Here is a 144,179-nt window from a genome sequence, read left to right as displayed (position 1 = left end):
ATCTATAGGAACGGAAGCCGCTGAGATCGGCTGTTTGCGGAAGGTGAGTATAACCATTTTTTAAATTTTTTTTATTATTTTTAACATTCTATCTTTTACTATTGATGCTGCATAGGCTGCAGCTATAGTAAAAAGTTGGTCACACTTGTCAAACACTATGTTTGACAAGTGTGACCAACCTGTCAATCAGTTTTCCAAGCGATGCTACAGATCGCTTGGAAAACGCTAGCATTCTGCAAGCTAATTATGCTTGCAAAACGCTAGTGTTTAGCGGAAATATGCATGCCAATTCCGCATGCGATATACCCGCGGCAGGAGTTGCAGAATTGCCGCGGAAATTTCCGCTGCAATTCTGCAACGTGTGCACTTAGCCTAAGCCTGGAAGGTTTCTCTGGGACCTGAAGTTCTACGAGCCTTATTTAGTTTATGAGGGCTGGGATTGCAGGTTAGCCAGAGAGTTGAGCGGGTCTGGCTAACCACCTACCTCCCATCAATGGTTACTTTTTTAACCAAGCATAGGGGAAAAATGATGGAATTACCCTGTAAATTTTCAATCCCAAAACTAACACCTGCATCAAATTAGATCTGCTCGTTGGTCTGCATCTAAAAAGGAATGATCACACCTTGGAGAGCTGTTGCACCAAGTGGACTTACATGAATCATGGCTCCAACACGAGAGATGTCAATTGAAATAAAGGAGAGGATTATCAAACTCTTAAAAGAGGGTAAATCATCACGCAGTGTTGCAAAATTAACCATTACTGACTACCACATTTTTTGTTCTTGATTTCTTTTAGTGTTTCTTAAAGCCAGAAAGTTGCCATTTGAAATGACTTTAGTTTTGTGCCATGTCTGTGATCTGTTTTTTTTTTTTTTTCCACAAAATTAAACTGAATGAACATCCACATGGTGATTCCATAATTTTTGCCAGCTGTTGTATAAGGATCTGCGCAGATGAAACAAACCTCTTCAACATATCAAATGCCTTCCTGGCGTGACTGGACCACTAGGAGAAGTCTGTCCCTTTCCTAGTTATATCTGTAAGAGGTTTGGCTACTACCGAAAAGTTCTTTATGAACTTAAAATAAAAATAAAATTAAGAACGTCTGGAGAAAAACAGACGCAGTGTGCCTCCTACAGACACTAAGCAAGAACTGGTATTATCCGGAGCCAGTGGGCGGTGTATACGGCAGAGGAGGAGCTAACCCTTTTTGTATTTACTTAGTGTCAGCCTCGTAGTGCCAGCAGCATACACCCACGGTCATGTGTCCCCCAGTGTGGCGATGGAGAAAACCTGTCTAACACCTTCAAATCCTCAGGACGATCCCAATCCAACACCGCACGGATTTTTCGCCGGATCCATGCAAAAACCAGTAGAAGACAATACATATCCAAGGAAAGGGATCTCCTCAACCGAGAACATAAACTTCTCAGGTTTGACATATAATTTATTGTCTCTGAGTATATGTAAGACCTTCCTGACATGTACTTGATGTGTCTTAAGGTCAGATGAATAAATTAATATGCCATCCAGACAGATAACCACAAATCTGCCTACCAGGTGAATAAAGATGTCATTTATAAAGTGTTGAAAGACGGCGAGTGCGTTCATCAACCCAAAAGGCATCACAAGGTTCTCAAAGTGTCCCTCAGGCGTATTGAACGCTGTATTCCACTCATCCCCCTCTTTAATGCGAATAAGATTATACCCCCCCCCCCCCCCGAGGTCCATTTTTGAGAACCATTTCGCTTCTACAATCTGGTTAAAGAGGTCCAGAGTGGGAGCAGTTAAGCATCACAGACAGTGATTGTATTTAGTTTGCAGAAATCTAAGCATGGCCGTGGCCCTCCATCTTTTTTCTTTACAAAAATGAACTCCGCGGCAATGGGAGATGAGGATGGCCTGATATGACCTTTAGCCAGGCTTTCTGCGGTGTAGTCCTTTATGGCCTGCAGTTGTGGACCAGAGAAATTATATAGTCTGCTTTTAGGTAGCTTCGCACCAGGAACTAAATTAATGGCACAATCATAAGGATGATGGGGAGGAGGTTCTTGGCACCCTTGCTCCAAGAACACAGGTATTTCAGCACAGACTGGGTATCTACCCTAACAAGCCGGGTACCCAAGCATTGTCCTTAACAATGCACACTCCACATTACCACTTCCTAAGTCTGCCAATCAACTACAGGATTGTGCAGAGTGAGCCATGGAAGTTCAAGAACCACAGGTGAGGGCAGACCCTCTAGCACATAACATTCTATTTCTTCAGAGTGCATGGCCCCCACCTGGAGATGTAAACCTCGGTCGACTTGAGTAAAATACCCGTCTCAAGGGGGGCGGAGTTGATGGCAATTATGGGAATGGGTTTAGACAGAAAATATGGAATGAGGCCTTGGACCTGGATGAACTTAGCATCGATCAAATTAATCCCCGCCCCACTGTCCAGAAACGCAGAAACGTCCACCTTAATCCTACCCAGGTGGATTTCAGCTGGAAGAAAAAATGGTGCCCTACCCACCAAGGTGATGAGTTGCTAATCTCCCTGCAACCCGGGACACCTAGTTTTCCAGTGGCTGTTTTACTATGTATTCGAGATGGACACGTGCCCATGAAACGGCCCTTCATTCCACAGTAGAAATTCACTCCCCCTTTTTGCCAAACAACAGACAGTTTACCAGAGTGAGATGCCGCACCTGCCTCCATGGGTTCCTCAGTTGGCTCGATACTGATCTCCCTTGATCCCGGACCTCCCGTACCCAGAAGTGTCTCCCATTGTCTCTGGCGAAGATGGCGATCAACTCAGCTATCGCATCGGGAGAGTGGTAATGTCATGATGGGGGCAGGCATGCAGCGCTGTTGTTGCCTAATGGCATCCTGTGATAATCTAATGACTTTTGCATCAGGGGACTCATGTGCTTGACACCTATGCTTATATGCATTGTTTTTGTCCCAGCAATGCTGTTGCTCTTCAAGAGTCTCATTTGCCCTTTGTTGTCTTCAACGTTGTGCCTTTGCTGCTTTCCTTTCATTGTCATTGGCGTACTTTTCATGAGGAGCCATGTTGGCATTGATATTTGCTTTTAAAATGGGTTTTCCCACGAACAAAAGTTCATTTTAAAAATTGTCTGTGTCTGACTGTGTACCGAACATACCACAGCTCCTGGGCAGGGGAGGAAGCAAAAGACAATACTGACATTACAGCAGGAGATCACAGAGGATACATTTTGTAAGGTAAAATAAAACAGTCAGTGAAATATTTGACCTCACAAAATGAATCCACTGTGATCCCCTGCTGTAATGTCAGTATTGTCTTTTGCTTCCTCCCCTGCCCAGGAGATGTGGTATGCTCTGTACATGGTCAGACACAGTCAATTTTTAAAATGAACTTTCGTTCGTGGGAAAACCCCTTTAATGTGACCGGTTTCCTCTGCCTGTAGATACTTCAGCTGAATGATTCACTGCACCTGCGTATAATTCGCGCAGAACGCCGCCATCTTTGACAGATAGCGGCAGTCACATTAAAACTGCGCATGCGCTCCTCCTGTACAAAGATTGGCAACAGTCAGTGAATCATTTGGCTGATCCCGGCGGCGTGTTCTTGACGGTGTTCCGCTGGTGGTACCGCGCAAGAGGCTGCGTGAGTGTGTGTGAATGTGAAAGTGTGTGTGTGAGTGTCTGTGTGTGAATGTGTGTGTGTGGTTCGTACGGCATATAGAGTGTGTGTTTGTGTGTGTGTGTGTGGTGCAACAGTGTTCCGCTGGTGGTACTGCGCAATAGGTTGGTGCCAGCATCAGTTTCCATATTGAAACACCCATCACTTATATGGTGGTCGGTGAAATTCCTCTGCTTGGAATTCTGGGATACGGTAACATTTGGACAGAACAGGAAATGAAAACAATACAAGGCAATTATATAACTATAAGGAGTTTGGAGGAGTTATCAATGACTGTTGCATGGGTTTGTAAGTGTGATAATTTCCTTCCATTGTCTTTCTTTGGTTTTCCCTGCCTTGTACTCGTCGGGGCATTCCTCTGTTATGTGTGAGTGAATATTTGCATGTCTGGTATTTTCAGTTACCCTTGTTCATCTTGCCTTGTTCGTCAGGTTTGTGTACTGCGGTGCATGGCAGCTCACCTCTTCCCTGGGTGGGGAAAGAAGACAGATGGAGGGCTGATTCAGGAGATAAGGAAAGGGTCCAGCATCTTCACCTTCAAAAGTATCCCTGGGAATAGGGCGAGCTAGGGCGCCCCCTAGTGTGACAGGGAAGGAGCCCGTGATCCCACAGCTGAGTTGTGACAGGCACCCTCAATCACTCACAACAGCATTTAGGTGCCGTGATCCAGCCCCGCCATCAATCTCCGTCCTCTTTTCCAGCACATGATATCATGGAGCCGTTGAGTTACTATGACAGTTAGGTGGCAGCTGATGGATCCGACGCCTATCATGTTATTACTCCTGTGACTTCCGTCCAGAAGCAGGGCGTTATAGGAGACACTGTTTTTAACTATATATAGCAATAATGTAGTATTGCAGTATCTAATTGAAGCGCTCAAACCATAGCAGGTTCAAGTCCCCTAATGGGACTATAAAATAAAATAAAAATTAAAAAAAAAAGTTTTTAAAAATAAAAAATGTAGAAAAAAATTCAACCCTTTTTCCCAGTTAATAAAAAAATAAAAACATTTTTAATTTAGAATTGGTATTAATGGGTTAACTCTGCACTGCCACAGTGGTTTTTTCCTGATGAAGAAGTGTGTAATTTGGAAACAGGTTTACTAATGAACCGTATTCCTAGATACCGTCCCCTCCTTTCATCAATACTGGCAGCACAGAAATAACCCTTTCATTCCAGTTCTGATTGTACTTTAGTAGGGATGAGCGGGTATACTCGTTGCTCGGGTTTTCCCAAGCACGCTCGGGTGGTCTCTGAGTATTTGTTAGTATTCGGAGATTTACTTTTCATCGCGGCAGCTGAATGATTTACAGCTACTACCCAGCCTGAGTACATGTGGGGGTTGCCTGGTTGCTAGGGAACCCCCACATGTAATCAAGCTGTCTAGTAGCTGTAAATCATTCAGCTGGGGCCGATGGAAACGTAATCTCCGAGCAGTCATAAATACTGGGAGATCACCCGAGCAATGAGTACACTCGCTCATCACTATACCTTGGCGGTGGGTCTGGTGCCGCCTTCAGTTTTTACAGTGGTTATGGTCACACAACCACACCAGGTGAGTACCATTGCCTTCGGTCTACCCTTTTTCACACAGATAAGACCATATTGCGCTGATTGCTATTCCAGCGGTTTACCTTAAAAATACAAGCAAAAAACATATTCGGTATTGTAGCATCTATAAAAGTGTGATCTATAAAAGTGTAACATTGTTTAATCTGTATGGTAAATGTCATAAAAAAACAAAAAATTGAAATGCCAAAAGGACCGTCGGATTTTTTTTTGTCGCTACACCGCCCAATAACAATCAATCGACACATAGTACGTACTCCAAAATGATGTAAATGAAAACATTATCTCAGAGAGCAAAAAGCAAGCCCTCACACCGCACATTGTCAGGGGAAAAAAGTTCTGGGTCTTGTATAATGGCCGCACAAACTCATTTTATTCCACAAAGTTCTGAATTTTTTTCACCACTAAAATAATAAAAAAAACTGTACATACATAAATAAATCACAGTAATCGCATGGAGCTGGAGAATCATGTGCTCTGGTCATTGATACTGCACTAGTATGATATGCATACTCCCGGCTACATTCCGACTAGACGTGAGCGGCCTCGGTGTATACACTAGCATTGAAACGAGGCTGAAGTTGGTTTCTTATTCGTTCAGTTTCTTATTCGGAGCTGAAGTTGGTTTCTTATTCGTCAGTTTCTTATTCGGCAATTTTTTCTTTTCTGCTTTTTATAGGTTTAACAACAAAAAATAATCATCACAATAATAAAACACAATGCAGCGAGGAGCCCTGATGTGAATACGCTTAAAAACGGCTACAAAAACAATAAAACTGGCACAAAAATGGGCATCAAAGTGGGCACCAAAGAGCGCTGAAGAAAGGGTTAAATGCCTTTGGGCCACTGATCTCACACTGCTGACATATAGAACAAGGCGCCCCACATCCAAAACAGTTATTTCCAGCCTGGCCCAAATGGGTTCTAGGCATCAGAACTGGCATCAAAGTGGGCAGACAGTCAATTTTGGCCATTTGAATAAGTAACTGATGTTTTTAAGGGGTTAAATGCCTTTGGGCCACTAATACGACACTTAAAATACACAGACAGTGATGCCCTGCATCAAACCCAGGTCCCTTCAGCCTGGCCCAAATGGTTTCTGGGCACCAGAACTGGCATCAAAGTGGGCAAACAGCCCATTTTCACAGATTTGAATAAGTAACTGATGTTTTCAAGGGGTTAAATGCCTTTTGGCCACTAATACGACACTTAAAATACACAGACAGTGATGCCCTGCATCAAACCCAGGTCTCTCCAGCCTGGCCCAAATGGGTTCTGGGCACCAGAACTGGCATCAAAGTGGGCAAACAGCCCATTTTCACAGATTTGAATAAGTAACTGATGTTTTTAAGGGGTTAATTGCCTTTGGGCCACTGATCTGACACTTAAAATACACAGAAAGTGATGCCCTGCATCAAACCCAGGTCTCTCCAGCCTGGCCCAAATGGGTTCTGGGCACCAGAACTGGCATCAAAGTGGGCAAACAGCCCATTTGCACAGATTTGAATAAGTAACTGATGTTTTTAAGGGGTTAAATGCCTTTGGGCCACTAATACGACACTTAAAATACACAGACAGTGATGCCCTGCATCAAACTCAGGTCTCTCCAGCCTGGCCCAAATGGGTTCTGGGCACCAGAACTGGCATCAAAGTGGGCAAACAGCCCATTTTCACAGATTTGAATAAGTAACTGATGTTTTTAAGGGGTTAATTGCCTTTGGGCCACTGATCTGACACTTAAAATACACAGAAAGTGATGCCCTGCATCAAACCCAGGTCTCTCCAGCCTGGCCCAAATGGGTTCTGGGCACCAGAACTGGCATCAAAGTGGGCAAACAGCCCATTTTCACAGATTTGAATAAGTAACTGATGTTTTTAAGGGGTTAAATGCCTTTGGGCCACTAATACGACACTTAAAATACACAGACAGTGATGCCCTGCATCAAACTCAGGTCTCTCCAGCCTGGCCCAAATGGGTTCTGGGCACCAGAACTGGCATCAAAGTGGGCAAACAGCCCATTTTCACAGATTTGAATAAGTAACTGATGTTTTTAAGGGTTTAAATGCCTTTGGGCCACCAATACGACACTTAAAATACACAGACAGTGATGCCCTGCATCAAACCCAGGTCTCTCCAGCCTGGCCCAAATGGGTTCTGGGCACCAGAACTGGCATCAAAGTGGGCAAACAGCCCATTTTCACAGATTTGAATAAGTAACTGATGTTTTTAAGGGGTTAAATGCCTTTGGGCCACCAATACGACACTTAAAATACACAGACAGTGATGCCCTGCATCAAACCCAGGTCTCTCCAGCCTGACCCAAATGGGTTCTGGGCACCAGAACTGGCATCAAAGTGGGCAAACAGCCCATTTTCACAGATTTGAATAAGTAACTGATGTTTTTAAGGGGTTAAATGCCTTTGGGCCACCAATACGACACTTAAAATACACAGACAGTGATGCCCTGCATCAAACCCAGGTCTCTCCAGCCTGGCCCAAATGGGTTCTGGGCACCAGAACTGGCATCAAAGTGGGCAAACAGCCCATTTTCACAGATTTGAATAAGTAACTGTTTTTAAGGGGTTAAATGCCTTTGGGCCAATGATCTGACACTTAAAATACACAGAAAGTGATGCCCTGCATCAAACCCAGGTCTCTCCAGCCTGGCCCAAATGGGTTCTGGGCACCAGAACTGGCATCAAAGTGGGCAAACAGCCCATTTTCTGTTGTGGATTCTGTTTGTGGGCTCCCTCTGGTGGTTACTGCTGGTACTGGGTGACTTTGGTGGGTTGCGGCCTTTGGTTTCCATCTGTCCATCAGAGGCTGGGTGTTTCCTATTTTACCTGGCCTCTCTGTCATTTCCCTTGCCGGCTATCAATGTGTTCAGATGTGCTCTGTTTGGTTCCTGCCTACCTGCTCCCAGATCTTTCAGGATAAGCTAAGTGCTGATTTTCAGTTGTTTGGTTTTTTGTCCAGCTTGCTTAGAATGTCTCTTTGTTAGCTGGTTGCTCTAGTGGACTGAGGTTCTCCCCATGTGCCATGAGTTGGCACATGGGTTCTTGTAATCTCAGGATGGTTTTTTTGATTAGGGTTTTTTGCTGACCGCTCAGTCCCCTTTTGTGTCATTCTGCTTTCTAGTTTTCAGCGGGCCTCTATTTGCTAAAGCTATATACATCATCTCTATGTATGTGCCTTCCTCTCATTTCACCGTCAATACATGTGGGGGGCAACTATATCTTTGGGGTTAATTCCTCTGGAGGCAAGTGAGGTCTTTGTTTTCTCTGCAGTACTAGTTAGCTCTTAGGCTGGTGCGTGGCGTCTAGAACCAACGTAGGCACGCTCCCTGGCTATCTCTAGTTGCGTTTGTCAGGCGTAGGGCAGCGGTCAGCCCAGGTTCCATCACCCTAGAGCTCGTCCGATAGTTATTATACTTTGCTTATCCTGTGCTATCCCTAGCCATTGGGGATTCATGACAGTATAGCCGGCCCACAAAGTGTTAATTGTTTGGGCTGAAGCAGGAGGAAAAGAAGTGTTCAAGGAAATTTTTTTTTTTTTTTTTTCCTTCAGAGTTTTGCTGCCTAGCCCTTAATTGCTGTCTAGCTGCTTCTTACCTCCTCTTAACCCTTGAATGGCTCTGATCTTAGCTGTTTATCATGGATGTCCAGAGTTTGGCTTCCAGCCTGAGTAATCTCGTGGCAAAGGTTCAAAACATACAGGATTTCGTTGTTCACACTCCCATGTCTGAACCTAGAATTCCTATTCCAGAGTTTTTTTCTGGAGATAGGTCTACCTTCCTGAATTTCAGGAACAATTGTAAATTGTTTCTCTCTTTGAAATCTCGCTCCTCTGGAGACCCTGCTCAACAGGTCAAGATTGTTATATCGTTCCTACGGGGCGACCCTCAGAATTGGGCATTTGCATTGGCACCAGGGGATCCTTCATTGCTCAGTGTGGATGCGTTTTTTCTGGCATTGGGATTGCTCTATGAGGAACCTAACCTAGAGATTCAGGCTGAAAAGGCTTTATTGGCCCTCTCTCAGGGGCATGATGAAGCGGAAATATATTGTCAGAAATTTCGGAAATGGTCGGTGCTTACTCAGTGGAATGAGTGCGCCCTGGCTGCAAACTTCAGAAATGGTCTTTCTGAGGCCATTAAGGATATTATGGTGGGGTTCCCTGCGCCTACAGGTCTGAATGAGTCTATGGCTATGGCCATTCAGATTGATCGGCGTTTACGGGAGCGCAAACCCGTGCACCAGTTGGCGGTGTCTTCTGAACAGACACCTGAGACTATGCAATGTGATAGAATTCAGTCCAGAAGTGAACGGCAAAATTATAGGCGGAAAAATGGTTTGTGTTTTTATTGTGGTGATTCAGCTCATGTTATATCAGCATGCTCTAAACGCACAAAAAGGGTTGATAAATCTTTTGCCATTGATACTCTGCAGCCTAAGTTCATTTTGTCTGTGACTCTGATTTTTTCACTGTCTTCCATTTCCGTCGATGCCTATGTGGATTCAGGCGCTGCCCTGAGTCTTATGGATTGGTCATTTGCTAAACGCTGCGGTTTTAGTCTAGAGCCTCTGGAAGTTCCTATTCCTCTGAAAGGAATTGATTCTACACCATTGGCTATGAATAAACCGCAGTATTGGACACAAGTGACCATGCGCATGACTCCCGTTCATCAGGAGGTGATTCGCTTCCTTGTACTGTATAATTTACATGATGTACTAGTGCTTGGTCTGCCATGGTTACAAACTCATAACCCTGTCCTGGACTGGAAAACAATGTCTGTGCTAAGCTGGGGATGTCACGGGGTTCATGATGATGCACCTCCGATTTCTATAGCTTCATCTACTCCTTCGGAGATCCCTGCGTTTTTGTCGGATTATAGGGATGTTTTTGAGGAGCCTAAGCTCAATTCGCTCCCTCCCCATAGAGAGTGTGACTGTGCTATAGAATTGATTCCTGGCAGTAAGTTCCCTAAGGGTCGTTTATTTAATCTGTCACTACCAGAGCATACTGCTATGCGGAATTATATTAAGGAGTCATTGGAAAAGGGACATATTCGTCCATCTTCGTCCCCTCTGGGAGCAGGTTTTTTTTTTGTGGCAAAAAAAGATGGTTCCCTGAGGCCTTGTATAGATTATCGCCTTCTGAATAAGATTACAGTCAAGTATCAGTATCCATTGCCATTATTGACTGATTTGTTTGCTCGCATTAAGGGGGCTAGGTGGTTCACTAAGATAGATCTTCGCGGTGCGTATAATCTGGTGCGGATAAAACAGGGTGATGAGTGGAAAACCGCATTTAATACGCCTGAGGGCCATTTTGAGTATTTGGTAATGCCTTTTGGACTCTCCAATGCTCCGTCAGTCTTTCAGTCCTTTATGCACAATATTTTCCGTGAATATCTGGATAAGTTTATGATTGTGTATTTGGATGATATTTTGGTGTTTTCTGATGACTGGGAGTCTCATGTTCTACAGGTCAGGAAGGTGTTTCAGGTTTTGCGGGCCAATTCTCTGTTTGTGAAGGGCTCAAAGTGTCTCTTCGGAGTCCAGAAGATTTCTTTTTTGGGGTACATTTTTTCTCCTTCTACTATTGAGATGGATCCCGTTAAGGTTCAGGCTATTTGTGACTGGACACAATCTACATCTGTTAAGAGCCTTCAGAAGTTCTTGGGGTTTGCTAATTTTTATCGTCGGTTCATTGCTAATTTTTCCAGTATTGTTAAACCTTTGACTGATTTGACTAAAAAGGGTGCTGATGTTGCTGATTGGTCTCCTGCGGCCGTGGAGGCCTTTCGGGAACTTAAGCGCCGGTTTTCTTCTGCTCCTGTGTTGTGTCAACCAGATGTTTCACTTCCTTTCCAGGTGGAGGTTGATGCTTCTGAGATTGGAGCGGGGGCGGTTTTGTCACAGAGAAGTTCTAATGGCTCGGTGATGAAGCCATGTGCTTTCTTCTCTAGAAAGTTCTCGCCCGCCGAGCGCAATTATGATGTGGGTAATCGGGAGCTTTTGGCCATGAAGTGGGCATTTGAGGAGTGGCGTCATTGGCTTGAGGGTGCTAGACATTGCGTGGTGGTCTTGACTGATCACAAGAATCTCATTTACCTTGAGTCTGCCAGGCGTTTGAATCCTAGACAGGCTCGTTGGTCGTTATTTTTTTCTCGTTTCAATTTCGTGGTTTCATACCTGCCAGGTTCAAAGAATGTGAAGGCGGATGCTCTTTCCAGGAGTTTTGTGCCTGACTCTCCTGGAGACACTGGGCCTGCTGGTATCCTTAGGGATGGAGTAATATTGTCCGCCGTATCCCCAGACTTGCGACGCGCATTGCAGGAGTTTCAGGTGGATAAACCGGATCGATGTCCACCAGAAAGACTGTTTGTTCCGGATGATTGGACCAGTAGAGTCATCTCCGAGGTCCATTCTTCTGTGTTGGCTGGTCATCCTGGAATATTTGGTACAAGAGACTTGGTGGCCAGGTCTTTTTGGTGGCCTTCCTTGTCTAGGGATGTGCGTACCTTTGTGCAGTCTTGTGAGGTGTGTGCTCGAGCTAAGCCTTGCTGTTCACGGGCTAGTGGGTTGTTGTTATCCTTGCCCATCCCGAAGAGGCCTTGGACGCACATTTCCATGGATTTTATTTCTGATCTTCCGGTTTCACAGAAAATGTCCGTTATCTGGGTTGTGTGTGACCGCTTTTCTAAGATGGTTCATTTGGTGCCCTTGCCTAAGTTGCCCTCCTCCTCTGAGTTGGTTCCTTTGTTTTTTCAGAACGTGGTTCGTTTGCATGGGATTCCGGAGAATATCGTTTCTGACAGGGGATCCCAGTTTGTGTCTAGATTTTGGCGGACGTTTTGTGCCAAGATGGGCATTGATTTGTCTTTCTCGTCTGCATTCCATCCTCAGACGAATGGCCAGACGGAGCGAACTAATCAGACCTTGGAAACTTATTTGAGGTGTTTTGTTTCTGCTGATCAGGATGACTGGGTTGCTTTTTTGCCACTGGCCGAATTTGCTCTTAATAATCGGGCTAGTTCGGCCACGTTGGTCTCTCCTTTTTTTTGTAATTCGGGGTTTCATCCTCGTTTTTCCTCTGGTCAGGTGGAGTCTTCGGATTGTCCTGGAGTGGACGTGGTGGTGGACAGGCTACATCACATTTGGAATCAGGTGGTGGACAATTTGAAGTTATCTCAGGAGAAGACTCAGCAGTTTGCTAATCGCCGTCGCCGCGTGGGTCCCCGACTTCTGGTTGGGGACTTGGTGTGGTTGTCTTCTCGTTTTGTCCCTATGAAGGTCTCTTCTCTTAAGTTCAAGCCTCGGTTCATCGGTCCTTATAGGATCTCGGAGATTCTTAACCCTGTATCTTTCCGTTTGGATCTCCCAGCATCGTTCGCTATTCATAATGTGTTCCATCGGTCGTTGTTGCGGAGGTATGAGGTGCCTGTTGTTCCTTCGGTCGAGCCTCCTGCTCCGGTGCTGGTGGAGGGAGAATTGGAGTATGTTGTTGAAAAGATCTTGGATTCTCGTGTTTCCAGACGCAAACTCCAGTATTTGGTTAAGTGGAAGGGTTATGGTCAGGAGGACAATTCCTGGGTGGTCGCCTCCGATGTTCATGCGACTGATTTGGTCCGCGCCTTCCATAGAGCTCACCCTGATCGCCCTGGGGGTTCTCGTGAGGGTTCGGTGACCCCTCCTCAAGGGGGGGGTACTGTTGTGGATTCTGTTTGTGGGCTCCCTCTGGTGGTTACTGCTGGTACTGGGTGACTTTGGTGGGTTGCGGCCTTTGGTTTCCATCTGTCCATCAGAGGCTGGGTGTTTCCTATTTTACCTGGCCTCTCTGTCATTTCCCTTGCCGGCTATCAATGTGTTCAGATGTGCTCTGTTTGGTTCCTGCCTACCTGCTCCCAGATCTTTCAGGATAAGCTAAGTGCTGATTTTCAGTTGTTTGGTTTTTTGTCCAGCTTGCTTAGAATGTCTCTTTGTTAGCTGGTTGCTCTAGTGGACTGAGGTTCTCCCCATGTGCCATGAGTTGGCACATGGGTTCTTGTAATCTCAGGATGGTTTTTTTGATTAGGGTTTTTTGCTGACCGCTCAGTCCCCTTTTGTGTCATTCTGCTTTCTAGTTTTCAGCGGGCCTCTATTTGCTAAAGCTATATACATCATCTCTATGTATGTGCCTTCCTCTCATTTCACCGTCAATACATGTGGGGGGCAACTATATCTTTGGGGTTAATTCCTCTGGAGGCAAGTGAGGTCTTTGTTTTCTCTGCAGTACTAGTTAGCTCTTAGGCTGGTGCGTGGCGTCTAGAACCAACGTAGGCACGCTCCCTGGCTATCTCTAGTTGCGTTTGTCAGGCGTAGGGCAGCGGTCAGCCCAGGTTCCATCACCCTAGAGCTCGTCCGATAGTTATTATACTTTGCTTATCCTGTGCTATCCCTAGCCATTGGGGATTCATGACAATTTTCACAGATTTGAATAAGTAACTGATGTTTTTAAGGGGTTAAATGCCTTTGGGCCAATGATCTGACACTTAAAATACACAGAAAGTGATGCCCTGCATCAAACCCAGGTCTCTCCAGCCTGGCCCAAATGGGTTCTGGGCACCAGAACTGGCATCAAAGTGGGCAAACAGCCCATTTTCACAGATTTGAATAAGTAACTGATGTTTTTAAGGGGTTAAATGCCTTTGGGCCACCAATACGACACTTAAAATACACAGACAGTGATGCCCTGCATCAAACCCAGGTCTCTCCAGCCTGGCCCAAATGGGTTCTGGGCACCAGAACTGGCATCAAAGTGGGCAAACAGCCCATTTTCACAGATTTGAATAAGTAACTGTTTTTAAGGGGTTAAATGCCTTTGGGCCAATGATCTGACACTTAAAATACACAGAAAGTGATGCCCTGCATCAAACCCAGGTCTCTCCAGCCTGGCCCAAATGGGTTCTGGGCACCAGAACTGGCATCAAAGTGGGCAAACAGCCCATTTTCACAGATTTGAATAAGTAACTGATGTTTTTAAGGGGTTAAATGCCTTTGGGCCACTGATCTCACACTGCTGACATATAGAACAAGGCGCCCCACATCCAAACCAGTTATTTCCAGCCTGGCCCAAATGGGTTCTAGGCACCAGAACTGGCATCAAAGTGGGCAGACAGTCAATTTTGGCCATTTGAATAAGTAACTGATGTTTTTAAGGGGTTAAATTCCTTTGGGCCACTGATCTGACACTTAAAATACACAGAAAGTGATGCCTTGCATCAAACCCAGGTCCCTTCAGCCTGGCCCAAATGGGTTCTGGGCACCAGAACTGGCATCAAAGTGGGCACAGCCCATTTTCACAGATTTGAATAAGTAACTGATGTTTTTAAGGGGTTAAATGCCTTTGGGCCACTGATCTGACACGTAAAATACACAGAAAGTGATGCCCTGCATCATAACCAGGTCTCTCCAGCCTGGCCCAAATGGGTTCTGGGCACCAGAACTGGCATCAAAGTGGGCACAGCCCATTTTCACAGATTTGAATAAGTAACTGATGTTTTTAAGGGGTTAAATACCTTTGGGCCACTGATCTGACACTTAAAATACACAGACAGTGATGCCCTGCATCAAACCCAGGTCTCTCCAGCCTGGCCCAAATGGGTTCTGGGCACCAGAACTGGCATCAAATGGGCAAACAGCCCATTTTCACAGATTTGAATAAGTAACTGATGTTTTTAAGGGGTTAAATGCTTTTGGGCCACTGATACGACACTTAAAATTCACAGACAGTGATGCCCTGCATCAAAACCAGGTCCCTCCAACCTGGCAAAAATGGGTTCTGGGCATCAGAACTGGCATCAAAGTGGGCAAACAGCCCATTTTCACAGATTTGAATAAGTAACTGATGTTTTTAAGGGAATAAATGTCTTTGGGCCACTGATACGACACTTAAAATACACAGAAAGTGATGCCCTGCATCAAACTCAGGTCCCTTCAGCCTGGCCCAAATGGGTTCTGGGCACAAGAACTGGCATCAAAGTGGGCAAACAGCCCATTTTCACGGATTTGAATAAGTAACTGATGTTTTTAAGGGGTTAAATGCCTTTGGGCCACTGATACGACACTTAAAATACACAGAGAGTGATGCCCTGCATCAAACCCAGGTCTCTCCAGCCTGGCCCAAATGGGTTCTGGGCACCAGAACTGGCATCAAAGTGGGCAAACAGCCCATTTTCACAGATTTGAATAAGTAACTGATGTTTTTAAGGGGTTAAATACCTTTGGGCCACTGATCTGACACTTAAAATACACAGACAGTGATGCCCTGCATCAAACCCAGGTCTCTCCAGCCTGGCCCAAATGGGTTCTGGGCACCAGAACTGGCATCAAAGTGGGCAAACAGCCCATTTTCACAGATTTGAATAAGTAACTGATGTTTTTAAGGGGTTAAATACCTTTGGGCCACTGATACCACAGTGCATACATATAAAACAGGGAGCCCCACATCAAAAACAGGTCTCTTCAGCCTGGCCCAAATGGGTTCTGGGCATCAGAACTGGCATCAAAGTGGGCAAACAGCCCATTTTCACGGATTTGAATAAGTAACTGATGTTTTTAAGGGGTTAAATGCCTTTGGGCCACTGATACAACACTTAAAAAACACAGAAAGTGATGCCCTGCATCAAACCAAGGTTCCTCCAGCCTGGCCCAAATGCGTTCTGGGCACCAGAATTGGCATCAAAGTGGGTAAACAGCCCATTCTCGCAGATTTGAATAAGTAACTGATGTTTTTAAGGGGTTAAATGCCTTTGGGCCACTGATCTGACACTTAAGATACACAGAAAGTGATGCCCTGCATCAAACGCTGGTCCCTTCAGCCTGGCCCAAATGGGTTCTGGGCACCAGAATTGGCATCAAAGTCGGCAAACAGCCCATTTTCACAGATTTGAATAAGCAACTGATGTTTTCAAGGGGTTAAATGACTTTGGGCCACTGATCTGACACCATTATGACATGCATTTTGATGCCCTGCATGAAATTCATGTGACTTTAGCTTTTCCCAAATGGGTTCTGGCCGTGAGAATTGGCATCAAAGTTGGCATTGATTTTAATGATTTGAATAAGTAACTGAATTTTAAGGGGTTAAATGACCTTGGCCACTGATCTCACACCACTATTACATACACAGACTGGAGACACACTAGCGATTTAAAAATCAGTCCTATTTATTGCAGGAAAGTCTGACGAGTGCAATGCAAGTGTCATGTGAGTGTCAGGTGTTTTTTGTGCGAGTACAATCTGACTTTTCACACCTAACACCCGATCTACATCCGACTGCAGTGCGATTTTAACATGAGATTTTACATACAGAAATGTTATTAATCATCTAATATATAATTGCCTAGAATACTACTTCCTGCAATTTGTGCCAACTTCCGTGGCTTTGTCCGGAGCTATTGTCCAGAGCTAATGTCCGTAGCTAATGTCCGTAGCTAATGTCCGTAGCTAATGTCCGGAGATAAGTGACGTCACCAGTGTCCTACACCCAGGCAGAGCACAGTGGCCCCAAGGCAGAGCACAGGGGCCCCAGGCAGAACATGGGGCCCCAGGCAGAGCACAGGGGCCCCAGGCAGAGCACAGGGGCCCCAGGCAGCATATGGGGCCCCAGGCAGAGCACCGGGGCCCCAGGCAGCATATGGGGCCCCAGGCAGAGCACACACCAAATCGGAGGCCGAGGGGCCCCGCCAACCAAATCGGAGGCCGAGGAGCCCCGCCCACCAAATCGAAGGCCGAGCGGCCCCGCCCACCAAAGCGGAGGCCGAGGGGCCCGGCCCCGCCCACCAAAGCGGAGGCCGAGGGGCCCCGACCACCACATCGGAGGCCGAGGGGCCCCGCCCACCAAATCGGAGGCCGAGGGTCCCCGCCCACCAAATCGGAGGCCGAGGGTCCCCGCCCACCAAATCAGAGGCCGAGGGTCCCCGCCCACTAAATCGGAGGCCGAGGGTCCCCGCCCACCAAATCGGAGGCCGAGGGTCCCCGCCCACCAAATCGGAGGCCGAGGGTCCCCGCCCACCAAATCGGAGGCCGGGGGTCCCCGCCCTCCAAATCGGAGGCCGAGGGGCCCCGCCCACCACATCGGAGGCCGATGGGCCCCGCCCACCAAATCGGAGGCCGAGGGTCCCCGCCCACCAAATCGGAGGCCGAGGGTCCCCGCCCACCAAATCGGAGGCCGAGGGTCCACACCATCCAAATCGGAGGCCGAGGGGCCCCGTCCACCAAATCGGAGGCCGACGGGCCCCACCCACCAAAGCGGAGGCCGAGGGTCCCCGCCCACCAAATCGGAGGCCGAGGGTCCCCGCCCACCAAATCGGAGGCCGAGGGTCCCCGCCCACCAAATCGGAGGCCGAGGAGCCCCGCCCACCAAATCGAAGGTCGAAGGGCCCCGCCCACGAAAGCGGAGGCCGAGGGTCCCCGCACACCAAATCGGAGGCAGAAGGACCCCGCCCACCAAAGCAGAGGCCGAGGGGCCCCGCCCACCAAAGCAGAGGCCGAGGGGCCCCGACCACCAAATCGGAGGCCGAGGGTCCCCGCCCACCAAATCGGAGGCCGAGGGTCCCCGCCCACCAAATCGGAGGCCGAGGGTCCCCGCCCACCAAATCGGAGGCCGAGGGTCCCCGCCCACCAAATCGGAGGCCGAGGGGCCCCGCCAACCAAATCGGAGGCCGAGGGGCTTCGCCAACCAAATAGGAGGCCGAGGAGCCCTGCCCACCAAATCGAAGGCCGAGCGGCCCCGCCCACCAAAGCGGAGGCCGAGGGGCCTGGCCCCGCCCACCACAGCGGAGGCCGAGGGGCCCCGCCCACCAAATCGGAGGCCGAGGGGCCCCGCCCACCAAATCGGAGGCCGAGGGTCCCCGCCCACCAAATCGGAGGCCGAGGGTCCCCGCCCACCAAATCGGAGGCCGAGGGTCCCCGCCCACCAAATCGGAGGCCGAGGGTCCCCGCCCACCAAATCGGAGGCCGAGGGTCCACACCAACCAAATCGGAGGCCGAGGGGCCCCGCCCACCAAATCGAAGGCCGAGGGGCCCCGCCCACCAAAGCGGAGGCCGAGGGTCCCCGCACACCAAATCGGAGGCCGAGGGTCCCCGCCCACCAAATCGGAGGCCGAGGGTCCCCGCCCACCAAATCGGAGGCCGAGGGGCCCCGCCAACCAAATCGGAGGCCGAGGGTCCCCGCCCACCAAATCGGAGGCCGAGGGTCCCCGCCCACCAAATCGGAGGCCGAGGGTCCCCGCCCACCAAATCGGAGGCCGAGGGTCCCCGCCCACCAAATCGGAGGCCGAGGGTCCCCGCCCACCAAATCGGAGGCCGAGGGGCCCCGCCAACCAAATCGGAGGCCGAGGAGCCCCGCCCACCAAATAGAAGGCCGAGCGGCCCCGCCCACCAAAGCGGAGGCCGAGGGGCCCGGCCCCGCCCACCACATCAGAGGCCGAGGGGCCCTGCCCACCACATCGGAGGCCGAGGGGCCCCGCCCACCAAATCGGAGGCCGAGGGTCCCCACCCACCAAATCGGAGGCCGAGGGTCCCCGCCCACCAAATCGGAGGCCGAGGGTCCACACCAACCAAATCGGAGGCCGAGGGTCCCCGCCCACCAAATCGGAGGCCGAGGGTCCCCGCCCACCAAATCGGAGGCCGAGGGTCCCCGCCCACCAAATCGGAGGCCGAGGGTCCCCGCCCACCAAATCGGAGGCCGAGGGTCCCCGCCCACCAAATCGGAGGCCGAGGGGCCCCGCCAACCAAATCGGAGGCCGAGGAGCCCCGCCCACCAAATCGGAGGCCGAGGGTCCCCGCCCACCAAATCGGAGGCCGAGGGTCCCCGCCCACCAAATCGGAGGCCGAGGGTCCCCGCCCACCAAATCGGAGGCCGAGGGTCCCCGCCCACCAAATCGGAGGCCGAGGGGCCCCGCCAACCAAATCGGAGGCCGAGGAGCCCCGCCCACCAAATCGAAGGCCGAGCGGCCCTGCCCACCAAAGCGGAGGCAGAAGGACCCCGCCCACCAAATCGGAGGCCGTGGGGCCCCGCCAACCAAAGCGGAGGCCGAGGGTCCCTGCCAACCAAATCGGAGGCAGAGGGACCCCGCCCACCAAATCGGAGGCCGAGGGGCCCCGCCCACCAAATCGGAGGCCGAGGGGCCCCGCCCACCAAATCGGAGGCCGAGGGGCCCCGCCCACCAAATCGGAGGTCGAGGGTCCCCGCCCACCAAATCGGAGGCCGGTCCCCGCCCACCAAATCGGAGGCCGAGGGTCCCCACCCACCAAATCGGAGGACGAGGGGCCCCACCAACCAAATCGGAGGCCGAGGAGCCCCGCCCACCAAAAGTAAGTGCGGCCCCAAAAGTAAGTGCGCCCCCGGGTGCAAAAGTAAGTGCGCCCCCGGGTGCAAAAGTAAGTGCGCCCCCGGGTGCAAAAGTAAGTGCGCCCCCGGGTGCAAAAGTAAGTGCGCCCCCGGGTGCAAAAGTAAGTGCGCCCCCGGGTGCAAAAGTAAGTGCGCCCCCGGGTGCAAAAGTAAGTGCGCCCCCGGGTGCAAAAGTAAGCGCGCCCCCCAGTCCCGTGTGTGAAAAGTGCTGCTGTAAAGCTGGTAGCGCTGTTCAAACACCATGTATTTCCTTCAGGAAATGCCCATCTAATATATAATTGCCTAGAATACTACTTCCTGCAATTTGTGCCAACTTCCGTGGCTTTGTCCGGAGCTAATGTCCGGAGATAATGTCCGGAGCTAATGTCCGGAGATAATGTCCGGAGCTAATGTCCGGAGCTAATGTCCGGAGATAAGTGACGTCACCAGTGTCCTACACCCAGGCAGAGCACAGGGGCCCCAGGCAGCATATGGGGCCCCAGGCAGAGCACAGTGGCCCCAGGCAGAGCACAGGGGCCCCAGGCAGCATATGGGGCCCCAGGCAGAGCACAGTGGTCCCAGGCAGAGCACAGGGGCCCCAGGCAGCCTATGGGGCCCCAGGCAGAGCACAGTGGCCCCAGGCAGAGCACAGGGGCCCCAGGCAGCATATGGGGCCCCAGGCAGAGCACAGAAGCCCCAGGCAGCATATGGGGCCCCAGGCAGAGCACAGTGGCCCCAGGCAGAGCACAGGGGCCCCAGGCAGAACATGGGGCCCCAGGCAGAGCACAGGGGCCCCAGGCAGAGCACAGGGGCCCCAGGCAGCATATGGGGCCCCAGGCAGAGCACAGGGGCCCCAGGCAGAGCACAGGGGCCCCAGGCAGCATATGGGGCCCCAGGCAGAGCACAGGGGCCCCAGGCAGCATATGGGGCCCCAGGCAGAGCACAGTGGCCCCAGGCAGAGCACAGGGGCCCCAGGCAGAACATGGGGCCCCAGGCAGAGCACAGGGGCCCCAGGCAGAGCACAGGGGCCCCAGGCAGCATATGGGGCCCCAGGCAGAGCACAGGAGCCCCAGGCAGCATATGGGGCCCCAGGCAGAGCACAGTGGCCCCAGGCAGAGCACAGGGGCCCCAGGCAGCATATGGGGCCCCAGGCAGAGCAGTGGTCCCAGGCAGAGCACAGGGGCCACAGGCAGCTTATGGGGCCCCAGGCAGAGCACAGTGGCCCCAGGCAGAACATGGGGCCCCAGGCAGAGCACAGTGGCCCCAGGCAGAGCACAGGGGCCCCAGGCAGAACATGGGGCCCCAGGCAGAGCACAGGGGCCCCAGGCAGCATATGGGGCCCCAGGCAGAGCACAGGGGCCCCAGGCAGCATATGGGGCCCCAGGCAGAGCACAGTGGCCCCAGGCAGAGCACAGGGGCCCCAGGCAGCATATGGGGCCCCAGGCAGAGCACAGTTGTCCCAGGCAGAGCACAGGGGCCCCAGGCAGCCTATGGGGCCCCAGGCAGAGCACAGTGGCCCCAGGCAGAACATGGGGCCCCAGGCAGAGCACAGGGGCCCCAGGCAGAGCACAGGGGCCCCAGGCAGCATATGGGGCCCCAGGCAGAGCACAGTGGTCCCAGGTAGAGCACAGGGGCCCCAGGCAGCCTATGGGGCCCCAGGCAGAGCACAGGGGCCCCAGGCAGCATATGGGGCCCCAGGCAGAGCACAGGGGCCCCAGGCAGCATATGGGGCCCCAGGCAGAGCACAGTGGCCCCAGGCAGAGCACAGGGGCCCCAGGCAGAACATGGGGCCCCAGGCAGAGCACAGGGGCCCCAGGCAGCATATGGGGCCCCAGGCAGAGCACAGCGATATTTTGGACCACTGTGCGGTGTTTCAGACCCCCTGTGTGATGTCTGTGGCCCTGTTCTTAAGTATATTAAAGATTAAAGTAACGTATATTAAAGTATATTATAGATCAAATTTGACACGTTTATGAGCACCATTGAGTGATATACTCAAGAATGACATAATTTTTCAACATTTTATGGTTTCAAACTGTAAACACTCAGAGTTTTTTTTACTTCAACCAGAAAACCTTAACGGTTCATAAAAAACTTGACTGTTCAGGATATGATAAAAGTCATAGTATTCTGAATCTTTAACTTATAAAGATACCTTTACATGGGGTGATTATTGGTTCCAGAGAGGCTTTCGGCCGATAATCGTACACATGGCTGGTGACAGGACAATACAATATAAACGTTCAAAGGTAAACACTGATAACATTAAAATCTAATATATAATTGCCTAGAATACTACTTCCGGCAATTTGTGCCAACTTCCGTGGCTTTGTCCGGAGATAATGTCCGGAGATAAGTGACGTCACCAGCGTCCTACACCCGCTCAGGGTGGACAAAGATATATGCCTTCGTGGTGCGCGGCACTTTTCTGATTGGTTGCCGCCTGCCGCGAGCGACCAATCAGAAATGTGCCGTACTGTCAAGAATTGTCAAGAGCTGGTGAGTGCAGCCATTTTTTGTTCTTTCTTACTATTATTTATTAATTGTATTATTCTTACATTTGAATAAATAAAGTATATATGGATTCTAGACTCCCGATTCTTTAGAATCGGGCTGCCATCTAGTTTACACATAGTTTTAAAACGTAATATTCTTCAAAATGTATATATATATTCTAGATAGATAGATTAAAAGCCGGCAAATGATCAGCCACGTACATTTTAATCAGAGTGACAGGTTAGATTACGATAGAATAGAGATATACACATAGAATAAATGTGTGGTGTGTGTGTGTGTATACATATATATATATATATCTAATATATAATTGCCTAGAATACTACTTCCTGCAATTTGTGCCAACTTCCGTGGCTTTGTCCGGAGCTATTGTCCGGAGCTATTGTCCGGAGCTATTGTCCGGAGCTAATGTCCGGAGCTAATGTCCGGAGCTAATGTCCGGAGATAAGTGACGTCACCAGTGTCCTACACCCAGGCAGAGCACAGGGGCCCCAGGCAGAGCACAGGGGCCCCAGGCAGCATATGGGGCCCCAGGCAGAGCACAGGGGCCCCAGGCAGCATATGGGGCCCCAGGCAGAGCACAGTGGCCCCAGGCAGAGCACACACCAAATCGGAGGCCGAGGGGCCCCGCCAACCAAATCGGAGGCCGAGGGTCCCCGCCCACCAAATCGGAGGTCGGGGGTCCCCGCCCTCCAAATCGGAGGACGAGGGGCCCCGCCCACCACATCGGAGGCCGAGGGGCCCCGACCACCAAATCGGAGGCCGACGGGCCCCACCCACCAAAGCGGAGTCCGAGGGTCCCCGCCCACCAAATCGGAGGCCGAGGGTCCCCGCCCACCAAATCGGAGGCCGAGGGTCCCCGCCCACCAAATTGGAGGCCGAGGGGCCCCTCCAACCAAATCGGAGGCCGAGGAGCCCCGCCCACCAAATCGAAGGTCGAGGGGCCCCGCCCACGAAAGCAGAGGCCGAGGGTCCCCGCACACCAAATCGGAGGCAGAGGGACCCCGCCCACCAAATCGGAGGCCGAGGGGCCCCGCCCACCAAAGCGGAGGCCGAGGGTCCCCGACCACCAAATCGGAGGCCGAGGGTCCCTGCCCACCAAATCGGAGGCCGAGGGTCCCCGCCCACCAAATCGGAGGCCGAGGGTCCCCGCCCACCAAATCGGAGGCCGAGAGTCCCCGCCCACCAAATCGGAGGCCGAAGGGCCCCGCCAACCAAATCGGAGGCCGAGGGGCCCCGCCAATCAAATCGGAGGCCGAGGGTCCCCGCCCACCAAATTGGAGGCCGAGGGTCCCCGCCCACCAAATCGGAGGCCGAGGGTCCCCGCCCACCAAATCGGAGGCCGAGGGTCCCCGCCCACCAAATCGGAGGCCGAGGGTCCCCGCCCACCAAATCGGAGGCCGAGGGTCCCCGCCCACCAAATCGGAGGCCGAGGGTCCCCGCCCACCAAATCGGAGGCCGAGGGTCCACACCATCCAAATCGGAGGCCGAGGGGCCCCGTCCACCAAATCGGAGGCCGACGGGCCCCACACACCAAAGCGGAGTCCGAGGGTCCCCGCCCACCAAATCGGAGGCCGAGGGTCCCCGCCCACCAAATCGGAAGCCGAGGGTCCCCGCCCACCAAATTGGAGGCCGAGGGGCCCCTCCAACCAAATCGGAGGCCGAGGAGCCCCGCCCACCAAATCGAAGGTCGAGGGGCCCCGCCCACGAAAGCAGAGGCCGAGGGTCCCCGCACACCAAATCGGAGGCAGAGGGACCCCGCCCACCAAATCGGAGGCCGAGGGGCCCCGCCCACCAAAGCGGAGGCCGAGGGTCCCCGACCACCAAATCGGAGGCCGAGGGTCCCTGCCCACCAAATCGGAGGCCGAGGGTCCCCGCCCACCAAATCGGAGGCCGAGGGTCCCCGCCCACCAAATCGGAGGCCGAGAGTCCCCGCCCACCAAATCGGAGGCCGAAGGGCCCCGCCAACCAAATCGGAGGCCGAGGGGCCCCACCAATCAAATCGGAGGCCGAGGGTCCCCGCCCACCAAATTGGAGGCCGAGGGTCCCCGCCCACCAAATCGGAGGCCGAGGGGCCCCGCCCACCAAATCGGAGGCCGAGGGTCCCCGCCCACCAAATCGGAGGCCGAGGGTCCCCGCCCACCAAATCGGAGGCCGAGGGTCCCCGCCCACCAAATCGGAGGCCGGGGGTCCCCGCCCACCAAATCGGAGGCCGAGGGGCCCCGCCAACCAAATCGGAGGCCGAGGGGCCCCGCCCACCAAATCGGAGGCCGAGGGGCCCGGCCCCGCCCACCAAAGCGGAGGCCGAGGGGCCCCGACCACCACATCGGAGGCCGAGGGGCCCCGCCCACCAAATCGGAGGCCGAGGGTCCCCGCCCACCAAATCGGAGGCCGAGGGTCCCCGCCCACCAAGTCGGAGGCCGAGGGTCCCCGCCCACCAAATCGGAGGCCGAGGGTCCCCGCCCACCAAATCGGAGGCCGAGGGTCCCCGCCCACCAAATCGGAGGCCGAGGGTCCCCGCCCACCAAATCGGAGGCCGAGGGTCCCCGCCCACCAAATCGGAGGCCGGGGGTCCCCGCCCTCCAAATCGGAGGCCGAGGGGCCCCGCCCACCACATCGGAGGCCGAGGGGCCCCGCCCACCACATCGGAGGCCGAGGGGCCCCGCCAACCAAATCGGAGGCCGAGGAGCCCCGCCCACTAAATCGAAGGCCGAGCGGCCCCGCCCACCAAAGCGGAGGCCGAGGGGCCCGGCCCCGCCCACCAAAGCGGAGGCCGAGGGCCCCCGGCCACCACATCGGAGGCCGAGGGGCCCCGCCCACCAAATCGGAGGCCGAGGGTCCCCACCCACCAAATCGGAGGCCGAGGGGCCCCGCCCACCAAATCGGAGGCCGAGGGTCCCCACCCACCAAATCGGAGGCCGAGGGTCCCCGCCCACCAAATTGGAGGCCGAGGGTCCCCGCCCACCAAATCGGAGGCCGAGGGTCCCCACCCACCAAATCGGAGGCCGAGAGTCCCCGCCCACCAAATCGGAGGCCGAGGGGCCCCGCCAACCAAATCGGAGGCCGAGGGGCCCCGCCAACCAAATCGGAGGCCGAGGAGCCCCGCCCACCAAATCGAAGGCCGAGCGGCCCCGCCCACCAAAGCGGAGGCCGAGGGGCCCAGCCCCGCCCACCAAAGCAGAGGCCGAGGGGCCCCGCCCACCACATCGGAGGCCGAGGGGCCCCGCCCACCAAATCGGAGGCCGAGGGTCCCCACCCACCAAATCGGAGGCCGAGGGTCCCCACCCACCAAATCGGAGGCCGAGGGTCACCGCCCACCAAATTGGAGGCCGAGGGTCCCCGCCCACCAAATTGGAGGCCGAGGGTCCCCGCCCACCAAATCCGAGGCCGAGGGTCCCCGCCCACCAAATCGGAGGCCGAGGGGCCCCACCAACCAAATCGGAGGCCGAGGGGCCCCACCAACCAAATTGGAGGCCGAGGGGCCCTGCCCACCAAATCGGAGGCCGAGGGTCCCTGCCCACCAAATCGGAGGCCGAGGGGCCCCGCCAACCAAATCGGAGGCCGAGGGGCCCCGCCCACCAAATCGGAGGCCGAGGGTCCCCGCCCACCAAATCGGAGGCCGAGAGTCCCCGCCCACCAAATCGGAGGATAAGGGGCCCCGCCAACCAAATCGCAGGCCGAGGGGCCCCGCCAACCAAATCGAAGGCCGAGGAGCCCCGCCCAACAAATCGAAGGCCGAGGGGCCCCGCCCACCAAATCGGAGGCCGGGGGTCCCCGCCCACCAAATCGGAGGTCGAGGGGCCCCGCCAACCAAATCGGAGGCCGATGGGCCCCGCCCACCAAATCGGAGGCCGAGGGTCCCCGCCCACCAAATCGGAGGCTGAGGGTCCCCGCCCACCAAATCGGAGGCAGAGGGTCCACACCAACCAAATCGGAGGCCGAGGGGCCCCGCCCACCAAATCGAAGGCCGAGGGGCCCCGCCCACCAAATCGAAGGCCGAGAGGCCCCGCCCACCAAAGCGGAGGCCGAGGGTCCCCGCACACCAAATCGGAGGCAGAGGGACCCAGCCCACCAAATCGGAGGCCGAGGGGCCCCGCCCACCAAATCGGAGGCCGAGGGGCCCCGCCCACCAAAGCGGAGGCCGAGGGTCCCTGCCCACCAAATCGGAGGCCGAGGGTCCCCGCCCACCAAATCGGAGGCCGAGGGTCCCCGCCCACCAAATCGGAGGCCGAGAGTCCCCGCCCACCAAATCGGAGGCCGAGGGGCCCCGCCAACCAAATCGGAGGCCGAGGGGCCCCGCCAACCAAATCGGAGGCCGAGGGGCCCCGCCAACCAAATCGGAGGCCGAGGAGCCCCGCCCACCAAATCGAAGGCCGAGCGGCCCCGCCCACCAAAGCGGAGGCCGAGGGGCCCGGCCCCGCCCACCAAAGCGGAGGCCGAGGGGCCCCGCCCACCACATCGGAGGCCGAGGGGCTCCGCCCACCAAATCGGAGGCCGAGGGTCCCCGCCCACCAAATCGGAGGCCGAGGGTCCCCGCCCACCAAATTGGAGGCCGAGCGTCCCCGCCCACCAAATCGGAGGCCGAGGGTCCCCGCCCACCAAATCGGAGGCCGAGGGGCCCCACCAACCAAATCGGAGGCCGAGGGGCCCCGCCCACCAAATCGGAGGCCGAGGGTCCCCGCCCACCAAATCGGAGGCTGAGGGTCCCTGCCCACCAAATCGGAGGCCGAGGGGCCCCGCCAACCAAATCGGAGGCCGAGGGGCCCCGCCCACCAAATCGGAGGCCGAGGGGCCCCGCCCACCAAATCGGAGGCCGAGGGGCCCCGCCCACCAAATCGGAGGCCGAGGGGCCCCGCCAACCAAATCGGAGGCCGAGGGGCCCCGCCAACCAAATCGGAGGCCGAGGGGCCCCGCCCACCAAATCGGAGGCCGAGGGTCCCCGCCCACCAAATCGGAGGCCGAGAGTCCCCGCCCACCAAATCGGAGGATAAGGGGCCCTGCCAACCAAATCGGAGGCCGAGGGGCCCCGCCAACCAAATCGAAGGCCGAGGAGCCCCGCCCAACAAATCGAAGGCCGAGCGGCCCCGCCCACCAAAGCGGAGGCCGAGGGGCCCGGCCCCGCCCACCGAAGCGGAGGCCAAGGGTCCCCGCCCACCAAATCGGAGGCCGAGGGTCCCCGCCCACCAAATCGGAGGCCGAGGGTCCCCGCCCACCAAATCGGAGGCCGAGGGTCCCCGCCTACCAAATCGGAGGCCGAGGGTCCCCGCCCACCAAATCGGAGGCCGAGGGTCCCCGCCCACCAAATCGGAGGCCGAGGGGCCCCGCCCACCAAATCGGAGGCCAGGGGTCCCCGCCCACCAAATCGGAGGCCGAGGGTCCCCGCCCACCAAATCGGAGGCCGAGGGTCCCCGCCCACCAAATCGGAGGCCGAGGGTCCCCGCCCACCAAATCGGAGGCCGAGGGTCCCCGCCCACCAAATCGGAGGCCGAGGGTCCCCGCCCACCAAATCGGAGGCCGAGGGTCCCCACCCACCAAATCGGAGGCCGAGGGTCCACACCAACCAAATCGGAGGCCGAGGAGCCCCACCCACCAAATCGAAGGCCGAGGGGCCCTGCCCACCAAATCGGAGGCCGAGGGTCCCCGCCCACCAAATCGGAGGCCGAGGGTCCCCGCCCACCAAATCGGAGTCCGAGAGTCCCCGCCCACCAAATCGGAGGCCGAGGGGCCCCGCCAACCAAATCGGAGGCCGAGGGACCCCGCCCACCAAATCGGAGGCCGAGGGGCCCCGCCCACCAAATCGGAGGCCGAGGGGCCCCGCCCACCAAATCGGAGGCCGAGGGTCCCCGCCCACCAAATCGGAGGCCGAGGGGCCCCGCCCACCAAATCGGAGGCCAGGGGTCCCCGCCCACCAAATCGGAGGCCGAGGGGACCCGCCCACCACATCGGAGGCCGAGGGTCCCCGCCCACCAAATCGGAGGCCGAGGGTCCCCGCCCACCAAATCGGAGGCCGAGGGTCCCCGCCCACCAATTCGGAGGCTGAGGGTCCCCGCCCACCAAATCGGAGGCCGAGGGTCCACACCAACCAAATCGGAGGCCGAGGAGCCCCGCCCACCAAATCGAAGGCCGAGGGGCCCCGCCCACCAAAGCGGAGGCCGAGGGTCCCCGCACACCAAATCGGAGGCGGAGGGACCCCGCCCACCAAATCGGAGGCCGAGGGGCCCCGCCCACCAAAGCGGAGGCCGAGGGTCCCCGACCACCAAATCGGAGGCCGAGGGTCCCTGCCCACCAAATCGGAGGCCGAGGGTCCCCGCCCACCAAATCGGAGGCCGAGGGTCCCCGCCCACCAAATCGGAGGCCGAGAGTCCCCGCCCACCAAATCGGAGGCCGAGGGGCCCCGCCAACCAAATCGGAGGCCGAGGGGCCCCGCCAACCAAATCGGAGGCCGAGGAGCCCCGCCCACCAAATCGAAGGCCGAGCGGCCCCGCCCACCAAATCGGAGGCCGAGGAGCCCCGCCCACCAAATCGGAGGCCGAGGGTCCCCGCCCACCAAATTGGAGGCCGAGGGTCCCCGCCCACCAAATTGGAGGCCGAGGGTCCCCGCCCACCAATTTGGAGGCCGAGGGTCCCCGCCCACCAAATCGGAGGCCGAGGGTCCCCGCCCACCAAATCGGAGGCTGAGGGGCCCCGCCCACCAAATCGGAGGCCAAGGGTCCCCGCCCACCAAATCGGAGGCCGAGGCGCCCCACCAACCAAATCGGAGGCCGAGGAGCCCCGCCCACCAAATCGAAGGCCGAGCGGCCCCGCCCACCAAAGCGGAGGCAGAGGGACCCCGCCCACCAAATCGGAGGCCGTGGGGCCCCGCCAACCAAAGCGGAGGCCGAGGGTCCCCGCCCACCAAATCGGAGGCGGAGGGACCCCGCCCACCAAATCGGAGGCCGAGGGTCCCCGCCCACCAAATCGGAGGTCGAGGGTCCCCGCCCACCAAATCGGAGGCCGAGGGTCCCCGCCCACCAAATCGGAGGCCGGTCCCCGCCCACCAAATCGGAGGCCGAGGGTCCCCACCCACCAAATCGGAGGACGAGGGGCCCCACCAACCAAATCGGAGGCCGAGGAGCCCCGCCCACCAAAAGTAAGTGCGGCCCCAAAAGTAAGTGCGCCCCCGGGTGCAAAAGTAAGTGCGCCCCCGGGTGCAAAAGTAAGTGCGCCCCCGGGTGCAAAAGTAAGTGCGCCCCCGGGTGCAAAAGTAAGTGCGCCCCCGGGTGCAAAAGTAAGTGCGCCCCCGAGTGCAAAAGTAAGTGCGCCTCCGGGTGCAAAAGTAAGTGCGCCCCCGGGTGCAAAAGTAAGCGCGCCCCCAGCCCCGGGTGCAAAAGTAAGCTCGCCCCCCAGTCCCGTGTGTGAAAAGTGCTGCTGTAAAGCTGGTAGCGCTGTTCAAGCACCATGTATTTCCTTCAGGAAATGCCCATCTAATATATAATTGCCTAGAATACTACTTCCTGCAATTTGTGCCAACTTCCGTGGCTTTGTCCGGAGCTAATGTCCGGAGCTAATGTCCGGAGATAATGTCCGGAGCTAATGTCCGGAGATAATGTCCGGAGATAAGTGACGTCACCAGTGTCCTACACCCAGGCAGAGCACAGGGGCCCCAGGCAGCATATGGGGCCCCAGGCAGAGCACAGTGGCCCCAGGCAGAGCACAGGGGCCCCAGGCAGCATATGGGGCCCCAGGCAGAGCACAGTGGTCCCAGGCAGAGCACAGGGGCCCCAGGCAGCCTATGGGGCCCCAGGCAGAGCACAGTGGCCCCAGGCAGAGCACAGGGGCCCCAGGCAGCATATGGGGCCCCAGGCAGAGCACAGGGGCCCCAGGCAGCATATGGGGCCCCAGGCAGAGCACAGGGGCCCCAGGCAGAGCACAGGGGCCCCAGGCAGCATATGGGGCCCCAGGCAGAGCACAGGGGCCCCAGGCAGAGCACAGGGGCCCCAGGCAGCATATGGGGCCCCAGGCAGAGCACAGGGGCCCCAGGCAGCATATGGGGCCCCAGGCAGAGCACAGGGGCCCCAGGCAGCTTATGGGGCCCCAGGCAGAGCACAGTGGCCCCAGGCAGTACATGGGGCCCCAGGCAGAGCACAGTGGCCCCAGGCAGAGCACAGGGGCCCCAGGCAGAACATGGGGCCCCAGGCAGAGCACAGGGGCCCCAGGCAGCATATGGGGCCCCAGGCAGAGCACAGGGGCCCCAGGCAGCATATGGGGCCCCAGGCAGAGCACAGTGGCCCCAGGCAGAGCACAGGGGCCCCAGGCAGCATATGGGGCCCCAGGCAGAGCACAGTGGTCCCAGGCAGAGCACAGGGGCCCCAGGCAGCCTATGGGGCCCCAGGCAGAGAACAGTGGCCCCAGGCAGAACATGGGGCCCCAGGCAGAGCACAGTGGCCCCAGGTAGAGCACAGGGGCCCCAGGCAGCATATGGGGCCCCAGGCAGAGCACAGTGGTCCCAGGTAGAGCACAGGGGCCCCAGGCAGCCTATGGGGCCCCAGGCAGAGCACAGGGGCCCCAGGCAGCATATGGGGCCCCAGGCAGAGCACAGGGGCCCCAGGCAGCATATGGGGCCCCAGGCAGAGCACAGTGGCCCCAGGCAGAGCACAGGGGCCCCAGGCAGAACATGGGGCCCCAGGCAGAGCACAGGGGCCCCAGGCAGCATATGGGGCCCCAGGCAGAGCACAGGGGCCCCAGGCAGCATATGGGGCCCCAGGCAGAGCACAGCGATATTTTGGACCACTGTGCGGTGTTTCAGACCCCCTGTGTGATGTCTGGGGCCCTGTTCTTAAGTATATTAAAGATTAAAGTAACGTATATTAAAGTATATTATAGATCAAATTTGACACGTTTATGAGCACCATTGAGTGATATACTCAAGAATGACATAATTTTTCAACATCTTATGGTTTCAAACTGTAAACACTCAGAGTTTTTTTTACTTCAACCAGAAAACCTTAACGGTTCATAAAAAACTTGACTGTTCAGGATATGATAAAAGTCATAGTATTCTGAATCTTTAACTTATAAAGATACCTTTATATGGGGTGATTATTGGTTCCAGAGAGGCTTTCGGACGATAATCGTACACATGGCTGGTGACAGGACAATACAATATGTTTAAACGTTCAAAGGTAAACACTGATAACATTAAAATCTAATATATAATTGCCTAGAATACTACTTCCGGCAATTTGTGCCAACTTCCGTGGCTTTGTCCGGAGATAATGTCCGGAGATAAGTGACGTCACCAGCGTCCTACACCCGCTCAGGGTGGACAAAGATATATGCCTTCGTGGTGCGCGGCACTTTTCTGATTGGTTGCCGCCTGCCGCGAGCGACCAATCAGAAATGTGCCGTACTGTCAAGAATTGTCAAGAGCTGGTGAGTGCAGCCATTTTTTGTTCTTTCTTACTATTATTTATTAATTGTATTATTCTTACATTTGAATAAATAAAGTATATATGGATTCTAGACTCCCGATTCTTTAGAATCGGGCTGCCATCTAGTATATATTATAACGCTGATAGCGTCACTCTGTCCAAAGCCTTTATAGACTGCGCAAGCGCGACGCGTCTGCACAGTCTGGATCCCACAGTGTGACGCATCTGGGGAGGAGGATTGTGGCCCAGGAGATCGCGGTATGAGTAAGCACTGAACGCATACCGCGAACTCCGACGGAGAAGCAGAGATGCACCAGGAGGGTGAGTATGAAGGGGGAGGGTGAGCCATGCTATATTCACCTGTCCCCGTTCCACCGCCGGGTCTTCCGCATCCTCTGGCTGTGACGTTCAGGTCATAGGGCGCGATGACGTGGTCAGTGCGCGCCCCCTGCCTCAACAGTCACAGCCAGAGGACACGGATAACAGAGTGGCGCGCGGCGGTGGAACAGGGACAGGTGAATATCGCAAGTGCCGGGTGTGACAGGGCATGCGACAGAGCAGGAAGAGACACCACGCCAGTAATCAATCCAATAAAATTTATCGGAACAGGGAACTGGGACAACACAAATCAAAGTAATTCTGCAGCGTCCATAATTAGTCTACAATGAGTCCACACAAAGGGAGCAGATCCGGGGGTGCCACCTGGCTATCCGAAGCCAGGGAAAAGAAAAATAATCCTGGGATGGGTTTACTGGATCCAACAGATGAGGGACACAACACCATTCCACGTGGCAGCTTTTAACCCTCCACACACGGGCACCAGGATCTCGCCTCAGCATACGATCCCAGCCCTTCGCAAGTCACCACACAATTGAATCAGCCAACACATGAGTCTATTGTTCTGTGTCCTGGGATCCATCCCTCCATGAGGGAAAGCTCCCCCTTCTGGTTGTTGACTCAAGCCTGATTACATAGCAGTCCAGGGACACAGGCCGGGGGAGGGACACGCTGTTACACCGGGGGCCTTAGCCAGCGGCGACTCCAGCACCTGACCCCCATAGTGCGCTGGTGTTCCCGCCTGCTTAGGCACTCGGCGCCCAGCGATGAGAGGTGAGTCTGTCATTTTTTTAAAAAAAATCGCAGCAGCAGCATACGGGGCATATTATGCTATGGAGCATCTTATGGGGGCCATCAACGATGGGAGCAGCACATGACAGAATGGGGGCGCAGAATGGGTGCAGCACATTACAGAATGGGGCGCAGGATGGGAGCAGCATATGACAGAATGGGGGCGCAGGATGGGAGCAGCACATGACAGAATGGGCGCGCAGAATGGTTGCAGCACATGACAGAATGGGGGCGCAGGATGGGAGTAGCACATGACAGAATGGGGGCGCAGGATGGGAGTAGCATATGACAGAATGGGGGCGCAGGATGGGAGCAGCACATTACAGAATGGGGGCGCAGGATGGGAGCAGCACATGACAGGATGGGGCGCAGGATGAAAGCAGCACATGACAGGATGGGGGCGCAGGATGGGAGCAGCACATGACAGGATGAGGGCACAGGAAAAGAGTAGCACATGACAAGATGGAGGTGCACAAAACAGGATGAGGGCGCAGGATGGGGCTGCACATGACAGGAAGGGGGCGCAGGATGGGAGCAGCGTATGACAGGATGGGGGTGCAAGATGGTAGCAGCACATGACAAGATTAGGGGGCAGGATGGAAGAGGCGCATACCAGGATGGAGACCATATACCAATATAAATGCTCGCCACCCGGGCGTAGAACAGGTTCAATAGCTAGTGTGTGTGTGTATATACAGTATATATATATATATATATATATATATATATATATATCTAACGCCAAGAAGACCAAAAACGAACGGCACTGTCTGTGAAACGAGGTTATCCAAAAATTTCGGGTTCAGGTATTAATGAATAATAGTCCTAGCATCAGCCATGCATCAAGATCATAGGTGCTCTTCTGAAAATACACGAAAATCCATGACCATATGCAAGAAGAAAGAGAAGGCACTCACCGATCTAAAATTCCCAACTTTATTTCATCTTCATGTTAAAAAAATACTGACCCGTGGAAGCGCAAGCACAAACGGCCGTCGTCTATCCCTGCTCACAAGAACTCCGCTCCTCACTCCCCCGGCCATGGAATTTTTTTAACATTAAGATGAAATAAAGTTGGGAAATTTAGATCGGTGAGTGCCTTCTCTTTCTTCTTGCATATGGTTATATATATATATATATATATATATATACACTGTATATATATATAGTCTTTATATTGCAGAGAGAGATACATAGAAGAATAGCCGGTAATTCATTTGTCAGCCTCTCTAAAATCACTGCTGGAGCCGACAGGATAGAAGACATGGTTTACATACACTAAGTAGATGCAGAATAGTTAGATATGTACTGTATATATCAGTGATCAATACAATTAGTATAGTGTGTGTGCAAATTAGAGGACATGTATGTAATTAATAAATTATTTTTTGGGGAAAAAATGTTGTGGGCTCCCGCGTAATTTTCCAATCCAGAGAGGGAAAGCCAGCGACTGGAGGCCAATGTTTATAGCCTAAGAAGGGGTTAATACCCATGGATCTCCCCAGGCTATGAATATGAGCCCACAGCTGTATTTTTAGTGTTTACTGGCTATTAAAATAGGGTGGCCCCCCAAAAATGACATGGGGTACCCTTATAATTAAATTCCAGAAAAAGCTATGCAGACAGCTGCGGGCTGATATTCATAGCCTAGGAAGGGGCCATGGATATTGACCCCTCATGGCTACTAACACTAGCTCTCAGCCTCCCCAGAAATGTCGCATTTTTAAGATTCACCAATTTCAGCACTTAGCCTCTCTCTTCCCGCTGCCCTGTATCGGTGGTATATGGGGTAATAGTTTGGGGGTTGATGTGACCTTTATATTGTAAGGTCACATCAAGCCCGGCTTAGTAATGGAGAAGTGTCAAGAAGACACCTATCCATTGCTAATCCTATAGTTGTTACAAGTTCAATAAAGACGCAGCCAGGATAAAGTCTTTTAATGAAATAAAACACTAAACACAGTTTTTCATCCTTATTATCCAGCTAATACATACAACGCCCTTGTTCTCCTGTAATTAAAAAAAAAGAAACCCAACAATATACCATACCTATCAGTCGTTCTGTCCCACGCAGTAATCAATATCTGGGGAAAATACAGTTTGCAACTAGGAGCGGTGCTGAAATGCGATCGCCATGGCTGCAAACTACTGGGGAATGAGGAGATGCTACCAGTGCAGCTACATAGACTAGTGCTGATGTCACTGAGTCTGCCCTCCCTTCCGGCTTGAACTGCAATGAACTCTGCAGCGTGGGAAAATGAACTGGCATTTTCCCACGCTCCAGAGTTCAGCACGGGTCAGGCAGTCGGGGAGGGTAGACTCAGTGACTTCACTGCTAGTCACTGAGGCTACACTGGCAGCATCTCCTCATTCCCCAGTAGTTTGCAGCTGGGCTGGTAGCATCTTAGCACAGTCCTGGTTGCAAACTGTATTTTCCCCAGATATGGATTACTGCGTGGGACAGAAAGACGGACAGGTATATTGCTGTTTTTTTTTTATTCATTACAGGAGATCGAGGGCGTCTCATGGATTAGCTGAATAATAAAGATGGCAAAATGTGTTTATTGTTTTATTTAATTAAAAGACTTTATTCTGGCTGTGTCTTTATTGAACCTCTAACAACTATAGGATTAGTAATGGATAGCTGTCTTATTGACACCTCTCCATTACTAAGCCGGGCTTGATGTGACCTTACAATTCAAAGGTCACATCAACCACCCAACTATTACCCCATTGCCACCGCTACAGGGCAATGGGAAGAGAGAGGCTAAGTGCCATAATTGCCATAAATCATGCAGCTGCGTCAACAAAAACTAAATCTCTGAGCAGTCACAAATACTCGGAGATTTCCCGAGCAACAAGTATATTCGCTCATCACTATTAACTACCTGCAAAAAACACTTGATGAACTTTCGATAGTAGTTTGCAAACCCCAAGAACCGTTGCAAATAGTGATGAGCGAGTATACTCGTTGCTCGGGCTTTCCCGAGCATGCTCGGGTGGTCTCCCGAGTATTTGTGACTGCTCAGAGATTTAGTTTTTGTTGATGCAGCTGCATAATGTATGGCTGCTAGCCAGCCTGAGTACATGTGGGGGTTGCCTGTTTGCCAGGGAATCCCCACATGTAATCAAGCTGTCTAGTAGCTGTAAATCATGCAGCTGCGGCAAGGAAAACTAAATCTCTGATCAGACATAAATACTTGGAGACCACCCGAGTGTGCTCGGGAAAACCCAAGTAACGAGTATACTCGCTCATCACTAGTTGCAAACCCTTCAAGTCACGGGGCTGAACCCAATCACTAATTGCCTGCACCTTCTTGGGATCCATGTGAAACCCCTCATTGGAAACAATCAAACCCAAAAATGATAACTCCTGTACAAAAAATTAACATTTCAAATTTTGAAAAAAGGAGTTTTTCCCTGAGTCTATGAAGAACAGTACGCGAATAGTGAAAATCGGTTTCACTGTCAGGGGAGTAAACCAAGATGTCGTCAAGGTAAATAATCGCAAAGTGACCGATCAGATCAGCAAACACAATATCAATAAAATTTTGAAAAATGGCCAGGGGTGTTTGTTAGCCCGAAGGACATAAAAAGATTCTCAAAAAGAACTTCTCACGTGAGAAACGCCGTCTTCCACTCGTCTCCCTCTCAAACACTTATCCAATTATAGGCTCCCCACAAATCCAACTTTGAAAATCATTTGGCCCCAGACAATTGGTTACACAAGTCAGGAATGAGAGGAAGTGGGTAAGTTTTTCTCACAGTGATTTTGTTGAGTTCCCGAAAGTCGAGGCAAGGACTCAAACCAGCATCTTTTTTGTTTACAAAGAAAAAGCCAGCTGCCACAGGAGAAACATAAGGGCGGATATGCCCCTTACGAAGACTCTCGGCAATATACTCCTTCATGGCCAGCCGCTCAGGACAAGACAGATTAAATTGATGGCACAATTAAAAGATGGATGTGGCGGTAGAACCTCAGCCTCGCTTTCAGAGAACACGTCTTCAAAGACCTTCAGATACTCCGGAATAGCTTCCAGACCGACAGACAACACAGATACACACTTCAAGGACTTAGATAAGGACCATTGAACAATTTCCTCAGTAAACCAGTTAATAACAGGGTTTTGATGCTGTAACCAAGGCATTCCCGACACCAACCCACTATATTTGCCCACTTTGATGCTAATTCTGGTTCCCAGAACCCATTTGGGCCAGGCTGAAGAGACCTGGGTTTGATGCAGGGCATCACTTTCTGTGTATTTTAAGTGTCAGATCAGTGGCCCAAAGGCATTTAACCCCTTAAAAACATCAGATACTTATTCAAATCTGCGAAAATGAGATGTTTTCCCAGTTTGATGCCAATTCTGGTGCTCAGAACACATTTGGGCCAGGCTGGAGGAACCTTGGTTTGATGCAGGGCATCACTTTCTGTGTATTTTAAGTGTCGTATCAGTGGCCCAAAGGCATATAACCCCTTAAAAACATAAGTTACTTATTCAAATCTGTGAAAATGGGCTGTTGGCCCACTTTGATGCCAGTTCTTGTGCCCAGAACCCATTTGGGCCAGGCTGAAGGGACCTGGGTTTGATGCAGGGCATTACTTCCTGTGTATTTTAAGTGTCAGATCAGTGGACCAAAGGCATTTAACCCCTTAAAAACATCAGTTACTTATTCAAATCTGTGAAAATGGGCTATTTGCCCACTTTGATGCCAGTTCTTGTGCCCAGAACCCATTTGGGCCAGGCTGGAGAGACCTGGGTTTGATGCAGGGCATCACTTTCTGTGTATTTTAAGTGTCAGATCAGTGGCCCAAAGGCATTTAACCCCTTAAAAACATCAGTTACTTATTCAAATCTGCGAAAATGAGCTGTTTGCCCAGTTTGATGCCAATTCTGGTGCTCAGAACGCATTTGGGCCAGGCTGGAGGAACCTTGGTTTGATGCAGGGCATCACTTTCTGTGTATTTTAAGTGTCGTATCAGTGGCCCAAAGGCATTTAACCCCTTAAAAACATAAGTTACTTATTCAAATCTGCGAAAATGAGCTGTTTGCCCAGTTTGATGCCAATTCTGGTGCTCAGAACGCATTTGGGCCAGGCTGGAGGAACCTTGGTTTGATGCAGGGCATCACTTTCTGTGTATTTTAAGTGTCGTATCAGTGGCCCAAAGGCATTTAACCCCTTAAAAACATAAGTTACTTATTCAAATCTGTGAAAATGGGCTGTTTGCCCACTTTGATGCCAGTTCTGGTGCCCAGAACCCATTTGGGCCAGGCTGGAGAGACCTGGGTTTGATGCAGGGCATCACTGTCTGTGTATTTTAAGTGTCAGATCAGTGGCCCAAAGGCAATTAACCCCTTAAAAACATCAGTTACTTATTCAAATCTGTGAAAATGGGCTGTTTGCCCACTTTGATGCCAGTTCTGGTGCCCAGAACCCATTTGGGCCAGGCTGAAGGGACCTGGGTTTGATGCAGGGCATCACTTTCTGTGTATTTTAAGTATCAGATCAGTGGCCCAAAGGCATTTAACCCCTTAAAAACATCAGTTACTTATTCAAATCTGTGAAAATGGGCTGTTTGCCCACTTTGATGCCAGTTCTGGTGCCCAGAACCCATTTGGGCCAGGCTGGAGAGACCTGGGTTTGATGCAGGGCATCACTTTCTGTGTATTTTAAGTGTCGTATTAGTGGCCCAAAGGCATTTAACCCCTTAAAAACATCAGTTACTTATTCAAATCTGTGAAAATGGGCTGTTTGCCCACTTTGATGCCAGTTCTGGTGCCCAGAACCCATTTGGGCCAGGCTGAGGGACCTGGGTTTGATGCAGGGCATCACTTTCTGTGTATTTTAAGTGTCAGATCAGTGGCCCAAAGGCATTTAACCCCCTTAAAAACATCAGTTACTTATTCAAATCTGTGAAAATGGGCTGTTTGCCCACTTTGATGCCAGTTCTGGTGCCCAGAACCCATTTGGGCCAGGCTGAGGGACCTGGGTTTGATGCAGGGCATCACTTTCTGTGTATTTTAAGTGTCAGATCAGTGGCCCAAAGGCATTTAACCCCCTTAAAAACATCAGTTACTTATTCAAATCTGTGAAAATGGGCTGTTTGCCCACTTTGATGCCAGTTCTGGTGCCCAGAACCCATTTGGGCCAGGCTGAAGGGACCTGGGTTTGATGCAGGGCATCACTTTCTGTGTATTTTAAGTATCAGATCAGTGGCCCAAAGGCATTTAACCCCTTAAAAACATCAGTTACTTATTCAAATCTGTGAAAATGGGCTGTTTGCCCACTTTGATGCCAGTTCTGGTGCCCAGAACCCATTTGGGCCAGGCTGGAAATAACTGGTTTGGATGTGGGGCGCCTTGGTCTATATGTCAGCAGTGTGAGATCAGTGGTCCAAAGGCATTTAACCCTTTCTTCTGCGCTCTTTGGTGCCCACTTTGATGCCCATTTTTGTGCCAGTTTTATTGTTTTTGTAGCCGTTTTTAAGCGTATTCACATCAGGGCTCCTCGCTGCATTGTGTTTTATTATTGTGATGATTATTTTTTGTTGTTAAACCTATAAAAAAACAGAAAAGAAAAAATTGCCGAATAAGAAACTGAACGAATAAGAAACCAACTTCAGCCTCGTAGCATAGAACGAGGCAGCGGCAGTCTAGTCGGAAGGTGGCGGAATATGCATATCACATACTTGTGGTCACACGACCTCTCGGTGTCGCCACTGGCAAATCCTCAGAGCACATGGGGAGCGTGAGGGGAGGACTCACAAGTCTGCAGTTACACGGAGCGACTGTGGACTACTCATTTAAGAACTTCCATCTTTGGTGGGGATTCTGCTACTGAACTCTGTACATATATTGTGTGTGCACTCAGCCTTGACTGTTCTTACAAATGGCACCCTATGAATCCTGACAACTATGGGTAGAGACTTTTCAATAAAGATTTCTGAATTCAAACTACTCCCCTCCTTTCTTTCGAACCACGCACGTCCTGTCCCTGAGCCGGAAGTGACGCACGCTTTCCCGCTTGGCTCTCCTCAGTCCCTACAGTCGCCCAGCTCGCGGTGGAAGATGGCGGACGGAGTGGATCACATAGATATTTATGCGGACGTAGGAGAGGAGTTTAACCAGGTGCGAGCTCTTTTTACGACGTTCCGCCCGCGTCTATTGTGTGCCAGGGCGATAACTGCGTGCGGGGCGGCTCTTTTGTGAACGGTGTTCGTGCCGTGCTTCGGTCTGTGACTGAGCGCTCGCTTGTGGCAGTGTAGAGCGCCGTGTGCAGACAGTGGCTGCTGGCCTTTGTGCAGGCCGCGTGTGGGAGCAGGCCGCATGTGTGAGCAGCCGCGCGTCCTGCGCTCCAGCCCCGCCCCTCCGCCGGGCTCAGGAATAACAATGCGGGGCTGCACCCGGGAGCTGTTTGTCTTCTTACTACCACAGTACTGGAAATCCCATGTAAGAGGGCCATGGAGTGTGTCTAGGACCCTATTGATTTTAATTAAAGTGGTTGTTCATCTCTCAATTACTTTTTTTTTTTTTGTAAATACATGTATTTAGGTTTAAAAATAGTTTTCGAAGTTGGGTTTCATTACGTTTTTGTTGCACTTTTTGGCTTTTACAGGGTCTTCTGTTACCCTGCACATTTAACTACCGATAGGATCTCAGGAAAAGACAGATAAACACTGGGTATAGGACGCAGTGGGTGCAAATCTTTTAAAGCACAACATCGGCATTATTTTTCTTTTACCTTGAGGGTATGTGCACACGTCCGGATTTCTTGCAGAAACTTCCTGAAGAAAACCGGAAATTTTCTGCAAGAAATCCGCATTTTTTTTTTTGCGTTTTTTTTCCGTTTTTTTCGCGGTTTTTTTTAGCATTCTGCAAGCGTAATTAGCTTGCAGAATGCTAAAGTTTTCCAAGCGATCTGTAGCATCGCTTGGAAAACTGACTGACAGGTTGGTCACACTTGTCAAACATAGTGTTTGACAAGTGTGACCAACTTTTTACTATAGATGCTGCTTATGCAGCGTCTATAGTAAAAGAATGTTTAAAAATAATAAAAAAAATGCTTATACTCACCCAGACGATCTCCTCAGCGGCGTCCGTTCCTCTTCCTATAGCTGGTGTGTGCGCGCAGGACTTTCCATGACGTCGCGGTCATGTGAGCGGTCACATGACCGCTCACGACCAATCACAAGACAGTGACGTCATCACAGGTCCTTCCCCGCACACCAGCTATAGGAACCGAAGCGGCAGCATGCAGCGGTGAGGCGGGAACACTGCGGGGGACATCGAAGGTGAGTATAGGACTATTTTTTATTTTAATTCTTTTATTTTTGACCAATTATATGGTGCCCAGTCCGTGGAGGAGAGTCTCCTCTCCTCCACCCTGGGTACCAACCGCACATAATCTGCTTACTTCCCGCATGGTGTGCACAGCCCCGTGCGGGAAGTAAGCAGATCAATGGACTCCTAGGTGTGCGGAATCCCCGCAATTCCGCATTTTTAATGAACATGTTGCTTTTTTTTTCGCGGAAAAAAATCGCAACTTTTGCACAAAAAATGCAGAATACACTGTAAATAATAGGAGGCATATGTTAGCGTTTTTTTCGCGTTTTTATCGCGAAAAAACTCTGTGACAAAGACCGCAAGGTCGAAACGCGTAGCTCTCTTCACATGTGCTATGGCATTGTCCCAGGAGTGTGTCCTTTTCTATTTTAATATGTTGGATTAAAGTATCAAATTTTATGAAGAAGCTGGAACAATTTTTCTTTGTTGTTGGGATTCTACTAATGTAAGTTCCCTGTCCCTAGTAATATACTCACCAGCTGCCATATTCATCTGTTGATGCCGCTCCAGTCGTCTTCTGTCTGTGACATGTGCACACGTTCAGGATTTTTCGCGGTTTTTCGCTATAAAAACACGATAAAACCATGAAAAAACGCATACGTTAAGCAACCTATTATTAGAATGCATTCCGCCTTTTTTTTTTTTTGTGCACATGTTGCATTTTTTTCCGCGGCGGAAACGCATTCTGGAAAAAAAACGCAGCATGTTCATTCCTTATGCGGAAACGCGGGGATTCCGCACACATAGGAATGCGTTGATCTGCTTACTTTCCACATGTGGTTTTGCCCACCATGCGGGAAGTACCGTATTGTCCGGCATATAAGATGACTTTTTAACCCCTGAAAATCATCTCAAAAGTCCAGGGTCGTCTTATACGCTGGGTACGGCGTGTGCAGGGAGCGGTCCTGTATGGTTCCCAGGATCTGGAGGAGAGGAGACTCTCCTTCAGGCCCTGGGATCCATATTAATGCAAAAAAAAAGAATAAAAATATGGGATATACTTACCCTCCGATGGCCCGCGGCTCTCAGCGGTGCAAGCGGCGGCCTCCGTTCCTAAGGATGCATTGATCGAAGGACCTTCGATGACGTCACGTGACCGCGACGTCATCGAAGGTCCTTCGCTCATTGCATCCTTAGGAACGAAGGCCGCCGCTTGCACTGCTGAGAGCCGCGGGCCGTTGGAGGGTAAGTATATCCCATATTTTTTATTCTTTTTTTACATGACTATGGATCCCAAGGCCTGAAGGAGAGTCTCCTCTCCTCCAGACCCTGGGAACCATCCGCACCGCACACCAGAGGTGTCAAACTGCATTCCTCGAGGGCCGCCAACAGGTCATGTTTTCAGGATTTCCTTGTATTGCACAGGTGATAATTTAATCACCTGCACAGAATGATTCCAGCACCTTGTGGAATGCGAAGGAAATCCTGAAAACATGACCTGTTGGTGGCCCTCGAGGAATGCAGTTTGACACCTCTGCCGCACATGCCGTATAAGATGACTGGGCGTATAAGATGACCCCCGTCTTATACGGCGAGTATATCCCAAACTCCAAATTTTATATGGAAAAGTTGGGGGTCGTCTTATACGCCCAGTCGTCTTATACACCAGAAAATGCGGTAAGCGGATCATGTGCGGTTGGTACCCAGGGTGGAGGAGAGGGGACTATCCTCCAGGCCCTGGGAACCATATAATTGTTAAAAAAAAAATAATTAAAATAATAAATCATGATATTCTCACCTTCCCCGTCCCCCGCAGCCTTCCCGCTCCTCGCGATGCTTCCGTTCCCAGTCATGCTTTGCGGCAATGACCTGTGATGACGTGGGTCTCGCGAGACCTCTACGTCATCTGGGGTCAATGCCGCTAGGCATTATTGGGAACGGGAGGAGCGGGAAGGCTGCAAGGGACGCCGGAAGGTGAGAATATCATGATTTTTAATTTCTTTTTATTTTGTTTAACATTAGATCTTTTTACTATTGATGCTGCATAGGCAGCATCAATAGTAAAAAGTTGGTCACACTTGTCAAACACTATGTTTGGCAAGTGTGACCAACCTGTCGATCAGTTTTCCAAGAAATGCTACAGATCTCTTAGAAAATGCTAGCATTCTGCAAACTAATTACGCTTGCAAAACGCTAGTGTTTATCGGGAAAACGCATGCCAATTCCGCATGCGTTAATTCCGCATGCGTTTTTCCCGCAGCACCGTTGCGGAAATTTCTGTGGCAATTCCGGACGTGTGTACATCGCCTTATTGTGATTCTCTCCCGTGCCTTCTGGTCAGACAAAAGTTGCTTTCACAAGCTGGCGGCACAGGACCGTGGGGAAGAGCTGAAGACAGCGGCTGGTGATTGTAATGCTAGCATCACTTCACTGTTATTTTTTTTTATGTCAGGGCTGCAGTGATGCTAATTGCAGAAATTATTTTATCCAAACATATATGTATTTCTTTCTTTTTTTATCTTACAAACTATTAACTAATAGTAATGTCTGCCGAGATTGTCTTTCAATAAGCACCAGTACCCATATTCTGCTGTTTCCAGTGGTGGTCCTCTTCGGTGTCACGTGACTGCATTTGTGACCTGCCAAACCACACACTGTCCGCTATGTGCAGCAGGGAACAGTTTTCATATTTTATTAATGTATGTTTGTGAGACTAAAAATGAGAGCCTTGTTCTGAGTCTCATTGACTTGCATTGAAAAAGTAACCGCTGTTCCGCACAGAAAGCACTGGTTGAAAATACGGTCAGGTGATGCTGGAGCGCTACTGGAAACGGCACTTTATGGCGAGCAGGAAGTATTGCAAGACACTGCACACACATTACTAATTGCTGCTCCTTTAATTAAAAAAATCAACCTCTTTAACCCCCTCATGTCCCTGGGTATATTCGTGTTTTCGTTTTTCGCTCCCATCCTTCCCAGAGCCATAACTTTATTTATTTATTCGTCAATATTGCCATGTGAGGGCTTATTTTTTGCGGGATGAGCTGTACTTTTGAACGACATCATTGGATTTAGCATGTCGTGTACTAGAAAACGGGAAAAAAATTCCAAGTGTGGTGAAATTGCAAAAAAAGTGCAATTCCACACTTGTTTTTTGTTTGGCTTTTTTGCTAGGTTCACTAAAATCTAAAACTGATCTGCCATTATGATTCTCCAGGTTATTACGAGTTCATAGACACCAAACATGTCTAGGGTACTTTTTATCTATGTGGTGAAAAAAATTCAAATGTTTGCTAATAAAAACAAACAAAAATTGCGCCATTTTCCGATACCCGTAGCATCTCCATTTTTCATGATCTGGGGTCAGGTGAGGGCTTATTTTTTGTGTGCCGAGCTGACGTTTTTAGTGTTACCATTTTGGTGCAGATACGTTCTTTTGATCACCTGTTAATGCATTTTAATGCAATGTCGCGGCGACCAAAACAAACGTATTTCTGGTGTTTCAATTTTTTTTTTTTTTCTTTTTGTTATGCCGTTTAGCGATCAGGTTAATCATTTTTTTTTTGTTGATTAATCGGGCGATTCTGAACGCGGCGATACCAAATATTTGTATGTTTGATTTTTTTTTTTTTTACTACTTTTTTTTTAAACTTTTTTTTTTTTTTTACTTTTGCCATGTTTCAATAGCCTGCATGGGAGGCTAGAAGCTGGCATAACTCGATCGGCTCTGCTACATAGAGGTGATGCACAGATCACCCCTATGCAGCAGAATTACAACAGGGTAGCACTCATAGCAATTTGGCATCAACACCCATAGAGGGCTCAAGGAGACCTCTGGTTGTCAGCGACAAGCGCATTTCTGGCTGGATGCGCTAGTTAAATGCCGCTGTCAGCGTTTTACAGTGGCATTTAACTATTTAATAGCGGCGGGTGAATCGCGATTCCACCCTCCGCTATTGCGGGCACATGTCAGCTGTTCAAACAGCTGACATGTCCCAGCTTTGATGCGGGCTCTCCGCCGGAGCCCGCATCAAAGCAGGGGATCTGACCTTGGACGTACTATCCCGTCCGAGGTCAGAAAGGGGTTAATACATTCTCTCTGTATTATGAATTTTTATATTAAGTGGCATGCAAATTGCCTCTTCTGAGAAGAAGAGGACTTAACTCTATAGCGCCACCTGTTGGAAGTAGCGATCCTACAAGTCACAATCAACCCTTTAACGAGTCGTGCAATATGACTTAGGATAAAAGCCAAATCAGTATCTCAATTCGCAGACACGGTGTTTCGGGCTGTTGGCCCTCGTCAGTGCGAAGCATGAGAACTGATTTGGCTAGGTGAGAGGCTCTGGACTGGGGTCTAAGGGGTATCGTTTCTCCTTATGGAGAGTGACATACCATCTCTGGCTTGTCAAGGTAAGGAGGCTTATTCGCCATGCAATGCTCCTTGGGAAATATAATATGCAAATTGCCTCTTCTGAGAAGAAGAGGACTTAACTCTATAGCGCCACCTGTTGGAAGTAGCGATCCTACAAGTCACAATCAACCCTTTAACGAGTCGTGCAATATGACTTAGGATAAAAGCCAAATCAGTATCTCAATTCGCAGACACGGTGTTTCGGGCTGTTGGCCCTCGTCAGTGCGAAGCATGAGAACTGATTTGGCTAGGTGAGAGGCTCTGGACTGGGGTCTAAGGGGTATCGTTTCTCCTTATGGAGAGTGACATACCATCTCTGGCTTGTCAAGGTAAGGAGGCTTATTCGCCATGCAATGCTCCTTGGGAAATATAATATGCAAATTGCCTCTTCTGAGAAGAAGAGGACTTAACTCTATAGCGCCACCTGTTGGAAGTGGATCTTTTTCTGTAATTTTTTTGCCCAAAGTGTTATATACATATACTTGGAGAAAAAAAAATAATGTCACATTTAGGGTATGCGCGCACGTTGCGGAAAGGTGTGCTGATTTTTCCGCACTGATTTTGGTAAATCGGCACTGTGGATTTACTGTGGAATTACCGCGTTTTTGTGCGGATTCAACCTGCGGTTTTACACCTGCGGATTCCTATTTTGGAGCAGGTGTAAACCGCTACGGAATCCGCACAAAGAATTGACATGCTGCGGAATAAACAACGCAGCGTTTTCGCGCGTTTTTTTCCGCAGCATGTGCACTGCACTTGTTTTCCATAGGTTTACATGGTACTGTAAACTCATGGAAAACTGCTGCGAATCCGCAGCGGCCAATCCGCAGCAAAATCCACAATGTGTGCACATACCCTCAATTTGATAATGTTTTAATAGAAATGTGCAGAATTTTGAATGCAGCTCTGGGCTATGAAGAAGCTGTAATTTCATAGCTTTTTTTTATCTGTTTTCTGGCACCTTATCGATTTATGTAAATTGGTGTCATGTTAACATGGTAACTCCCTAGCATTTACTGTAGAAGATTGACAGATTTTTCTGGTGGTCACTTACGTTTAGACAGTCTGATAGTGTCAGTAAATGAGCAGATCTAGCTATAAATGGAAGCATTCAATGCATTTAGGCTACTTTCACACTAGCGTCGTTTGCAATACGTTGCAATGTGTCGTTCAGGAGAAAAAACGCATCCTGCAAAGTTGTCTGCAGGCAGCATTTTTCCCCATAGACTAACATTACCAACGTATTGCCACATGTCGCAAACGTCGTGCGACGGTTGCGTCGTGTTTTGGCGGACCGTCGGCACAAAAAAGTTACATGTAACTTTTTTTGCGCAACGTCCACCATTTTTGACCGCGCATGCGCAGCCGAAACTCCGCCCGCTCCTCCCCGGACCTTACAATGGGGCAGCGGAAGCGTTCGGTAGACTGCTTCTGCTGCCCACGTCGGGCATTTCTTTCACAGCATGCGTCGGCCCGACGCACTGCGACGGGCCCGTACCGACGCTAGTGTGAAAGCAGCCTTAGGGTCAAGAGTGTCTTGACACCAGCAAAAAGGGAGATTCTTGACTGTAAGGCTAAGTGCACACGTTGCAGAATTGCCGCGGAAATTTCCGCGGCAATTCTGCAGCTCTTGCCGCGGGTATAGCGCATGCGGAATTGGCATGCATATTCCCGCTAAAAACTAGCGTTTTGCAAGCATAATTAGCTTGCAGAATGCTAGCGTTTTCCAAGCGATCTCTAGCATCGCTTGGAAAACTGATTGACAGGTTGGTCACACTTGTCAAACATAGTGCTTGACAAGTGTGACCAACTTTTTACTATTGATGCAGCCTATGCAGCAGAATGTTAAAAATAATATAAAAATTAAAAAAAAATCGTTATTCTCACCTTCCGCAGACAGCCGATCTCAGCGGCTTCCGTTCCTATAGATGCTGTGTGTGAAGGACCTTCGCAGGTCCTTCACACACAGCATCTATAGGAACGGAAGCGGCCGCATGCACCGCTGAGAGGCGGGAAGACTCCGGGGGCCATCGAAGGTGAGTATATCACGATTTTTAATTTTATTTATTTTTATTTTTTTTACTAATTACATAGTGCCCAGTCCGTGGAGGAGAGTCTCCTCTCCTCCACCCTGGGTACCCAACCGCACATGATCTGCTTATTTCCCGCATGGTGGGCATAGCCCCATGCGGGAAGTAAGCAGATCAATGCATTCCTAGGTGTGCGGAATCCCCGCGATTCCGCAAATTTAATGAACATGCTGCATTTTTTTCTGGAATGTGATTCCGCTCAGGAAAACGACACAGCATGTGCACAAAAAATGCGGATTGCATTCTATTAAATAGGATGCTTAATGTGAGCGTTTTTTTCGCGGTTTTATAGCATTTTTATAGCGAAAAACCGCGAAAAAAACGCTAAAAATCTGCTACGTGTACACACAGCCTAAGAGCAGTGAGACTGAAACTATCTGCCCTAGGACGACATAAAGATACATTTGCTAAGAGCTTAAAAGGTGCATGCCTTTCTTGCAGTTGATGTTACTGCAGATTTTTCCATTGACAGTAGAAATTGTGAACTATGCAGAATTTTTTTTTTTTTTTTATTGAATCTGCCTTTTTTTTAGTCATTTTTATTCCAGTTGTTCCTTTGGAAATCCAGTTGTAGATACAATCCTTGGAGAGTACTAATGCAATGTTTGCACTGTTTGCAAACATTTCTGTATGAAAAATATTATATACTAGCTGTACTACCCGGCTTCGCCCGGGTTAATGACTGCTGTTAGCAAAATAGAATGTGTTAACAAAAATTTATTCTGCACGCAAAAACCACAAAACAAATAGATAGAAATGTAATTATTAAAAGGCAAAAACTAAGCTAATAGAAGCATTTCACAACATATATTAGCTTTGTTATACTGAGAATGTCTTTGTTGCCTACCGGTATATTAACCAATCAGAGCTCAGATTAATTAACTGTAGCAAAATAGAAGCTGAGCTGTGATTGATTGCTATTGGCAGCCTGATAAATCCCCAGCCAACAGGAAGCCCACCCCCTGGCAGTATATATTAGCTCACACATACACATAATAGACAGGTCATGTGACTGACAGCTGCCGTATTTCCTATATGGTACATTTGTTGCTCTTGTAGATTGTCAGCTTATTAAATCAGATTTTTATTTTTGAAGGATAATACCAGACTTGTGTGTGTTTTAGGGCGAGTTTCATGTGTCAAGTTGTGTGTGTTTAGTTGCGTGTGGCAACATGCATGTAGCGACTTTTGTGAGATGAGTTTTGTGTGGTGACATGCGTGTAGCAACATTTTGTGTCGAGTCGCATGTGACAGGTTAGTGTAGCAAGTTGTGTGCTGCAAGATTTGTGCATGGCGAGTTTTGCGCGTGGCGAGTTTTGTGTGGTGCATTTTGAGTATGTGCAAGTTTTGTGTGAGGCAACTTTAGCATGTGTTGCAACTTTTGTACATGTGGCAATTTTTCTGTGTGTGCAAGTTTTGCATGAGGTGAGTTTTCCATGAGGTGAGTTTTGCACGTGTGGCGAGTTTTGCGTGAGCCTAGTTTTGCATATGGCGAGTTTTGCATGTAGCGAGTTTTGCGCGGTGACTTTTGTGTTTCGACTTTTATGTGGCGAGGTTGGTGTGTGTGTGGTGAAATGTGTGCTGAGGGTCGTATATGTGTTCAAGCACGTGGTAGTGTGTGTCGCATTTTGTGTTTGTGTTCATATCCCCGTGTGTGGTGAGTATCCCATGTCGGGGCCCCACCTTAGCAACTGTACGGTATATACTCTTTGGCGCCATCGCTCTCATTCTTTAAGTCCCCATTGTTCACATCTGGCAGCTGTCAATTTTCCTCCCAACACTTTTCCCTTCACTTTTTCCTCATTATGTAGATAGGGGCAAAATTGTTTGGTGAATTGGAACGCGCGGGGTTAAAATTTCACCTCACAACATAGCCTATGACGCTCTCGGGGTCCAGACGTGTGACTGTGCAAAATTTTGTGGCTGTAGCTGCGACGGTGCAGATGCCAATCCCGGACATATACACAAACATACATACATACACACATTCAGCTTTATATATTAGATATACCTGTATGTAATCTCCTGTATATAGTATATACCTGTGTGTCATCTCACCTATATATAGTATATATGTGTGTCATCTCCTCCTGTATATAGTATATACCTGTATGTCATCTCCTCCTATACATAGCATATACCTGTATGTCATCTCCTCCTGTATATACTATATACCTGTAGGTAATCTGCTCCTGTATATAGTATATACCTGTGTGTCATCTCCTCCTGTATGTAGTATGTACCTGTATGTCATCTCCTCCTCTATATAGTATATACCTGTGTCATCTCTCCTGTATATAGTATATATCTGTGTGTCATCTCCTCCTGTATATAGTATATACCTGTGTGTCATCTCCCCTGTAAATAGTATATACCTGTGTGTCATCTCCTCCTGTATATAGTATATATCTGTATGTCATCTCCTCCTGTATTAGCCCTCGTTCACACGTTATTTGGTCAGTATTTTTACCACAGTATTTGTAAGCTAAATTGGCAGCCTGATAAATCCCCAGCCAACAGTAAGCCCACCCCCTGGCAGTATATATTAGCTCACACATACACATAATAGACTGGTCATGTGACTGACAGCTGCCGGATTCCTATATGGTACATTTGTTGCTCTTGTAGTTTGTCTGCTTATTAATCAGATTTTTATTTTTGAAGGATAATACCAGACTTGTGTGTGTTTTAGGGCGAGTTTCGTGTGTCAAGTTGTGTGTGTTGAGTTGCGTGTGGCGACATGCGTGTAGCAACTTTTTGTGTGTCGAGTCGCATGTGACAGGTTAGTGTAGCAAGTTGTGTGCAGCAAGTTTTGCGCATGGCGAGTTTTGCGCGTGGCGAGTTTTGTGTGGTGCCTTTTGAGTATGTGCAAGTTTTGTGTGAGGCAACTTTTGCATGTGTTGCAACTTTTGTGCATGTGGCAATTTTTCTGCGTGTGCAAGTTTTGCGTGTGGCGAGTTTTCCATGAGGTGAGTTTTGCACGTGTGGCGAGTTTTGCATGTGGAGAGTTTTGCGCGTGGCGAGTTTTGAGAGGCGACTTTTGTGTTTCGACTTTTATGTGGCGAGGTTGGTGTATGTGTGGTGAAATGTGTGCTGAGGGTGATATGTGTTCGAGCACGTGGTAGTGTGTGGCGCATTTTGTGTGTGTGTTCATATCCCCGTGGTGGTGTGGTGATTATCCCATGTCGGGGCCCCACCTTAGCAACTGTACAGTATATACTCTTTGGCGCCATCGCTCTCATTCTTTAAGTCCCCCTTGTTCACATCTGGCAGCTGTTAATTTGCCTCCAACACTTTTCCTTTCATTTTTTCCCCATTATGTAGATAGGGGCAAAATTGTTTGGTGAATTGGAACGCGCGGGGTTAAAATTTCGCCTCACAACATAGCCTATGACGCTCTCGGGGTCCAGATGTGTGACTGCAAAATTTTGTGGCTGTAGCTGCGACGGTTCAGATGCCAATCCCGGACATACATACACACACACACACACACACACACACACACACACACACACACACACACACACACACACACACACACACACACACACACACACACACACACACACACACACACACACACACATACATCACACACACATACATCACACACACATACATCACACACACATACATACACACATTCAGCTTTATATATTAGATTTTATTACAAATATATATATTTACCACTAGGGGGAGCATTTTCCGTTTTAGACCGCAAGCAGCTATAGTGAGACTTACCAGCTTTACTGTTAGCTGGAAAATTGGGGCAGTACCTGCTGACATCACCATTTCCCTCCCCTTTTCGGTGGTCTAATATCCCTGGGGCAGAATGAAGAGCAGCATCACAGGGCAGAGCCATTTTGTGTGTGACTGCCCTGTGATCTGCTATCACCAGCAGTTACTGCATCAGAAACACAGCTGTAGAGTTTACAGAAGAGCAGAAGAGAGTGGGCTCAGCAGCATGGTGGACTGGAGGAAGATAGAAGTGTTGTGTGTGTTAGTGATGTGTCTTTCGTGAACGAGCCAATACAAAGAGCCGGCTCCCTGCTGTGAATGAAAGGAGTCGGCTCTGCAGCGTGAGTGAGCCGTGTCTTTTTTTTCTTTTTTTTTTCTTTCTTGTCTGGGCCTGGCAGAGTTACCATGTGACCCAAAGAAAGGCGCAATATTAAGGTACCTTCACACTGAACAACTTTCCAACGAGAACGACAACGATCCGTGACGTTGCAGCGTCCTGGATAGCGATATCGTTGTGTTTGACACGCAGCAGCGATCTGGATCCCGCTGTGATATCGTTGGTCGGAGCTAGAAGGCCAGCACCTTATTTCGTCGTTAGGTCGGTGTGTATCGTCGTGTTTGACAGCAAAAGCAACGATGCCAGCAATGTTTTACAATGGTAACCAGGGTAAATATCGGGTTACTAAGTGCAGGGCCGCGCTTAGTAACCCGATATTTACCCTGGTTACCAATGTAAAAGTAAAAAAAAAAAACCAGTACATACTCACCTTCTGATGTCTGTCATGTCCCCCGGCGTCCGCGCTGCTGCTCAGAGCTTCCTGCACTGAATGTGTCAGTGCCGGCCATAAAGCCGAGCACAGCGGTGACGTCACCGCTGTGCTCTGCCGGCCCTGACACATTCAGTGAAGGAAGTTCTGAGCAGCAGCGCGGACGCCGGGGGGCGTGACAGACATCAGAAGGTGAGCATGTACTGTTTTTTTTTTTTTTTACTTTTACATTGGTAACCAGGGTAAATATCGGGTTACTAAGCGCGGCCCTGCACTTAGTAACCGGATGTTTACCCTGGTTACCCAGGTGCTGCAGGGGGACTTCGGCATCGTTGAAGACAGTTTCAACGATGCCGAAGTCGTTCCCCTGATCGTTGGTCGCTGGAGAGAGCTGTCTGTGTGACAGCTCCCCAGCGACCTAAACAGCGACGCTGCAGCGATCGGCTAGTTGTCTATATCGCTGCAGCGTCGCTGAGTGTGACGGTACCTTTACACTGGCTTGAGTGGCTTCCTCCCTGGTATGTGACTGTGTAGGAGGAATGACAAATTGTATGTTCATCATCATCATCTGCAATGACCTGTGAGTTACCTTTTGTCCCAAATAAAGATACACTTTACTGTGGCCTCATCCATGGCTTATATACATATATGGTACTAGATGGTGGCCCGATTCTAACACATCGGGTATTCTAGAATATGCATGTCCACGTAGTATATTGCACAGCCCACGTAGTATATTGCCCAGCCACGTAGTATATTGCCCAGCCCACGTAGTATATTGCCCAGCCCACGTAGTATATTGCCCAGCCCACGTAGTATATTGCCCAGCCCACGTAGTATATTGCCCAGCCCACGTAGTATATTGCCCAGCCCACGTAGTATATTGCCCAGCCCACGTAGTATATTGCCCAGCCCACGTAGTATATTGCCCAGCCCACGTAGTATATTGCCCAGCCACGTAGTATATTGCCCAGCCACGTAGTATATTGCCCAGCCACGTAGTATATTGCCCAGCCACGTAGTATATTGCCCAGCCACGTAGTATATTGCCCAGCCCACGTAGTATATTGCCCAGCCCACATAGTATATTGCCCAGACAGTAACAGGTTAAAAAAGTTAAAATAAAAAATAAACATATACTCACCTTCCGAGGGAGCCCTTGTAGTCCTGTCGCCTGTGTGCAGTGCACGCGGCAGCTTCCTGTCCCAGGGCTGGATGCGCGCAGGACCTGTGATGACGTCGCGGTCACATGACCGTGACGTCATGGAAGGTCCTTCTCGCATACCATCCTTGGCACTGGAGCCTGCCGCTTGCACTGCCGAGGAGAGGACACGACGACGGAGGGTAAGCATAGCAGGTTTTTTTTATTATTTTTAACATTACATTTTTTTTACTATTGATGTCACATAGGCAGCATCAATAGTAAAAAGTTGGGGACACACAGGGTTAATAGCAGCGGTTACGGAGTGCGTTAAACACGGCATAACGTGGTCCGTTACCGCCGGCATTAACCCTGTGTGAGCGCTGACTGGAGGGGAGTATGTAGCGGGCACTGACTGCGGGGAGGAAGGAGCGGCCATTTTTCCGCCGGACTGTGCCTGTCGTTGGTTGGTCGTGGCTGTCTGTGCGGCCTCTCCGGGACCGTGGGTGATCTGTACAGCCTCTCCGGGGGGGTCTGTACAGCCTCTCCGGGGGGTCTGTACAGCCTCTCCGGGGGGGGTCTGTACGGCGTCTCCGGGGTCTGTACGGCCTGCCGGGGGTCTTTGTGTCTGTGCAGGCATCGTCCGATGGGACTACAAGTCCCATCGGACGATGCCTGCTACACTAACAGTGATTGACACATTAGCCAATGATGGGACAGTAGTAGTCCCATCATCCGGCTAATGTGTTGAATATAAAAAAAAATGCTCCGTACGTGCTCCGTACGTGCTCCGTAGTGCTCCGTACGTACGTGCATGCATACATACGTACATGCTCTGTACATGCATACATACATACATACATGCTCCGTACATGCATGCATACATACATACATACATTCATGCTCCGTACATACATTCATGCTCCATACATACATTCATGCTACATACATACATTCATGCTCCATACATACATACATACATTCATGCTACATACATACATTCATGCTCCATACATACATACATACATACATACATTCATGCTCCATACATACATACATTCATGCTCCATACATACATACATTCATGCTCCATACATACATACATTCATGCTCCATACATTCATGCTCCATACATACATACATTCATGCTCCATACATACATACATACATTCATGCTCCATACATACATTCATGCTCCATACATACATACATACATACATTCATGCTACATACATACATACATTCATGCTCCATACATACATACATTCATGCTCCATACATACATACATTCATGCTCCATACATACATACATTCATGCTCCATACATACATACATTCATGCTCCATACATACATACATTCATGCTCCATACATACATACATACATTCATGCTCCATACATACATACATACATTCATGCTCCATACATACATACATACATACATACATTCATGCTACATACATACATTCATGCTCCATACATACATACATACATACATACATACATTCATGCTCCATACATACATACATACATACATACATACATTCATGCTACATACATACATACATACATACATACATACATTCATGCTCCATACATACATACATACATACATACATTCATGCTCCATACATACATACATACATACATACATTCATGCTCCATACATACATACATTCATGCTCCATACATACATACATTCATGCTCCATACATACATACATTCATGCTCCATACATACATACATTCATGCTCCATACATACATACATACATTCATGCTCCATACATACATACATACATTCATGCTACATACATACATACATTCATGCTCCATACATACATACATACATACATACATACATTCATGCTCCATACATACATACATACATACATACATACATACATTCATGCTCCATACATACATACATACATACATACATACATACATACATACATACATACATTCATGCTCCATACATACATTCATGCTCCATACATACATTCATGCTCCATACATACATTCATGCTCCATACATACATTCATGCTCCATACATACATACATACATACATACATACATACATACATACATACATACATACATTCATGCTCCATACATATAGACATACAGTGTTAGGTTGAACAATTAATAAAATGTTCAATTCTCTAGTTGCCTACTCCTGGCCTAATGGATATTGATCATGTGCGCACTAAAGAAATACACCGGACACAGTCAGATGTAAACTCCTTGATCAATCTGTGGCTCAGCTCCAAGGGGACCTTTATTTGGCTTAAAACACAAGCTTATACATTTCCTGTAAGGGGGCTCGGTTAGCTGTAAAATGGGAGTGATCGGATGTATTTCATTGTTTAGTGGGTTGGGCAATGAGCAAGTCCATAGGCGGATCCATGAGGTCATCAGGGTGGGTTGGTCCATGAGGTCATCAGGGTGGGCGTCACTGTGGGTGGATCCATGAGGTCATCAGGGTGGGCGTCATCTTGGATACTAGCACACACGTCTGCTGATACAGGAAATGGCAGCCATCTTTAGGGTCTTATTGATCATCTTGGATACCAGCACATGGTGTGCTGATACAGGAAATGGCAGCCATCTTTAGGTTCTCACGTTGATCTGAGGAAACTTATGTAAGGTTAAACAGTACATGTTATGGGTCTTGAGGTTAATTAAGTATTTGATCTTATGGCTCTCCTCAACAGCAGTACATATAACATAGAGTATATACTCACCGTTACTTGTCACTTTGTTCCCCGAAGCCAGTGTCATCTGTAAAAAAAATATGAAAAAAACAAACAACCAATATACTACCTGTCCGCAGAAATCCACGAGTGTCCCACGACGATCTCCCGTGGAGAGCAGCAGCATCAGATAAAAAACCGGATCCGGCGGGAAAAACCGGATCCGGCGGAAAAAAGGAACTGACAAAAAAAACGGATCCGGTGACAAAAAACCGGATCCGTCGACAAAAAACGGATCCGGCAGGGAAAAACGGATCCGGTGTGGAAAAAAACAGATCCGGTGGAAAAACGGATCCAGCGGGAAAAAACGGATGCGGCGTGGAAAAACGGATCCGGAGGGAAAAAACCGGATCCGGCGGGGGAAAAAACGGATCTGGCGGAAAAAAACGTATCCGGCGAAAAAAAAATCGGATCCGGAGGGAAAAAATGGATCCGGCGGAAAAAAACAGATCTGGCGGAAAAAAACAGCATGCGCTGCCAAAACTCCGCCCCCTCCTTCCAGACTTCAGAATGGGCAGCGGATGTGTTGAAAAACTGCATCCGCTGCCCACGTCGGGCACAAATTTCACAACGTGCGTCGGTACATCGGCCCGACGCATAGCGACGGACCCGTACCGATGCAAGTGTGAAAGAGGCCTTTATGAGCGTTGAATTAAAAAAGAAAAAAGAAAAAAACGGTGTGCGCTCCCGTGCAATTTTCTGTGCCAGAGGGGGAAAGCCGGGGGCCAATATCTGTAGCCTGCTATGAATATCAGCCCGCAGCTGTCTGCGTAGCCTTTACTGGCTATTAAAATAGGGGGACCGCAAAAAAAAAAAATTACGTGGGGTCCCCCTATATTTTATAGCCAGAAAGGCTACGCAGACAGCTGCGGGCTGATATACATAGCCTAGAGAGGGGCCATGGATATTCCCCCCCCCCCCCCCGGCTACAAATACCAGTCCGCAGCCGCCCCGGAATGGCGCATCTGTAAGATTCGCCAATTCCGGCACTTAGCCCCTCTCTTCCCACTCCCGTGTAGCGGTGGGATATGGGGTAATAAGCGGTTAATGTCACCTTGCTATTGTAAGGTGACATTAAGCCGGGTTAATAACGGAGAGGCGTCAATAAGACGCCTGTCCGTTATTAATCCAATAGTAAGAAAGGGTTAATAAAACACACACGTTAGGAAAAAGTATTTTAATATTCTTCATTTCACCATACTTACCATACTTCAGCGCCTGCAAAAAACGTAAAATAATAAACCGTATACTACCTGTCCGCCGTAGTCCAATTAATAACGAGTGTCCCACGACGATCTCCCCTATAGAACAGTGACATCGGGTGATGTCACTGCTCTATAGGACCCTCAGTGACACACTGACAGGAGACAAAGGCTCCTGCAGTACATCACTGAGGGGTTACCTTAGGACAAAGTCTCACTTTATGCCAATTGCTGCCTGGGAAAATTTATCATACAGCAATAGCATAAAGTGAGACTAGGGACTTTTTTTTCTTTACAGCGGCGGAGGAATACAGTGGTGGAAGGATACCTTCCTGCCGTCATTGTGTTCCTGGAGAGCAGTCGCATTATCTGATGCTGCTGCTCTCCATGGGAGATCGTCGTGGGACACTCCTGGATTTCTGCGGACAGGGAGTATATTGGTTGTTTGTTTTTTTCATATTTTTTACAGATGACACTGGCTTCGGGGAACAAAATTACAAGTAATGGTGAGTATGTAATCTATGTTTAATGTACTGTATGTCTATATGTATGTCATGTATGTAGCATGCATGTATGTAGCATGCATGTATGTAGCATGCATGTATGTAGCATGCATGTATGTAGCATGCATGTATGTAGCATGCATGTATGTAGCATGCATGTATGTAGCATGCATGTATGTAGCATGCATGTATGTAGCATGCATGTATGTAGCATGCATGTATGTAGTTTTTTTTTTTTTTTTCATTCAACACATTAGCCGGATGATGGGACTATTACTGTCCCATCATTGGCTAATGTGTCAATCACTGTCAGTGTAGCAGGCATCGTCTGATGGGACTTGTAGTCCCATTGGACGATGCTTGCACACACGCATAGAGACCCCCCCACGCCGCACAGAGAGGGAGAGCGACACGGGGAGAGTGCAGCTTAACGGAGATCACTGGGACTGTGTGCAAGTGGGGAGGCGGAGACCTAGCAGGAGAAGCACCCAGGGAGGGCAGCGTGTGAGAGCAGAGGATGTTGTCTGCTCAGAACGTGCAGTGCCTGGAGTACAGACAGAGGAGCAGGGAGGTAAATCACCCGCACTCCCCACTCTCCTGGCTCCAGTCAGCGCTTCTGTCCTGCGATAGAGAGCAAGTGGAGCTGGGCAGATAGCACTGGGCTATAGTAAAATGGCGGCTAGTCACACCTACAGCAGTGAATTGTGCAGCCCACAGAGGCGTGCCCAGCTCACTGCTAATGCTGCTCCAATCTTATAGATAGGGTCAGCGCCGGTCTATTATCTCCTATGTCCATGGGGTGCCGTAAAATGACACTGCTAGTGTCGTGCTACTGCTGTGAAACCAAGATGTCAGCCCCCAGTTCCTTCTTTCTACTGGTATAACACACGAAATCTGTTTTACATGCATTCAAATCTTGGTTATAACAGCATGTTATGCTACATTACATTGATTAATGAATGATCTACAAACGCGGTACCTTACCTTTAATGTGGTCACACATTGTCCAGTTGAAACAAGTTATCACCTGTTGATCGGCAGGGGACCAACTGTTGGGAACTGCACCGATTGTAACTTTTATCCCTGTTACATTTTCCATTAGAAAACTAGTTTTTGAACATCTAAAAAAACCCGCTGCATATACCCCAGCAGTGCGCTACAGTGATTGTCTTTCTAAAGTAAAGAGCTTATAGGGCTAAGTGTACACTGCGTCCGTGTGCCTAGCCTACTGTATTCTTCGGGAGCTTTTCACAATGCATAATGGAACATTGCCATAGGTCTCCATTTACTATACGAAGGAAGTGCTTTCCTATGTTACAGAGGTTTACTGCAAAGAAATGTAAACCATGTGGTGTACACATCTTTACAATGGGTATCAATGGTGTACAAATGCCTTGGCATAAATCCTGACTGTGTCCATTATCGGACTCCTACCTCCTGAACATATGCAGCCAACAATGGCTACAAACAGTGTGTGCCTAGCCTTAGTACTGTGCTCCTTGCCTTGGAGACTGGCCACCGCTGTGGTGGCCAGTAACCTCACATCCTGATAACAGATATGTTTGATAATCACTAAATTGCATAGTGGCTTGTTTTTACAAGCACTTGACAATTTTACCTATTTATGATAATGAGAATAGTCCTTTAATTCCAGCATTAAGCCTAGCCTAGTAATGGCGGAGCTAATTTAGTCTTTTTTTGTTTGTGACCATTCGCTTTTTATTGCTTTCACTGTCCAATTTTTTTTTTATTCATGTAAATCTACCAACTCTGATTCACTCTAAGTGTAAGTACTCTTCCCTTGTAGGAAGCAGAATATGGGGCACATGAGCAGATTGAGCTGTATGAAGATGTCATCTCGCCTTCTGCAAATAACGGAGATGCTCCTGAAGATCGAGACTATATGGACAACCTTGCAGCATCTGTCTCTGATGATGTAGTGAAAGGGTCAGCACCCAATGTTATATTTACTTATCCAGGAAAAAGAATTGCTCTGTATATTGGAAATCTAACATGGGTAAGTATGTTTGTCATGAGCAATGAATGAGTAATTGTCTTTTCAGCCTCAATACAAGTACAATGAATGTGTTTTTAAAGGGAACCTGTCACCAGGAAAAACGCTATTAACATACAGATATTGGGTAAATCTGCACATTAACAGCCCTATTAACCTGCCCGACACCTGCACTTAGCTGAATTCTGGAGGGAGAAAATGAACTTAATTCCTCCTGCAGCGTTCCGGTTTCAGTCACCCGTCTCAAAGAGGCAGCTGTTACCCGGGCCCTGACTGGCTCTGCTTTGGTGACAGGTTCCCTTTAAACGTTCTTTGGGACTACAAACACCAAGCAACAGCACCCTGCAATTGTTAAATATATGATTTCCACTGTTGGTACACAAGTAAAAAAGTGAGGTTCTTGATCAAAGTGAGCCCAACTGCTAATGACGAAACAATATTTCAGATACGACCCTAAACTAAACACTCACTTCGGTGCCTAGACCTCAGATACATAGAATTCCGGCATACTTTGCTATTATTAGAGGGAACCTGTCACCCCCAAAATCGAAGGTGAGCTACGCCCACTGGCATCAGGGGCTTATCTACAGCAGAGGGGAGAAGCAGGGGTGTAGCGAGAAGAGAGGTGGCTTAGCCGGGCAGCAGAGTTGAGGACAGACTGGAGTGGTGCAAGGGAGTTAGCGGGGAGGCCACATAGGAGGGTGTTACAGTAATCGAGGCGGGAGATGATGAGGGCATGCACAAGAGTTTTAGCAGATTGTGGGGTGAGGAAGGGACGGATTCTGGCAATATTTTTGAGCTGGAGGCGACAGGAGGTTGTATTGATGCGAGACACTCGCATCACACTCGCAAGTGTGACCCCTGCCTACCACTGACATTCATGTAGCCTTGCATGGTGTGTTAATTGGAATTTTATTGAGCGAGCAATCCCTTGTAAATTGTTTTTACATGTATATTGAAATTTCACCTTTTTATAATAAAATATTTGCAAATATATACTCACTTCAGTGTCCGAAGCAAAAAAAAAAAAATTGAATTCCTACAGAACTCCATTCTCACAAGTGAGAGTACAGTATGTCTTTAACCTACCGCTGACTCCTGAGCTAAGCATCTGCTCCCCTTCCAAGATTTGCAAGGAAGCCAATGCTTATATAATTCATTTAAATTAAAAACATGACTGACTGCCATCATGCACCTAATGTTACAATCATACTATCAGTATTTGGTCAGTATTTCACCTCAGTATTTGTAAACCAAAACCAGGAGCGAGGCAAAAATCGAAAAGTGGTGACGTGTTTCCATTATACTTTTCCTCTGACTGTTCCACTCTTGATTTTGGCTTACAAATACTGATAGTGTGACCGGAGCCTAAAGTTCTGACTCCTGCTTCCCACAGTTTGGGCAGCATGAATCCTATACATATCTAATGTCCATTTAGGTATAATACCAACCTCAAATTAATCAGAATACACAAAATCAGAATACACAAAATCCCATGTATGTTCAACAGGGATAAAGAGTCATAGGCAAAAAAAAAAGTATTAAAATATATATTTTATTCAGAAATAGTTACAAAAAATGTAAAATATAAAACAAGGGGAAATTCTCAAAAATTAGCTGGTAGTGAAACAAGGACCAGGGATAGTAACTAGTAGCAGCAGGTAAATCACAGACACTGTTTGCTGATTAGATCTTGTAAAGTAAAAAACCACATTAAACAGTGTTTATATTAATAAAGTGCATAGTGCTGTTATATTTTCAAAACCCTGTCACATGCGGAAATATAGCAAAAACCTGCCACATTAGTGAAGGACTGCGATACTTGCAATAATAATGTCTCTCCTGGACGCTGGCAAACCTCAGCTATACCCCGGCAGCGGCGTTTAGCCTAACTAGCTTCCTCAATTGGGAGCTCTGATGTATGTAGGGTCCTCCTGAATGTCTGCCAACAAACCTTGTCAAGGGAAATGAGGGTCTGGTAGTTTGAATTTTAAATTCCCCCCTTTTTTCATTCTCAGGGGAAATAGACTGCTTCCAGGGGTGTCTGCTTATGTTGCTTGCCTGCTTAGCCAAACTGAACTTGCCTATATATTGTGGGTTAGCCAAATGGGTATTCAGCCTCCAGCTATCATTGTGTGCACCTTAACATTTGTATTTCTACTTGAATCTTAAGTTGTTTGTGTTTCGTCCTATTTTCAGTGGACAACGGATGAGGACTTGACTGATGCGGTTCACTCTCTGGGTGTTAATGATATTTTGGAAATAAAATTTTATGAAAATCGTGCAAATGGCCAGTCGAAAGGGTGAGTTGAGATATTCTATTAAAATAAACACCTCTGAAAATTGATATGCAAAGTAATTTTCAGCTCTAGATAAAGACCCCTAAATGTGACACTGACATAGTTTGATGGTGAATTGTGCCACCTTACACTCCCCAGGTTACACTGGTGATGACATCGGAGAATCCTCACACCGCGCTCTGCTCGTGATGTCAGGATTTATAAGTCTGCAGACTTGTAGCTTAAGACAGGACAACCCCTTTAAAAAAAAAAAGTGTCTTTGTAGATGCTATTATGTATAGTAATGCTTGTGTTTCTTTTTTTCCGCAATCTGCTCACAAAGGTTTGCACTGATTTGTGTTGGTTCGGAGTCTTCGTCAAAGAAGCTCATGGATTTGTTACCCAAGAGAGAACTACATGGGCAGAATCCTGCTGTCACTCCGTGCAATAAGCAATTCCTCACTCAATTTGAAATGCAGTCAAGAAAAAGTAAGTATCCTTACTTCTACAGAATATTAAGTTTTACAAATTATATCCACTCTGAAAAGCCCTGCTGGCATGCTTTTGGTTGGCCATGCTTCTTTTGCAGGCTGATCTGAGTTTAACACCTTTATGAGACCAAAGCAATTAACCCCTTCCCGACATGTGACGGTATAGTACGTCACATGTCGGGACCCCCGCTTTGATGTGCGCTCCGGCGGTGAGCGCACATCAAAGCCGGGACATGTCAGCTGTTTTGAACAGCTGACATGTTCCCGCAATAGGCGCGGGCAGAATCGCGATCTGCGCGCGCCTATTAACTAGTTAAATGCCGCTGTCAAACGCAGACAGCGGCATTTAACTACCGCATCCGGCCGTGCGGCCGGATATGAGCGCATCGCCGACCACCGTCACATGATCGGGGGTCGGCGATGCTCCTCCATTGTAACCATAGAGGTCCTTGAGACCTCTATGGTTACTGATTGCCGGTGGCTGTGAGCGCCCCCCTGTGGTCGGCGCTCACAGCACACCTGCAAATCTGCTGTGTAGCAGCGATCTTATGATCACTGCTGCATAGCAGAGCCGATCGGGCTGTGCCTGCTTCTAGCCTCCCATGGAGGCTATAGAAGCATGGCAAAAGTAAAAAAAAAAAAGTTTTTAAAAATGTGAAAAAAATAAAAAAAATATAAAAGTTTAAATCACCCCCCTTTCGCCCCAATCAAAATAAATCAATAAAAAAAACCCCAACCTACACATATTTGGTATCGCCGCGTTCAGAATCGCCCGATCTATCAATAAAAAAAAAGCATTAACCTGATCGCTAAATGGCGTAATGAGAAAAAAATTCGAAACGCCAGATTTACGTTTTTTTGGTCGCCACGACATTGCATTAAAATGCAATAACGGGCGATCAAAAGAACGTATCTGCACCAAAATGCTATCATTAAAAACGCCAGCTCGGCACGCAAAAAATAAGCCCTCACCTGACCCCAGATCACGAAAAATGGAGGCGCTACGAGTATCGGAAAATGGCGCAATTTTGTTTTGTTTTGTTTTTTGCAAAGTTTGGAGATTTTTTTCACCACTTAGGTGAAAAATAACCTAGTCATGTTAGGTGTCTATGAACTCGTAGTGACCTGGAGAATCATAATGGCAGGTCAGTTTTAGCATTTAGTGAACCTAGCAAAATAGGCAAGCAAAAAACAAGTGTGGGATTGCACTTTTTTTGCAATTTCACTGCACTTGGAATTTTTTTCTCGTTTTCTAGTACACGACATGGTAAAACCAATGATGTCGTTCAAAAGTACAACTCGTCCCGCAAAAAATAAGCCCTCACATGGCCAAATTGACGGAAAAATAAAAAAGTTATGGCTCTGGGAAGGAGGGGAGCGAAAAACGAAAACGGAAAAAGGGAAAAAGCTCCGGGGGTGAAGTGGTTAAAGGCAACCTGACTGCTTTCCAATGCCCACTAAACTGCCATCATGTGTTTAACCCCTTCCTGACATCCGACGTACTATCCCGTCGAGGTGGGGTGGGCCCGTATGACCGCCGACGGGATAGTACGTCATAGCCGATCGGCCGCGCTCACGGGGGGAGCGCGGCCGATCGCGGCCGGGTGTCGGCTGCATATCGCAGCTGACATCCGGCACTATGTGCCAGGAGCGGTCACGGACCGCCCCCGGCACATTAACCCCCGGCACACCGCGATCAAACATGATCGCGATGTGCCGGCGATGGAGGGAAGCATCGCGCAGGGAGAGGGCTCCCTGCGGGCTTCCCTGAGCCCCCCGCAGCAACGCGATGTGATCGCGTTGCTGCGAGGGTCTTACCTCCCTCCCTGCCTGCTCCAGACCCGGATCCAAGATGGCCGCGGATCCGGGTCCTGCAGGGAGGGAGGTGGCTTCACAGACGCCTGCTCAGAGCAGGCACTGTGAAGCAGCCTGCACTTCTCGCAGATCGGTGATCTGTCAGAGTGCTATGCAAACTGACAGATCACCGATCTGTATTGTCCCCCCCTGGGGCAAAGTAAAAAAGTAAAAAAAAAAATTTCCAAATGTGTAAAAAAAAATAAAAAAAATATTCCAAAATAATGAAAAAAAAAAAAAAAATATTATTCCCATAAATACATTTCTTTATCTAAATAAAAAAAACAAAACAATAAAAGTACACATATTTAGTATCGCCACGTCCGTAACGACCCAACCTATAAAACTGCCCCACTAGTTAACCCCTTCAGTAAACACCGTAAGAAAAAAAAAAAAAAAACGAGGCAAAAAACAACGCTTTATTACCATACCGCCGAACAAAAAGTGGAATAACACGCGATCAAAAAGACTGATATAAATATCCATGGTACCGCTGAAAACGTCATCTTGTCCCGCAAAAAACAAGCCGCCATACAGCATCATCAGCAAAAAAATAAAAAAGTTATAGTCCTGAGAATAAAGCGATACCAAAATAATTATTTTTTCTATAAAATAGTTTTTATCGTATAAAAGCGCCAAAACATAAAAAAAATGATATAAATGAGATATCGCTGTAATCGTACTGACCCGACGAATAAAACTGCTTTATCAATTTTACCAAACCCGGAACGGTATAAACGCCTCTCCCAAAAGAAATTCATGAATAGCAGGTTTTTGGTCATTCTGCCTCACAAAAATCGGAATAAAAAGCGATCAAAAATGGTCACGTGTCCGAAAATGTTACCAATAAAAACGTCAACTCGTCCCGCAAAAAACAAGACCTCACATGACTCTGTGGAGCAAATGTGGAAAAATTATAGGTCTCAAAAGGTGGAGACGCAAAAACTTTTTTGCTATAAAAAGCGTCGCTGGTTTCACACTTCCGTTTTTGTCTGCAGCGTTTTTTGCACAAAAAAAGCATGCGTTTTTTCCCTATATTTAACATTGAAAACGCATGCGGTTTTTTTGTACGCGTTTGGTCGCGTTTTCAAACGCATGCGGTTTTTTTCTGCATGCGTTCATTTTCAGAAATACAACCTGCAGTATTTTCTTGCGTTTTTAAGCACATGCGTTTGTTTGCGTTAAAAACGCATGCATTTTTATCGAAAAAAAACAGAAAACACACTGAAAAGCCACCCACCACCATCAAGGTGATAAAGGGATCCAAACCCTAACCCTAACTCTACCCCTAACCTCACCCCTAACCGTTTAATGAACATTTTCTGACAGTCATAGTGCCACGTATTTCAGTGCCACGTATTTCAGTGCCACGTATTTCAGTGCCACGTATTTCAGTGCCACGTATTTCAGTGCCATGTATTTCAGTGCCACGTGTTTCAGTGCCACGTATTTCAGTGCCACGTATCACGTATTTCAGTGCCACATATTTTAGTACCACGTATTTCAGTTGCACGTATTTCAGTGCCACGTATTTCAGTGCCACGTATAACGTATTTCAGTGCCACGTGTTTCAGTGCCACGTATTTAAGTGCCACGTATCACATATTTCAGTGCCACGTATTTAAGTGCCACGTATTTAAGTGCCACGTATTTAAGTGCCACGTATTTAAGTGCCACGTATTTCAGTGCCACGTATTTAAGTGCCACGTATCACATATTTCAGTGCCACGTATTTAAGTGCCACGTATTTAAGTGCCACGTATTTAAGTGCCACGTATTTAAGTGCCACGTATTTAAGTGCCACGTATTTAAGTGCCACGTATTTAAGTGCCACGTATTTAAGTGCCACGTATTTAAGTGCCACGTATTTAAGTGCCACGTATTTAAGTGCCACGTATTTCAGTGCCACGTATTTAAGTGCCACGTATTTAAGTGCCACGTATCACATATTTCAGTGCCACGTATTTAAGTGCCACGTATTTCAGTGCCACGTATTTCAGTGCCACGTATTTCAGTGCCACGTATTTCAGTGCCACGTATTTAAGTGCCACGTATCACATATTTCAGTGCCACGTATTTCAGTGCCACGTATTTCAGTGCCACGTATTTCAGTGCCACGTATTTCAGTGCCACGTGTTTCAGTGCCACGTATTTAAGTGCCACGTATCACGTATTTCAGTGCCACGTATTTCAGTGCCACGTATTTCAGTGCCACGTATTTCAGTGCCACGTATTTCAGTGCCACGTATTTCAGTGCCACGTATTTCAGTCACGTTTAGGGTTAGGGTTAGGGGTAGGGTTAGGGTTAGGGCTAGGGTTGGAGGTAAAGTTAGGGTTGGGGCTAAAGTTAGGGTTGGGGCTAAAGTTAGGGTTAGGGTTTGGATTACATTTACGTTTGGATTAGGGTTGGGATTAGAATTATGGGTGTGTCAGGGCTAGGGGTGTGGTTAGGGTTACCGTTGGGATTAGGGTTAGGGGTGTGTTTGGGTTAGGGTTTCAGGTAGAATTGGGGGGTTTCCACTGTCCAGGCACATCAGGGGCTCTCCAAGCGCGACATGGCGTCCAATCTCAATTCCAGCCAATTCTGCGTTGAAAAAGTAAAACAGTGCTCCTTCCCTTCCGAGCTCTCCCGTGCGCCCAAAAAGGGGTTTACCCCAACATATGTGTTATCAGCGTACTCGGGACAAATTGAACAACAACTTCTGGGGTCCAAGTTCTCTTGTTATCCTTAGGAAAATAAAAATTTGGGGGGCTAAAAATCATTTTTGTGGGAAAAAAAAGATGTTTTATTTTCACGGCTCTGCATTATAAACTGTAGTGAAACACTTGGGGGTTCAAAGTTCTCACAACACATCTAGATAAGTTCCTTGGGAGGTCTAGTTTCCAATATGGGGTCACTTGTGGGGGGTTTGTACTGTTTGGGTACATCAGGGGCTCTGCAAATGCAACGTGACGCCTGCAGACCAATCCATTTAAGGCTGCATTCCAAATGGCGCTCCTTCCCTTCCGAGCTCTGTCATGCGCCCAAACAGTGGTTCCCCCCAACATATGGGGTATCAGCGTACTCAGGACAAATTGGACAACAACTTTTGGGGTCTAATTTATCCTGTTACCCTTGTGAAAATACAAAACTGGGGGCTAAAAAATCATTTTTGTGAAAAAAAAAAAGAATTTTTATTTTCACGGCTTTGCGCTATAAACTTTAGTGAAACACTTGGGGGTTCAAAGTTCTCAAAACACATCTAGATAAGTTCCTTGGGAGGTCTAGTTTCCAATATGGGGTCACTTGTGGGGGGTTTGTACTGTTTGGGTACATCAGGGGCTCTGCAAATGCAACGTGACGGCTGCTGACCAATCCATTTAAGTCTGCATTCCAAATGGCGCTCCTTCCCTTCCGAGCTCTGTCATGCGCCCAAACAGTGGTTCCCCCCCACATATGGGGTATCAGCGTACTCAGGACAAATTGGAAAACAAATTTTGGGGTCCAATTTATTCTGTTACCCTTGTAAAAATACAAAGCTGGGGGCTAAAAAATCATTTTTGAGAAAAAAAAAAAAAAATTATTTTCACGGCTCTGCGTTATAATCTGTAGTGAAACACTTGGGGGTTCAAAGCTCTCAAAACACATCTAGATAAGTTCCTTAGGGGGTCTACTTTCCAAAATGGTGTCACTTGTAGGGAGTTTCAATGTTTAGGCACATCAGGGGCTCTCCAAACGCAACATGGCGTCCCATCTCAATTCCAGTCAATTTTGCATTGAAAAGTCAAATGGCGCTCCTTCCCTTCCAAGCTCTGCCATGCGCCCAAACAATGGTTTACACCCACATATGGGGTATCAGCGTACTCAGGACAAATTGCACAACATTTTTTGGGGTCCAATTTCTTCTCTTACCCTTGGGAAAATAAAAAATTGGGGGCAAAAAGATCATTTTTGTGAAAAAATATGATTTTTTATTTTTACGGCTCTGCATTATAAACTTCTGTGAAGCACTTGGTGGGTCAAAGTGCTCACCACACATCTAGATAAGTTCCTTAGGGGGTCTACTTTCCAAAATGGTGTCACTTGTAGGGAGTTTCAATGTTTAGGCACATCAGGGGCTCTCCAAACGCAACATGGCGTCCCATCTCAATTCCAGTCAATTTTGCATTGAAAAGTCAAATGGCGCTCCTTCCCTTCCAAGCTCTGCCATGCGCCCAAACAATGGTTTACACCCACATATGGGGTATCAGCGTACTCAGGACAAATTGCACAACATTTTTTGGGGTCCAATTTCTTCTCTTACCCTTGGGAAAATAAAAAATTGGGGGCAAAAAGATCATTTTTGTGAAAAAATATGATTTTTTATTTTTACGGCTCTGCATTATAAACTTCTGTGAAGCACTTGGTGGGTCAAAGTGCTCACCACACATCTAGATAAGTTCCTTAGGGGGTCTACTTTCCAAAATGGTGTCACTTGTAGGGAGTTTCAATGTTTAGGCACATCAGGGGCTCTCCAAACGCAACATGGCGTCCCATCTCAATTCCAGTCAATTTTGCATTGAAAAGTCAAATGGCGCTCCTTCCCTTCCAAGCTCTGCCATGCGCCCAAACAATGGTTTACACCCACATATGGGGTATCAGCGTACTCAGGACAAATTGCACAACATTTTTTGGGGTCCAATTTCTTCTCTTACCCTTGGGAAAATAAAAAATTGGGGGCGAAAAGATCATTTTTGTGAAAAAATATGATTTTTTATTTTTACGGCTCTGCATTATAAACTTCTGTGAAGCACTTGGTGGGTCAAAGTGCTCACCACACATCTAGATAAGTTCCTTAGGGGGTCTACTTTCCAAAATGGTGTCACTTGTAGGGAGTTTCAATGTTTAGGCACATCAGGGGCTTTCCAAACGCAACATGGCGTCCCATCTCAATTCCAGTCAATTTTGCATTGAAAAGTCAAATGGCGCTCCTTCCCTTCCAAGCTCTGCCATGCGCCTAAACAATGGTTTACACCCACATATGGGGTATCATCGTACTCAGGACAAATTGTACAACAACTTTGGGGGTCCATTTTCTCCTGTTACCCTTGGTAAAATAAAACAAATTGGAGCTGAAATAAATTTTGTGTGAAAAAAAGTTAAATGTTCATTTTTATTTAAACATTCCAAAAATTCCTGTGAAACACCTGAAGGGTTAATAAACTTCTTGAATGTGGTTTTGAGCACCTTGAGGGGTGCAGTTTTTAGAATGGTGTCACACTTGAGTATTTTCTATCATATAGACCCCTCAAAATGACTTCAAATGAGATGTGGTCCCTAAAAAAAAATGGTGTTGTAAAAATGAGAAATTGCTGGTCAACTTTTAACCCTTATAACTCCGTCACAAAAAAAAATTTTGGTTCCAAAATTGTACTGATGTAAAGTAGACATGTGGGAAATGTTACTTATTAAGTATTTTGCATGACATATGTCTGTGATTTAAGGGCACAAAAATTCAAAGTTGGAAAATTGCAAAATTTTCAAAATTTTCGCCAAATTTCCATTTTTTTCACAAATAAACGCAAGTTATATCGAATAAATTTTACCTTTAACATGAAGTACAATATGTCACGAGAAAACAATGTCAGAATCGCCAAGATCCGTCAAAGCGTTCCAGAGTTATAGCCTCATAAAGGGACAGTGGTCAGAATTGTAAAAATTGGCCCGGTCATTAACGTGCAAACCACCCTTGGGGGTGAAGGGGTTAATGCTACCATTATACCCTTCCTAACAAGACCATTTTATTGTCCTATTGATTTCTGTATATACCAAAAACAAATTTTATAACTGAGGTGGTGATACTTAAAGGGAACCTGTCACCCCCCTTCACCCCCACCCCCCCCCCCCCCCCCCCCCCCGGCGTTTTTAACTAAAAGAGCCACCTTGTGCAGCAGTAATGCTGCATTCTGACAAGGTGGCTCTTTTAGTTCTGGGTGCTGTAACCGCCGAAATAATCAGTTTTATCATTTGTTTTATAATACAGAGATATGTCACACAAAATAGTTAATAAATAACATTTCCCACATGTCAGCACATTTTTGGAAACATTTTTTTAAGAAGATATAAGGGTTAAAATTTGACCAGCGATTTCTCATTTTTACAACAAAATTTACAAAACTTTTTTTTTTTTTTAGGGACCATCTCACATTTAAAGTCACTTTGAGGGGTGTACATGACAGAAAATACCCAAAAGTTCTAAACACTGCACCCCTCAAGGTGCTCAAAACCACATTCTAGAAGTTTATTAACCCTTTAGGTGCTTCACAGGAACTAAAGCAACGTGGAAGGAAAAAATTAACATTTAACTTTTTTTTTTTGTTACAAACATTTTACTTGAGAACCAGTTTTTTTTTTTTTTTTTTTTTTTTTCATTTTTCACAAGTGTAAAAAGAGAAAATGAACTACAAATTTTGTTGTGCAATTTCTCCTGACTACGCCGATACCCCATATGTTGGGGTAAACCACTGTTTGGGCACACGGCAGAGCTTAGGCTAGGTTCACATTGCGTTAATGTGTGCACGCTAACGGACAGCGTTGCACGGCGAAAATGTCGCAATTAACGCCGTGCAACGGGTCCGTTAGCGTGCCCATTGACAGCAATGTAAATTTCTCCTGCAGCGCATCACTAGCGCGTGCCTTTTTCGTCTCGCGCTAGTGATGTGCCGTTCTTCTGTGACGCGCCTCGGACGCTGCTTGCAGCGTCCGCGGCGCGCCCGAGGTCCGTTCCCCGCTCTCGCAGATCGGGGATCTGCGAGAGTGGGGACGTTAACGCGACCCCAAACACGGCCCCTAAATAAACATTGCGTTAGCGCAATCCACTAGCGCTAGCGCTAAACGGATTGCCCTAACGCAATGTGAACCTAGCCTTAGAAGGGAAGGAGCGCCTTTTGACTTTTTCAATGCAGAATTAACTGTGACTGGACACCATGTCGCATTTGGAGAGCCTCTGATGTGCCTAAACAGTGGAAACCCCCAACAAGTGACACCATTTTTAAAACTACCGGGGGCCGGGGGGAGTGCAGGCAGGCATGGCACAATACAGACACAGGGCTCCCTGCGCCCCTGTCTCTGCGGCAGCACCAGCTCTGTACTGCCTCAGGGGGACCCCTCACCGGGGCCCCCCCCTTCCGCTTACAGCCCCACCGCTATCCTGCCTTTCAATCCGGGGGGGTCCGGTTCAGATCCGACCCCCTCCCGGACTTTCGCGCCGGCCTGGAGCCTTTTTGGGCAGCAGGCATCTAATTTAGGCCCCGGCTTCAGCCTAGCTGAAGCCTCCGCCCCCCCGGATGACAAATATGACACTCTACAGTGTCATAGAGGGGGCGGATCGAGACAGAAAGGGCGCGTTTTTACACAGCTTTGCCGCCTTTTACTCAGCTCTCTGCCCCCTTCTCCCCCTGCCTCTTCTCCTCGGCAGCCATTTCTACTGCAGCAATTAACCCTGCATCTCCCGGTCAGCAGGACCAGGCCAGCCAGTCTTCGGGGGTACAGGACTGTGGATCTTCGGCGCTGGACCTAGGGGCACACTGGTGGGGTAAGATCACAGCTGGGTTGTTTTACTCGGCTGTGAATCCATATTCCCTATAAGGCTCCCCTATAGGATCCTCTGCATAGCTACCCCTGTAAGGTCCTCTGCATAGCAGCCCTTCTGCACTATGCCGGGCTCAAGGTCCAAGAGAACCAGGCAGGACTGCTATTATGCATTCTGCACAGCCTGCAGGACCGCTCTCCCCAGTGGCAGTGTGTACCCACACTGCCAGGACTGCACTCAGACTACTGTGTCAGAGCCCCAAGAGGCCCCTGCCAATGCTTTTGTGTCTAATGCCACGCCGGAATGGGTCACTCAGATGTTGCAATCTATGACGCAGTCTTTAGATAACCTAACCTCCACATTGCTTCAGGCTCTGCCGAGTCATGCCTCGGCTATGACCGTTACCCAGCAAAAGGAGAGCTTGACTCAGGGACAGGACGACCCTGGCACATCCACGTCTGTCAGGACGCAAGCGGACCCACAGTCCATCTACGTCATCCCATAGCACTCGGTCATCCCCTTCTAGGGAGAGACACTGTAGTTCTAGGTCATCTAGACCGTCCCCTTCCAGGGACAGACGATGCAGATCTCCGCAATCCCCGACCAGAGAAGGCCTCCTCCCAGGCTCACCCAGCAGGGGACGCCTCAGTGATACACAGGATTCGGAAGGCATCTGTAACTCCGACTCAGACAAGGAAACGGAGGGGTCCCTGATCCCAATCCCCCCTAGCAACACAGCGCTAGTTGAGGACTTAATCTCTTCCATCCATCGGGTGCTGGACTTTTCTGATCCGCCACCAGAGGCCCCAGAACACAAGATTTCCTTTGAAGGACCTCTGAAGCCGCCTAAGGTTTTCTCTAACCACCCAGAGTTTAAGGCGATCCTTAAAAAGCAGTTCTCACAGCCTGAGAAAAAAATCGCTAATCGCAAATATCTGGAGGCGAGGTACCCCTTCCCGCAGAAGGGACGCCAAGGAGTGGAGAGACCCACCCGAAGTGGACCCCCCAGTCTCTAGACTAGCAGCACAGACCCTTCTTTCACTGCCAGATAGCTTAACCCTCAGGGACGCAGCAGACCGGCAGGTAGAACGCATGGCTCGTTCAATTTTCGAGGCCGCAGGGGCATCCCTGGCTCCCGCCTTCGCTTCAGTTTGGGCTGCCAAGGCCATTGTGGCCTGGGCCAAAAATTTACAAGCTGGCCTCCAAGCATCCGCTCCTGAGCTGTCGGACCAAGCGGTTCAAATAGCAGTCATAGCAGATTACATGCTTCATGCAGCTTTGGATTCAGCAAGGGGTGTAGCGGGGATAGCATCAAACGCCATCACAATTCGGTGTATCCTCTGGCTGCGGGAATGGAAAGCCGACGCAGCCTCAAAGAAGTCCCTCACGCACCTCCCCTACCTCAGTGGGCGACTTTTCGGTGAACAGTTGGACACGATGATATCCAACGCCACTGGGGGTAAGAGTACCTCTCTTCCCCAACTGAAACCTAAACGCACTTACAAGAAGCGTAACCAAACTCGATTCCGATCCTTTCGGAATTCTTCGGGCTGGTCCGTCTCGCGTCCAGCACAGAATCTTAACCGTTCCCCATGCAGGGACAACTCCCGATCAACGCAAAGGTCGGACAAGACCTGGCAGTCAAAAGCAGCCCAGTCTAAACCGAGAGGAGGAAAATCTCAGACTTTCTCCTCATCATGACTCACGGACTCCGGAAGACACCACACCAGTAGGCCGCCGACTTTTGCTCTTTCATCAAGTCTGGCTGTCTATTACCGAAGACAGGTGGATCAGGGAACTAGTGTCTTCCGGATACAAGATAGAGTTCACCTCCAACCCACTGGACCGATTCTTCCTCTCTGTCCCCCCAGAACCACCAGCCAAGGCCGTGCCTTCCAGCAAGCGGTCTCCTCGCTTTTTCAAGCAGGAGTCATAGTACCGGTCCCCACGGCCGAGCGCTTCCGAGGGTTCTACTCCAATCTATTCGTAGTCCCCAAGAAAGGAGGCAGCGTGCGGCCCATACTGGACCTAAAACAACTCAACAAATATGTACGGGTCCGTCACTTCCGCATGGAGTCCCTTCGGTCCATCATTGCGTCCATGGAGCAGGGAGAATATCTCGCCTCCATAGACGTACAAGACGCATACCTGCATTTACCGATTGCACCTGCCCATCAGAGATTTCTCAGGTTCGCAATCGACCAGGACCACTACCAGTTCGTGGCTCTCCCATTTGGACTCGCCACGGCTCCCAGAGTGTTTACCAAAGTCATGGCAGCCACAATGGACGTCCTGCACTCCAGAGGCGTAGTCGTTCCATACTTGGACGATCTACTCATCAAGGCTCCCACCTTCAAGGACTGCTAGCTCAGCGTCTCAATCACAATCGACACTGAGTCGCATGGGTTGGTTAGTCAACCTACAAAAGTCATCACCAACCCCGAGTCAGTCTCTGAGTTTCCTGGGAATGCTATTCAACACCTCCAGGGGTCTAGTGCTCCTTCCCAAGGACAAGGCACTGGCTCTCCATCTAGGAGTTCGCACCCTCCTCCGCAAACCCCCTCGATCTCTCTGGTTTGCCATGAGAGTCCTCAGCAGGATGGGGGCAGCAATAGAATCCGTCCCATTTGCCCAGTTTCGCCTCAGGCCTCTCCAACTAGTCCTGGGACAAGAACCCCTTCTCTCTCGACAGGGAGTTCCGGCTAATGTCGTCAACCAAGAGGTCCCTGCACTGGTGGCTCAAGCCAACCTTGCTAGCAAAGGGGAAATCCTTTCTCACAAGTCGTTGGAAAGTTCTGACCACCGATGCGAGCCTGACGGGTTGGGGTGCAGTGCACCTACACCACAGGGCACAGGGCAAGTGGTCCTCAGGGGAAGCGACCATGCCCATCAACATCCTGAAAATTCGTGCCATCCTCCTGGCATTGAGGGCCTTTCATCACTTACTGGCAGCCTCTCACATCAGAATACAGTCGGACAATGCCACGGTTTTGGCATATGTGAATCACCAAGGGGGGACCCGCAGTACCCAGGCGATGCGAGAAGTGTCACATATCCTCCACTGGGCGGAGGACACAGGGTCGGTTCTCTCAGCGGTCCACATTCCAGGTGTGGACAACTAAGAAGCAGACTTCCTCAGCCGACATGAAATAGACTCGGGAGAGTGGTCTCTCCATCCCAAAATTTTTCGCCAGATCTGGCATCGCTGGGGGACCCCAGATGTGGACATAATGGCATCCTACTTCAATGCCAAGGTCTTCAACTTCATGGCCATAACACACGATCCGCGGTCGCTCGGAGCAGACGCTCTGGTTCAGGACTGGACCCAGTTCCAGCTTCTGTACATTTTTCCACCTCTCCCCCTGATACCCAGGGTGGTGAGGAAGATCAAGCAAGAGGGAGTTCCAACCATCCTAATTGCACCGGACTGGCCCAGACGTACATGGTACGCCGACATCGTACAACTTACAGCGGACGCCCCCTGGCATCTCCCCGACCACCACAATCTTCTATCACAAGGCCCGTTCTACCACCAGAACTCAGGGGCTCTCAATTTGACAGCGTGGCCCTTGAGACCTGGGTTCTAACCCAGGCAGGGCTCTCGCCGGACGTCACTGGAACCATGATCAGGGCACGGAAGCCAGCCTCTGCCAAGATTTATTACCGTACCTGGAAAGCTTTCTTTACCTGGTGCAAATCTCATGGCCAGACCCCACTCCCTTATTCTCTACCCAAAGTACTTGGTTTTCTCCAATCGGGTCTGGAAGCCAGACTGTCATTGGGCTCGCTTAAGAGCCAGGTGGCAGCCCTCTCAGTGCTTTTTCAAAGGCACGTTGCTACCAAACCGCTAGTAAGGACTTTTCTTCAGATTGGTTCCCCCCTGCAGACGACCACTAGAAACGTGGGACCTCAACCTGGTCCTGACAGCATTGCAGGAACCACCCTTCGAACCCCTTAAGGAGGTCCCGCTCCGCCTTCGCTCCCAGAAGGTGGTTTTCCTGGTGGCAATCACCTCGCTACGCAGGGTGTCTGAACGGACAGCTCTCTCCTGCAGACGGCCTTTCCTGGCGTTTCACCAGGACAAGGTAGTTCTTCGTACGGCCCCATCCTTCCTTCCGAAGGTTGTGTCCAACTTCCACCTCAATGAGGAAATTTCACTACCATCCCTTTGTCCGGTTCATAGAGTGGAGAAGGCTCTGCATACGCTTGACCTTGTCAGGGCATTGCGTATATACGTGTCTAGGATTGCGTCCTTCCGGAGGTCTGATTCTCTTTTCCTCCTTCCGGAAGGCGGCCACAAGGGTCTGCCAGCTTCCAAAGCTACCCTTGCCAGGTGGATCAAATCCACCATACAAGAGGCCTACCGCCTTAAAGGGAAGGTGCCACCAGTTTTCTTGTAGTTTGTTTTTTTGTGAAATTAAGCTTAAAATAGTAAATAAAATGTATTAATGCAATGTTTGCACTGTTGGCAAACATTTCTATATGAAAAATATTATATATTTTCTTACAAATATATATATTGACCACTAGGGGGAGCATTTTCCGTTTTAGACCTCAAGCAGCTATAGTAAGACTTACCAGCTTTACTGTTAGCTGGAAAATCTGGGCAGTAACTGCTGACATCACCATTTCCCTCCCCTTTTGGGTGGTCTAATATCCCTAGGGCAGAATGAAGAGCAGCATCACAGGGCAGAGCCATTTTGTGTGTGACTGCCCTGTGATCTGCTATCACCAGCAGTTACTGTATCAGAAGCACAGTAAAGGTACCTTCACACGAAACGACATCGCTAGCGATCCGTGACGTTGCAGCGTCCTCGCTAGCGATATCGTTTAGTTTGACACGCAGCAGCGATCAGGATCCTGCTGTGATGTCGCTGGTCGCTGAATAAAGTCCAGAACTTTATTTGGTCGTCCGATCGCTGTGTATCGTTGTGTTTGAAAGCAAAAGCAACGATACCAGCGATGTTTTACACTGGTAACCAGGGTAAACATCGGGTTACCAAGCGCAGGGCCGCGCTTAGTAACCCGATGTTTACCCTGGTTACCAGCGTAAAAGTGAAAAAAAAAAAGTACATGCTCACCTGCGCGTCCCCCAGCTTCTGCTTCCTGACCCTTACTGAGCGCCGGCCCTAAAGTGAAAGTGAAAGCACAGCGGTGACGTCACCGCTGTGCTGTTAGGGCCGGAGCTCAGTCAGTGTCAGGAAGCGGACGCCGGGGGACGCGCAGGTGAGCATGTACTGTTTTTTTTTTTTCACTTTTACGCTGGTAACCAGGGTAAACATCGGGTTACTAAGCGCGGCCCTGCGCTTAGCAACCCGATGTTTACCCTGGTTACCCGGGGACCTCGGCATCGTTGGTCGCTGGAGAGCGGTCTGTGTGACAGCTCTCCAGCGATCAAACAGCGACGCTGCAGCGATCGGCATCGTTGTCGCTATCGCTGCAGCGTCGCTTCGTGTGAAGGTACCTTTAGTTTATGTGGTGTTTATGTATGGAGCAGCATTGTCTGTGCAGAGCTGTCTGTGACTCATCCCTCAGTAAGATAAGAAGGAGCTCCAGGTCTGCAGTGAATGGCCAGGCATTGTGGAGGGAGGGGAGAGATACATTGTATGGCAGAGAGAGATGTCAGGTGTCACCTCTCTCTGCAGGCTGGGAATGCAGCTTAATGGAGATCACAGGCGGAGACAGAGCAGGAGGACACAGGGCTCCAGTGCACTTCTCTCCTGTGATAGAGAGTAAGTGGAGCTGGGCAGAGAGCACTGGGCTATAATAAAATGGCTGCTAGTCACACCTACAGCAGTGAGTTGTGCAGCCCACAGAGGCGTGCCCAGCTCACTGCTAACACCTCTCCAATGTTAAAGATAGGGTCAGCGCCGGTCTATTATCTCCTATGTCCATGGGGTGCTGTAAAATGACACTGTTGGAGCCCTGCTACTGCTGCAAAACCAGGATGTCAGCCCCCAGTTCCTTCTTTAAACACATATAACACACGAAATCTGTTTCACATGCATTTAAAACTTGGTTATAGCAGCATGTTATGCTACATTACAGTGATTTATTAATGATCTACAAACGCGGTACCTTAGCTTTAAGAATTCTCCTCTTCCAGCCGGTATTACGGCGCACACTACACAGGCGGTAGGGGCCTCCTGGGCCATTCGGCACAACAAGTGTGTAAGGCGGCCACTTGGACTAGCCTACACACGTTAACTAAACACTACAGGGTTCATACCCAGTCCTCAGCGGATGCGAGCCTGGGTAGATGTGTTCTGCAGGCGGCGGTGCCCTAAGTATAGGGGCCTGTCTGCACAATATTCGTCCATTGCTTCCCACCCAGGGACTGCTTTAGGACGTACCATGGTCCTGTCCCCCCCCAATGAGGCGACAGTAAAGGAGATTTTTGTGTACTCACCGTAAAATCTTTCTCTTAGCCTCTAATTGGGGGACACAGCTCCCACCCTGTTGCCCTTTCCGGGCCGTTGTAACTGTTGAGTTCTCATATTGTTTTCTTGAGCTCTTACATAGTTGCCTTCTTACAGGCATAATTATGTTACGTTCCTCCTACTGCTGGAGAAGGCTGACGCCATCCAGGGGTGTATACTGCAGAGGAGGAGCCACAGTTAATCTTTTTCAGATTATGCATAGTGTCGCCTCCTAGTGGACAGCAGCATAAGGCTACTTTCACACTAGCGTCGTGCAGTGCACGTCGCAATGCGACGTGCCGACGCTAGCGTTTAAAGCGCCGCACAACGGGGGCAGCGGATGCGTTGTAAGGTCCGGGGAGGAGGGGGCGGAGTTCTGGCCGCGCATGCGCGGTCGGAAATGGCGGACACGACGCACAAAAAAGTTACATGTTGCGTTTTTTGTGCCGCCTGTCCGCCAAAACACGACGCAGCCGTCGCACGACGGATGCGACGTGTGGCAATCCGTCGCTAATGCAAGTCAATGGAGAAAAAACACATCCTGCAAGCACTTTTGCAGGATGCGTTTTTTTCTCCAAAACGACGCATTGCGATGGAGGCCAAACGACGCTAGTGTGAAAGTAGCCTAACACCCATGGTCCTGTGTCCCCCAATTAGAGGCTAGGAGAGAGATTTTTTTCGGTGAGTACACAAAAATCTCCTTTTTTTCCACAAAAATGATCTTTTTGCCCCCAATTTTTTATTTACCCAAGGGTAACAGGAGAAAATGGACCCCAAAAGTTGTTCAATTTGTCCTTAGTACGCTGATGCCCCATATGTGGAGGTAAACCACTGTTTGGGCGCACGGCAGAGCTCAGAAGGGAGGGAGCACCATTTGACTTTTTGAACGCAACATTAGCTGGAATCAATGGTGGAGCCATGTCGCGTGTGGAGACCCCCTGATGTACCTAAACAGTGGAAACCCACCAATTCTAACTCCAACCCTAACCCCAACACACCCCTAATCTTAATCACAACCCTTACCCCAATACACCCCTGACCCTAATCACAACGCTAACCATAACCCTAATCACAACCCTAAGGCTATGTGCAGACGATGCGGATTTGCTGCGGATCCGCAGCGGATGTTTCCGCGCAGAAACGCTGCAGATCCGCACTGTGATGTACAGTGCAATGTTATTCAATGGGATAAAAAAAAAAAGCTGTGCAGATGGTGTGGAAAAATCAGTGCGGAATTGCTGCGGATTTCAAAGAAGTGCATATCACTTCTTTTGTGCGGATCTGCAGCGTTTCTGCACCCCTCCATGTTAAAAATCCGCAGTGGCAAAAACCGCACATAATCCTCATCAATTCCGCATAAAAACAGCACAAAATCCACAGCAAATCCGCGGCTGCGGATTCTGCCAGGAGATGCGGATTTTGTGCAGAAAATTCTGCACCTCTTTTCCTACGTGTGCACATAGCCTTACACCAGCACACCAAACCTACCCTAATCCAAACCCTAACTTTAACCCCAACCCTAACTTTAGCCCAACTGTAACCCTAATTGGAAAATGGAAATAGATACATTTTCCTTATTTTATTATTTTTTCCCTAATTAAGGGGGGCCGAGGAGTACCAGGGGGATTGGGACCCTATTTCTCCTCTGATGTGCAAGGAGAGAGACCCTAAATGACACATCGGATTTTTTTTTTTTTTGCGGTCGCCGTTATACATTTAATAACGGTGATCGCAAAACCGGGGTTGGTAAAAACCGACCCAAATCATGTTATCTGGGGTCTCTGCTACCCCCGGTAGCCAAGACCCCGGAGAAAATAACTTTTTCCACAGCGCCGCTAATTAACAGTGCCGTGGTTTAAGTACCCTTAATTGCCGCCGTGAAAAGGCATATCGGCGGTCTTTAAGGGGTTAAATGCTGGTGTCTTAGCTGGCATGTGCTGGTATGAAGCAGGTTCACCTTCTGAAGAGGCCTTAATACTTCCCTCTCTTTAAGACCTTTTACGAAAATGTACATAGATGTTTGTAATGCAAACGTTTTTACATAATGAAAATGGACAGGGTCTTTCTGGCGCCTTTTGCTTCCATCATGTAATGGACCGGTTCTTCGCATGATTTTAGTTTTCCTGTTCCTAGAAGGAAACAAACAGAATTGCATAATTCAGGTTTGAATAGAACCTAACCAAGATTTATACAACCGATCACTTTTTCATGTGATTTCAGGCTCTGCATTTCATTATTGTTAATACATTTCATGTTTTGAGGTATGGATACTTTTTGTTGTATTTTAATTGTTGCAGCTACACAGGCTGGTCAAATGTCTGGCGAAGGAAAGGCTGGCCCACCCGGTATCAATGCCCGATTACCTTTTCCACCTGGTGGCAGAGGCAGGGGTCGGTTCCCAACTTCAGGTCCTGGTGACAGATTTCCTGGACCTACTGGACCCGGAGGGCCTCCTCCACCTTTTGCAGGTAAGCAAATTAGACTATGTATTTTAGTAAGAGAATAGATTTCCTGAAGATAGTAAAACAGAGTTGTGATAGAGCAGTGATGGTGAACCTTTTAGAAACCGAGTGCTCAAACTGCAATCTAAAACCCACTTATTTATCGCAAAGTGCCAACATGGCAATTTAACCGAAATACTGAGGTTTTAGATTAGAAAAACAACTCCTACATTAGTGCGCTATAGCGTCTATAGCACAGAGTTTGTAAGCGCTACACTCCAAGCTTAAGATACTAGCCACCGATTGCAGTGGAGATCTGTTCTTGAGAATGAAGGGAATTTTTATTCAAAAGAAAATTGCCAAGTTGTTTGTTTTTTACAACCTATTTGCAATTTTAACCCTTTATCAAGATGAGAATGACCCTTTAAGCATGGGATGTCAAGCTAAATACACACAGGGCCAAAATTAAAAGCTTTTGACAAAGTCACGGGCTAACCTTGATATTTGTTTTAAAAAAAAAAAAAAAGTCTACAATTGAGGGAGTTTTTTCTTACCAAATAAAACAAATAACTTTTGGAATTATAGTGGAATAATATATTATGTAGCAGCAGTAAAAAGCATATGGCCCAATGGCCGGATATAAATATGTAAAGGATACGTAAACACAGTATTCCTCCATACAAAGTATCATGACCCTACATTATCCCCCTCCCTCAATTCCCCCAGCAAGAATGATGACCCCATCTCAGTGTGATTCTCCAAAGGTAATCTCCACACAGCTCTCCATACAGTATAATGTGCACAAAATGTCCTCCATACAGTACAATGGTTCCACATAGTCCTCCATACAGTGTAATGGGCCTCGCATAGTGCTTCATAGATTGTAACGGGCCCTACATATAGTATTATGGCCCCACATGATGCTCCATTCTGTATAATGGCCCAACATAAGGCTTCAAACTGTATAATAGTCCACATAATGCTCCATACAGTACAATGGCCCCACATAGTGCTACATACTGTATAATGGCCCCCACACAGAGCTCCATACTGTATAATGGCCCCACATGATGCTCCATTCTGTATAATGGTCCCACAAGATGCTCCATACTGTATAGTGGTCCCACATGATGCTCAGTACTTTATAATGGCCCCACATAATGCCCCATACAGTATAATAGCTACACATAGTGCTCCATACTGTATGATGGCTTCACATACATGCTCCATACTGTATGTCCCCATATGATGCTCCATACTGTATAATGGCCCTGCTTGATGCTCCATACTGTATAATGGCCCCACATGAATCTCCGTACTGTATAATAGCTACACATACTGCTCCATACTGTATAATGGCCCCATATGATGCTCCATACTGTATAATGGCCCCGCATGATGCTCCATAGTGTTTAATGGCCCCGCATGATGCTCCATACTGTATAATGGCCCCATATACTGCTCCATACTATATAATGGCCTCACATTAAAAAAAAAATCCACTACTCACCTTTGCCCGTTCCAACGCTGATCTGGTCTCTTCATATCAGTCCTATCTGTGGGCACGCGCGCCATCTCGGCAATAGTGCCGCCACTCTCCTCAGCAGGTGCGCAGACTGATGGAATGGCGCTCGGCTTGATGGGAAAGTTAGGAGCAGAGGAGAGTGGCCGCAGCGCTTTTGATGAGGGAAATTATGAGCGGGCTGAGGAAGAGTGGTGGCAGCGCTAGTTTTGAGGAGATGCCGTGCTTGCCCTCCGGAAAGGCTCTGTGTGCCCCCTCTGGCACGCGTGACATAGGTTCGCCAACACTGTGATAGAGCAATACTATTCCAAAATCATTGTTTGAAAGTATGTTTACAATTATTCATGACTTTTACTGTAAGTAGAAACCGTAGCATCTTAAGTTGTTTTCTAGTTTTCTTCCTTGCTTACAAGGTACCTTTTGAAAGTTTTCACCTTTTTGAGTAAATTTGCTGTTGATTTTATTAGTGAAATTTCATTAATGTTCTGCTTTCATATAAATTTGATTTGGATTTCCACTCTTGAAATAGAGGTCAAGATTATAGACAGTTGGACAGTTTCCTGCCTTTCTTTAAGCAGTGGGGTCCTCCTCAACCTTTGCCAACACAGCCTTCTAAAAAACGCTTGGAAATATTTTCCTATTCATTTCTACTTGGAAATACATTCTTCTATTGATCTAAAAAGCTATGCCACAGGAGCATGCTCCATTTGGGCAACATGTGAGTTGTGAACTGGTACGTTGTCTTGCAGAAGGTGGACACCTTTGGAGAGCATGCCACGTCTCTTGGTTTTGAATGCCTCCCACTAGTGAAGCATAGTATGCCCCAGTGATCTTGGTACTCTTTGCTAGGAAAACCAATACTATTCCGTGCTGGTCCCAAAATACTGTGAGCATGACCTTGCCTGCCAAGGGTTGGGCACGTTCCTCCTTTGGAGGCAGTGAGTCGTGATGCTTCCATTACATCGACTGGACTTGAGTCTTAGGATCATAGTGATGGACCTAGCTTTCATCCTGTGTAATCAGTCTGTTGAAAAAGTCATTCTGTTTTTCATGACACAACGCCAATAGAACCTGAGAGCAGTCGACTCGTTCCTGCTCCTGGAAAGGTGTGAGCAGCCAGGGAACCCAGCGAGCGGATACCTTATGCATGTGAAGATGGTCTTAGATGTTTTTTTCCACAGACCCCAAACTAATCTTGACATTTTTGGCTAAGTGGCGAATGGTTACGCGGCGATTTTCCAAAATGGTGACCTCCACTTGATGGATGGTGTGTTCATTAGTGATGAGCGAGTGTGCTCGTTACTTGAGTTTTCCGAGCATGCTCGGGTGATCTCCGAGTATTTTGGGCGTGCTCGGAGATTGTTTCAGTCTCTGCGGGGACTCAAATATCTACGAGCACGGCCAAAATATTCTGAGAACACCCGAGCATGCTTGGAAAACTTTAGTAACGAGCACGCTCGCTCATCAATGGCAGAGTGGGGTTGCACTGGAATTGGCGCCGTTTGCACTGAAGTCCGACCACATTTGAATTGATGATTCCAGTTCTTGACTACATCATGTGATGGGGAACCATCACCATAAACCTCTTTCATCTCATCGAACGTCTCCTTTGGTGAGCGGTCTTTCAAGTAATGGAACTTGATGACTTCTCTGTATTCCACTGGGTCCATTATTAAACCTCATACCACTTCAGCACCTGTAAAATCAAGACAGTTATCAGCTCTGTGTTGCAAATTGGTAAGAAACCTACAGAGACTTACATCATTACACATGTGCAGTTTCAGCATCCTGTGATAAATAGAAGTGGGTCAGGGGAAATCTTTAAAGGGAACCTGTCACCACGTTTTTGGAAGATGGGATAAAAATAGCGTTAAATAGGTGCAGAGGTGGGCGTAACATTAGTGTGTTTGTTATGCGTTTATTACCCACCTAAGTTGCCGAAATACCTTTGCAAAGTCTCCGTTTTCGCCTGTCAATCAGGCTGGTCTGGTCAGATGGGTGTGGTGTCTTCACCCAGATTTGGCGTAGTTTTCCGTTGGTGGCGTAGTGGTGTGCGCATGCCCAAGGTCCCGAATCCTCTGCCAGGGGATTTCAAAGAGCGCGGTGTCCGTTATTGCATTGGTGATCGGTGGGCGCGGCCATCTTCCTTTGGCCGCACGTGTGCAGAAGCGGCGCTCTGCTGGCCGCGGCTTCAGGAAAATGGCCGCGGGATGCCGCGCGTGCGCAGATGGATATCGCAGCGGCCATCCCCCAAAAAAATAAACAATTTTTCTCTATCGTTTCACTGCGGGACACAGGAACCATGGGTGCATGCTGTTGCCACTTGGAGGCTGACACTATGCACAAAAAAGTTTAGCTCCTCTGCAGTGTACACCCCACCGACTGGCCTTGTGATAATCAGCTTAGCTTAGTGTCAGTAGTAGGTGGACACTGGTCTTTCACTAGACCCATATCTACCTCAGTGTGCGTCGTTACCTTTCAGGTACCCCGGAGGGATACAGTGTGAATTCACAACTGTACTCACCCAAAGAGACTGAGTACGGCGTGTACTGCCACCCCGTATTCTCATATGTCTACTCGGCAGGACCCCAGCCCCTAACACAGAAGCGTGTTGACATGATCCGGACCCGGTCCTGCCTTTGTCTCCCACCCACTCGCCCACCCAGAGCCTGTCGGAGGGAGGAGACTCGGATGCCCCACATCGCAAGATCTTTGGACGGCCTTTTTTTTTTTTTTTTTTTACTCGGGCAGGCATCTGCTGTAGCCTAGGTCCCAGCTTCTCTGGGGTCTAGCTGCAGTATTCAGTAATTGGGCCTCTTTCTCCCCCCCCCCCCCCCCTTTGATTCCGGGGGTATTGGGGGTTCCCCCGGTCGCCTCTCCCCCATGCTCCGGCGGGCACCAGCTGCAAAATTAGGTCCCGGCTTCTCTCTGGCCTAGTTGCAGCGTTGGCTCCGCCCCTTCTTCCTGCTCTTCGAGCGGGCTTTTCTCCCGCCTGTCGGTTAGCTCCGCCCCCAGGGAGCCAGCCTCCTCTTACTGCCTATGTACACGGCGTTTGGGCTCTGCCCGCCCCTTCATCTTCCAGCTTTCAAGAGTGGGCTTTTCAGCGTGCGCTTTCCCTGCTTGGACCTGGGCATCCTCTTGCCGCCGCCATCTTTCTGGACTGCCCAGCTGGATTGTGCCTCCTTCTTGTGGCATACCCTCTGCCTGCACACCAGCCCTGCACCCGGACACTGAATCTGAAAGCACAGTACTGTGAGTAGTTCTGCTCTGCATTTTGCTGTCCCCTAACCTGCTGGCATCACTTACACTGTGTTCCAAGTTATTATACAAATTGGATTTAAGTGTCAAAACGATTTAATTGTTTTGTTTTTCAAATAAACTCATGGATGGCATTGTGTCTCAGGTCTCAATGGATCACTGAAATCAATCTTAAACACATGTGATAATTAGTTTTCCAGGTGATTCTAATTAAAGGAAAACTACTTAAAAATGATGTTCCACATTATTAAGCAGGCCACAGTTTTCAAGTAACATGGGAAAGAAAAAGGATCTCTCTGCTGCCGAAAAGCATCAAATAGTGCAATGCCTTGGTCAAGGGATGAAAACATTAGATATTTCTTGAAAATTTAAGCGTGATCATCTTAGTGTTAAGAGATTTGTGGCTGAATCTGAGCACAGTCGTGTTCGTGCTGATAAAGGCATAATGAGGAAGGTTTCTGCCAGGCAAGTTCATCGGATAAAGAGGGTAGCTGCTAAAAAGCCATTACAAACCAGCAAACAGATATTTGAAGCCGCTGATGCCTCTGGAGTCCCTCGAACCTCAAGGTGTAGGATCCTTCAAAGGCTTGCTTTGGTTCATAAACCTACTATTCTGCCACCCCTAAACAGTGTTCACAAGCAGAAACGGTTGTAGTGGGCCCAGACATACATGAAGACTAATTTTCAAACAGTCTTGTTTACTGATGAGTGTCAAGCAACCCTGGATGGTCCAGATGGATGGAGTAGTGGATGATTGGTGGATGGCCACCATGTCCTAACAAGGCTGCAACGTCAGCAAGGATGTGGAGGAGTCATGTTTTGGGATGGAATCATGGGGAAACAGCTGGTAGGGCCCTTTAAAGTTCCTGAAGATGTGAAAATGATCTCTGCAAAGTATATAGAGTTTCTGACTAACAACTTTCTTCCATGGTATAAAAAGCAGAAACATGCCTTGAGGAGCAAAATCATCTTCATGCATGACAATGCACCATCTCATGCTGCAAAGAATACCTCTGAGTCATTGGCTGCTATGGCCATAAAAGGAGATAAACTCATGGTGTTGCCACCATCTTCCCCTGTCCTCAACCCTATAGAGAACCTTTGGAGTATCATCAAGCAAAAGATCTATGGGGGTGGGAGGCAGTTCACATCAAAACAGCATCTCTGGGAGGCTATTCTGACTTTATGCAAAGAAATACAAGCAGAAACTATCCAAAAACTCACAAGTTCAATGGATGCAAGAATTGTGAAGGTGATATCAAAGAAAGGTGTCCTATGTTAACATGTAACTTGGCCTGTTAGGATGTTTTGGAGTTAAATACCGTAGCTTTTTTGTTCAGTGAATGTGTCCTCTTAATGCTGCAAATTCCACAAATGAGCATTTTCAGTTCTTTAAAACATATCAAATGTCTAGAAATTCTACTGTGCCTAATAATTTGGAACAGTGCATTTTGAGGTTGTATTCACTTTGGAGATTATGCTGTTATTATTGGGAGGTTTCTTCAATAAAATTCGATGTATACTCTAAAGGGTGATGACTTTCATTAGACTGACTCATTTGGACCGACCATTTACGAAAATCCGAGAAAAATATCATTTGCATAATAATTTGAAACATAGTGTAGTGGGTCTGCTCATCATGTCTAATTCTAAGGGAGAACGTCCTCGTCGTCCTGCTTCCTCCTCTTCCTCTTCTTCTGCCGTAGTCAGACACTTTGTATGCTCTTCCTGTAAATGCAGGCTTCCCTCAGGTCAGTCCTCTCCCTTCTGCCAGGACTGCAGAAACCCCACTGTACCCACCGCCCAAAAGCCCCCTTCTGTCCCATGTGAGAGCGAGACCCCTATCCCAGGGTGGGCTTCCTCGCTGTCACAATCTGTGGCAGATCTCACCAGGGTGTCTCAGACCCTGGTGTCCGTAATTGATAGGTTGCCCCGCAGACTCCCGCTGTAGCCAGCGGGTCGCATGAAGCTCCGTCTGGGCCTTCCAACACAGGCTGCAAAAGATCCAGACAGGAGCGCTGGTCTGAGTCCTCTTCCCCTTCCATCTCGCCCCCCGGTCTGCCTCAGCGGTCTGCTTCTTCCAGATCCTCCTCTCCCGAGTCAGGCTAGGCGTTTTCGGACGCTCCATCAGAGGACGTTTTGGAGCTGGATTCTGACCAAATCGCTAACATGAGGGATATGGTTCAGAGTCTCATTGGGGGCAATCAATCAGACCTTTGGCATCAAAGATAACTCTACGGAACCTGCGGATCAGGCGGTTTTGTTTAGATGGTGTAAACCTCCTTCCAAGGTCTTTGCTCCTGATTCCAAATTTGTGGAGATTCTACCCAGGGAAAGGCAGAATCCGACCAGACGCTTTTAAAGAGGGAAGCGCCTTGGTGTGTTAAATCCCATTTCTACTGAACTTAAAAAGAACCTGTCACCCCCCTCAGGCGTTTGTAACTGAAAGAGCCACCTTGTCAGAATGCAGCATTTGTGCTGCTCTTTTAGTTATGATGCCTGCACACGCTGAAATAATCACTTATAAAATATGCCCCCTCTTACCCTGAAAATCGCCAGGGAGGCGGGTCTTTCCTTTCTAATCAGACGCAGCACAGCCGTCACTCCAGGCCTGTGCGTGCCGGGCCCCGCCTCCTCTTGCTTCATTATCGTCCCGGCGCCTGCGCTGTAAGTAGAAAGGGCAGCGCAACTGCGCACGCCCGAAAAAAAACTTAATGCGCTGGCGCCGGGGGCGATAATAAAGCAAGAGGAGGCGACGCGCACAGGCCTGGAGTGACGGCTGTGCTGCGTCTGATTATAAAGGAAAGACCCGCCTCCCTGGCGATTTCAGGGTGAGAGGGGGCACATTTTATAAGTGATTATTTCAGCGTGTGCAGGCATCATAACTAAAAGAGCCACCTTGTCAGAATGCAGCATTTGTGCTGCACAAGGTGGCTCTTTTAGTTACAAACACCTGAGGGGGGGTGACAGGTTCTTTTTAATGCCAACTGGACAGCTTCTCCCTCCGTGGACCCACCAGTTTTTAGACTGTCTACCAACACGGTCCTCCCGCTTACTGATGGAGCGTCTTTGAAGGATTCTAATGACAGAATTATAGAATCCTTTGCAAGGTCATCTTTTGAAACGGCTGCGTCGACTTTGTCTGGCCTTCGCTGCCACTTGGGTTTCAAAGTCCGCAGCCAAATGGGCCAAACAACTCAGTTAGGGCATTCTGGCCGGAGCTCAACCAGAACAGCTGGCGTATCTCGCCAACCAGATTTCTCACGCAGGGGAGTATTTGGTTTCTGCCTCCCTGGATGCTGCGTCTTGCGCAGCTCAGGCGTCCAGTAATGTTGCTATCCAGCGAACTGTTTGGCTTAAGGCTTGGCAGGCGGACTTGACATCAAAGTCCCTCACCAGCCTGCCTTTTCAAGGATCACGTCTTTTCGGTTCTAAGTTGGACCAAATTATTAAGGATGCCACCGGGGGTACAAGCTCCCTTCTCCCCCAGTCCAAACCTCGCCGTCCTCTTCCGAAGCGGCAGTTTTGGTCCTTTCGGCCCTTTCGTTGTTTTGTGGCGGCAGAGTCCTTCTCCCAACAGCAGAGGCCGCAGGCTCTCCGGGATAGGAAGAAGGTCTCCTTTAGGCCCACACTTTCTTGGCGCTCCCGCTACACCCGAGGTAGATCCACCTGGTCTAGACCTGGAAGATCTACCTCGGCATGACGTCATGATGTCTGTCTCCTGTCTCGACTCGGTGGAGGACGCATGGGTCAGGGAGGTTGTATCTTCAGGATACAAAATAGAATTAGTTTCCTGGCCCTGGGATCGATTCTTCTAATCCCGCCCTCCAAAAGACCCCGCCTTGGTCCCGGGTTTCTTTTGCATCCATCGCCTCCATCCACAGTTTGGGGGTAATCGTCCCCATTCCGGAAAGAGAACGATTCACAGGTTTGTGGTGAGGACCTTGAACCCCCAGGTGCTTTGTAGAAAATTATAACATTAAGTTGTGAATATAAAAATAATTTTTCACAAAATGTATCTTTTATCCCCCAATTTTTTTGTTTTCACAAGGGTAACTGGAGAAAATAAACCCCCAAATCTGTTGTGCATCTTCTCCTGAGCACGCTGATACCCCATATGTGAAGGAAAACCACTTTTTGTGTGCATGGCAGGGCTCAGAAGGGAAGGAGTGACATTTTGGAGTGCAGAATTTGATGGAATGGTGTGCGGGTGTCATGTCACGTTTGGAAAACCCCTAATGTGCCTAAGCAGTGGAAACTTCCCCACAAGTGACCCCATTTTGGAATTGATCTACTAGTATGTAAATTTTATACTGAGACGAAGACATACTGATAGGGAATTTAGATTGTGAGCCCCATTGGGGACAGCGATGATGTGTGTGCAAGCTGTAAAGCGCTGCGGAATATGTTGGCGCTATATAAAGAGATTATTTATTATAATGCAGTGGCGTACATAAGTTGTGTAGAGTGCATCAGGTTTGTCGGGGCAGGTGTCGCCTTGATCAAGTTCTTGCGTGTCCCACTTCTGTAATACACTCGGCACCTCTTTTGAGACCTTTTTTTTGTGCTTCGAGGGATCTCCCCTGCGAAATATTGGCCTGGTATGATACGAGCACCTTCAGTTCTGGAAGTTTCCATTATGGAAGCAGGAATTTTAATGGATAAAAGCACAGTATGATGTGGTGTTTTTCTGCATAAAAGATTGGACAATTTTATATAGTGTGCTTACTAGGGGTTCCAATAATGTTGACAATTGTCCATTATTGCTGTAAAGATTTGAAAGGTTTACTTGATATACTGTAAGGATATGCTACACTTATTTAATACTGGACTCCTAAGAATTTGTTAAATATGTTTTCATTTCAGGCATGACTCCTCCAAGGCCACCTATGTGTCCACCTGGTCCTCCCGGGCCACTTGGTCCCCCTCCACCAGGACAACCACTTCCTCCCCCTTTAACTGGACCTCCACATAGGGGTGAACGCCCTCCTCCCCCAGTGCTATTTCCAGGACAACCATATGGTCAACCACCCCTAGTTCCTCTCCCTCCAGGTCCACCACCCCCTGTCTATGGCCCTCCACCTGGTCCACCACCACCTCAACAAGGTCCACCACCTCCTCCTGGTCCATTTCCTCCGCGCCTTCCAGGTCCTCCAATGGCACTTGGACCACCCCCTCACTTACCAGGCCCACCACCAGGTGGACCACCTCCAGCTCCACATGTGAATCCAAACTTCTTTCCACCTCCGGGAAATGCTGGTATGCCTACATCAGATAATAGAGGACCACCATCATCAGACCCATATGGTCGACCCCCTCCATATGACAGAGTAGAATATGGGCCACCAGGAAGGTAAGTTAAATATTTAACAATCCTATTGTCTTTTTTTAATTTAGCCTACGTTAATTATTTATTTCTTATAGGGACATGGATTCTGTCAGAACTCCATTAAGTGAAGCAGAATTTGAAGAAATAATGAATCGAAACAGGGCGATTTCAAGCAGTGCGATTTCAAGAGCAGTGTCTGATGCCAGTGCTGGTATGTTAAATCATTTAAAAAAAATAAAATTCCAAGCATCCTTACTATGTAACTAATTTTATTGATTTAGATTGATTTGCCATATATGCCTTTAGGATTGCAAAGTAACAGTCATTTTCCTTAATGGTTAAATTTAGAAGTTGTGTGAGAAGCGCAACCAGGTTGTAGTAATAGTGAGATTTCTGTTTTCCACACACCACTGTACCATCTGTAAGCTGCAGAAGGTTAGCATAATAAGTATGTAAAAATGTGAGCATTTGTGCTTGCACAGTGTATATGCTAATGCTATTTACTGTTATTGCACAGCCCCCTTTAACCCCCTTAACTCCCCCTATTTGGTGCGGGCTCCGGTGATGAGCCTGCATCTTTTTCGGCACATGACAGCTGACGTGCCCCTAATAGCCGCAGGTAGAATCGCGATCTACCCACGGCTGTTAACATGTTAAATGCCGCTGTCAAACTCTTGACAGCAACATTTAACATGCACGCGCAGGAAGCGCGTCATTACCTCCTCCATCAGCGCCCGTGTCACATGACCGCGGGTCACCGATGGGTCAGCATGACAACCAGAGGTCTCCTGGAAACCTCTATGGTTGTCACTGCTGGATTGCTATGAGCACCGCCTGGTGGTTGGCGCTCATAGCATGTGATTAATTTTGCTACGTGCAGGTGATCTATACATCGCCTGTATGTAACAGAGCCGATTGAGTTATGGCAGCTTCTAGTCTCCCATGGCAACTATTGAAGCATGCCAAAAGTAAAAAATTAAAAAAAAAAACAACAAACAGTTCAAATCACTCCCCCTTTCACCCCATTCAAAATAAAACAATTAAAAAGAATCAAACATACACACATTTGGTATCACCATGTTCAGAAACGCCCGATCTATCAATAAAGAAAGGACCTGATTGCTAAACGGCGTAGCGAGAAAGTCAAAACGCCAGAATTAGGTTTTTTTTGGTCGCTGCGACATTGCATTAAAATGCAATAACGAGCGATTAAAAGATCATATCTGCACCAAAACGGTATCATTAAAAACGTCAGCTCGGCAAGCAAAAAGCCCTCTCTCAACCCGAGATCACGAAAAATGGTGATGCTAAGGGTAAAAAAAGCCTAGACATGTTTGGTGTCTATGAACTTGTAATGACCTGTAGAAGCCCATGCTTGTGTTTTAGATTTTAGCAAAAAGTCAGGTATATTTAAAGTACTTTATTTAGACTTTTACAGGCCCAAATTCTAAAGGCCTGATTCATGTAAGCTTTTATGCCAGTGCTCTGGCGTAAAAAAGCTAAGAAACGTTACAACGTGTTGGCACAACTTGAGGGTGCATGGAAATGTTGAACTTTCAGCATTCTCCTATTTTTGCCCAGCTACATTTTTGCCCAGCTCGTCAAATTCTGGAGTTGGATTTGTGGTGAGATGGATAAGGAGGTGCACGTCCTTTGCTCATGATTCTTTAAAATGTAATGGTGGTTTTAATTTTTATTTCCAAACTCAATAGTGCATGTGAAAATAAGCAGTTTTATAATATATCTTCTCACAGAAATCTGCTTCTTTCCCTGCCAGAGGTGATCAGTCATGATCAAAATTCTCAATTCTGAGGTAAAAATCTGTATTCAATGGAGACAGACTATCCCATTCCTGAGATAGGCGGCTGTTGCTGATACAATTCTATGTAAGGAGGAGCTTTGCTTTTAGCTCCTCCTGTCTACATCGAATCTCAAATTTTTGTGATAAGATATACTGTAAAGCTGCTTATTTTCAAGTGCACTATTGATTTATGAAATGAAAATTAAAATAACGGTTACACTTTGAATGAATGAATCGGGAGCATTGCACAAGTGGCATGCTCCTCCTTATGCATCTCGCCCCAAATCCTACTGCAGTCATGGCGGAGTAAGATTATGGCGTAGTGAACGCCGCTGCTCGTTGTGAAGTTGCCATGTCCCAGCCCCTACCACTTGTAGAATGCTGCATGAGCTCTAATAAGCCCTTATGTACTAGAAGGCTTGTTGGTATGAGATTAGGCCTTACTAATGTGATCAGTTTACGTACATTTTATGTCTGCTACATCACATTTTTGCCTTGATTGGTGAATTTAAACTGGCCTATGCAACTTTTAATGTGATAAAGTAAGCTGGTAGGATACACTGTTTTCTTGTTCCTGTTTTGTAATATATATATTTTTTTTTTGTGTAGGTGACTATGGAAGTGCAATAGAGACTTTGGTAACCGCCATTTCTTTAATTAAGCAATCCAAAGTTTCTGCTGATGATCGCTGCAAAGTACTGATAAGTTCTCTACAGGATTGTCTTCATGGAATTGAATCAAAATCCTATGGTTCAGGGTCTAGGTAATGTGCTTTGTCTTCATTCGTGTATGCTTCTTAGTGTAGAAGTTAACAAAAGTAAATCCTAATTTACGATGAGCTTTATAATTGTAAATTTTTATTCCCTGCATTGGGTATTAAGGAATGGTTTTCTTCTCTCCTAGTGTCTATTTGCCAAAACATGGCTGAATACAAAAGGCTGCATAATAACTTCATCTAGTAAGACTTTTTCAGTATTGAGGAAGAGAGCAATTAATGGCATAACATGCCTAAGCTTCCTTAATGTGAAGATCATCTGAGACTTTAAAAAAATTAATAGCATTCCTTGTAGTGGAGAGCTGCTTCTAGAGTATATTTTTAATGTATATTTTGGGAAAGACTGCTTAGTAATGGGAGAGAATGTTGTTAGTTTTAAGGGAAATTAATTGAGTATTTCCTTTAGAAGACGTGAGCGTTCAAGAGAAAGGGACCACAGTAGGTCACGAGAAAAAAGCAGGCGTCACAAATCGCGCAGCAGAGATCGCCATGATGACTATTACCGGGAAAGAAGTCGTGAACGAGAAAGGCATCGCGATCGGGAGCGTGATCGTGATAGAGAAAGAGACAGAGAGAGAGAGTATCGTCATCGCTAAGCAGGTGGGTATATTTTAGGCTGGAGGATATAGGCTCTGCAGAACAAGTCTCCGATTGTTTAAATAAAGAAAACCCCAATCATTCTAAAACATTGGTGTTTTGGTAAGTAAGGGAAATTGTGTATTAAACTTGTAATTTTTTTAGGTTCGTTTTTGCAATTTTGAAGGAAATATAAGAATTCCTGCTCAGAAAAGAACACTTGGCAAGTGTTCTGTGTCCTTCAGATTAATGCTGGGGATAACTGGGATGGCATACAGTATTTAGTAATGTCATGAAAAAGGGATAACAACAAATAACATACTAAAACAGAGGAGTCATTCCTGTTGTCAGCTACCGTAATCTGATTTTCTGCCATTTCTAAATGAGTTTGGCACCTAAAGCTCCTAGTGGCAACATAATTTGGTGTAGACAGCCTTCATTTAAAGGAATTAAAAAAAACTGTAATTGTATGGATGTAACTTCATAAAGTGTGAAGACTTATATCCAAACCTTATTATTTTTCAATAATTTAGTTTGTTTTTCAAAACTATTCAGAGTGATTGAGATGCAACTGCTGAGTGCTCTCCTTCCCATCTGAGACGTTATGTCACAGATCAAGGGGCATGGTCTTTTCCTGGCTTTTATTACTAGCCAACCTCCAAATAACCTTCCATATAATTGCGTATAAGGGGTGTGACTTATACTTGTATGCAAGTAAGGCTACTTTCACACTAGCGTCGTGCACTGCACGTTGCTATGCGTCGTTTTGTAGAAAAAACGCATCCTGCAAAAGTGCTTGCAGGATGCCTTTTTTCTCCATTGACTTGCATGTGCGACGCATTGCCACACGTCGCAACCGTCGTGCGACAGTTGCGTCGGACCGTCGCCACCAAAAAACGTTGCTTGTAACGTTTTTTGGTGCGTCGTTCCCATCTTTTCCGACCGCGCATGCACGGCCGGAACTCCGCCTCCCCGCACCTCACAATAGGGCAGCGGATGCGTTGAAAAACAGCATCCGCTGCCCCCGTTGTGCGGCGCATTTAATGCTAGCGTCGGTACGTCGCAACGACGCAATTCGTCGTGCGTCGTCCGACGCTAGTGTGAAAGTAGCCTAACGCCCTGAGTGAGCGTGAGTCTGTGCTTGACCCCCATTATATCTGCCTGCTGTTATAACTGTTAGGTCAGATCCTCCTTCTCATGAAGAGGCAGCTTCTGTCTGCCCATAGTCTAGTCCTGTCAGTAATACTGCTCTCCCTCCCTAAGTAGTCTTGGTGCATCACACATGCCTCCCCAGCCTGTGTATAGCCTCAAAATGGTTCCTTCAGCGTTCATTACTGATATTGACTATCAGACACATAACCCAGCAGTTCTTCTTAGTTTGCACAGCCCTCAGGCTTGTCAGATGTGTGATATAGGAGGACTACTGAGAGAGGGAGAGCGGTGCCGTACCAACGCATGCTGCCTCTGCACAGGTGCTTGTAGGGAAGCTCTGCCTTCACAGCTATGAATTAGTCACAGGCAGATATTATGGTGGTCGGACAGGCAGAGCACAGAATCCCATTTTCTCATTGCAAGCACAATAAGCCATGTCCCTTACTATGTGACTGCTTCGAAGGAGTGGTTTTCAGGAGGACGCTTGGCTTGTGTTAATAACCAGGACCAGACCACAGCCTTCCATGTTTGACCTAACGTCCCAGAAGGGAGGGGATTATTCAGCAGCTGTGTCGCCATCACACTGAATAGTTCTCTGTGGATGTAAGACTTCATAGTTTCTGAAGTAACGTAGATCGGAGGTAAAAAAAATTATTCCCGAGTACCCCTTTAATCTTTGGGAAAGGTGAATACATTGCCTTACAATATAATATTTATACATATAGATATTTGTAATATTTTACAGATGCTCTACCGTAGCTCTTTAATGCACTATGGGATTGAAGAGCGATGCTCTCATCTTTTTACAAAAGAATGCGTGAGTTGGGGGGTCGAACATGCACAGATCCGTTCTAATTGGGGATAGAAGTGTCTCGTTGTGCCAGTTAGAGCACGTCCCAGCAGTTGGGCTTCCACCGATCTTTTAGAGAGATTTATCTTCCCTGGACAAGCCCTTTAAAGTGGATTAGTATGATCAGTGTGTCTACATATCTCTCTAGGCTTCTAATAAAATCAAGCACACTTTGAAATATTTTGCTTAACTTTACTACGTAATTATGCCCTTTGACACACAAAATTCCTATACAAATTGCATTTTCTTCTCAAGTTGGGCTAGTAATCTATTTTTTAGCAAAACGTATCTATATTATTGCATTTTCCTTTGGCTATTGTGGCTTCCTTGCATACAATACATAGATGTGTACACGCAGCCCGAAGGTAGATCCACTCATGCAGCATATAATGCTGTTTTCTTGTAACCACCGCCAGGGGCCAAGTCTCTGCTGACAGGTATCTGGGGAGAAAAGCATCTGGCCTGTTGAATTTCAACAGGCAATCATTTAGTGCTCCTTAGAGATGTCTTTCTCTTGGAGAGCACAGGAGGGCTCTGCTGAGCCTTCCAGGATGTTTAGGGTTGAAGGTAGCTGTCAGACAAATCGTTTGTCTAATGGGTATCTAATGTGTAAAGGGGCCTTAACGTGGTGATGGACAGGTCAGATTAGAGAATCTACTACTTGCACATGGTGAAATTTAGTCTCCGTTTCATTGTTACAAACTATGCTGGTCATCAAAATCATTCCCATTAATGTAAGTAATATTTTTTTGACTATTGTTAAAGCTGGCATGTAATTATACTATGCTATCGTGTTTAGAAGGAATCTGTCTCCAGGTTTTTGCAACCTAATCTGGCAAAATGATGTAGGGTTAGAGACCCTGATTCCTGCGAGGTCCTTTGCTGGGCTGCTTGCTGTAGTTTTGATAATGTCCTGCTTATAAAATAGTGATTTTATTAGAGTACTAGCAAACCTGCAGCCAGGTAGTCCTCCATATTCATGAGCTCTATATAATCCCACCGCCTCCACTGATTGGCAGATTTCTGTGTACACTGTACATGAGCAAAAATTTGCTATTGGTGGGGTTAAACAAAACTCGCTTTCAGCGAACTGGTAGATCAAAGGCAGATAAAAGTGATTTTATCAAAATTACAGCAAGTGAATTACATCTGGAAATGGAGTCTCTGCCCCTACATAATGCTGCTCTCAAACAGGGTAGTAAAAACCTGCTGATAGATTCCTTTAAAGAGTAGCATATTCTGAGCACTGTGTTGCTCAAAAAATATGGTGCCTTTTGTCCTATAGCTACCAAAAAATAAAGCACACTAATAGGTATAAATTTCACATACAGATAGTTTATACAGCTTGAAAGTTATTTGATCAAGCTTCAATAAAATCATTCTTGATATACTTGGTAAATTTAGTAATTGATGCCTTTAAGTTCTGAAAAATGTCACTCAAAAGGACGACAATGAAATATATTGAATAAAATAAAACAATTTAATATTTTATTCACTACATTTAATGCTAACACAAGAGACCAAAATATGACTTTGATATTGTTGCACAAGGATAGCTGAACTGAGGTAACAGATTTAATACCGCATGGGGCACCTACTATGTAATTTTATTTTAGTCTCTAGTATGTAAATGGAAATTAGAATTCTCACGTAAAATGGTCCATGCTGCAGAAGAATTCTATGAAGCCCCAAATTGTAAATTTCCTAGACAAAGCTGTATGTGGGAGGTTTTTGTTGTAAAGCTATGATTACTATAATGTTATATGCAGAGTAAATTAAGTACCGTAAGTACTCGAGTAAAAGTCGACCCGAGTTTAAGCCGAGGCACATAATTTTGCAACGAAAAACTGGGAAAACTTATTGACTTGAGTATAAGCCGGGTATGCATTGTCCCCTCATCCCTGTCCTTGTGTGCATGGCTCCCTCATCCCTGTCCTTGTATGCATGGCTCCCCATCCCCCGTCCTTGTTTGCATGGCTCCTTATCCCCTATCCTTGTATGCATGGTTCTTATTAAAAACAAAAAACACATCCTACTTACCTTCTCTGCGCGCCCTCACTGCATCTTGTTCCGGCGCCAGCAGTTCTTCCGATCGAGCAATCACGTGTCCCCACTCATTAATTCACTATATTCACTCCACTCCTATGGTAGTAGAGGAGTGAATATTCATTACCTTAATGAGCTGGGGACTTGTGATCGCTCAGCAGGAAGAGCTGCTGGTGCCGGAATGAGATGCAGCGAGGGCTCGCAGAGAAGGTAAGTAGGATGTGTGCTGGAAGGCTGTGGATGTAACTGTGTGCTATAAGAGAAATTAATATTCATTGCCAGCGCAGTGAATATTAATTTCTCTTTAGCAACGGGCACAGTTACAGCCGCTGGCTCCTCCCTCTGTGACGCGCTGCTCCGGTATTCCCCCTGAAGCAGAGGTGAGCAGCCACGGGGGAGTAGAAACAGATGTGAGCACATGTGTGGTGGCTATTCTTTTACCACCTCCTGCACAAGAAAAAAAGAGGAAACAAATAAATGCTGGAGGGTAGGAAGTGGTTGATCCTCTTACACAGAAAGGAGAACAAGAGTAACTGATTACACACTTTAATTCTGAGAAATGGAGGAGGCAGGGGCGGAGATTTCATGGTGTAGCAGCAACTACTGAATTAAAATATTTTTATAGCGCCAACATATTCTGCAGCGATTTACAGTTCATAAGGGACATGTGCAAACAATGTCAAACATTACAGAGTAACACATAAACAGATACCAAGAGGAGTGAGGGCCCTGCTCCCAAGCTTAGTCTATGAGGAAATGGGGAGACTCGAAAGGTAAATGGTAAAAAGTGCTTGTATTGTACGGTCCAACGTACAGTGAGGTGAATTGCAGCTCTCCCTGCACCTGAACAGCAATCTTTGATAAATCTCCTGTGTCGCCACCAAGCTTCCCACCTCACAAACCATTTTAACCTTGCCACTCTCCCTACACAGACACAGCTCCTGCTCAAGCTCCAGTTGCTCAGTCATAATTCGGCAGTTATCCCCTTTTTCCAACAGTGCCCACTTCACCAATGTTTAAAGGGATTGTCCGAGACTTTCAAATAGACTGTCTATCCTTAGGATAGGTTGTCTATGCATGATTGGTGGGGGTGTGAAAGTTGTCAGCTGTATGGTGGTGGCCGCAGCTGGGTACTGCGTATCCGACCCCCATTCAAATAAATAAGGGGTGGATGTGCAGCCAGTACGTAGTGCAGCCCACCAATTCCGTTGATTGAGCTGTGCTGTGCAGCAACGTAACTGAGAAGTCTGGCCGCCATTAGTTCCAGGAACAGCTGATCGGCAGGCGTCACTGACATTTATGACCTATTCCAAGCATTGACCATCTATGTTAAAATCCAAGACAACATCTTTAACTCCTTTCTGACATTGGGCACAATAATACGCCCTCATCAGAATTCCTCCTTTTGTGGGCTTCAGCGCTAAGCCCACATCTTTCCCGGCACATGTTATCTGTTTCGAACAGGTGTTGTTAACCTGTTAAATGTTGTATCAAGCTCTGACAGCAGCATTTAACCTCACTTACCGGAAGCGCGTCAAAAATCCCTCCCATTGGTGACTACGTCATGTGATCGTGGGTCACTGATGGGTCGGCATGACAATCAGAGGTCTCCAGCAGACCTCTATGGTTGTCATTGCCAGATTGGTATGAGCGTCGCCCAGTGATCGGCGCCCAGAGCAAGTGAGCATTTCTGTTACACACAGGCGATCCGTTCATTGTCTGTGGTAGCAGAGGCAATTGGACAACTGCAGCTTCTGGTCTCCCATAAACACTATTGAAGCATGCGAAAACAAAAAAAAATTTTTTTAAATATAAGAAAAAATAAAAGTTCAAATCACCCCCCTTTCGCTCCATTCAAAATAATATAAAAAAATCAAATCTACACGTTTGGTATCGCCGCGTTCAGAATTGCCCGATCTATCAATATGAGAAAAGCATTAACCCAATTGCTAAACGGTGTAACGAGAAAAAAGAATTATGGTTTTTTGGTCGCTGGCACATTGCAATAAAATGGAATAATGGGCAATCAAAAGATTGTATCTACACCAAAATGCTATCAATGAAAACGTCAGCTCGGCACATACAAAATAAGCTCTAGCCCAACCCCAGATCATGAAAAATGTAGACTACAGGTCTCGGAAAATTGTGTCATTTTTTTTTTTTTTAAAGGGAATCTGTCACCTTGTTTTACTGATATAAGATGTGGCCAATGCCTTTTGGGGCTTATCTTCAGCATTATAGAATGCTGTAGATAAGCCCCAAAAGGCAGTGGCTGCATCTTATAGTGGCAAAACGAGGTGACAGGTTCCCTTGAGGCCATGTGCACACGTTCAGTATTTTTCACGTTTTTTTCGCTATAAAAACGTGATAAATACCCGAAAAAAAACGCTAACATATGCCTCCTATTATTTACAGTGTATTCCGCATTTTTTGTGCAAATGTTGCATTTTTTTCCGCGAAAAAATCGCATCGCGGGAAAAAAAAGCAACATGTTCATTAAAGATGCGGAATTGCGGGGATTCCGCACACCTAGGAGTGCATTGATCTGCTTACTTCCCGCACGGGGCTGTGCACACCATGCGGGAAGTAAGCAGATTATGTGCGGTTGGTACCCAGGGTGGAGGAGAGGAGACTCTCCTCCACGGACTGGGCACCATATAATTGTTCAAAAAAAAAAGAATTAAAATAAAAAATAGTGATATACTCACCTTCGATGGCCCCCGCAGTCTTCCCGCCTCTCCGGTGCATGCTGCCGCTTCGGTTCCTATAGCTGGTGTGCGGTGAAGGACCTGCGATGACGTCGCGGTCTTGTGATTGGTCGCGAGACCGGTCATGTGACCGCGACGTCATGGAAGGTCCTGCACACACACAGCATCTATAGGAACGGACGCCGCTGAGGAGATCCGCTGTCTGCGGAAAAAAACGGGGGGAAAAAAACGCAAAAAAAAATATGCGGATTTCTTGCAGAAAATGTCCGGTTTTCTTCAGGAAATTTCTGCAAGAAATCCTGACGTGTGCACATACCCTTAAACCAAAGTTTGGGGGGTTTTTTTCACCGCTTAAAAAAGAACTTAGACATGTTTTGGAGTCTGTGAACTTGTAATGACCTAGAGAATCATATTGGCAGGTCAGTTTTAGCATTTAGTGAACCTAATAAAGAAAAAACTGTGGAATTGCACTTTTCTTTTTGCAATTTCAACGCATTTGGAATTTTTCCCCGTTTTCTAGCACAAAATATGTTAAAACCAATGATGTCTTCCAAAAGTACAGCTTGTCCCGCAAGAAACAAGCCCTCAAATGGCCATTTTGACCAAAAATTTAAAAAGTTATGGCTCTGGGAAGATGGGAAGCAAAAAGCAAAATTCACTGCCTGACTGTCTCCTTGCACTATACAGCTTGTTCTCACTCTGTCTTTATAAGTGCTCTGCAGGGATTCACTCTCCTCAAACGCTGATAAAGTGAGAATTATCCCCTCCCCTCTCCCATCAGTGCTGTTATTGGTCACAAATCTTTGCAGTAAGCACCAGGAACTGTTTGGTGCAGACAGTAGTGTGTAGTGACTAATGTGAGCACTCATGGGAGAGAGCTACCTTTACTTTATCAGTGTATGTCTCATAGACCTGTAGCAGTGCTTCTCTCCATGCGTTCTCACTTTTAGGGCTCATACTCGCTTGCGAGAAACTCGGATGAGTCTCGCACGCCAATACCTGGCACTGCACCACCCGGCACTGCACCCCGCACTCGGGAGCGGAGCGTGCGGCCGCATAGCAGTACATGCAGCCGCCTGCTCCGCTCCTGAGTGCCGGGTGCAGTGCCGGGTATTGCCATGCGAGACTCATCAGAGTTTCTCGCAAGTGAGTATGAGCCCCCTTAGCAGAGTGACATGCAGGCAGAGAGCTGACAGTGGAAACCTAAAACAAATCTGTCACCAGATTTTTATTTTTTTTTACCCCATCTGAAAGCAGCACAATTAAGATGCGGAAAACCCTGATTTCAGCAGTGTATTACTTACTGGGCTGCTTTCTGTAGTTGTGTTAAAATCCCTGTTTTATCTGCTGCAGGTGTGCCAGTTCACTGTATGCTGAGCTGTATATAACTCCAGCCACACCACTAATTATCTTTTTGCCCATGTACAGTGTACACAGAAAGCTGCCAATCATTGGCGGGGCTAAACAGAGCTCATGAGCTGTGAGCGTATGGTTGTTATTGGCAACAAAAAAAGGTTTTTCCTTTAGGCATTTGATAAATTGGGCTTTTAGAGTCTTCTTCACTAGTTTTCCTATTTCATAGTCCTATCCAATTAATGCTAATTAAGGGAAGCTGTTAATCAAAGGACTGGGGGATCCTTGGAACATATGAATTAGTCAGGCATATGTGCTTTCCTTTACATAATGTGTGCTGAGATGAAGATGATTAGGACAGTGTTTTTTGTATTTTTTTTTTTTTTTTCTCAAAATTGGGTATTGAGTAGAGAATGTTATATAATGAACATAAGTTAACCTCTGAGTCCACTACCAATACCAGAAGTCATGATGTGCTGTCTATTATTCGTGTGGCTGCTACATGTAGTCCGCTAGCCTCACCAGTGATCATTGAGGCCAGTGATTGAATGCAGTATTCCGGTAAATAATGGCTGGGACATCACATCTGGTTCAAGGCGTAATTTATCTTTATTTTATAACATTATCTATCTGACCATCTTTTAAAATAAAAACCCTGAAAAACCCTTTTTATGTTTACTGTTTTGTTTCCTGTAAATGTATGCAAAACACTTGTTTGTAAGTAATCTTGTTCAGAACCCGTTCATTATAAATATATATGTTGGATATACACAGATTTGTAATATTTTTATCTGATAACTCTTTAAAAATAAATTTTTTAACCCCTTAAAATTTGCGTTTTGCCATGATTTAGTCTCTTTACTCCCCAGCTTCTCTTGCCTTCCCATTTTTAGGATGCCTAGTTGTCTCACAATGATAATGCCCTAAGATTCATAGTACACCCAGTTTTACTCTAATAAAACCGCCCTTGCTTTTTAAAAGGTTTGCATCAGCATTTGTGTTTCATGGAATGAAAAGTTGTAATAGTGTATTTTTGCAGCCGTAATGTGTTGCTAGGCTAAATTATTTTTGTACTTGAGAATTATGTAATCTGAATTTCAGGTTTTAAGAATGTGTTACTCTGCCTATTAAATATACACTAATATGAAATGCTGTCCTAAACCTAACTAGTATATTAATTTGTTGTAAACCTTTGTAACTCTATTGCAATCTTATTGTACAGTGTTCCTTTGAACTTTAAAGATGGGGTTACAGTGTGATTTTTGACCGTTACGCACACTGTGAAATCAGACCGCTCGCTGGTAAATTGCTGTATAATGCAGATAGATGGGTTTACATTGCAGCTGCTAGGGTACCCTGACAAGTTGCAGAAAGTCGGGCCCAACTGGACTTTTTTTTGCAACTTCCTTGTCACGTTACCCTGTGTCACACTATGACCCCATTCACCTGTTATCAGCGGCACATGTTTGACCTGTATTGTGGATAAAAATCACCATATAACCCCAGCCTAAAAACCACTATTTGCATTAGTACCTTCTTATTTTGTAAATATCATATGTTCCAGATATAGAAGGGTATAGTTTGTGATTTGCCTGAACATTTGTGGCAAAGTCCTGAATTTCCCGGTTCAGCCGTGTTAACACATGTATTATTATTAAAAAAACAACTAGAAATTGTGTAAGGAAAGTATACTTTAGGATGCATTTCAATATTCTTCTCATTATCTTTATCATGGGAAAATATATTACACGTGACTCTGTAAACCCTTTCCTATCGCTGAAAATATATTTACCAATATGTGCTTTTTCCGTCACAAAAATAACTGTCTATACAAAGTCGAATAAAAGCCCGGCCCTTAAATGTGTACTTTGGTTAGTGTACTTCCCAAATGTAAGTTTAGTAGTTGTTTTTTTTTTTTAATTATTTTATTGCGCACTCCTTTTTAAAACCGCAAACCTCCAAGTCTAATTAGGAAAAATTAAAAATTCCCTGACCCTGGTGCAGTCCATATATCGCATCGTTCTGCGACAACTAGGCGAACTCACATCCTTGCGTTTTCAGGCTCCCTTATTTTCTCTTTCTAGCTTAAACAACTTTGTCATTTTGTAAAATTTTTCCTTAGCTGTCTGTATCCAGACAAAAAGCATTTTTTAGCATTAATGGCCAATGCTACCTCTGTCTTGTATTTGGTGTTTTTTAGCTTAGAATATTGGGATTCCTACAAATACTCTTATAATGCCTGTATTTCATGATTATTGCACCTTGTACCTCCACCTACAAATTCTCTTTATAGAAAGCCATAGTTAATTGCCTCTCACTCACGTTTGACTAATATCTGATAAAGTATATCTATGTCCACCTTAAAGTGAATCTGTTACCAGATTTTTGCTATGTAATCTGAGAACTCCATAATGTAGGAGCAGAGACCCTGATTATAGTGATATCACTTACTGGACTATGTTCTGCTGTTTCCATACAATCAGTCTTTTACTAGCAGGAGACACTCCTTACAGGACAACTGGCCTCCTGCCTCCTTGTCCAACCCCTTCTCCAGCACTGTTTAGCAGCTAGCTTCCTGTGACTATACAATATACACAGAAAGCTATGGTGTGTGTGGGGCTTTACACAGCTCAGCTATCATAGCTGCTGCCCCCAGTATACTAAGTTATAAATTGCTGGAATCAGGGTCTCCACTCATAACTCGTGCTGCTGTCAGATTACGTAGTAAAACCTGCTGACAGATTCTCTTTAAAGGTATAAGTTTATCTCTTGGCAGGGACAATCATTTTTTTTATATGATCTTTTTCAGCTTAGTCTCAGTTTACAACTCAGTTTGTGCTTCAGTTGCCATATTGGCATCATAAGGGATGTTGATATATATGTGACACTTGATGGCTAATGTTCATCTAGTCCCCTCTGTCCCTTGAAGCATTAATATGTGTTTGGTGATCAGTCATATGTTTCTATTTTACAACATACACTTGTTACTTGTGAAATGAATATCTGGTTTATGATCCACTGCACCACTATTTGTAAAGCAAGATTGCAGACATATTGATGTAAAAAGAAAACTGCCGCCTTATTAAAAGCTGTGGGGATGTGGTTAAAAGTAGAATATTGACTGGATATTGATTGATACTTGTAAATACATGTGTAAAAAAAAAAAAACACAACACATTTTCATTATTTATAGTTGGTGAGTTCTCATGTAACAATTTGTGTTCTTTAAAAAAAAAAGACTTGTGTATTGCAAAAAATAATGCACCCCTCCTGGATAATAGTTTTCACTTTGTTACTTTGGCATGAATAGTATGACTTTGATCTTATACTTTAACCTACTAAACACCTTATTACGTTCCCTGTCCCTCCCCAGAATATGCAGAAGGGGTGTATTATTCTTCAAAATGACTTGTAACTTATTCTCATATAGTGCTATTTGTATATTTTTGGAACATATATCTTCACTTGCAGTTGTGTGAAAGTGTTTGCCCCTTCCTGATTTCCTATTTTTTTTCCATGTTTGTCACACTTAAATGTTTCAGATCACCAAACAAATTTAAATATTAGACAAAGATAACACAAGTAATCACAAAATGCAGTTTTTAAATGAAGCTCGTTATTATTAAGGGAAAAAGAAATCCAAACGTACAGGGCCCTGTGTGAAATAGTGATTGCCCGCTAAACCTAATAACTGGCTGGTCCACCCTTAGCAGCATGAACTGAAATTGAGATTTCTCTATCGCCTCTCATTGGGGGACACAGGAACCATGGGGTGTATGCTGCTGCCACTAGGAGGCTGACATTTGCAATAACTGGCAATGAGTCTTTAACAACGCTGGAGTAATTTTGGACGACTCATCTTTGCAGAATTGTTGTAATTCAGCCACATTGGAGAGTTTCCAAGTACAAACCGCCTTTTTAAGGTCATGCCACAGCATCTCAATCGAATTAAGGGTAGGACTTTGACTAGACATCTTCAAAATTTTACTTTAGTTTTTTTAAACCATTCAGAGGTGGACTTGCTGGTGTGTTTTGGATCATTGTCCTGCTGCATAACCCAATTGCGCTTCAGCTTGAGATCATGATTAAAGAAGATGTGGAGGGCACCACTTATATGATAATGAAGAAGATTTTTAAAGAATGGGGTTCACCCATGGGCAGTATAAGTATATATCATGCAAAACACAAGAAAAAGAATGCCCACATACATAGGGAACACCCAAACAAATTAAACACTCAATTTATTATTGAACTTCCTCCCCTGAAGAAGCCACATTGTTAGTGGCGATACGCGTGGGGTTCACCCGCTACTACCTCTTGCTCACATGGCTCTTTGCTGGACTTCCAGGTGTCCCATTCATGGGATCTGAGCACTGGCCTCTTTCTCTGTCTCTTCATTTGTTAGTATATATAACACATATCCTATATCAAAAGTAATAATGCTTCACAAAGACATAAACATACACAATTTCCATGAATTCCCAGGGAAAAATGAAAGCATACCAAATAAATAAAATATAATATTTTATTGAAGAAAGTAATATTTTAAAAAACCATGACATCTATGCAAGATCAGGAAATCTCAATAAAAACAAGGCGGACACAGAGCCGTGACAATTTCGTACAGTTCACCTGCTATACAGCTGCCTAATACAAGGCAAACTAACATGAATGTGAATGTACAATAAATACTACAGGATATTTTATATGTGTAGACATTACATATATCAGTAAAGTGCAAAACAGTGCTGAAGATATATAGCCAAATGTAGGCCCAATAGTGACAATACCTATATATGAGACCTACCACAACCTGATAACGTGGTCTACATTAATGTATAAATACAAGAACTATTAGCACCCATATATAATATAAATGAAATAAGGGCCCAGTTCTAAATACAACTATGTGCTACACATCCATAAAATACCGCATATATCCATGTATATCATGCTAGTGAGACGTGATGCAAGGGCAAGGTAGATAACTTACATGAATGCTTATGAGCTGTGTACCACGCTTGTGCCGCCACCCCTGTGTACCACGCTTGGGGTGGCGGCACAAGCGTGGTACACAGCTCATAAGCATTCATGTAAGTTATCTACCTTGCCCTTGCATCACGTCTCACTAGCATGATATACATGGATATATGCGGTATTTTATGGATGTGTAGCACATAGTTGTATTTAGAACTGGGCCCTTATTTCATTTATATTATATATGGGTGCTAATAGTTCTTGTATTTATACATTAATGTAGACCACGTTATCAGGTTGTGGTAGGTCTCATATATAGGTATTGTCACTATTGGGCCTACATTTGGCTATATATCTTCAGCACTGTTTTGCACTTTACTGATATATGTAATGTCTACACATATAAAATATCCTGTAGTATTTATTGTACATTCACATTCATGTTAGTTTGCCTTGTATTAGGCAGCTGTATAGCAGGTGAACTGTACGAAATTGTCACGGCTCTGTGTCCGCCTTGTTTTTATTGAGATTTCCTGATCTTGCATAGATGTCATGGTTTTTTAAAATATTACTTTCTTCAATAAAATATTATATTTTATTTATTTGGTATGCTTTCATTTTTCCCTGGGAATTCATGGAAATTGTGTATCTTCATTTGTTAGGTGGATAACAGGTTTTGTATAGCAACCGGACTGGGGCATTGGACCAGATACACAGTTGAGTCATTAGATAGTGTCATTTAAGTTTTCTTTCAAGACCTTGTTTTACATCTTGGATATTATTATTCCCTTTTTGTCCGAGTATGGTCTTTATTGTGTGCTCAAAAAGCCTGCATATATTTATTTGTGTTTATTTTTTTATTTTTTTTTGTATATGACATATATGCATATATATACCCTTTCCCACCACATATTTTATATGGTACTGTGAATAGATGGGGGCTGCTCTTATTGATAATTTTTTTCCTGTATTTAACATTTATTGTTGAGTCCATGTACACAGCATCAAGCATATTTTTGGTAGTTACGGGATGTCCATGATCCATATTATTGGACATGGCCTTTGTGGCTTTTCAGAACTGTTTTAAATGTTTTTAAATTGTTGTGTTTGTAGTGTCATGTTTTTTCCATAATAAATTGAGTGTTTAATTTGTTTGGGTGTTCCCTATGTATGTGGGCATTCTTTTTCTTCAGCTTGAGATCACAAATGGATGGACATTCATTCAGGATTTTTATTTGGCAGAATTCATGGTTCCATTTACCACAGCAAGATTTCCATGTCCTGAAGTAGCGAAACAGCCGCAGACAATCACACAACCTTGACCATATTTTACTGTTGATATGATGATCCATTTCTGAAATTCTGTGATACATCTACCCCAGATGTAATGGGACATACACCTTTCAAAAAGTTCAACTTTTGTCTCGTCAGTTCAGAGAATTCTCCCAAAAGTCTTGGGGATCATCAAGATTTTCTCTGGCAAAACTGAGACAAGCCTTTGTTCATATTGCTCATTGGTTTTCATCTTGGAAGTCTGCCATGTAGGCCATTTTTGCCTAGTCTCTCTCTTATGGTGGAGTCATGAACACTAACCTTAACTGAGGCTAGTGAGGCCTGCGGTTCTTTGGATGTTCTTGTAGGGTCTTTTGTGACCTCTTGGATGAGTTTTTGCAGCGCTCTTGGGGTAATTTTGGTCTTCCGGCTACTCCTGGGAAGGTTTACAACTATTGAATGTTTTTGCCATTTGTGGGTAATGGCTCGCACTGTGGTTCGCTAGAGTCCCAAAGCTTGAAAAATGGCTTTATAATCTTTTCCAGACTGATAGATCTCAATTACTCAGTTTCTCATGTTTCTTTGGATTGCGGCATGTCTAGCTTTTGAGCATCTTTTGGTCTACTTCACTTTGTCAGGCAGGTCCAATTTAAGTGATTTGTTGATTGATAACAGGTGTGGCCATAATTAGGCATGGGTGTGGCTAGGGAGTTTGAACTTGGCTTCCCAAAATATGATAAACCACAGTTAATTTATGTTTTAAGGGGGCAATCACTTTTTCACACCTGTAGGTTTAGATTTTTTTCCCTTAATAATAAAGACCTTCGTTTAAAAACTATTCTGTGTTTACTTGTGTTATTGTTGTCAAATACTTTTTAATTTGGTTGGTGATCTGAAACATTTAAGTGACAAACCTGCAGAAGAATAGGAAATCAGGAGGGGCAAACCCTTTTTCACACAACTGTATATGTGCGGGACAGTTTAATCTGTTTTCAAGGTGTTATAAAGTGTGCTTCTTGTGTTGCTGGTGTTAGTCTCCTGACATAAGTTTACATCTGCTAGCTGGAGGTACAGCAGAGAGGTTTGAGAAGCTTTGGAAATAAGGCAGCGAAGTCTCTATCACAGTTAGTGTATTTACACTGGCCAGTTGAGACCTTTAAATGACTGCCAATCGACTACATGTAAGCTGATCAGCGGTCACTTAATGGCCTTTTTACAGAGGCTGACCCCCCTTGCATGTTCACAGAATGATCTTTAGTACAGTTTGTATGCAAAGAATATCATTGTTGTAGGCAGCTCATGACCAGTTTACATAGAACTATATGCTGTTGAGAAAAATGATTTTTATCAAGACCGTTTAGATAGGCTGCTATGAGCGTTCTCAGGAATGCTTGGAGCTGATTATTAGCAGTGTAATCCACCTTTAAACTTCTGTTTTGAGATTATCAGCAACATTACAGGTACACTTTAATGCTCATTTAACAAGCTTCACAAGTGAACATTATAAAGCTTAGTTCCACAATATCATGGTACTGCACTTGACTTGTAATGCAAAAAAATTCATGAAGATATGTTATAACTGTTATAGCCAAAGCATGTGTTTTTGGGTAATGTCCGATTCAACCGCTCAACCCAATGGGAACAATTAGGTATTTTGATATTCATGGCTATTTTTTGTAACCCACAAACACTTGCAGGGTATGTTCACAAAGGTAAAATAAATCTGACCCCTATGTGTGCAGACTTTGGCCATAATCTGGTTTCTGTTGTACCAGTATGTCACAAATTTGCAGTTTTATTTGCTACAGATCCACATGAACTTAAGCCACATTGTCATCTGGTGGGGCAGATGTTTTGCTTTTAATATGCTTAATGTATGCTCCTTATTCTTTTGGCACCATAAATCTGTGCATATGAATGGGATTGCAGAAACCCCATTTAAATGTATGAGATTCCGATTGTGGCCAAATTTTGGTGAGTGATCTACACCAAAATCCATGTTATGTCTGACCTATGTGAACATAGTCTCAGCTTTTGTTTTTTTAATGTTCTTTCTGAAAAACAATATTGGTCCCTGAGCACATAGCAAAAGAAAGGTATTTTAATTTATACAATATTTCTGGAAATACATTGCCCCTGACTCATCAAGACCGGTGACTTTTTTTGCAGGTCTTGATGAGAGGGTGTTCTCTAGTCAGAAGCTGCTGATTCATGAGATGCTGCTAGCCTCTTCATGAACCTGAATTGTTTTGACTATTGGCATGCACCTACATGTTCTACTCCAAAAACCTCATTCTAGTCATGAACTAAACGAGCTGTGGTGTCACCCCTACTTCTAACAAGGAGAAACTGTTGTTAAAATGCGTTGTCAAATTTTAGCGCAACTCCCAATATTGTGACTTTGTTCAAAGGTTTTACCCTATTTTTTTAGGTGTAAAAACTTTGAATAATCATGGCCATTGTGTTAGTGATCTCATGAAGTATGCATTTGTACAGTCGGATGCTTGTTGGTATTTTGTGATACTATATATGATACTGCTTAGACATTCTGTATGTTCACTATTTTTATAGCTGATACGTATTTGTGTAGATCGCTAGTTTACAGTTGTATACAAGACTGTTTTGGTATCTTCTAAAATTGTATTTTGCGAATAAATATTCTTACTAAACAGTCACTAAACAATGTGCATGGAAAAACTGTAACTATTTTTAAAGCTGTAATATTTGAGTTGTCAATGGTAGTGTTCTGACGACAATTGTCTATGCCATGTCCTGTATCAAATCTACATCACAAAATTTTAACACGTTACAGCTGACAGAAGAGGAGCATCTTGAAAGATCAACACCTACTCTTCACAGAAGACACTTGGCCTTCACTTTGCTTCATGACTCAGTTTCTGAGACCATATGGATTAAAATGAACAGATCTAGATGTGAATAAAGCAAATCTGCAAACATGGTAACCAGTAGATCTACTTATATTTTTAAGTTGCTTAAATGTTTTATTTGACTGAAACCTGTGTGACATAAACATTAACGGCTCTTGCAACTTTGGGTATGCATTAAATTGCCAACTGCTAATGTCCAGTTCTTTCTTGTTTTTATAGTTGTTTGTTCCTGTTCATGTTCTAATGTTTGTACATCACACCACCTCGATTACAAGATGTGGTATTGTAATAAACTGTTTAATGGGGCTGATGTGTAAAGCTGTTCAAGTTATTTGCTGTTTACACCTCAGGGAAAGGCTTGTTTTAGCAACATGTTGATTTTATTTCTTTAACCACAATTTGCAATCATTGGGTGCCCATTATTCATGTAATTTAACTGACTTTAGATGTATTTGTTAGTTGGCTATGTCACTGTTGGACAATTTTAGTTCTTCATTTGTATATTACTATATTTGTTAGTAAATGGTGTAACACAAATAATTAGTTGGTGCATGCCATAAATGTTTATTCTGATAGGCCACCATTCCATCTTCCATTTATGACCATGTATATGAAAACTTGTGTTGGAGTATTAATCACAAAGTGTCACCTCTGGTTTTGCAAATTTGCTTCTGTTTAGAAAATGTCAGTTTTAAATTCCAGTATAATTCCAGCAGTTACTGAATAGATTTTTTCCTGTTCCCACTAATGCATCAGCCTATGGTGGAGTGACTAATTTGTTATCTGCTCAATACTAGTTTTCTTTCTGTGAAAGATGTAATGTAGATTTTATCTACTTCTTATATTGGACTGCTTTAGGATACCAAGTTTTCAAGACCGTTGGTGACATGATTACCTATACACTGCTTGAATACCGTTGCAGGTTCTTCCAGCAGTATGTTTTCTTCTGTAGTAAAATAGACTGCAAGCTATATGCACAAACATTAAGACTAAAGGGTCTTGCTTTATAACACGCCAAGGAGTTTCCATTGCTTATGCGTTTTTTATGATCAGTGGTTCAATTTATCATGCAATGTGATATTGTATAAAGATTGTTTTTATAATGAGTTTGTCACCAAATTAGTTGGTTTATGATGGTGAAACAGAACCAGGTAAGTATTTTTATAATGATTTTACCTTTCCCCAGCGTTCTTTTACAGTTTTTAGTCCTAGTAGATTGACTGGAAATTACTTTTTTTTTTTTTTTTTTCGTTAAAAGTGAAACCTATCTCCACAATATTGCTGCCCCTCTGGGCTATTTGCCCAATGACTACTTCCTGTAATAGATCTGATCCCCTTCTAGTGTACCTTTTTCCTGCATAAGGATGAGCAGTAGATTGATAGCAGGGAACTGATGGCTTTCTAGCCAGGCTATTCCCCATCTTAGGCTGTTGTATTAATCACGTTTGTCTAACATTAAATGGATTCTCCTCTATCAGAAATAAAAGGTCTGCCCATCCACGCTTGAATAGCGCCTTTGTCTGATATATTAAAACTGACTAGCTTTATTAACTTGCAATACTAGACGCAGTCCATGGGCACTCATTTAAAATGAATTGGTTGAACCGCTATACCAGACACAGCTCATGGACAAGTGCCGCTGTTTCTGTAAACCAAGCGGAGAAATAGAACCCCTTTAATTTTGTCTTAAAACCTCTAATCCTATTCAGGTATTTATATTTGTATATTTATTTCTTTTGTATTAAAAAAAACATTTTGTATGGACTGGCTATAAAGTGATTGCTTGGTATTACATCTTTGTCATTTCTAGTAAATTTTCTTACCATATAAAACTAAATTTAGAAAGCGGCTTCTTCTGTACATACTCAACTCTTGTTCTCCTTTGTAGAACTTGTTCAAATAGCAAGTTTGCTTGTGGTTAAAGACTTGAAAGTATTTTTAACCTAGCTGTACTATATTTTTGCCAATATAGGTTGCTGATGTAAATACCACATGTATGTGGACATGTTAAATTTATTTTCCTAGGATTGCTCATGTGGTACAGTTACTTGGCTAGGAACTTGATCTTTTAACTGTGAAGTGTGTAACTTTTTAAGTGTGTTTTTTTTTTTGTTTTTTTTAACTGCTTTGCTTACTGGTTCTAGATAAATCTTAGGTGTTTACAGAGTATTAGATGCTTGATTTTGTGTCATACAATGTTATAATGTTAACTGAAAAAAATAAACTGCTTATTCATCTTCGACGTGAAAGCAATGTTTGAATTGGTTATACAAACCAAGGACATCTAACTGTAAGTAAGGATGGGATCTTGTATTAACATTTGTTCTCACAAGTCTAAAAATTCTCAGCTGAAATAAAAAGGGTGTTCTGAGCTTTGTGGTTTCCCATTTTTATTGAGCCGCTCTCTGCTTGCAACAGGTCTTCATGGAAATACAATTCATAAGCATGTATTCTTAAATTGTGCTTCCTCTGTTATATGTCGTAGAGATGTATGACTAAATTGACAACTGGGTTTAGACATCCCCTTTTTTAAAGGGGTGTTAACACTGTAACTGGCAGCACTGATTGGATGGTGTCAGTGTGTAAGAACACACAACCAGCTGGTAACGCCCACATGTAGGGGAAAGCCAGAGAGATTGTACAACTTCGTTATGAGAAAACATGCTCCAGAGTTCATAATGCATTTTATTTTTTACTAGAACAGCTATTAGGAGAGTATCCATGTCTACTTTAAGGCAAAGCCCTGCTATTTATTAAGGGATACCTTAACAAAATGCTTATTTTAAATAAAAAAAAGTTATATCTCCATATTGCTTTGTTTTATGCATTTGGATCAATTGCTATATAACCACATGAACAAAGTATTCTCTGCCAAACCTCTGTCTCCGACTTCTCAATCTCCATGACTCCGACTCCACAGCCCTGCCTTACAGTAACTATCCTGATTATTTTTCCTCTTATAGGAAATCTAAGTATTCTTTTGCCATTGAATCTGAGAGAAGCATGATTGTACTGGTAGAAACCCTAATTCCAGTGATGTCACTTACTGGGCTGCATGGTGTAGTTTCAATAAAAATCAGTATTTTATCAGCAAGCGATTAATACTAACTACCTTTTGTCTCATGCCTTGTAGTCCTCTTCTGTATAACCCCAACCCCACCACAGATTAGCAACTTTCCGCCAATGTACTCAGAAAGCTGCCAATCAGTGGTCTGGACTGGGTTATACAAAACTCAGCATTTAGAGAAGAGAACTGCTATATCTGCAGCAGATGGAGCCTTTATCAAAACTACACCAAGCAGACCAGGAAATGATTTATCATGCTGATTTTAGATTACATAGTAAAAAATCTTCTGACAGATTCCATTTCAGGGTATGTGCAAACGTTCAGTGTTTGGCAGCGCTTTGGACACAGCACATGTCTGCTGCATCCAAAGTGCTGCCAGCTTTTGAACGCAGGTGTTTCCGCATGTGTTCATTGAACCGTTCGGAATCACCACGTCCAATACAGTGGACGAGTGAGATTTATCTTAAGACTCTAGTCTCCACAAGATGGATTGACATGCTGCTGTCTGGAAAGACAGGCCGCATGTCCGTCTCCACGGATGATCTGTGGGCGTCTCAGCACGCATAGTGGGCATGGGATTTCGTGAAATCCCATCCACTGTGCTGTAACATCTGGACGCTGCGGGTTGGATGCTGCGGAGGTACGCAGCGTCCAACCCACAGCGTTTACGAACGGTGGGAACATACCCTAACAGAATTGCTGCTTCTATTTCTTAAAGGGTGCACAGTTTACTAGCCATATTAGAATGTAAGAGTCAGCTGGTTGCTGGATCAAGTGTCCTCACATACTATACTTGGCGACACTGAATCTAATCAAGTTAGACTTTCAAAGTCAGTTACTGTAAACTAGCAATCTAAAGTTTAAATTGGCATGTAATTGCCTGTAAGAGAATACATCAGAAACGAACATGGATTACCCCACAAAAAATAAGCGAAAGAAAGTATAATTGCCTTTTGTTTCCAGCTGTTAACTATTAACAGTATGGCTGTGTTAACAAGATGTCTATTGACTTCAAAAGGTTATCCAGCGTTGTTCACTGGCAGTGAATTTTTGACCAGATAACCACTTTTAAAATGACTCCTTCCTGTTAGCCAAAACTCCGTTAGAAGTTTTGGTGAATTGGCCAAAGAATTACAGTGAGTGGCACAGTTGTTAAAGGGAACCTGTCAGCAGGTTTGTGCACAGTAACCTACACACAGTGTCAGGTTGGCGCAGTTATACTGATTACAATGATACCTTGGTTAATGAAATCCATCTTGTAATTGTTGTTTAATCTTTATTTTCAGTTTTAACCCCTTCACCCCCGGAGCTTTTTCCGTGTTTTCATTTTTTGCTCCCCTCCTTCCCAGAGCCATAACTTTTTTATTTTTCCGTCAATATGGCCATGTGAGGGCTTATTGTTTGCGGGACGAGATGTACTTTTGAACGATACCATTGGTTTTACCATGCCGTGTAATAGAAAACAGAAAAAAAATTCCAAGTGTGATGAAATTGCAAAAAAAGTGCAATCTCACACTTGTTTTTTGTTTGGCTTTTTTGCTAGGTTCATTAAATGCTAAAACTGACCTCCCATTATGATTCTCCAGGTCATTACGAGTTCACAGACACCTAACATGTCCAGGTTATTTTTTATCTAAGTAGTGAAAAAAAATTCCAAAGTTTGCTAAAAATAAAAAAAAAATTGCATGATTTTCCGATACCCGTAGCGTCTCCAATTTTCGTGATCTGGGGTCAGATGAGGGCTTATTTTTTGCGTGCCAAGCTGGCGTTTTTAATGATACCATTTTGGTGAAGATACATTCTTTTGATCGCCCGTTATTGCATTTTAATGCAATGTCGCGGAAACCAAAAAAATGTAATTTTGGCGTTTTTATTTTTTTTCTCACTACGCCATTTAGCGGTCAGGTTAATCCTTTATTTTTATTGATAGATCGGGCGATTCTGAACGCGGCGATACCAAATATGTGTATGTTTGATTTTTTTTTAATTGTTTTATTTTGATTGGGGAGAAAGGGGGGTGATTTGAACTTTTTTATATAATTTTTATTTTTTTTATATTTTTAAACACTTTTTTTTAAAAATTTTTGGCATGCTTCAATAGCCTCCATAGGAGACTAGAAGTATGCACAACTCAATCAGCTCTGCTACATAGAGGTGAAGTACAGATCACCTCTATGTAGCAGAAATCGAGGTGTACTTTGAGCGCTGACCACATTGCTCAAAGCAATCGGCCATCAACAACCATAGAGGTCTCAAGGAGACCTCTGGTTGTTATGGCAATGCACCGCTGACCCCCGATCATGTGACGGGAGTCAGCGGTGCGAGCACTACCGGCTGCGAGCGCTAGTCAAATGCCGCTGTCAGCGCTTGACGGCGGCATTTAACTAGTTAATGGGCGCGGGCGGATCGCGATTCCGCTCGCACTCATTGCGCGCACATGTCAGCTGTACAAAACAGCTGACATGTTGCGGCTTTGAGGTGGGTTCACCGCCGGAGCCCACCTCAAAGCAGGGGATCTGCCAACTGACGTACTATTCCGTCAGCTGGCAGAAAGGGGTTAAGTTAGATATGCTTGTGCTCCAGGGCGGCCTGTGGGGGACTTCATGTGGTGCTCTGCTTAGGTATTCATAATGCAGACAGATCACTGATCCCTCAGTGACCTGCCCCTAGTTTGCATGATGAATACCAGTACATACTAAAGAAAAAAACAAAAAAAGCTTCTGCAGGCAGGTGGCAGCCGTGGCCCCTGCACTGCAGCGTAATCGCATATTTAATGTCCATTTAATAAGTATTCTTGATGTTATTGAGCAAATGTAAAAAAAACAAACAAACCTGAAACCGCCTGCGCAGTAGCAGCTATCGGTGTGTGTATAGAGATCCCATAGCTACTATTGTGCAAGAGCATATCATTAACACAAAACTGAAAATAAAGATTAAACAACAACCACAAGACAGATTTCATCACCCAAGGTATCATTGTAATCAGTATAACGGAGCCGACCTGACACTGTCTGTAGGTTACTGTGCACAATCCATCCTGCTGACAGGCTCCCTTTAATATACATGCATTCGAAAGTTGTGGAAATACCAGTAACCATCTTCTATTAAATGTTGTATTTCAGTTGTGATGGTGAATAAATAAAATTTAAAAAAAATGAATGCAAGTTCCAATATACTTTAATACTTAATGACAGAATTTCTCAAAAGTATAATTATGATTTCTGAAAACACTCCAGTTGTAACTGAAGCAATATTGCCTAGTTTACTTTTTGCAGATGAATTTGTAAGCTGCAGGGGGCACCTTCAATCTTCTGCTTTAGGGTAGCCATATTAGCCAAATATCCTTGCATCGAGTGCCCATTTTGCAACTAAGACAAAATGTAAGTAAGCAAATTACTTGAACACAAACTGTATGGTAGTAAATATGGAAAGTAAAATCAATGTAATTTTAAAGTAGTATAACTTTATGGTGTTGATGTAATATAGAGATGCTGCATGTGCTGAAGGGATCATTACATGCACAGAGGTAATGGCGGTGCAAAGATAACTGTCCTAAATCTCACACTTGTTTGGATTAATATAAATTACAACAGGTCAGTGAGTAACCTGTCACCTGATTCATGCTGCCCAAATTACAGGCAGCGTGAATCCGGTAATTCTCTTTAAGGAAAATTCACATTTCTCTCCTCTTAGCTAATCCCTGTGAAGGCTAATGTAAATGTTATGACCCTGATCAAGTGTTTATATTTAGTTTTTTATTCTACTCCTTTTCATACATAGAAGCAGTTCATCTATAGAATATTATGATATATATATATATATATTTTTTAAAGCTTAAATACTAAGAATGCTATTGATTTACTTTAAAGGTATCACCAGTCTGAAGCTGTCCTTTTCATTTAATAAAACAGTTGGTAGTCCCAGTTTAGTGACTTTTCTAAATATAATCCCGTAACAAAAATATTTTGGAAGTGTCACTCACGTCTCCCCCGACGTCTCTTTTCTTTTAAGGCTCTTAAATACAGGCTTTACATAAAAGAAGGAAATTATTTTGTGGTATTATGTCAGACAATGTATTCACAGGCCATACTGTAAAATGCTCCCAGCTCTGTGACTTAAATTTGTCAAGAGAACTGGTTACTTGACGGACCACTCTGCAAATTAGTTTGAGAAAGCCGCAGCCTGGGCTCTGTCAGGAACATCTTTTTCTGTCCCTTCTTCCCTCCGTCTCTCCCGTTATCCACCTCTCTCCATCTCTGTAAATCTAAAGGTTTTTTCAAAAGGCAACAAATCCTAAAGCTTGATCTATTACCAGATTTCAGATCTAAACTTCATATATAAATAAATATCTGAACTATGAGACTAATGTACTTAAAACTGTTACAATGGTTGTATATTCCGGATGTCAAAATTCACTTTTTTTTTTAGTATCAGTTGAAATCTGGTGACAGATCTGCCTTAATGGCAACCTGTCAAGTTGAAAATGGTATATAGTCTGCAGGCAAAATGTTATAGAGCAGGAGGAACTGATCAGATTTATGTACGTTTTTGTAAACGTTTCAATAAAACATGCATTTTAATCGATGAACATCCATGGTGATTGTATGCAGAGTCTAGTGAGTGGTCCTATTCAGTGATTGACACTTCCCGGTGTGACTGCATGCAAAGATGGCTGTCAATCACTGAATAGGATGCTCACCGGACTCTCATACAAACCGGGATTTCAATAGGTAAAATACATATTTTCCCACAAAGCTTTTTAGTTCTCAGCTTTTTCTTCTGAGATCGGCATTCTCGTACAATGTGACAAGTTACCTCTTAATAAATTAGAGAGTTGTGCCTGTTTGTCACCTCTCCAAGCTTGCAACTCATTGTAGCTAGCTACTACTTGCATGTCCTTACTTCATATGATGTAAAGGGAGACAAATCCAAACTCAAAGGAGAAGATGGGTCTTGTAAATACTATACCTTATTCCCTTAAGTACTAAGGGACTGTATTTCTTCCATTTCTGCTAGCATGTAAATCGCTTTTTTGGTACGAAGCTTTATGACCAAATATCTATCAGAATTACATATCCAAATTGCCCCTTCAGAAGAGGATAAGGACTTGAAGTCTTGTGCCACTATTGGCAATAGCAGTCCTAAAAGTCAATATCGACTCTTAACAAGTTTTGCCACATGGGTCAGGTGACTATGAAATTCTGAGATATAAGGTTTAACATTTCTCCATGCAGAGAGTGGCAAGCCTCTTTGTCAGCAATGTCACTCTCCACAAAGAGAGAGCTCACCCCTTTATACACCAGATGCAGGTCATACAGCCAAATCAGAATCTCTTTTGTCAGGCATGTTTTGGTGCGTTGCCCCTCCTCCGTGCAAAGCATGAGATCTGATTTGGCTGTTTGACCTGCATCTGGTGTATAAGGGGTAAGGTTTCTCCTTGAGGAGAGTGACATTGCTGACAAAGAGGCTTGCCACTCTGTGCTTGGAGAAATGTTAACCCTTATACCTCAGAATTTCATAGTCACCTGACTGTATTTTTGTGAAGTTGGGTGTCTCCTAAAATGATTTGTCCCATGTGTATAGTTTTATACATTTTAACACTGCATAATGATCACATATCCTTATGTATGTTTTGGAAAGCTTGATTGCATTCCTAATATCTGTTAAAGTCCACTAAACCATATACTGTATTGCAATACACTTTTTTTTAATCTATTTGGATCTGTTCAGTTTAACAGTTACTTTCATTGGTGTGTGTGTGTGTGCGTGCGCGTGTACAATAAAGTAAGCCAGTGTACAAAATATGCATTTGGTGTGTGCTGTTTGTAGTTTTCAGGAATGCAGATACTTTGTGCAAGAAACTGTCCAAGTCATGTTCACATGTTATTAATGTTTGTCTTCTTACACTTTTTTTTTTTAAATAAAGACTTTTTAAAAATTAAGTTCAGCAGTTTGTGTGCAGTGTCTAATTTGTCCATCCTTCAATTACAGTGAAGCAAAATTCCATAGTGGGATCAACCCAAAATAAGAATTGTGTTCATACCATTTGTGTTTTATAATGAGTAATAAATCACAAACGGTATGGGCAAAATTGCTGTTCTGGTAATTACCATACATGGCAAAAAAAAAAAAAAATGATCAAAAAGTCATATGTACCATAATGGCACCAATGACGGCTTATCATTCAAAAGAGCAAGCCCTCATATAGGTGTGTGAATAAAAAAGAAAGTTGTGGCTCCCAGAGCATGGCAACCCAAACAATTGAAGCATCATGTAACAGTAGAAATACAGAAAGCTAAATAAATTTGGTATAGCTGAAATTGCATCAATCTGCTAATTAAGGCCTCTTTCACACTTCCGTCTTCTGGCATCAGTCACAATCCATCGTCGCGACGGATCCGTCAAAAATAGTGAAAAACGGAAACAACGAATCCTGTTTTTCTCAAACGTGATTGGCGACTAAAATAATAGAAACCTATATATTGAGTATTTTAACCCCTTCACCACCAAGGGTGGTTTGCACGTTAATGACCGGGCCAATTTTTACAATTCTGACCACTGTCCCTTTATGAGGTTATAACTCTGGAACGCTTCAACGGATCTTGGCGATTCTGACATTGTTTTCTCGTGACATATTGTACTTCATGTTAGTGGTAAAATTTATTCGATATAACTTGCATTTATTTGTGAAAAAAACGAATATTTGGCAAAAATTTTGAAAATTTCGCAATTTTCCAACTTTGAATTTTTATGCCCTTAAATCACAGACATATGTCACACAAAATACTTAATAAATAACATTTCCCACATGTCTACTTTACATCAGCACAATTTTGGAACCAAAATTTTTTTTTGTGACGGAGTTATAAGGGTTAAAAGTTGACCAGCAATTTCTCATTTTTACAACACCATTTTTTTTTAGGGACCACATCTCATTTGAAGTCATTTTGACGGGTCTATATGATAGAAAATACCCAAGTGTGACACCATTCTAAAAACTGCACCCCTCAAGGTACTCAAAACCACTTTCAAGAAGTTTATTAACCCTTCAGGTGTTTCACAGGAATTTTTGGAATGTTTAAATAAAAATGAACATTTAACTTTTTTTCACACAAAATTTATTTCAGCTCCAATTTGTTTTATTTTACCAAGGGTAACAGGAGAAAATAGACCCCAAAAGTTGTTGTACAATTTGTCCTGAGTACGCTGATACCCCATATGTGGGGGTAAACCACAGTTTGGGCGCATGGCAGAGCTTGGAAGCAAAGGAGCGCCATTTGACTTTTCAATGCAAAATTGACTGGAATTGAGATGGGACGCCATGTTGCATTTGGAGAGCCCCTGATGTGCCTAAACATTGAAACCCCTAACAAGTGACACCATTTTGGAAAGTAGACCCCCTAAGGAACTTATCTAGATGTGTGGTGAGCACTTTGACCCAACAAGTGCTTTACAGAAGTTTATAATGCAGAGCCGTAAAAATAAAAAATCATATTTTTTCACAAAAATGATCTTTTCACCCCCAATTTTTTATTTTCCCAAGGGTGAGAGAAGAAATTGGACCCCAAAAATTGTTGTGCAATTTGTCCTGAGTACGCTGATACCCCATATGTGGGTGTAAACCATTGTTTGGGCGCAGGGCAGAGCTCGGAAGGGAAGGAGCGCCATTTGACTTTTCAATGCAAAATTGACTGGAATTGAGATGGGACGCCATGTTGCATTTAGAGAACCCTTGATGTGCCTAAACATTGAAACCCCTAACAAGTGACACCATTTTGGAAAGTAGACCCCCTAAGGAACTTATCTAGATGTGTTTTGAGAGCTTTGAACCCCCAAGTGTTTCACTACAGTTTATAACGCAGAGCCGTGAAAATAAAATATTTTTTTTTCACAAAAATGATTTTTTAGCCCCCAGTTTTGTATTTTCACAAGGGTATCAGGATAAATTGGACCCCAAAAGTTGTCCAATTTGTCCTGAGTACGCTGATACCCCCTATGTGGGGGGGAACCACTGTTTGGGCGCATGACAGAGCTCGGAAGGGAAGGAGCGCCATTTGGAATGCAGACTTAAATGGATTGGTCTGCAGGCGTCACGTTGCATTTGCAGAGCCCCTGATGTACCCAAATAGTACAAACCCCCCACAAGTGACCCCATATTGGAAACTAGACCTCCCAAGGAACTTATCTAGATGTGTTGTGAGAACTTTGAACCCCCAAGTGTTTCACTACAGTTTACAACGCAGAGCCGTGAAAATAAAACATATTTTTTTTCCCACAAAAATGATTTTTAGCCCCCCAAATTTTTATTTTCCCAAGGATAACAAGAGAACTTGGACCCCAGAAGTTGTTGTTCAATTTGTCCCTAGTACGCTGATACCCCATATGTTGGGGTAAACCCCTTTTTGGACGCACGGGAGAGCTCGGAAGGGAAGGAGCACTGTTTTACTTTTTCAACGCAGAATTGGCTGGAATTGAGATTGGACGCCATGTCGCGTTTGGAGAGCCCCTGATGTGCCTGAACAGTGGAAACTCCCCAATTCTACCTGAAACCCTACCCCTAACCGTTTACTGAACATTTTCTGACAGTCATAAGTGCCACGTATTTAAGTGCCACGTATTTCAGTGCCACGATATTTCAGTGCCACGATATTTCAGTGCCACGATATTTCAGTGCCACGTATTTCAGTGCCACGTATTTCAGGCACTGAAAAATACGTGGCACGTAAATACTTCAGTGCCACGATATTTCAGTGCCACGTATTTCAGTGCCACGTATTTCAGGCACTGAAAAATACGTGGCACGTAAATACGTGGCACTGAAATACGTGGCACTGAAATACGTGGCACTTAAATACGTGGCATTTATATACGTGGCACTTATATACGTGGCCACTGAAATATCGTGGCACTTACGTATATACGTATATAAACGTATATTTCAGTGCCACGTATTTCAGTGCCACGTATTTCGGGGTAGGGTTAGGGTTTTTTGTTTTTTCTTGTTTTCTTGTGTTTTTCTATAAAAACGCATGCGTTTTACCGCGTTTACATGCATTTTTTCACACATGTGTTTTTTTTTAAAAACGCATGCAGAAAAACGCAAGTGTGAAACCAGACTAAAAGACGCTTTTTATAGCAAAAAAGTTTTTGCGTCTCCACATTTTGAGACCTATAATTTTTCCACATTTTGGTCCACAGAGTCATGTGAGGTCTTGTTTTTTGCGGGACGAGTTGACGTTTTTATTGGTAACATTTTCGGACACGTGACCATTTTTTATCACTTTTTATTCCGATTTTTGTGAGGCAGAATAACCAAAAACCAGCTATTCATGAATTTCTTTTGGGAGAGGCGTTTATACCGTTCTGCGCTTTGGTAAAATTGATAAAGCAGTTTTATTCGTCGGGTCAGTACGATTACAGCGATACCTCATTTATATCATTTTTTTATGTTTTGACGCTTTTATACGATAAAAACTATTTTATAGAAAAAATAATTATTTTGGCATCGCTTTATTCTGAGGACTATAACTTTTTTATTTTTTTGCTGATGATGCTGTATGGCGGCTCGTTTTTTGCGGGACAAGATGACGTTTTCAGCGGTAACATGGTTATTTATATCCGTCTTTTTGATCGCGTGTTATTCCACTTTTTGTTCGGCGGTATGGTAATAAAGCGTTGTTTTTTGCCTCGTTTTTTTTTTTTTTTTCTTACGGTGTTTACTGAAGGGGTTAACTAGTGGGCCAGTTTTATAGGTTGGGTCGTTACGGACGCGGCGATACTAAATATGTGTACTTTTATTGTTTTTGTTTGTTTTTTTTAGATAAAGAAATGTATTTATGGGAATAATATTTTTTTTATTATTATTATTTATTTAGGAATTTTTTTTTTTTTTTTTTTTACACATGTGGAATTTTTTTTTTTACTTTTTAACTTTGTCCCAGGGGGGGACATCACAGATCGCAGATCTGAGAGTGTGCACAGCACTCTATCAGATCGGCGATCATACTTTCATCTTAGCAGGCTGCAGCTTTCATCTGCAGCCTGCTCCGACCCGGAAGTGCTCCCTGCAGGACCCGGATGCAGGACCCGGATACAGCCCCTCGGCCATTTTGGATCCGGGGCCTGCAGGGAGAAGACGTTCGGTACGAGGGGAGCCCCCTCCCTGCGCGATGCTTCCCTGTACCGCCGGTACACCGCGATCATGTTTGATCGCGGTGTGCCGGGGGTTAATGTGCCGGGGGCGGTCCGTGACCGCTCCTGGCACATAGTGCCGGATGTCAGCTGCGATATGCAGCCGACACCCGGCCGCGATCGGCCGCGCTCCCCCCGTGAGCGCGGCCGATCGCGTATGACGTACTATCCCGTCGGCGGTCATGGGGGCCCACCCCACCTCGACGGGATAGTACGTCAAATGTCGGGAAGGGGTTAACCCCTTCACCCCCGGAGCTTTTTTCGTTTTTGGCTCCCCTTTTTCCCAGAGCTATAACTTTTTGATTTCTCCGTCAATATGGCCATATGAGGGCTTATTTTTTGCGGGACGAGATGTACTTTTGAACGATATCATTGGTTTTACCATGCCGTGTAACAGAAAATGGGGAAAAAATTCCAAGTGCGATGAAATTGCAAAAAAAGTGCAAATGCTAAAACTGACCTGCCAGTATGATTCTCCAGGTCATTACGAGTTCATAGACACCAAACTTGTCTAGGTTCTCTCTTATGTAAGTGGTAAAAAAAAATTCCAAAGTTTGCTTTTTTTTAAAAAAAGCGCCATTTTTCGATACCCGTAGCGTCTCCAATTTTCGTGATCTCGGGTCAGGTGAGGGCTTATTTGCCGAGCTGGCATTTTTAATGATACCATTTTGGTGCAGATATGTTCTTTTGATCGCCCGTTATTGCATTTTAATGCAATGTTGTGGCGACCAAAAAAACGTAATTTTGGCGTTTTGATTTGTTTTCTCGCTACGCCATTTAGCAAACAGGTTAATCCTTTGTTTTTATTGATCGGGCGATTCTGAATGCGGCGATACCAAATATGTGTAGGTTTGAATTTTTTTGATTGTTTTACTTTGATTGGGGCGAAAGGGGAGTGATTTGAACTTTTATATATTTTTTATTTTTTTTATATTTTAAAACACTTTTTTAAAATTTTGGCATGCTTCAATAGCCTCCATAGGAGGCTAGAAGCATGCACTACACGATCGCCTCTGCTACATAGAGGTGAAGCACAGATCACCTCTATGTAGCAGAAATGCAGGGTTGCTTTGAACGCCGACCACAGGGTGGCGCTCAAAGCAATCGGCCATCAACCACCATAGAGGTCTCAAGGAGACCTCTGGTTGTTATGGCAATTCACCGATGACCCCCGATCATGTGACGGGGGTCAGTGGTGCGAGCACTTCCGGCCGTGCGGCCGGGAGCGCTAGTTAAATTCCGCTGTCAGCGTTTGACGGTGGCATTTAACTAGTTAATGGGCGTGAGCGGATCGCGATTCCGCTAGCGCTCATTGTGCGCACATGTCAGCTGTACAAAACAGCTGACATGTCACGGCTTTGAGGTGGGCTCACCGCCGGAGCCCACCTAGTTCTACCAAATACTGTGACCATCTATGCATCTATCCATCAGGCAGGTTGCTGGCAGGCTTCTTGCTTGTATGCTTCTTGCTGGCACATTGAGGAATGAAGCCACATGGCAGGTTTTTATAGATTTGGGGCTGTCTGGCCAATTGGCTACTAAATACAGATTTGGAGCATGCCCAGTGTAAAAAAAATGGAATCCAGTGACTGATCCTGCGCACATAGGCTTCCATTCTAGCCAACGACGGACGCCGCTGGATCCGTCGCTGGCCGATTTTTCAACGCAGACAAAAAAAGTTTTTGTTCGTTTTCTCCAGACGATGGATAAACAAATTCCGACGGATCCAGCGCATGACGGATGAAACGTGAGGTCATCCGTCGCTAATACAAGTGTGTGAGAAAAAGACAGATCCAGCGGGCAAATTCACTGGATCTGTTTTTTTTAAAAAAAAAAAAAAAACGACGGATTTTGACGGAAACAAAAAGACGGAAGTGTGAGAGAGGCCTAAAGCTAACGTCATTTATACTTCACAATGATGTAATAAAATAACTGCAAAAAAACAAACCTTCATACAGCTATATCAGAAGAGTTTGGAAATTAAAAAATTAAACTCGCTTTTGTGTTAGACTAAGCTAGTGATTTAAGGGGTTATTTAATTATCGACACGCCCTTTAACTCCGTTACATCTGTCAGACTCTCATCGTCAGCAGAAGCTGAACTAAAATGTAGTATTTTGTGTCTGCCAGTCTGAACAATTCATTGGATCTTGCGAGGGCTGAAAAGGTGTTCTTTGTTCTATGGGGTCAATATGGCCTAATGTTAACCCTTCCTTAACATATGCTATATATATATATATATATATATATATAGCATAACATACATATATATAGCATAACATACATATATATAGCATAACATACATATATATAGCATAACATACATATATATAGCATAACATACCCATATTGTTAATTACAGTATCAATTAGTTGCAGCCATGTATGTTTCAAGTTTCCTTTGAGGCAAACAAACATGGCTTCTTCCTCATACCTGCCTGTGACCTATAATGAATCAAACACTACTCGAGCGTATGCAATTGATTAGAGGTCAGAACAATGACATGCATTGAAACGTGATCTTGGGATGGTGATTGCAGTAAAAATCTATAAAATAAGCTTGCCAAAATGCATGATGCAATAGTGTAATTTTAAGCAGCACACAGAAGAGATGAGAAAAATCAAATACAATATGAGAATATGAATAATTCAAAAATATACAACTTGCAGCGAGACATCCCTTAAGGAAATAAGATCGGACCATTGTGACGTGCAAAAAAGTTGAACTGTTATTGGATAAACTTTGACTGTATAGGTAGCCAATGCATATAGAACTTATTGTTCTAACATTTTAGTGACCATACAAAACTAATTTAGTAAGTGTAACGTATATACCTGAATTTTAAGTTGATAAATACACAATAGAAAAAAACCCAATGTGTAATAAAACAGAAAAAAGTGTGAAATATAAATGAGTGCAAGCAGGGTGTGAAAACAGTGGTAAAAAAAAATCTGAAAACAAACATCAGTGATAGAAGAATCCTAGTATAGAGCTTTGTTTTTGGACACCAGAACAAAACAATAAGCCAATATTGTACCTAGACAGAACCACATTTCTAAATATACAGCTGGGGAAATAAATGTTTGATCCCTTGCTGATTTGTAAGTTTGCCCACTGACAAAGACATGAACAGTCTATAATTTTAAGGGTAGGTTAATTTTAACATTGGGAGATGGAATATCAAAAATAAAATTATTTTACCAACCATTTAGAGTCCTGGCTCCTACAGACCAGTTAGACGCTACTAATCAACTCATTACCTGCATTAAAGACAGCTGTCTTACATAGTCACCTTTATAAAAGATTCCTGTCCACAGACTCAGTCAGTCAGACTCTAACCTCTACAACATGATCAAGACTAAAGAGCTTTATAAGGATGTCAGGGACAAGATCATAGACCTGCACAAAGCTGGAATGGGCTACAAAACCTAAGTAAGGCGCTGGGTGAGGAGACAACTGGTGGTACAATAGTAAGAAAATGGAAGGTAGAATCTCCCATCTAACTGCCGCTGGATATTGATGTGGTCTCTGGTTCAAGGTCTTTCATATTTCCTCGCTCATCTCTACAATATATCAAGCTGCAATGGTCTTTTTGGAGGACACTTACTCTGAGGAATGGATAAATGTATCCTTTTGTCTACAGGAAAGATATATATCTTGGTACCGTGTTATCCAGTAGACTGAGGACTCTCAATTCTAAATATTTTCCTTTTGTCTAATAATAAAGGAAGAATTGTTTTGACTTTTTTTTTTTCAGGCATCCCAAAGGATGAGTGCATTTTGGTCATAAGCCTGAAAATATCAATGGAAGTATATATATTATTAGCCTCATCCTGTCTTATACGCATCATAGTTCCAGATATAAATATTAGAGAGCCACAGTCCTAAAATGAAATGGTTATGTGCAAAATAATAGCAATGTGTTTAAAACAACTGAGAAAGTGCAATGCTCATAATAGCATTGATTTCCAAATGCACTGGGAGCACTGTACCTTCAATTCCAAATCAAAATATGAACAAAATATCCATTTTTAAACTGAAAAGGGAACGGGCTCTTCACAAATATCAGTGTCTGCATTTTCATTTACAATCTCGAATATATACAATATAAACTGAAATTTGTTTACAGACTTTGCTTTTATGTTAATCACTGAACTAATATTTAGTTGTATAACCTTTTATTTCAGACTAGATGATGGCCCGATTCTAACGCATCAGGTATTCTAGAATATGCATGTCTACGTATTATATTGCCCAGTCACGTAGTATATTGCCCAGTGACGTAGTATACAGCACAGAGCCACGTAGTATATTGCCCAGTGACGTAGTATACAGCACAGAGCCACGTAGTATATTGCCCAGCTACGTAGTATATTGCCCAGCCATGTAGTATATTGCCCATTGACGTATACAGCGCAGAGCCACGTAGTATATTGCCCAGTGAAGTATACAGCACAGAGCCACGTAGTATATTGCACAGCGACGTAGTATACAGCACAGAGCCACGTAGTATATTGCCCAGCCACGTAGTATATTGCCCAGCCACGTATGTCACAGGTTAAAAAAATAAAAAATAAACATACTCACCTTCCGCAGGCGTGTTGTAGTTCTGTCGCCTGTGTGGGGTGCAGGCGGCTGCTTCCGGTCCCAGGGTGTGATGACGTCGCGGTCCATTGTGCATGGTATGCAATAAGTGGGCCTTATTCTATAGTATGAGAAACGTACCTGCATGATTTTGCCGGCAACTCCATGTTTAACCCCTTTCTGCCATCGGACGGAATAGTACGTCCGATGGCAGAACCCCCGCTTTGATGTGGGCTCCAGTGGTGAGCCCGCATCAAAGCCGGGACATGTCAGCTGTTTTGAACAGCTGACATGTGCCCGCAATAGGCGCGGGCGGAATCGCGATCTGCCCGCACCTATTAACTAGTTAAATGCTGCTGTCAGCGGCATTTAACAAGCCCATCCGGATGGAAATGTGCGCACCGCTGACCCCTGTCACGTGATCAGGGGTCATCGGTGAGTCGGCATAACAACCAGAGGTCTCCAGCAGACCTCTATGGTTGTTGATACCAGATTGCTATGAGCGCCACCCAGTGGTCGGCGCTCATAGCAACGCAGTAATTTTGCTACATGGGGGCGAGCTGAGCATTGCCCCTATGTAGCAGAGCCAATAAGGGTATTACAGCTTCTAGCCTCCCATGGAGACTATTGTAGCATGGCAAAAGTAAAAAAAAAAAAATATATAAAAGTTCAAATCACCCCCCCTTTCGCCCCAATTCAAAGTAAAATATTTAAAAAAATTCGAACATACACATATTTGGTATTGCCGCTTTCAGAATCGCCCAATCTATCAAAAAAAGATTAACCTGATCGCTAAACGGCATAGCAAGAAAAATATTCAAAACGCCAGAATTATGTTTTTTGGTCGCCGCGACATTGCAATACCAGGCGATCAAAAGAATGTATCTGTACCACAGTGGTATCATTAAAAACATCAGCTCGCCACTAAAAAAAAAATGCCCTCCCCCAACCCAAGAGCACGAAAAATGGAGACGCTACGGGTATCGGAAAATTGCGCAATTTTTTTTTTTTTTTTTTTTTTTAAAGCAAAGTTTGGAATTTTTCACTACTTAGATAAAAAAAATAACCTAGACATGTTCGGTGTCTATGAACTCGTAATGACCTGGAGAATCATAATAGCATGTCAATTTTAGCATTTAGTGAACATAGCAAAAAAAAAAGCCAAACGGAAGACAAGTGTGGGATTGCACTTTTTCTTTGCAATTTCACAGCGCTTGGAATTTTTTTCCCATTTTCTAGTACACAACATTGTAAAACCAATGATGTAATTCAAAAGTACAACTAGTCCCGCAAAAAATAAGCCCTCACATGTCCATATTGACTGAAAAAAAAAAAAAAGTTATGTCTCTGGGAAGGAGGGGAGCGAAAAACGCAAAGCTGAAAAAAGCTCTGGTTATTAAGGGGTTAAAATCTTCACAGTTTACTGTGGCTTGAATTCAGTGTTTATGCGTCTAATTAAACTATCTGCGCCCTTTAACACCAATAAGAACAATCTTGCATCATCTGGCCATAGAATGTTGTGTCACTTCTCTTTAGTCCAGTCAATGTGTTCTTTGGCAAACTGCTGAAACCTTTTCAACACGTCTTTTTTCAGAAATGATACGTTGAGCGTTTCTTGCTAATACTGTAGCTTGGTTTCACGTAGTCTTCTGAGGGTTGCAGGGCTCACAGGTAACTGAAGATCTTCTTTGATCTCTCTGAAGTGGATCATTGGATGCTTCTTTGCCATTTCTTTGATTCTGTTATCTATGCGGGTGGTAGTATTTTTCCTGTCGCGTGTTTCAAGTTTTTGTTTGCTATTTTAAAGCATTGGAAATAGTGCAGAACAGCCATATATTTTCTGCACTTCTTTGTGGTTTCCTTTCTCCCATCAACTTTATCAAAGATCTTTCTCATTCGTTTCAGTGTCTGAAGCTACCCATTTTACTGAGCAAGGGCTGAAACCAGCAGGTACAACATTTACAGCCATAGATAAGGGCCAAATTGACACCTGTTTTTTCACAAAATGAATGACTTTACTAATTGAACTCCACACTGCTATTGGCACAGCCTCTTCATTAAATGAGTCAATTGCCCTCAAATAGCAGCATGTGTCATGACTAGCTTTTCTTGGATGCCCATTAGTCATCCTACACCTAGTCATTAATTTTTTTCCCATGTATATTTCTTTTTGCCAAAAACTAATATAACACATTAGTGATGTTAAACTGCTATTATTTTGCACATAACTTGTATATGCATTTTCATAGTTCTTCCTAGAACATTTAGTACCCGACAGGATTCCACCTCACTGTGATGAAATGTGTAAACTAAGATTACATATAGATTTGAAATAAGGAAGTTGATAGGGATTTCCATTCCCATAAATACTTGTAACACAATAAGGAAGTGTCAACTCCCCAGAAACCAGGCACTGTTGGATATGGCTCAAATGCTGAAACGGATGTAAATTTGTGGAGGACTACACCAAATAAAAATTGAAGGAAAAAGTATGAAAATGCACATTCATTTTGCCCATATTGGTCAAGAGGAGTTCAAGCATGCGGGAGAGCCACATCTAGGTTGAAGATGAAACGTATTAGCTATAGTATGCTGAGGGTGTGCCTTAGGTTAAAAGAGGATTTTTGGTACTCACCATAAAATCCCTTTCTCTGAGTCTTCATTTGAAACATTGGGATGCTATTCTACACTTGCCTACTGCCAAAAAGCTACTCTGTACAATGGAACAAAAAATGCTTTTAGATGACAACTGGAAATGTGGATGCTCTGTATATGCCCAAGTATATGAGAATGGGATTTTACAGTGCGTACCAAAAATCCTCCTGTTTCTTTGGGGCACATAGGAAACCATGAGACATTGCAAAGCAGTCACAAGGCTGAGAAATAGAGGAAAATCCATCAGGCCATGACCCAACAGTCCACTGTTTGCAGTACCCTTCCCAGGCTCGCTTCTGCTTAGTCAAAACTGTGAATCTTGTAAAACTTAAAGAAAGTGGATGAGCAGGTAGCAGCCTTACACATCTGTAGAACAGAAGCCTAATAGTGAATGACTCAGTAGACCTCCACCATCTGTGTGAAGTGAGCCTTAACCCCTGGAGGGGGTGCTCAGTCCTTGGCCTTCTGTTCTTCTTAGGCTACTTTCACACTAGCGTTAACTGCATTCCGTCACAATGCGTCGTTTTGCCGAAAAAACGCATCCTGCAAAAGTGTTTGCAGGATGCGTTTTTTCACCATTGATTAACATTAAGCGACGCATTGTGACGGATTGCCACACGTCGCACCCGTCGTGCGACGGATGCGTCGTGCAGTGGTGGACCATCGGGAGCAAAAAACGCTACATGTAACGTTTTTTGCTCACGACGGTCCACTTTTTCCGACCGCGCATGCGCGGCCGGAACTCCACCCCCACCTCCCCGCACTTCCCCGCACCTCACAATGGGGCAGCGGATGCGCTGGAAAAATGCATCCGCTGCCCCCGTTGTGTGGCGGAGACTAAGCTAGCGTCGGGAACGTCGGCCCGACTCACAGCGACGGGCCGAGCCCGACGCTAGTGTGAAAGTAGCCTTAACTGACAAATCCAGCAAGCAATGTTTCCCTTGGATGGAATGAGACATGATGTCCCAGCTGTGCTCGATTGGATTCAGGTCTGGGGAAAGGGCAGCCCAGTCCATAGCATCAATGAATTTATCATGCAGGAACTGCTGACTAGCTTCAGCCATATGAGGCCTAGCATTGTCATGCATCAGAAGGAACCCAGGGCCCGCTGTACCTGCATATGGTCTCACAATAGGTCGGAGTATCTCATCGCGGAACCTAATGGCAGTCAGGATACCTCTGGCTACCACATGGAGGGCTGTGCTGCCCTTCAAAGAAATACCTCCCCACACCATTACTGAGCCACTGCTAAACCAGTCATGGTGGAGCATGTTGCAAGCAGCAGAATGTTCTCCACGGCGTCTCCAGACTCACGTCTGTCACGTGCTCAATGTGAACCTTCTCTTATCCATGAAGAGCACAATGTCGAATCTGCGAATCTTGGGTGTTTTCTGGCAAATGCCAATCCCCCTACACGGTGTGTCTGAAAATGGTACCAATAAAAACGTCAACTCGTTCCACAAAAAAAACATCCTTCACATGACTTTGTGGGCCAAAATGTGGAATATTATAGCTCTCAAAATATGGTTATGCAAAAACTTTCTTTGCAATAAAAAGCGTCTTTTAGTGTGTGACAGCAGCCAAACATAAAAAACAATATACATCTGGTATCTCTGTAATCGCACTGACCCGAAGAATAAAGTCACCTAATCATTTATACCGCACGTGGAACGGTGTAAAAAATAAACCATTTCTTCACCTGCTGTTGACTTTTTTTTTTATTCTGCCTCCCAAAAATCGAGGAACGGCGTAAAAAATAAAACCAAGTCCATGACAGTACCCTCCTCTGAAGGGGGGGTCACCGAACCCCCAGGTTTCCCAGGATACTGAGCATGAAAGGCCTGGACCAACTGACCCACATAGACTGATTGCGCCGGAACCCTGGACCGGTCCTCTGGACCATAGCCCCTCCAATGGACCAGATACTGGAGTGAGCGATGGACCATGCGAGAGTCCACAATCCCTTCTACCTCATACTCATTCTGGCCATCCACCGAATTGGGTGGCAGAGGAAATGGAGATTCTCCAAAGGAAGACCAACGGTTTCAAAAGAGCCTTATAGAACACATTGGGAATCCATAAAGACGGGGGAAGGCCACAGGATTGACCACCTCCACAATCTCATAAGGACCAATGAATTTGGGCCCCAATTTAGCAGCAGGAGCTTTAAGCTTAATATTCCTGGTGGACAACCAAACCTTATCACCAACCCGGAATACTGGCCCCACACATCGCCTTTGGTCAGCAAAGAATTTATACCTCCCCTGAGCCTCCCCAATATTCCTCTGAACCTCCTGCCATGCCTCCCCCAAACGTTGCACAGCTAGATCTGCCCCAGGGCACCCTGAATCCAGTTGGGAAAATTCCCCAAAATGAGGGTGAAACCCATAGTTGCAGAAGAAAGGGGAGGTACCCGTGGACTGATTAATGCAATTGTTAAAAGCAAATTCAGCCACAGGAAAAGAGGAACACCAATCGTCCTGACGGGTTGTGGTCAAACAACGCAAGATTTGTTCCAAGGACTGATTGGTTCTCTCTGACCATTTGTCTCAGGATGATATTCTGAAGAAAAGGTAGAACAGATACCCTTTTACAAAAGGCCCTCCAAAACTGGGATACAAACTGCACTCCCCTGTCAGAAACCACACTCTCAGGCACACCATGCAACTGTACCACATGTTCAACAAACAATTTAGCTAACGTCTCTGCATTAAGCCGACCTGTCAAAGGTACAAAATGCGCCTTCTTACTAAATCTCTCCACCACCACCCAAATGACTGTTTTATCACTAGAAGAAGGAAGATCGGTGATAAAAATCCATGGACAGATGAGTCCATAGTCTATCAGGAATTGGCAAAGGCACCAATTCCCCGGCTGGCCGGGTATGGGAACTTTTAGCATGAGCTCATAGATCACAGGATGACACAAATTTAACAACATCCGAAGCCAACAAGGACCACCAAAATAACCTAGAAACAGCTTTACAGGTAGCTGAGACTCCAGGATGTCCACTCAGGGCAGAATCATGAAACTCCCAAAGTATCCGGAGACAAAATTTAATGGGCACAAATAAAGGAGTGATAAGTGGGAGAGGGTAAGTATTTCTCACAGTGATCTTATTCAACTCTAGGAAATCGAGCCATGGGCGCCAACCACCATTTTTCCTTTTCATGAAAAAGCTGCCACAGGGGCCATGGAAGGGTGAATGTGTCCTTTGCTAAGACTCTCAGAGATGTTTTCCTTCATGGCCGTACGCTCGGGACCAGATAAATTATACAAACGGGCCTTGGGCAATTTAGCATCAGGAACAAGATCAATGGTACAATCAAATGGGTGGTGTGGTGGCAAAACCTCAGCCTCTTTTTCAGAGAATACATCTGTAAAGTCCTTCAGGTACTCTGGAATACAATCAAGACTGACGGATGACATAGACATAGTAGTAAGACAAGCTTCAGAACAATTAGGTCCCCACTTCACAATATCCCAGGACCCCCAGTCAATCACCGGGTTATGAAGGTGCAACCAAGGAAACCCCAACACCAGGCCAGCAGGGAGATTATCCAAGACAAAACATGAAATATGCTCCTGGTGTAGGGCCCCCACCTTGAGGGTGAACTCTTTAGATATGAAATTAACCCCACCCTTGGTGAGGGGTGTAGAGCCAATGGCCACGATTTTAATAGGAGTCCCCAACCTAACTGTCCCTAACTTACAGCTGACCTTCAATTTAGAGTCAATCAGGTTCATGGATGATCCGCAGCCCACAAAGGCCAAAGTGGGAGTGAAGCAGTTCTCAACACCAAGTTCCACTTTTAAAGGGATTCTGTCACCCCAAAAATGGCCTATAAGGCCACCGGCATCAGGGTCTTATCTACAGCATTCTGTAATGCTGTAGATAAGCCCCCAATGTATCCTGAAAGATAAGAAAAACAGGTACTGCAGTGCACAGGCGCCGGGAAAGGTCAGAGAGGCCCTGCGCCTGCACACTGCAGTACTTTGCTCTGCCCTCAACAGGGTGGACAAAGTACGCCTGTGCAGGAGCCGTGGCAGGAAGACAAGAATAGGACCTCATCGTATGAAAATGGGAGGCGACGGACCCGAACCGTGGCGCCCATCGGACCAGACCGCAGCGGGACCTCCCCTGGGTGAGTATAATATAACCTGTTTTTCTTATCTTTCAGGATACATCGGGGGCTTATCTACAGCATTACAGAATCCTGGTGATAAGCCCCTGATGCCGGTGGCCTTAGTTTATAGGCCATTTTTGGGGTGACAGATTCCCTTTAACTACTTTAAGGAATGAGGAAAATGGTACCTGTGAGTCTGGGCAACCTCCTCGGTAGTTACCCAGACTTAGGGTACCGTCACACAGTACCATTTTGATCGCTACGACGGTACGATTCGTGACGTTCTAGCGATATCGTTACGATATCGCAGTGTCTGACACGCAGCAGCGATCAGGGATCCTGCTGAGAATCGTACGTCGTAGCAGATCGTATGGAACTTTCTTTCGTCGCTTGATCACCCGCTGACATCGCTGGATCGTTGTGTGTGACAGCGATCCAGCGATGTGTTCGCTTGTAACCAGGGTAAACATCGGGTAACTAAGCGCAGGGCCGCGCTTAGTAACCCGATGTTTACCCTGGTTACCAGCGTAAACGTAAAAAAAACAAACAGTACATACTCACATTCCGGTGTCTGTCCTCCGGCGTCTCAGCTTCTCTGCAGTGTGAGCGCCGGCCGGAAAGCGAGCACAGCGGTGACGTCTGACGTCACCGCTGTGCTTTCCGGCTATGGCGCTTACACAGTGGAGAGAAGCAGAACGCCGGGGACAGACACCGGAATGTGAGTATGTACTGTTTGTTTTTTTTACGTTTACGCTGGTAACCAGGGTAAACATCGGGTTACTAAGCGCGGCCCTGCGCTTAGTTACCCGATGTTTACCCTGGTTACCGGGGACTTCGGCATCGCTCCAGCGCCGTGATTGCAACGTGTGACCGCAGTCTACGACGCTGGAGCGATAATCATACGATCGCTGCGACGTCACGGATCGTGCCGTCGTAGCGATTAAAATGGTACTGTGTGACGGTACCCTTAGGCGTTTCCCGGCACCTAGGGAGTAGGAAGACAGGAGGGACAGTCCTTCCAATGTCCTAGAGCACCGCAGTAAGAACAATGTTTGCCTTTCCGTCGACATCTCCTCTCCCTTTCCTTGAAGGTAATGGCCCCCACTTCCATGGACTCAGCAGTTTGTGAGGGTTCCGGTTTAACCAGAAGGAAAGGAGCCTCCCGTTGCATAACTCCTCTCTCCTGTATCCCCCGATCCATGCGAACGGCCAGAGTCATGGCTTCTTCCAGAGAGATGGAAGGAGGATGAACAGCCAGAGCGTCCTTTATGTAAATGGTCAGACAGTCTCCTCCGGAACTGACACCTGATTGCCGTATCGTTCCAGGACACCTCTGGGGACCATCGCCAGAATTCTGAACAGTACCATTCGGCAGAGAGCTTTCCTTGAGATAGACCCATAATAGTGTCCTCTGCCAGTCTGACTCGGTCCGGTTCGTCATAGATGAGGCACAGAGCCTGAAAGAAATTATCCACAGACATTCTCTCAGGGGCGGTCGGGGGTAAGGAAAAAGCCCAAGACTGCAGACCCTCCCTCAGTAAAGATATAATTATCCCCACCCGCTGACTCTCATCCCCTGAAGATCGGGGTCTAAGGGAAAATAATAATCTGCAACCCTCCCTGAATGTGTGGAACTTATCCCTCTCGCCAGAGAAGGTGTCAGGGAGTTTCTCCGAAATTTCAGGAGAGTGCAGTGACTCGTCAGTCATCTCACCAGACTTACTGACAGAGGAGGTCCCTCGCGTTAACTTTACTGTCTCAGGCATCTCCCTCTGCACCTGCTTCTGAGAAGTAACCAAAGCCCTGTGCTCCACAGCAAACTCCTTTATCATCTGAGGAAGGTTAGCCACCTGGTCCACCGAAGTACGGAGCGGATCCATACCAGAGAAAAGAAAAAAGATGCGAAATCCCCTTTAAAATGTAGTTGGACAGTGACAATGTAATGCAACTGCGAAGCAGTTGCGCTCAGCCACCACCAGGGGGCAATGTTACAGGAAAAAAGGGTTGCACTTACTGTGTAGCTCTTCGGTGCAGCAGTGCAGGGCACCACCAGGAGGCGGCAGAGTAGTCAGACAGGCCGAAGTCAGCAACAAAAAGGGAGATGAAGTACCAGAGGTCACAGCAAGCATGAGGACAGAGACGAGTCAAAAGTCAAAGCCAGATGGGAGCGCGGTATCCAAAATATGAGATGGAAGAGGAGTCAAGGTACAAGCCAGAGGGTTAAAAGCCAGTCGGGGAACGCAGTACCAGAGACAGAAAAACTGGAGGCGGAGTTCAGAGTTCAATCCGAGTCATACACTGAAGGGAAATCACCAAACGTACAGAGTCAGGGATAGGGAACAGGTCAGACACACATGGGAAGTCAGAGGCAGAAGGATCACTAGGGTATATGGATCAGCTGCTACAGCCAAGGACCAGAACTATTACTGACAAGGGCTACCCAAATGTAGCACCAATAAATACCACCCAAGAACCAAAGAGTGGCAGGAAAAGTTAACCCCTCCATGACCAAGCTGGGGAAAGAAGCAAGAAGCAAACCACGACCTGGATCATGACAAGTTACAGGAGTTTCTGAAGCAGCAGACAAACAATTTGATTCTGCAGCAATTTGCGGTTCTGTGAGAGACATCCTCCCCAGTGACAACGGTCCGTTTGGAGACCCGGTATAAAGTACGGTCAGCCTTTAGGAATATGAGTCCTGAGGATGATTTGGAGGCATCCCTTAACTGTGTTCGAGCGCACAGTAGAGCGGAAGAGCTTGGTGATGTCCCAGTGGACTGAAGTGGTGGCCCCCTTCCTGACGGGAGATGCCCAGAAGGTCTACTTGGACCTCAGTCGGGATGATGCATTTGACTATGAGAAACTGAGAGGTGAGATCCTTGCCCAACTGGGGGTTAATATTTATGTGCCTGTTCAGCGGGTGTTCCAGTGGTCCTGTTTGGAGTCTTGCCCCGCCAGGTCTCAGGCATATGACTTGCTGCAGCTGGTAAAAAATGGCTTCAGCCTAAAACCTTTTCCCCTTTCCAGATGGTGGAGAGGGTGGTGGTCAAATGGCTGGTGAGGGCTCTGCCAGCAGCCATACAGCACTGGGTGGGGCAAGGGGACCCAGGCACTCTGCACCAGGTAGTTGGACTGATTGGTTTACGGCCACTCAGGACTTTATATGGGACTCTGCTTCACTTCGGCTATCACATGGGGGCCCGCCAGCCCAGGAGCCTGGAAAAAGTCTGCGACCCTTTGCTGGGGACAGACAGCCCTGAGTCTATACTGAGGGGGTTTCCCGGGGTGAGAGTGGCAGGAGACCAGGTTCCCCTAAAATAGTCCCCAAGACTAACGATGCCTTCACTATCAGGTGCTGGCGATGCTAAAGGCCCAGACATGTGGCTGCCAACTGCTCCCTGACGGCTGAACCTATGGACTTCAGGTTTATGCACAGGGTCTCGATGTATGCCCAGCCAGTCTACACCGCAACTTCAGGCACTACAGGCAACGAACCCCAACTGTGCCAGGTACTCATCAATGGGGACCAAATGGAAGCTCTCTTGGACTTGGGGAGCCTAGAGACTCTGGTCCATTGGACACTAATTGTCAGGGACAACCCAATGGTCGGAAACTGGGGGTTTTATGTATACATGGAGACATCCGAGAAGGTTGTTTTTTTCCACTCCGTGTGGAGAGATGAAATATGTGGTGGGAGTGGTGAAGACCCTTTCTTATGGGACTGTATTGGGAACAGGCTTGCCCCTGTTTTGGTCCCTGTGCGAGAACGGAGTTAACCCTCCCAGGGTAAATGTCATTCCAGGCAGGGAACCCGAAGATCGTGAGTGAGGGATACTTACCGTAGGGGTCGCCAAACTAGGGACAGATTGTAACCCTGATAGGTTTCCCCTAGAGGTATTGGCAGGAAAGGTTAAAGAGACTGTCATTCCCAGAGCTGGAAGTATCCCCTGGTACGTTTGGGACAGCTCAGCTCCAGGATCCCACCCTGGCCTGGGCACGAGAAAGGGTGGTGGAAATAAATGGAGTGGCTCAGCACCTGGGTGCAGAAATGTGTTTCCCTTCATGGCTGTCAACCAAAAATTGTTATAGGATTTATAAAATCCGAGATGAAGTGGTAGAACAGCTGGTGGTGCCCCAGTCATACCGTCCGGCCGTGCTAGAGATGGCACCTACACACATGCTGGGAGGACACTTAGGGGTAAAGAAAACCCAAGAACGTATACTGCAGCAGTTCTTTTGGCCCGAGATTTATGCTGAGGTGCAGAGGTATTGTGAGTCATGTCCCAAGTGCCAACTTACCCACACCTATTGCGAAGTTCCGGAGTTCATTGGTGCCTCTACCCATTATAGAGTTACCCTTTGAGTGGATAGCAATGGATCTGGTGGGGCCTATAGTGAAATCCACCTGTGGCCATCAATATATTCTTGTCATAGTGGACTATGCCTCGCAGTACCCAGAGGTGATACCACTTTGCCACACCTCAGCAAAACTGATCGCCCGCGACCTGTTTGCAATATTTTGTCACCTTGGGCTACCAAAGGAGATCCTTACAAATCAGTGGACTCCTTTTATGTCCAAGGGCACCAGGGAGCTATGTAAGCTTCCCCGGATTAAACAGCTACTCAACGTCGGTGTACCACCCACAATCTGATGAGTTGGTGGAAAGGTTTAATAAGACCCATAGGTCCATTCTCAAAAAGGTGGTCTCCAAGGATGGGAGGGATTGGGACATGTTATTGACCTATCTGATGTTCGCTATCCGCAAGGTATCACAGGCTTCCACGGGCTTCTCCCCTTTTGAGCTATTGTATGGCAGGGATCCAAGGGGGTTGCTGGACATTGCTAAGGAGATGTGGGAACAGGAGCCAACTCCGCATCGGAGTGTAATCGAGCACGTGGCAAGCATACAGGACCGGATTGCAGCAGTCAGGCCCATAGTAAAGGAGCATCTAATGAATGCCCAGTAGTGATGAGCGAGTATACTCGTTACTCGAGATTTCCCGAGCACGCTCGGGTGTCCGAGTATTTTTTAGTGCTCGGAGATTTGGTTTTCATCGCCGCAGCTGAATGATTTACATCTGTTAGCCAGCTTGATTACATGTGGGGATTCCCTAGCAACCTGGCAACCCCTACATGTATTTATGCTGGCTAGCAGCTGTAAATCATGCAGCTGCATCAACAAAAACGAAATCTCCAAGCACTTACAAATACTCGGAGACCCCCCGAGCATGCTCGGGAAATCTCCAGCAACGAGTATACTTTCTCATCACTAATGCCCAGGCAGCGCGAGCCGCATGTATAATAAAAGAGCCATGGTCAGGACCATTAAAGAAGGGGACTGGGTGTTGGTTCTAGTGCCCACTGCAGAGAGCAAAGTCATGGCCAAGTGACAAGGGCCATTTCAGATATGGGGGAAGGTGAGAGAAGTGAATTATGGAGTGTACCAGCCCGGAAATAGAAAACTGAAACAACTGTACCATGTGAACCTGCTAAAAGCCTGGAAAGACTGGGAGTGTTTGGTCACAAAGACAACTTCAGACGTACCATCAGAGAAAGCTCTGTCACCAGCTAGGGATGCGGCTGGGGGTGACGTTAAGATCAATGATGCTCACAAAACAGAAGCGACGGGAGGCTCGGGTTTTGGTACAACAGAATACGGACGTATTCTCAGAATTGCCAGGTCAGACCTCGGTGGTCCTTCATGACATTGTCACCGAACCTTGGGTAAGGGTACAGATGAAACCGTAGTGAGTGCCAGAGGCCCGGAGGCAAGCCATCGCGGCTGAAGTGAAGCAAATGCTCCAGTTAGGAGTCAATCCCAGAATGAGTGGGCTTGTCCCATTGTACTAATTCCGAAGCCAGACAGGTCATTACGCTTCTGTAATGACTTAAGGAAATTGAATGAGGTATCAAAGTTTGACCTATATCCAATGCCCCGGGTGGACAAGCTAATTGAGAGACTGGGGGAGGCCCAATACTTTACCACGCTCGATCTCACCAAAGGTTACTGGCAGGTGCCACTGACAGAATCAGCAAAAGAAAAGACCATCTTTATAATGTCAGAGGATCTCTATCACTATGTCGTCTTGCCTTTTGGATTACATAGGATTACATACTTTTACATTAGGATTGCATTACTTTTTGGATTACATGGATTACATATTTAGATGACCTTGTCATCTTTAGTAACAACTGGAATACCCACCTGACCTGTCCCAGGTACAAGCAGTGCTGGACTCTATCAGAATCGTGGGATTAACAGCGAAATCAAGGAAATGTGTGATAGGACTCACGGAAGCCCGGTACGTAGGATACGTGATTGGCCGTGGGGTTATCAAACTCCAAATAAATAAGACTGAGGCCATCCAAAACTGGCCCAAGCCTTTAAGTACAAAACAGGTGAGGGCATTCCTCGGTATCATTGGGTACTACTGCCGGTTTATACCCAATTTTGCTGGGAGATCAGCACCCCTAACCAACCTCTTAAAGGTTAAGAAGTCGGTTATGGCCAGTGGAATCCTCAAGAGGAGGAAGCGTTCCAGTTCCTAAAGTCGGCATTGTGTGGACAGCCAATCCTCATCAGCCCCAACTTCACAAAAACTTTTATCATGCAAACAGATGCCTCAGAGGTAGGCCTAGACACGATACTGGAGCAAGAGGTAAACTGGGATGAACATCCAGTCACCAACTTGAGCAGGAAACTGACCCCGGTAGAGAAAACTTATAGTGTAGTGTAGAAGGAATGCTTAGTGATTAAGTGGGCCTTGGAGTCCCTACGCTACTATTTGCTTGGGCATCAATTTCGTTTGGTAACAGACCATTCACCCCTTGTCTGGATGAGCAATGCAAAGGAGAGGAATGCTTGGGTCACCAGATGTTCCTGTCCCTACAAATGTTTAGTTATACAGTGGAACATTGGACAGGGAAGTCACAGGGAAATGCGGATGCCCTGTCATGGGCACTCTGTACAGTGGCAGGTGTTCAAACCCACAAGTTTGAACAGAGATGGGGAATATGTGAGGCAGTGAGGGGGATCATATGCGAGGGTCGATATGTATCCCTCAGGATGCGCATAAAAGTGTATTGAGGCTGCTGTAGTGCATTGCAGTCAGAGGCATAGCTGTGTTTGCAGTGCAGAATAAAAGTAAGTGTGTCAAATTAGTTGGTCAAGGCAATTTTTAGGAAAACCCGTTAAGGGCTTTTAGTTTTGGAGTGAACTACTGGATGGTAGTGGGGCAATTCATTCCCTCCAGCCGGGTCTTACAAGTGGCCCATGACCACAGATTCCATGTTAAAAACCCTGCAGCAAAGGTTTGGGTGTGTCAGTGTTGGTTTTCAAGCTGCAGAGCAGGTGGCTCTGCAACATCCAGCTTATGTGTGCAGTTAACACAGAGCCAAGGGAAGCAAACTCCTGGCACTCCCTCAGCATGACACGGTGGTACAGTCACCCACGGCAACCGGTTTTGGATACGGACTGTCTTGATGCCCCGGCTGCCATCCAGAGGATACTGTTTTGCCTTTTCATTTGTGGGTTTTTGGACATTAAAACATGTTTGCTTTAAACTTTACTGGGTCACTGCCTCATTACTGCACGGTGTGAACACCGCCCCACTACAGAGCAAAAAGAAGTGCGGGAAACTACCCATACTGTTGTGGAGGGTTCAGCACCACAAGAGAAACACCAAAGAATAATTCTAGCTAGACACGATTGCCTTTAGGACTTTCTTACCAAAGGCTAAATCTTTTATAGACATCAAATCTAATATATAGTGCATAGTAAAGGTATGGACCGAGGACAAGGTGGCGGCTCTGCAGATCTGCTCAATCGATGCACTAGCCCTTTCGACTCGGGAGACATACATCTCTCTTGTGGGATGAGCTTTCAGTGATTCAGGAGGAGATCGATCTTGGCTTCTGTGTGATTCCAGGATCGCTTTCTTGATCTTATTTGCCAGAGAACTTGATACTTTCTTGCCGTTTATTTGGTCCATAGTACTGGTCAAGTGGTTCTGATCCTTCCTCCAAAACTCTTAAGGTACGTGTCCACCTACAGGATGGCCGGCGGTTTGGACGGAGCGGCAAACCTGCTCCGCCCTAAGCTCCGCCCCTTCTGTGACGCGATGATGCCGGATGTGTTCATTGCACACATCCGGAATCATCGCACCCCACACATAGGGCCCTGTGTTTTACCTTGTGGCTGCGCAGCGTCGCCGCAAGGTAAACGGACATGCTGCGATCTTAAAAGACGCGCCGCATGTCCGGAATCGCAGGGCCGCCGGGTGCGTGTTACCACGCATAGTGGAGACGGGATTTAATAAAATCCCCTCCACTATGCTGTAACATCTAGACGCTGCGTGTTTGACACTGCAGCTCTGCGCAGCGTCAAACACGCAGCGTTTCCTGAACGTGGAAACGTACCCTTATTGTT

At 46.4% G+C, this 144,179-nt stretch overlaps 1 protein-coding gene across 4 annotated transcripts; it reads left to right on the top strand.

The window, feature by feature from the left end:
- The first annotated feature begins 39,648 nt into the window (after window positions 1–39,648).
- CPSF6 (cleavage and polyadenylation specific factor 6) lies at window positions 39,649–117,125 on the top strand. Of its 4 annotated transcripts, none has more exons than XM_077265248.1 (10): window positions 39,649–39,807; window positions 59,380–59,589; window positions 61,786–61,889; window positions 62,209–62,354; window positions 80,477–80,647; window positions 90,267–90,753; window positions 90,825–90,940; window positions 93,140–93,293; window positions 93,715–93,905; window positions 111,052–117,125. In XM_077265248.1, exons 1-9 carry the CDS (start codon window positions 39,748–39,750, stop codon window positions 93,899–93,901), a joined length of 1,635 nt encoding a protein of 544 aa, XP_077121363.1. In that variant the 5' UTR covers window positions 39,649–39,747; the 3' UTR covers window positions 93,902–93,905; window positions 111,052–117,125. The 4 variants fall into 4 exon arrangements, with proteins under 4 accessions (XP_077121363.1, XP_077121362.1, XP_077121361.1 ...); XM_077265247.1 differs by having other exon boundaries at window positions 93,712–93,905; XM_077265246.1 differs by having other exon boundaries at window positions 39,680–39,807; window positions 80,474–80,647.
- Window positions 117,126–144,179: the final 27,054 nt, after the last annotated feature.

Source organism: Ranitomeya variabilis, chromosome 5 (genome assembly GCF_051348905.1).
Source record: "Ranitomeya variabilis isolate aRanVar5 chromosome 5, aRanVar5.hap1, whole genome shotgun sequence".
NCBI lineage: Eukaryota > Metazoa > Chordata > Amphibia > Anura > Dendrobatidae > Ranitomeya > Ranitomeya variabilis.
This window is presented reverse-complemented; position numbering and strand designations above follow the sequence as displayed.

Bases quoted from the DNA above. Each gene is read 5' to 3' on its own strand.
- CPSF6 (XM_077265245.1), top strand. From the start codon at position 39,748: ATGGCGGACGGAGTGGATCACATAGATATTTATGCGGACGTAGGAGAG. The intron at 59,590-61,785 runs GTAAGTATGTTT...TCCTATTTTCAG, and splicing joins ATATTGGAAATCTAACATGG to TGGACAACGGATGAGGACTT. The intron at 90,941-93,139 runs GTATGTTAAATC...TTTTTTGTGTAG, and splicing joins AGTGTCTGATGCCAGTGCTG to GTGACTATGGAAGTGCAATA.